Here is a 144,179-nt window from a genome sequence, read left to right as displayed (position 1 = left end):
TCCCTTGGCACTCTGAATTTGTAATTTCTCGTGTAACAGGATGTTACATTTGACTTTTGGTGTTTTGGCAAAGTACCCAAGGTTGAGACCATCTGTGTAGTACATGCTAAGAGATTGTGAAATCAGTTCTTGTTTAAAAAAATTCTTAGCTCATCACCCACATGACTTAAGACACATGGAAGACAAACAATGGGGTGGGAGTGGGGATCAAGGAAGAGAGACTGGAGAGTGAGCAGTCAGAGTGGGGAGAGGAAGGGAAATGCTTCTCTCTCCTTCCTTGGAACCAGATGTGGAGGACTTCCGAGAATCACTTGGAAAAGTCCCTGGCATTGAAGGGACTTAGTGACTGGTGCACAACTACGCCTGGAGTGTCTAAAGAGAGAGTCAGACTGGAATTGCCTTGATGAGAAAGAGAAAGAAAGGGACTTCCCTGGTGGCTCAGTGGTTAGGGATCTGCCTGCCAATGCAGGGGACACAGGTTCAAGCTCTGGTCCGGGAAGGTCCCACATGCCGCGGAGCAGCTAAGCCTGTGCGCCACAATTACTGAGCCTGCGCTCTAGAGCCCGTGAGCCACAACTACTGAGCCCGCGAGCCACAACTACTGAAGCCCACGTGCCTGGAGCCTGTGCTCCGCAACAAGAGAAGCCACTGCAATGAGAAGCCCATGCACCGCAACGAAGAGTAGCCCCCGCTCGCCGCAACTAGAGAAAGCCTGCGTACAGCAACGAAGACCCAATGCAGCCAAAAACAAACAAACAAACAAATAAATAAAAAAGAAAGAGGAAGAAGGGCCACGTTGGTACGAACAGTCCTCCCAATGGCAATGGGAGCCTGAGTATTGTCCCAAGAAGGAGGAGCCAAACTTGAGTTATCTTGAGAGGGGTCTCCATCCAAGAGATCCCTTGTGAGGCACAAGGTGACTCCAATAGAGTGTCTGAATAGGACAGATGGCTGGAAGTGAGGGGTTGAGAGGTCAGCTGGGGAAGGCATGGCCCATATCAGGGAATTACAGGCGACCAATTCCATCAATGGCAGAAGGGAGTGGAGAGGGAGTCCCTGTGGGAGAAAGAACCAGTGTTTGCTCATCTGCAGTAATGAGAACATTCGACCAGTACAGATGACCCTGGCTCCATACGACCATCTCACCTTCTTTACCTCTCTCACCTCTCCTTCCTGCCAGCGAAACAGTGGGTGGGGAAGAAGGGCAAGGGTCAGCAAAGGAGCCCATACAATCCCTTTCCCTATTGCAGCTTCCCAGCCTGAGCCAGTACCAAGATGAGGCTGGGGGAGGACTTTTTAACTGGAGGAAAGATTGGAACTTTGCCATTAGACTAAGTGGAACTTTATAAATTACCCAGAACGTGAGATTATTCTTTAATATCTAAGAGTGGCCAGAATAAATATAGGATCCATTGAAGATACCTAAGATTTCCAAGGAATAGGAAGATAGAGCAGGTTTGAAGAGGCAGCGATGAGAAAATAAAGTTGCTTTCGACTGATTTCAGTTCATTCAGGAATCTGGTTACCTTTTAAAAGGTGGTTCTTTTCTGCTGCTCTTTAAGCTCTATGAGGGCAAGAGTGCATGTTAGTCTCCTTCACTGTGGGATTCCTAGCACCAAGGACAGTGTGTAGCTCACAGCAGGTGTTCAGCAAAATTTTGTTTCATTGCACTGAATTGAGTTGAACTCAGGGTGTGGGCAAGAGTTGGGTGAATGTGATGCCAAATCTAGTGATTCAGTGGGAGAGAAAGAAGCCACCTTTCCCCCATTTAGCATCCAGTGAGGAATGTATGATAGGATGGCAAGAGTGCCATATTGCAAGCCCTGGGTTCTAGGCCTGATTCTGCTGCCAGCAGGCTGATTACCTTGAGCATGTCACTAGAACTCTCTGGGCTTCAGTTTTCTGATCTGGAAAATGAAGAGGTCGGTTGGATTGGCAAGCAGATTCCAAACAAGGCTGTACATGAGAATCATTTGGGGTGCTCTGTAAACACAGATTCCTGGACCCTCTCCTATCCTTGTTCCAACTGAGGTTAGTGGTATCTAGAATAGGGTTCCAGATTCTGAAGGGTTTCCTGGATAATTCTGATATACCAGTCAGCTTTGGAACCACTGGGTAAGATGATTGCTAAGGTCTTTTCAGGCTTTAAACGGTCCAAATTGCTTACCTGAACTGAAAAATGGGAATATTCTCAGCATCTGCCCCAAGGTTGGTATGAGGTTTAGATGAAATAATACATGGAAAGAGTTGAGAGCAGCTTCTGGCACATGCTACCTACTTAGTAAATAATATCTCACGAACTATAAAAATAGAGGTTTGCCAGTAGAGTACAACTGTCAACTTTAAAATGGGTTTTAAGCCCACAAATATAATGCCAAATCTTTTCCTGTTTTCCTTTTATTTTCTTACACATTTCTAGCCTGGGCCATCCCCTTTCTCCCTCTCATGTGTTTGTAATTATTTTCTCTTTAAAATGTTTTCTTATCCCATCCAGCCACATCCCACGCTTGTAGTGTGTTTCGCCTTACACTGAAATTATGGACATTGCTCACTAATTTTCCAGTTCTCAGGGCAAACTCCCACCAGTACCTCCAATCCCAGTGTCCCTGAAATGCAATGTCTTAGAAAGTCCCTGGCACGCGAGGCAAGTTTTCTGTAAGTTGAACAAGAACCGAGGGCAGTGGGTAACTTTGCTTTCACGGTCCAGTCCTGATGGACGGAGGGGCTGCTGTTGTCCTGGTGAATGTTGACCTTGGTCATGCTCAGCTTCCCGGCTGGTTTTCATTGCATCCTGACTTGGCCCAAGCCAAACATTTTGTGCTGGGCCAGCAGTTGTGAAATCCACAGCAGATCCAGTGGTATTGTGTGTCTATTTTTAGACACTGTGTCCTCAGGGCCACAGAGAATGGGGGTTCTGTGGTATTTTGCTGTTTCTCCTGGGCCTTGCTGTCAGGGACCTGACCTCATTTTTCACTCACCATCAGTAATTGACTGCAGAACCACCTCTGGATTTCTCCAGAACCATCTCAGACTTACTCCCTGCACCCTCCCACGACTGGGCTGCAAGTACACTGCCTGACTTCTTGGACGGAAATTAATCCTGGCCTAAGGCACTGCTCCAATATGGTTTTCTATAGCTGAAGAGGATAGGCCAAAGGCCAGCATATCCTAAATCCCTTCAGGTCCCTTGCTTTTGATGAGCCGTTAAGGAAGAGGACGATTGGAATTGGAGAGAGTGGGGCTGGGTAGGCTTATTCCAAGATTTGTCAAACGCAGTACAATGCAGGTGGTGGAGAAGGTGGATCTCACTTACTCCCTCTGTTATCACCCCTTGACTTACCATCACTGTAGCACTTAGCCAATCGTACTGTTAGTTGCTTGGGAATTTGTCTGGATTTGCTAGTAGCTTATAAACCACTATGGTCCAGGCACTTGGTGGGAACTCAGGCAATATCTGTTGAGTGAATTTGGAATAAACTACATGAGGAGTGGGTCTCATCGACCATTTATTTCCATTTCACGCAGGATTTGGAGATGGTAGGGACTCTATCCTATCTTTGAATGAATGAATTTCAGCATCTATGGCTTTGGAGTCTGCCAGGTGTGGTTTCAAAGGCTGGTTCCACAGCTGTGTGGCCAAAATTGATCAGTTTCCTTTCTGAGCCTCACTTCATTATCTGCATAATGGAGCTAACAGTATCCATCACACAGAGCTTATCTTGAGGGTTGGATGAGCTAATGTACCAGTTGATGAAAAAATTCGGTAGAGAGAGACCCTTAGAACTGATGGTGATTCTGGGAGAAATTAAAATAGAGACAACAGAGCTGGAGGGGAGACGGTAGGAAGAGAGGCAAAGATACAGTGAGGGCCAGTGAAGGGTATAGAATGTATCCATTTCCCTCAGCTGGTAACCATTACTGGTTGCATGGTCTACCCTCTCTTTCTGGATCAGAGACTTAGAGGTCCAGCTAGGGAGACTGGAGAAGGTTCCTGCCTGACTCCACTGAGGGAGTCCCTGCTGGAAGTGATTCTGGGACAGGATGCAGGTCACTGGGTCCAGTGGAATCCCAGGACACTGGGAAGCTGAGCACAAACCCGAATGCCCTGCCCAGATCTGGAAGATCAGTGCTGGTGGCACCAAGGTAAACGAGTTTTTCAGACTGTGACTTCTCCAAAATTCTTAATGTCTGTGGTTAGTGTTTGAAATATGTTATATGGAGTATTTGGCTGTTCAGAAGTCTAAGATAGTAGTACCATGCGATGATAGGGCTTCTCTTATATTTTGTGTAACCTCAGAGGTTCTACAAAAAGGAATTAGGGAGGGGAGAGAAGCATGTCACTTCAGAAATATTTTTAAAATTCCTAATTACCCAGGAAAGCTAATACAATAAAGTTAACACATATATCAAATCTATCAGTGTCTAACACCTTCTAGATATTCAAGAACTATTACTTTTTCTTCTCCTCTGTGGCATTAAAAGGTGGTAAAAAAAAAATCAAGTCACAATAAAAGGAGGGAGCCCCAAACCCCCAATTCCAAATCTAAATCCATTTTTTTTAAATGTTGCAGAATTATAACTGAGGAACAGTTCCTATTAGTCTCATGGCAGAAAGTAACAGAGCAGTAACTAAACTACACGATGACTCTAAAAGCTTCTGCTCAATGGTGGCTCTGTCACATCTGCCCAAGCCCAACATCAATGCAAGCACCAAAAGCTGTGTGGCAACGGGCAGGGATGTTTAATCCGCTTACGAGAAAGGCAGCGACTGATTGGAACAGTAACAGGATCCACTGTCAAGTCTTTGGAGGTGGGACTTCCCTGGCGGTCTAGTGATTAAGACTTCGCCTTCCAATGCAAGGGGTGCGGGTTTGATCCCTGGTCAGGGAGCTAAGATCCCACATGCCTTGCAGCCGAAAAACCAAACCGTAAAACAGAAGCAATATTGTAACAAATTCAGTAAAGACTTTAAAAATGGTCCACATTAAAAACCAAACCAAACCAAACCAAAAAAACGTAGCACTTCTCTGGTGGTGCAGTGGTTAAGAATCCGCCTGCCAATGCAGGGGACACAGGTTCAATCCCTGGCCCGGGAAGATCCCACATGCTGCAGAGCAACTAAGCCCATGCGCCACAACTACTGAGCCTGTGCTCTAGAGCCCATGAGCCACAACTACTGAAGCCTGAGTGCCTAGAGCCCGTGCTCCGAAACAAGAGAAGCCACCGCAATGAGAAGCCCGTGCACCACAACGAAGAGTAGCCCCCACTCGCCACAACTAGAGAAAGCCTGCGTGCAGCAAAGAAGACCCAACGCAGCCAAAAAATTAATAAATTAAAAAAAAAACTTAAAAAAAAAAGACTTTGGAGGTGATTTGATTCAAGCACTTCACTTGACACATAGAGAAACTGAGTCCCGGATTAAAGTAACTTGCTCGCAGTCACGTGGGTCACCAGTGGCAGAGTGAGGGCAAGGACCCAGGTCTCTTGTGTCCCAGTCTAGAGCTCTTCTCTGCACCCCAGCTGCTTCCTTGAAGTTCCACTTTGGCGAGTGAGGTGAGATGTTCACAGTCCTCTGCTCCCTTCCGCTCACTCGCACAGTGTTTCCCTGCACTGATTGCTGGATGATGGTCAGGGCAAAAGAGAACATTCTCCAGAATCATTATCTGAGCTGGTTTCTCCCAGGCATTTAGTGAGAACAGAGAGCAGGTTAGGGGTGATCAAACAAAACCTAAGAAATTATAATTCTGGGGATCCTGGAATGGGGAAGACATCTGGAGTGGAACCACAGGGCCACAGTCCACCCGCAGCCAACAAGCAACATGAATGAGAAATGAATTTTGGTTGCTGTAGACCATCGGAAGCTTGCAGCTGTCTGTTATGCAAGCCTTTCTTAGAGAAAGTGGGTTAGTACAGTCTCTAGCTTTGAAGTTCCGGGTCTTCCTGCCTCCAGGGCCTCTTGGTCGTTCCCCTCCGAACAGATGGCATGCCCATTCTAAAACTAGATCTGATTGTATCCATTAGGGCTCTTTTGGCTGCAAGTTCAAGAAAACCCAACTCAACAGGCAAAAGACCAAAAAAAAAAAGAGAAAGGAGTTTAAAGTTTATTTAACTAAGAAGTCCAGGATAAATTTGGCCCTGCTTTACCCAGAGGTGCAATATTATCATCGGGACTCCATGTCTCTCTATCTCTTGACTCTGCTTTCCTGCTTTCTCATTTTTTGCATTAGTTTCAGGCTTTCTATGGTAGCAAGAAAGCTATTTTAACCACCTTCTCTAGGTTTAAACCCTTCTAGGTCCAATCTAGCCTAAAAAAGGCACTCTTTTACCAATAGTGCTTGCACGAATCCCAAGAATCACTTTGAGTGGAACAACTTGGGTGAATATTCCTGAAACAATCCCTGTGAAGTCAGGAGGACAGAATTATTGGGATAACTTACCTCTAAATCAATCACTGTGGCTTGGGGAATTCTGTGCTCTGACTGGCTGGGTTTGGGTCACATGCCCTCCCTCTACCTCTAAGAGTTGTAGAGATGTGGTTCTCCTAAAGAAATCTGAGCTACTACTGCCGGGAGAAAGGGGATGTCTGTCGGGAGGGAAATCAGCAAGTGACCATTATACTCACTATGTCACTTGTACGACAGTTAAAAAAAAAATTACCCCCCCCACCCCCTATAATTTTCAGGACCAAATCCCAACTCTTTGATCTGGTCCTCATTCACTTTGCTGACCTCATCTTCCTCCCCATCTTCAGTAAGTCCTTCCCTCTTGGCCAGGTTCACTTCCTCAGAAGTCAAGAGAGGTGACTTGAAGCCAAATGAAGACATGTCAAAGTAAGGTTAGGAATACCGGGTTTTTTTTTTTAAATAAAAACGTTTTGGGGCTTCCCTGGTGGCGCAGTGGTTGAGAGTCTGCCTGCCGATGCGGGGGACACGGGTTTGAGCCCTGGTCTGGGAGGATCCCACATGCCACGGAGCAACTAGGCCCGTGAGCCACAGCTACTGAGCCTGCGCGTCTGGAGCCTGTGCTCCGCAACAAGAGAGGCCGCGATAGTGAGAGGCCTGCGCAGCGCGATGAAGAGTGGCCCTGCTTGCCACAACTAGAGAAAGCCCTCTCACAGAAACGAAGCCCCAACACAGCAAAAATAAATATAAAATAAATAAATTTATTAAAAAAAAAAACGTTTTGGTTAATGAACACTTTCAACACATGCGTGAGAAGTTCAATGGGGATATAATCTCATTAGAGGATTTAGGATCAGAGGCCTGAAGCTGGGGCCCTCTGTGATGGTGACGCCAAGGTGAATAGGCTTCCAACGACACTCTCAGCCTCTGAATTGCCTCCCTCAGCTCTCCACAGCTTAAGAGGTCCTCAGCAGCCTCACCAAACAGCTATTGTACCTGAAAAGCATGTGATTTTCCAAATGCTGTTTCCTAGGCCGAAATGCCTTTCCCCTGCCCCTTTCTTTTGTCTGTTAATTCATGCCCTTTAAATTTCAGCAACTGATCCTTTAAAAGACCACACCTGCATCCCATAGTCAAAGGGCCCTTAATCTTTTAATGCCTTGGACCCCACTGAAAAAGAAGAGTTAGTGATATAGTGATCTATATGCTTCCTATTAATGTATTAGATAACGAGATCCAGCAGCAAGTCTAATAACTACCATTGTTTTGATGTCGTGATGCAAATAAGTGTTATTTCAAAGTTTCTGCCACAAATGAAATATGATATGAGAATATTTGGGATTATAATTCATTGTAAAGTCACAGGTACCACTCATGCCACTGTGCTGCCTACATTCCTAATAGAAGGGCCTTCTTCATTTCAGTTAGAGGTTGGTGAAAATTAAGATAAAAATTTTTTCTTGTCCAAGTTCAGGGAGCCCCTAAGTTCAGTCTACAGACTGCAAGTTAATAACTCTGCCCTAGTCTGATTTAGATGGCCCTGACCTAAGATCTGGAAGCATTTTGTCTATGTCTCTGTATCATGTATCTTGTCTCTATATCTTCTGCTCTCAAAGCTGGACCAGGACATACAGGCAACTTCAAGCAGCCCATAACCTGCCCTCCCAACATCTACTTATAGAAGGGGTGGGGGTGATGGGGGAAGATGGAAACGAGGTTGGACCTCTGCGGGCAGCCCTCAGCCTCATCTCCTGGTGCCAGCCCAAACTGGCATACTTCACCCAATAAAATCCATGCCCTTCTTAGAGAGCAAATCTAGTGCTTCTAAATTGCTGTTTGCTGAGCTTGACCCTTGGAGGTCTAGTACTGGAAGAAGCGCCAGAGGCCTCTTTCTAAAGAGACAGTTTCTACACTTTCCTGGTATATTCATAAAATCTTCCCTAAGGAGCCCAATGCCCACCTTTCCTCCCTGATTAGGGGTGTGGATGGGGAAGGGGGGCGGTTAATAAGATGCTCAAGCCAGTCAGATTTTTCTTTATTTTCTTTGTTACAAATGTTTTACCACCTAGAGCAAGTGTTTAGCTGGGTCTCTCTCTTAATGTGGAGGAACGGTAATCACCAACTAGTTGACTGTAAGTTACCTGAGGACGGGACCCAGGGCTCTGTGTCCCAGTTTCTAGTATACATTAGACATTCAATATTTTGGGAAGAAAAACTTCTATAAAAAAAAGCAATGGTTAATAAAGTTTAAGATGTCAAGAATGAGAACCTAAAATACCTGATCCTTGCTCAGTCCTCAGGCTTTCCTTCAAACATTTTTATTCATGAAACCAGTCTTTCTCCTTTATTGGACTTTCTTGCTCTCCCACCCTATACCATGTCCTAATTAAGCGGTTTTGCTTTATAACCTGGCACCAGGAAATGACATGAACCACAGACCTCCCAAATGAACCCCTGCTCCCTATACTTTTTGGGTGAAAGGACAACAGACTCTATGGAGAGGCAGAGAATACATTCATTTAACAATTGAAGAGAGAAGAGAATACAGGTTTTCATATATTTTCTTTCTTACCACCAAAAGGTTAAAAAATAAAAATAAAAGGGCTGTGAAGCTTGTTCACGTTCTAATCACTGGGCCCTTTTGCTCAGACCCTGAGGGCCTCCAGCCCAGTTCTATAACCATTTGGATCAGATTTAATTTGGTGACTCTTTCGATGTGCCACTTGTGTTCTAGGCAATCTATTGGTTTCTTCCTGGAGCCACCTGGCTCACCAGGTGACGTAGCTTTAGTTATAGACTTTGGTTTATGGAGGTTTTGGGAGTCACAGATAGACCAGACTAGCAGGTAGACCAGAAGTCCTAGCAGGTGGTTGGTTTGTTCCTCAAGATATTAAAAAATTTGGGAATAAGAGGCCTATTTTTAAAAGACAGGATATTTTACATTAAAAAGTCTGAATTTCCTGCTTCTTTTGGAAAATTGGAAGGTCTGGCAATACTGGCTTCACTGTCTCACGTTCCAATACCTGGCTGGTGTTGAGTAGTAGCTGCTGCCACCACTGCCCACGGTAACCCTCTGCCTTCTATGTTTAAAACCCTTCAGGCTTCCCAGTGCTTTCAGGTTACAGACCAACAGTCTTTCCAGGGCCCAAAAGGCCTGAATAGCCTGACTCTTGTCTACCTGCCTGTCCTCATCTTGTGCCAGGAATAATAACAGGACACATACATATAGGGCTAAACGTATGCCAGGCTCTGACTATCCTCAAGACAGCCCTGGGAGGGAGGTACTTTTACTGTCCTCACGTTACAGGTGAGGAAAGTGAGGCACAGAGAAGTCAAGTAACTTGTCAATAACACACAGCTAAGACGAATCAGAGCTGGGATTCAAGCCAGCCAGCCAGCCCCTTGGAGTCTCCACTCCTAAGCACTCCAGTCCCTCTCTCTGCATTCCAGTCACATAGCTCCCTCCCATCACAGACTTGTCCCATGGGTGTTGTTACCCTGCCTACCATGCTTTCCTGCCCTTCCCCAGCTCTCTGGAGTTTTCCTCATCCTTCAGTCTCAACTCAAACGCCACTTCTAGGTGTCTGAACCCCCAGAACTCATAGTTTTGGTTCCTTTCCTCTTGAGTAGTGCTCTCCGATAGAAGCTTCTATCATGATGGAAATGCTCTTGATTTGTGATGAGCCGTAAGGCAGCCACTAGCCCCATGGGCTGGTGTGACTGAAGAACCGAATTATTCATGTTGTTTACTTTTAATTAATTCGAAGTTGAATCAAAATAGTCACTGGTGGCAAGTGGCTACCATCTTGGATGGCACAGCTCTGGATTGTTCACCTCATGCAGGAATTACACTCTCTCACCCCTGCTGGTTTGATCTGCGAGTCTCGGTCCCAGACCATAAGCTCCATGAGGGTAGGCATGACTTCCTTTGCTTCCCACTGTATCCCTGACCCTATAGTCAGTGCCTGGCCCATCCCAGATAATGCCTGAATGGACAAACTTTACAGTTCTCTTCTTTCCACCAGAGAAGAATGTGCTAAAGAAGGGCAGTCTGAAACCCCCAGGCAGAGGGTGACTTTGCAACAGTGTGGACGCTGGGGGCAAAGCTGCATTTGAACCCAGCCTCCAAATATAAGCTCTGTGAAAATGGGAATTTTCCATTAGGAAAATGGAGATGGTAATAATTGCTATCTCCGAGGACTGTGAGGCATGCTTGAATAACTGCTGATGATAATAGGTAAGATTTCTTGGGAGTTTATTGCCATGCCTTCTAAGAGTTTTCTACGTATCATTTCACTTGGTCCTTTCAGTGAGCTGAGGCACGGAGGGGCCAGGTGACATGGGGACGGGGGCGGGGGGGGATGGCACGGTGGTGCAGCCTTGTTTGAGCTCACCTGTTCCCCTCCCCAGCACGCCCTCTTAATCATCAGGTAAAAAGCCCCAGCTCTTGGTGAAAATCCTAGTGTTTACCCGTTGTCCACCTCCCCACCCCCATCCTCGTGCCCTCCTCCCCTCCCCCACCCCCACCAACTTCTCCCTGGTCCAGCTGCAGCAGTGCAGCCCCCCTGGTGGTGTGAGCCCCTTCTGGGGGCAGCTCTGGGGTCCAGGTGGCTGAGCCCAGCAGAGCAGGAGGGCTCCTCCCTCACAATGGCCCCAGAGGCCCTGGGGCTGGGGACAGGCAGGGTGCCAGCTGTTAGTGAATGGACTGGCGCCCCGGCCAATCTCTCTGCTGCCCCTGCTGCTGCCCCCGACCTTGCGTGGCTCTACTGGCCGCTGTGAGCCTTGTCCAGCTGTGAGAGGTCAGCCCCTCTATCCTCGAGCAGGGTGGTTTCCATTTAGGCTTGTTGGAGACTCCTTTCTGAGGGATTCAGACTGGGAGGCTGAGAAGGGGGTGGGAGATGGAGTTGGAGGGAGTGGGGAGGAGGCAGGAGAGAAGGGGAGGAGGGAATGAGCTTCGTGGGTGAGAGGTCAGCTCTGTCCAGAAACCAGGGCATTTTGGGATTTGTAACCTCTTGGGCAGCACTTTGCAACAAGGCTAGTGGTGATAGTAATGAAACTAACACTTATCAAGCACTTGAAACCCTTCAAAACAGTTGTTCTCTGATTTAATCTCATTTGACAGATGAGAGAACTGAGGAACAGAGAGGTTAAGTAACTTGCTCAAGGTCACACAGTAGGTGATAGACCCAGGATTCCAACCCAAGTAATTGGACTTCAGAACCTAAGTCTTTATGAAATAATAAACCCAGATTACCTCATGTGCATGTTGGGAGACCCAAAGATTAGCTATCACGTATACCCTGTTCATTGCATAGCTGGAACCTCAGAAATCTAGAGAGGTGGAGTCTTGAGGATTGCCTCAAGGTCATACATGTGACTGGAGATGGAGCTGTGTAAGAAGTAGTCCTTAACTTCTACTTCAGTCACATGTTAAAAAAAGATCAGGACTCGGGGGCTTCCCTGGTGGCGCAGTGGTTGGGAGTCCGCCTGCCGATGCAGGGGACACAGGTTCGTGCCCCAGTCCGGGAAGATCCCACAGGCTGTGGAACGGCTATGCCCGTGAGCCATGGCTGCTGAGCCTGCGCGTCCGGAGCCTGTGCTCTGCAACGGGAGAGGCCACAACAGTGAGAGGCCCGCGTAACGCAAAAAAAAAAAAAAAAAAAAAAAAAGAAGTATTACTTGACAAAAGTTTCTGTGGCCAAATAAGTTAGAAAACTCAAGGGATGCAGACATCTTTCTACAGAACTTCTCAATGCCTTTAGTTGAGTTCTTCTTCAACTCCATCTCTAGTCCTATTTCTTAGGATTCCCAATTCTGATTTTTTAAAAAGGAACATGACTTTCCTATTTATTTTTTGATAACTACTTACCCTTTGGGTCCTCTAAGTCTCAAAGTGCCTGGAATCTTTTGTGGTACTCTGAACGTTAACGAGTAAGGTATCCTGAGCTAAAGGGATGATTACATGTGTGTCACGCCAGGTGTCATGGGGGACAAAACCAGCATTTACGGAGTGAGGGCTTACTATGTGCTGGTTAATTTACACACATAATCTTATTTATTTCTCACAAAAGTCATGTGCCATTTTAGTAACCCCATTTTATAGACTGGGAAACTGAGACTCAGAAGGCTCAAATATTCAAGGCAACCTGTATAGTTTATGGCTCTGCTGGGCTTAAAATCTAACTTCAGGCTGACTCCAGAGTCCGCATGCCTGGAGAGGTGGTATGAGCGCAGACTTTAGGGACGTCAGAAAATGAAAAGTAATGAAATAGAGAAATGAGAAGCTTCTTGGGCAATGAAGTGTAAATAGAGGAGCCCTAGGGGGAAAAGTGAGTTAGCTGGGCCACATGCTTTTCTCTGGCTAAGTGCTGGGGCTGGGGAGATAATTGAATAAATAAAGAGCTGGGTCAAGTTTCCTAAAGGTTGACAAGCCAATAAAATGACAGTCTTCATCCAGTTTAAGGGATGGAAAATGGGGCGTAATTGAAAGAAATTGGCTATTTCTGCCTCCTTTGGCTAAGTGCAGGACCTTACATGTGTTCAGTTTGGATCGATTGTGATTTTCCTGCCCTGTTCTAGTCTTTTTTTCTTTTTTCTCTTTAATTTCTGAAAAATGATCTTGCAGCCAGTTTCTGAGAGATGACGTTTTCATTTTACATGGGGTTGCTTTAATAACTTAATATTACTTATTGTTATTTGCAATAATCCCTTGAATATTGGAAATAAAATCTTTAGGGGACAAACTTGCCTTCTTTCTCTTTTGGGACTAATAATTGTTCTTAGAAGAATGAAATGGAGCTCGGGAGAATGAAGCCTAGAGAGGAAAAATGGAAAGTGAGCTAGAAGCCAAAGAATTTGGGGTCCAGTTCTAGCAGAGATAAGTCAGAGTTAGGACTAGAGGCACCACATAGATGTGTGCCCCTAAGAAAGTCCTTTCACTTCTCTGGGTGTCCATTTCCTCATTTGTCAAAGAGAGGGTTGAGGGGGGCTTCCCTGGTGGCGCAGTGGTTGAGAGTCCGCCTGCCGATGCAGGGGACACGGGTTCGTGCCCCGGTCCGGGAAGATCCCACGTGCCGCGGAGCGGCTGGACCTGTGAGCCATGGCCGCTGAGCCTGTGCGTCCGGAGCCTGTGCTCTGCAACGGGAGAGGCCACAACAGTGAGAGGCCCGTGCACCACCACAGAAAAAAAAAAAAAAAAGAGAGAGAGGGTTGAACCAGGTCATTTCTTGGATGCCTTCCAACTCTAATATTCCATAACTACGAACTTATTGTATATGCATGGGATAAATAAATACATGGTACAAACTCAGGACTGCTGGTGGGATCAGTCTTGGGGTGCTGGGTCTGGGGGGCGTATTGGGAGTGGCGGTCTGTGGGAAGACAAGGTCTCCTTCATGATATCAACCTCAGAGCATTAGAGGTGCTCCCCCAACTCTGGATGCTATGCCATACCTTGCAAAGACCAGGTGGCATAGTGGTTACAAGGTGTGAATCTCAGCCTGGCCATTTTGCTAGCTGGGTGACTTGGCCCAATGACGTCACCATACTTTGAAAGAGTATCCCAGCCTTTGTGATATACAGATCAGCCTGGAAATCACTGGTGCCACTCAACTCTTTAGTGTTTTTCACCTCTAAAATGGTTTCCAGTCAGTTATTTTCTAAACCTGTGAAACTGAAATAATAAAACTTATAGACCATAGACTCGTAGTGAGGGTTAAGTGAGATCATGTGACTAGTGCCCTGCACACAGTAAATGCTTAATAAGATAGCAATAGCTCAAGGTAGGTGCCCAATTAAGGCCTGTCTACTTACTGTGTGTGTATTAGTGCAGCTGCCTGCTCCGGTTTAACCCCAGGCCCTTTCTGTACCACGCCCTCCCCCCCAAATACCCTTCTCCCTCGATGCTGTCCCTGTTGTCCACTCTACTTTCTCCTTTGAGCCTTTATTCCAGAGCAGCTGCCTCTTCCTGGGCACCTGCCTGTTGGCCTGGCCGTTTGGCAGGGCCAGTTTTCCCCGCATGCTCTGGTTCTAGGTCCTCATTGTCTGAGACTAGAATTCTGAAAGTCAGGTTTTCTTTTAAATAAAACAAAGTGTTTCCTCTTTATTATGAGATCAATTAAGCTTTTAACTGATCATCTGGAAAATGGGAGAAGAAGAAAAACTTAAATCTTCATCAGTCTAAAACTGACAGCCAAATGTAGTGACTGTAATATATTTTCTCACATTCTTTTTGTCTACATGAAATGTGTTTGAACATATTTGGGACATAACATAATTGAACATAATATAGTATATACAATTGTGTGCCCTTATTTTTCCTATAACATTATAATAAGCATTTAAGCTACTATCACAAACTCTTCTTAAGTGCACTTAGTAAAGGGCATCTAATACTCCATCAAGAGTGGTGGCCATCGTTTCTTTAACTATTTCCTTTTTGTTCATTTAGGAGATGTTTGTTGAGGGCTTACTCTGGGTCAGGCACTTTGTGAACAATTAGACATTTAGGTTGTGTTCATTTTTCTAGTAGTGTACATAGTCCTGGGATGAACAATGTTCTACATAATAAATTCTTTTTCAAGTTTGAGATGATCTTCTTAGGCTAGGTTTCTAGAAGTTGGGGGCAGTTGGCTGTAGTTAGTGGAAAAAATCATAGGTCTCTGAGTCAGACAACTGGAGCAGTATCCCAGCTCCATCTTTCAGTAGCTGGATGACTCTGGACAAGTACATTCCCACTCAGAGCTTTGGTTTCTCGTCCCTACAATATGGGTTAGAACGCATAACCTATCCTTATTGTAAGGATTCAGAGGTAAGTGCTGAAATAACGCCTGGTATGTAGGTAGTATTGAATGACAGTCACCACGACAAAATATATCGTGTTATTGAGTTTGAGGGTGTGAACATTTGGGACATTCTATAGGCTTTATAGGTCAAGGCATCTCTTATTTACTCTTCCCGGCTGTCATCTCATTTCAGCTAACTCTGGGCCTGGGAAGATCTTAACTAGGCCCCTCTCTCTCTTCGTGTACCTAGGAACACCTCTCTGTGAGCCCATAGGGAAGGAAGTGGGCTTTGAGATCTAACCTACACAGAACCAAATTCTCTGCCCCCCAACCTGTCTCCCCAGCTGGCCTCCCTTGGTGCCAATATCTTCACCATGACAGGGACTTCTCTGGCCCAGAGGCAAGAGCTCTGGCCTTACCACAAGAGGGTGCAGTCTGCAATCTGTCTCTGCCCTGGAAGGTCCCAGGAAGGAGCCTCTCTGAATCCAGCCTCCTCTAGCCTGCAGGAGCCAATGCTCCCTTCCTTCCCCCCAAAGTTGAGAGAGACCAAAGGGGTGTGCGTAGCCCCCACTGGCCCGTATCCTGTCAGTTGAGTCTGACGAGGTTTGGCTGCAGAATCCCTTCACCTGCTCAGGCACCCAGCCTTCCACTCAGGTCCAGCTGACTTTCACTCTGTAGAACTCTTCCCCAGCATTGCCAGATCTTCTGATTTTTAAAATATAAGCTCAAACATCTGGATTTAAAAACACAAAATAATCTTCCAAGTTCGAAATGTTAGTAAACCCTTATTTTTCCTTCAAGACCCTTTCCAGCTCTCACCTCTTCTGGGAGTCGTCCCTTGTCCTCCAGTCTCCTCTGCGCCACCTACGCCCTCTGCTTCTCTCCACTATCCTCATATCTCATCACCTTGTGTAACCTCTCATGGGATGCTTCCCCGTCCATCTCTCACATTTGACCCTGAGTTATTGAGGGTGACCACCTGGTCTGACTCATTCACTTTCCCTGGGCCCAGCACAGGGCCACTTACAGAGTGATACTAAATAGACTTCTAGAATGAATCGATGAGTCGGCGACTGATGAAGAGCTGAAGCAAGCAGGTGTTATCTTATGATGCAGAACTTGCAAACCCAAGGACCAGAAACAGCAACAAAAATCCTTGAAGCTGGCTGCACTTAAGACGACAGGCACCTGGCTGTTTGTAATGCGAACCATCTGCCTTCTGCCCTGTTACGTGGGTTAAGCACACTGCCCCACGAAACACACCAGGGGCCGCTATTCTGCTATCCTGGCACATCCCTATGCGGCGATGGATTATACATTATGCTCTGTAAACCAGGTGCAAAGCTGAGAAAAAGAAACAGGATACAAACGACATAGGTTGCTAGAGTAGCCAGGATACTGGTGAAGTTCTTGCCATTAAAAATGTATTGTGGGGACTTCCCTCGTGGTGCAGTGGTTAAGAATCCACCTGCCAATGCAGGGGACATGGGGTCGATCCCTGGTCCGGGAGGATCCCACATGCCGTGGAACAACTAAGCCCGTGCACCACAACTACTGAGCCTGTGCTCTAGAACCTGTGAGCCACAACTACTGAGCCCACGCACTACAACTACTGAAGCCCGCGTGCCTAGAGCCCGTGCTCTGCAACAAGAGAAGCCACTGCAATGAGAAGCCCGTGCACCGCAACAGAGAGTAGACCCTGCTCGCTGCAACTAGAGGAAGCCCGTGCACAGCAACGAAGACACAACACAGCCAAAAATAAATAAATAAATAAATTTAAAAAATCAATTATGGTTATAATGAAAAGTTTGTTTAGTTGGAAAGAATTTTGGTAGTGAAACATGCAGAAAGGCACAAAGAATATTACAACAAACATTCATGTAGCTGCTACTTTGAACTGCTGTTGACATTTTTTTTCCCTCAAATCTTTTTATATGAATGAAATTTTAAAATTACAGATACAGTGAAAATTCTCTTCTGACTTCTTTCTCGGTCTACCTCCTCTACCTCTTTCTTCTCCCCTCCTTACCCTCCTCACACACCACAGGCACCAATATCCCTCGTTTGGTGGGTCTCCTTTCCACCTTTGTTACATTTGGCAATGTAGTTTAGAATAATAAATAAAAATGAGAGAACAAAATTTTTTTTTTTTTTTTTTTTTTTTTTTTTGCGGTACGCGGGCCTCTGACGCGCAGGCTCAGCGGCCATGGCTCACGGGCCCAGCCGCCCCGCGGCATGTGGGATCTTCCCGGACCGGGGCACAAACCCGCGTCCCCTGCATCGGCAGGCGGACTCTCAACCACTGCGCCACCAGGGAAGCCTGAGAACAAAATCCTTTTGCCATTCTCTATCCAATCCCTATTCTTTTAGATACCAGGATGAGAGGCTTAAAACTCTCAGTTTTGGGGACTAGAATATTCTAGTAGACATCACTAGGAAGAGCGTGGTTCTTAGACCTAAGAGATGCTGTATAGGCAGTGTGGTATGTTCAATGGGATTAAATGTGTCCAGTGCAACTAGAGAAATGACGATATATTCAAAGTTTACAACATGGTGGGTACTTTATTATTATTATTATTTTTTGTCTGCACCATGCAGCATGCAGGATCTTAGTTCCCCGACCAGGAATCGAACCCGTGTCCCTGCAGTGGAAGTGCGGAGTCCTAACCACAAAACCCCAGGTAAGTCCCTGGTGGGTACTTTAAATATGTAATCTTATTCAATCTTTCCAGAAAACTGTGAGGAAAGTATTTCATCCTCATTTTACAGAGGAAGCCAAGGCTTAAGGATGTGACGAGATAGCCCAGGCAACTCCACTAACAATCGTAGCTGGATTGGAACCCAGGTCTGTCTGACTTTAATGCTCCTGTAGATGACAGCTGAGTGACACAGGCTGCGCAAGGATTCAGGCCTACAGGCCAAGGTTTTTGTTCTCGTTAAATAGAACTTCCACTTGGTTCTCTGTTTTCTTTCACTCACTCAGAATTTTTCTGAAAATTTCTCTCCTTAGGGCAACATTTTCCATCACAGAAGGTGATTTGTTTTGGAAATATTTGAGTAAAAACAGCTCTGTATTTCTTGCTTTCCAGAGAATGGAAAAACACATGCTATTCAGTTGTGTTTTTAATAGCTACTTCGAGAAACAACACGCAGACATTCACATAAATTACTTCTTCTTTGTTAATCACCCCAAATGCCATCCACAATGTTTCCAATGAACAGCTGGGAATGTGAGTTAAGAAATTGAGTGATTTCTTAACATATTTACTTTCCTTATGAAATCTGTATCCTTTGCCTTAGAAAGATAAATGTGTTTGAGATTTCTCAACTTGGAGTTATTTAACATTTTCCAAGGACCAGCAGACTTCCAGGTGATTTTGAGGGGCATTCAAGTAGACATGGGATCTTCAACTTACAAATCTCATAAGACAGGCAGAGATATAGAAAAATATACGAACGAATGAATGGCTAGTACTTTGCAGTTAAAAAAGCGTTCACATACAGTATTTCATCCATAATCCTGGAGGGTAGGGGAGCAGACTGTTATTCCCATTTTACAGAAGAGGCAGGTGGGATGCTCAGAGGTTGAGTAGCTGGATTAGGTAACGTGACTGGGGAGGGGCAGAATTACCCCTTCACCCAAGGTCTCCTGAGTCCTGGAGCCATGCTCATTCCCCAGGGAGACAGAGTGATGCGGTTGGAGTCTTGACTCTATGCTTACCAGACAATGTGCTCCAAACTTCACGTCTTCAACGGTAGAAGGAAGAACTAGGATGCCTATAACCAGAGGGATGGGAGAAGAGTCAGTGAGCTAAGGAGAGACTTGAAAGAAGATGTCTTAGATCAGGCTCACCAAGTAGTCTAAGCAAAAGGGGGGTCAGTAGGAGCATCCTGGGGTGTCTCATGAAAACCAAGTATGAGCTCTCTTTCTTTTTCTCTCCTCCTTTGTTGCTTTTCTTCAATCCCCAACCCCTCCCACTCCAATGGCTTCTCATCTCTGCTTTTCACTCTGCCAGTCTCTTTTCTTCTTCCTTTCCTCCCTTAGGCTTTCTTGGTTTCTCTGGACACGGGACATGCAGAAGCTACCTCAGCTCTTACCTGTCCTCTCTGTTCAAACACCAACAGAGAAGAACCAGAATTTCTGAGTGTCACAAATTTTAAACAGACAAAATCTAATTGGCTTAGCTGAGGTCAGGGTTCCTGGAGAGGAGCCCTGGGGCCCTGGGGCCATGGGTCAAGTGGTCAACAAGCATTTAATAATCCCTTAAGTACAGGCAGTGTGCTTACTGCCATGACCCGATCAGATTTTTAAAACCATTGTTAATCGAGTGTTTCTGGAAGTCAGGGATTGTGCCTTGCACCAATTTCATTTCATCGTCGCAGCAACCCTTTGAGGGAGACATTATTACCCCCATTTTTTTTAACATATGAGGAAATTGAGGCTCAGAGAGATGGAACCATTTTCCTAAGACACATAGGTAATAAGAGCCAGAGGTAAGATTAGAACTCAGGTCTATCTGACTCCAGGTAGGCAAGTGTAACCACCAGGAAGTATTGCATGTAAGATATTTATTTCTTCTCTGAATGTAAGGAATGACTGAAGGAATGAGTGGCTCAATCACCATTATTTGAAAGATGTACTAGAACAGGGGAAGGTCATGTTTCCTTCCCAATCTTTTGTGGAGGCTCGTATGCTCTGATTCACACAGGGTCATTCTTAGGTCCCAGTTTAAAGTATTTTTTGAGCCTGTCATGGTACTTCATCTGCTGGCTCTCCAACCTTCTCCTCCTTCAATCCCATCCCCAACTCATGTTACAACCAGACCCCCGGAGGCACCCTGCCCTCCATCCTGCACTAAAGTTCCAACTTGCATCTTTTGCTCCTCAATACAAAATAATTGACAATATAGGACTTACTAAACAGAACTAAGCCTTTCTCAGACCCTTGTATGATGGGAAGTCTTGGAGGTTTCTGTGAGACGTCTGTTTCATGACCACAGGGCAATCTAAATAGGCCTGGATGTTCATGGTTTCAGCTGCTGAACCATCCCCAGACCCCTTTATGGAACTTTGCTTGGGGCAGTAGAGGCAACCTGGTTTAAGCGGTAATAAAACCCTGGAGAAAACTCTTGTCTTAGTAGCTGATCAGAGAAGAATTCCTTTTGGGGAAAGGACCTATATATTTGTGAAAACTGGTGAAACTACTTGGTGTGAGACCCCTTGAAGTTCATACCAAGAGTATTAGGAACTCACCAAATTCAAGGGTGGCTCTCTTTTCCAGGCTGTGCCCAACATTTTGATCTTTTAAAATAAGTAACAAAGAAGAAGCTTCTGGACACTGGAAGATGTGACAACCACTCAAAGACTGTTCTCCTGTCCGTCAGTATCAACTTGACCAACATTTGGCTATTACCATGCCACTTCAGTCTTCAGCTTGGGACGCATGTTCCTTTGTGACCTGTCTGAAGAGATGTCCCAGTCTGGGTAGCGGCATATCCAGAGTTTTTTCCACAGTGGATAGATATCTGCTTCAAAGGGGGAGATGATATTTTTATAAAGTCTCCTGGGGAAAATACTATTGGAGGGATGATATCAGATAATAACTCCCAAACCTCAATTGAGGTAGCATTAATGGTTCCCTCTTAGCTTTTTTTTTTTTTTTTTTTTTATGGTACGCGGGCTTCTCACTGCTGTGGCCTCTCCCGTTGCGGAGCACAGGCTCCAGACGTGCAGGTCCAGCAGCCATGGCTCACGGGCCCAGCCACTCCACGGCATGTGGGATCTTCCTGGACCGGGGCACGAACCTGTGTCCCCTGCATCAGCAGGCGGCCTCTCAACCACTGTGCCACCAGGGAAGCCCCCTCTTAGCTTTTTAAATTGAACATTAAACAAAAAGAATGGCCCAATGATTGAATGACTATTACTTGTAGGTGTGTTCCAAGTACTATATTTGGAAATATAGTAAATATATATATTTACTATATATATTTTTCTGAGAAACATGCACACAGATCTTAGTGTGACTCACTGGAAGCAAAGGGAGCTAGTTAAATAAATTTTCATTCCCCCCACCCAAAAAAAATTGAAGGGAAAAAAATCTTAAAATGTATGTTGAGTTTGAAGAGGTTCAGTCAGGAAATTAAAAAAACATGCTGGGTATTTCTAATACAGGGAATTTAATACAGGGTATTGTTATAAAGATCTTGAAAGGGCTAGAAAAACAGAAATGAGAAGGAGATGGGAGGGAGAACAAAACGGAAGACACCTGGGCACCCAGAGTTGCTGGTGTCTTTGGCAGGAAGCACTGCCTCCCTGGGGAGCTTGTTGCAGTGAGATCTAAGTCAGTTAAAGTGGTATCTCCTTGGCCCGGGCTGGGACTGCTGAAAAAGAGCTGCTTCTGCCAGAGTGGTTGGAGTCCAGACTTACCTAACTGCTGCAGCAGTTCTACCTGTCAGGGTGCCAGAGCAGGAGGCTTCTCGCCAGTGCAATACCTGTCTCTTGGCAAGGTGCTCTAAGTGAAGTGTTGGTTTTTATGTCTGGCTCCCCTAAGCTCACTTGAGCTCCTTGAAGGGATTGACTGCACTTTATTTGTGGTCTCATTCTTTTTAGTAATTGAGTTTTTACCTGGGCACATGGCTGCCCAGAATAAAGACTTCATTTCCCAGCATTCCTTGCAGCAAATATGGCCATGTGATCAAGTTATGACCAATGGGCTATGACTGGAAGTGAGGGAGGAGGTCTGCCTGCCTTCCCCTCCCTCTTTCTCCTTTCCACTGGCCAGAATGCGGATATGGTGGTAAACCATTTTGGACCATGTAGATGAAGGCAACATCTCTGTATTAGTTTTCTGGAGCTGCTGTAACAAAGTACCCCAAAACTTAGTGGCTTAAGAAACAGAAATGTATTGTCTTGCCTTTCTGGAGGCTAGAAATCCAAAATCAAGGTGTCAGCAGAGTTAGTTTCTCCTGAGGGGTGTGAGAGAGGCTCTGTTTCATGTCTCTAGACTGGCTTCTGTTGGTTTGCTGGCAATCTTTGGCATTCCTTGTCTTGGAGAAGCGTCACCCCAATCTTTGCCTTTGTGGCTGTCTCCCTCTGTGCATTTCTCTGTCCAAATTTCCCCTTTTTATAAGGACACCAGTCGTATTGGATTAGGGGCCCACCCTACTCTGGGATAAGCTCATCTAAACTTAACAAATTACATCTGCGATGACCCTATTTTTCCAAATAAAGTCACATTCTGAGGTGACTGGGGGTGAGGACTTCCATGTATAAATTTTGGAGGGGAGGCAATTCAGCCCATAACCACCTCACAGTGGATGCTGTGCTGTGATTACCTTTTAGGACCGAAGGATTTATACCCACAGCTGCCAGCCCCCACCCCCCGCCGCCGCTTTCAGCCCTTGCTGAGACATGCCCTCAGCTGAAGAGAGTCTTTCTGCTCCAAGGTCACATACCTTCCCTGGGGGAAGACAGTAACCAATGACCAGTCTCTGTGTGTATGTATAAAGGCCCAGCCCCATTACCTCAACTTGGACAACCCTGAAAAGCCATTGCAGCTACAGGGCACCCCAAAGGGGTGGCTGAGGCCTTGGTCGTGACTGTTTCACAGCCCCACTCCTCCCTCTGCTCAATCCAGCCCGTACCCTTTTCCACAGGTGTTCATCCTGCAGGTTAACTTCCATTTCTGAGTCTGTTTCCTGAGGAGTTCAAAGGGCAACACACCCTAAAGAACCCAAAGCAGAGAAGAATCCTGTGTCCCTGGCCCCAGGGGGCAGCCCTATCGACCTCTACTGTTTACTGCGATATGAGAAAGAAAGAGACTCTGCTCCTCCATTTAATCCTGAGCTATCTGCAGCCTCTCTCACTGCGGCAGAACGTATGTCCCAAGAACTTGTTGAGGTGCAGGGGGTGGTACGCACTGAGCAGGTGATTGTGCTTAGTGAGCTCTGATGATCTCTCCAGCCTGGAATTTCCAGGATCCCCAGATTCTGTGAACACTGCGGAGCGGGCAGTGGTCCACGAATCGGTGCATCGCACGGGAAATTAAAAAATGCTTGTTTTGGAGGTTGCATCCAAGACCTCTAGCGTCTTTGCGGTGGGGCTCAGATGGTTGTGATGCTGCCAGCTGGGCAGCCATCAGAAGATGACATTTGGGGTGCACTGGTGTGGGGAAACTCATTGAGTTTTGCTTAGGGGACTTCTTCCAGCTCTGAGTGTCTCTCTTCCCAGCTCTGTTATTTTGTCGGGCTTCAATTTCTCCGTCTCTAGCACAGGACTGAGTTATTTGCAAGTCTCTTGCTCTGCCTGCTTCAGAAAGTTGCATGAGGCCAAATTGAGCCCAGATGAAGGGCTTTGAAAGGTCAGTAGTGCTGTCCAAATACACAAGGTGAGATGATCATGATTGGTATTGACATTAAAAGGCTGTTTTTTGTCACAGGTTGTGCAAACCAATGCTTGACAGATGGTGTTCCGCTAATGCTCCCAGGAGCCTTGTTACTGGGGGATTTTCCACTGAATGCAGTTTTCTTTCAAAAGTTTTGTTTTGAAACCAGAGAGCCAGTGAGGAGCGTTGGTTAATCCTGGATGTGGGCTGAGCAACTCAAGCTGAGCATGGGGCAGGCCCTTTAGCTAGGCCTGGACCTTTGCGTGACCTGGGAAGAGAAGCTCTTTCAGTCCCTAGGACAGCTGGCTGCAGTTGACCCAATGTGAGCTGCAGGCTTATTGCAGTTTCCAGAAGTCTCTGGGCTGAGGTGAGCCAAACTCTCTGCCTTTGTCTTTTTTTTTTTAATTGAAGTCTAGTTGATTTACAATATCGTGTTAGTTTCAGGTGTACAGTGCAGTGATTCAGTTATATATATATTCTTTTTTTCAGATTCTTTTCCCTTATAGGTTATTAAAAAATATCGAGTATAGTTCCCTGTGCTATACAGTAGGTCCTTGTTGGTTATCTATTTTATATATAGTAGTGTGTATATGTTAATCCCAATCTCCTGTTTTATCCCTCCCCCCAACCCCCTCTCTGCCTTCGTCTTTTTTTTTTAATTATTTTTATTTATTTGTTTTTGGCTGCATTGGGAAGTTGTGTGGGGGCTTTCTCTAGTTGCGGCGAGTGGGGGCTACTCTTCATTGCGGTGCGCGGGCTTCTCATTGCGGTGGCTTCTCTTGTTGTGGAGCATGGGCTCTAGGTGCACAGGCTTCAGTAGTTGCAGCCCGTGGGCTCAGTAGTTGCGGCTTGTGGGCCCTAGAGCGCAGGCTCAGTAGTTGTGGTGCATGTGGGATCTTCCCGGACCAAGGCTTGAACCCATGTCCCCTGCATTGGCAGGCAGATTCTTAACCACTGCGCCACCAGGGAAGTCCCTCTGCTCTCATTTTGATATGCATTCTTTTGGGCAGGGGTATGTGAGGGACAGGGGGACTGGGAGGGGGAGGGAGGGAAAGGAGAGGGAGATCATAGCACACTGGAGCTGGAGGAGACCTTAGAGCCATCTAATCCACTCTCTTCCTATTGCCCGTCATGACACAAGGCTCAGAGAGGTTTATCTTGCCTAATAACATCACACAGCAAATTAGGAGACAGCTGGGTGCAGAACACAGGATTTTAAACTTCTAGGCCTGGGGCTGTTTGCCACCCACAGAAACTGTTGACTGCAGCTTCCTGGAAGGTTCTGCAGAGCTGGGGAGTTGGGTGGAGTGCAGACTCATTTGCTTGGACGCAATTTCCCATCTCAATAGCTGGTTCCTACCTCTGGTGTTGCTAGATCCTTGTTAGATTAGCCTCTCAGAAGCAGCCATGGGCAGTGACCTGGCCGGCCCTGGTTGACCCTACTTTGAAATGCAGTAGAAAGTTGATTATGGTCTGGTGCAAGGGCACTGTGACACCTTCTGCTTCTCAACAGACTGCCCCAACCACTGCCAGGAAGTGCTCCATTGAAAGGCCCTCTTTGGAGCTGCCTTTCTAAGATTCCTCTATTTAAAATGTAAATACCCCTGGGAGGCAACACTTTTCCATCTGACCTGCTATTGTTGTCAGGGAGTGTCTCTGATCTCAGAGCTGGTTCCCAGAGAGAATTGAACTGGGTGCAGTGAGGGGGATGGTAGGGTGACAGGGAGAATATGGAAGTGAGGACTGAGGCGTGGGAAACTCCTTTTTCTCGCTGCACAACTCTGGTGAGGGCTGGTGGGCTTTTGGGCCCAGTCCCTGCCTGGGTGAGGGCCATTTGCCCTTCTTGCCCAGTGACCTTGACCTGACTCCCCAGTTCTGAGGACTGCCTGGGAAGCCCGGGCTATCCTCAGAATTGGGCCCACCTTTGACTCCTCTCACAGGTGGGGAGCAGGGGATTTCAGGGTGGGCTCCACAGCTGAGCACAGGGGCTACAGGGGTACAAGGGCCCAGGAAGAGGGCTAGCAGACACTTCTGGCCACTTTGGGGGGCAAGGAAGGGCTCATAATGACCTTTCCTCTGCTCAAGGCCTCAAGGTACCCTTGGTGGGGAAGCAGGGGTGGGCTCAGATCTCCGTCATGGCCATGGGAAGTCTTGAGGAGGGGTCTTTGCAAAGGCAGGGGAGGTCCCTCTCTTCCTAGTGTTATTTCAGGGGAAACCAGAAGAAACCCTGACCCCTAAATATATCCACACCCCGCCCCCCACACCATTGGCTCTGCCTTCTCACCAATGGATCAGCATTTCTTTGAAAAAAGAAAGAACATTAAAAAAAAATTGTCATGAATATCATAGAAAATCTAGAAATGCATAAAGAAAAAACAAAAACAATCATCTATAATCCTATTGCCCATAGACAAGCACCGTGAACATTTTGGCTTGTGTCCTCCCAGTATTTGGGCTGTGTGTGTGTGTGTGTGTGTGTGTGTGTGTGTGTGTGCATCTGTAAATATATGTGTATGCATGGGTGTATATGTATACATGCGTGTGCGTGTATTCAAACGTGTGTGTACATATGTATCTATGTGTGTATGCATATACATGTGGTTGTGTGCATGTGTATATATGTGTATGTGTGCGTGTGTGTGTAGGGTCCACCAAAAATAGCCCTCTTCCCCATCTGATGTCTGAACTCCTTGGGAGAGTCTGAAGAGCTGGGACGGAAAGTCTATGAAGAGAAGAGAAGGGAGAATTACAGAGGTGCGGGCAGAGTTAAGGAACAGATACTCAGTGGTGTGGCGCTCTAAGGCTAGCAATAGCTGGAAGGACTTACCTCCCCTATGGATGCCAGGAAGGCAGAGGGATTCCATTTAGAGGAGCTGTAGCCACGGAGGGGGTTATAGGACAGGATCCCTGACCACAGAAGGATGCAGAAGGTGCTAGCAGTAGGGCACTTGTCATCCTCCGACCCTTGCTGGTGCCTCCAATGGCTTCACCCAACTGAAAGCCAGAACTCAAGGGGAGTCAGCCTCCCTGGGTCAGAGAAAGAACAGAATGGATAGGGGTTGAGTGGGCGGTGCAAACAATAGGTAAAAGAAACTTCCTCCCCTGTGGAGGAGTGAATGAGGAGCTGGCGAGAGGATGACTTTGATGGTCGATCTACTTCACAGCTAAGTAAAAGTCAGGAATGGGGGAAAAAGTCCTTCTTCCTCCCCTTCCCCTCCCCCACCTGTCTGTCTGTCTATCTCTCTCTCTCTGTTTACCTATCTAACTATCATGTCTATCTGTCTCTAAATTCTTCTAGGAGAAAATTGTAGGTGGTATGACGTAGCAGCTAAGTTCAGGCTCTGAAACCAGACCACTTGGGTTGGAGTGCTGGCTGGACCACTTGAGAGCAGTGGGGGAAAAGAAAGCAGCGGGAGTTTGAGCTGCTTATCTCACTGCTCTGAGGCTCACTTTCTGCGTCTCTCAATGGGACCAGTGGGAGGATGAGATGAGTGAATACATGTAAAATGTTTAGAACAGTGCCTGGAATATAGTAGGTGTCAGTTAGTTTGTAGCTATGCCAACAGCCCATTGTATTAAGTTGTATTAAGACCTAGTGAATAGTTGGGTAACGCTTCCTCATGCAAAGAAAGAAAAGAGCCAGTCACCAGGTCATGGGAATGGGGGCGGGGCTGGGGTTGGCTTGCCCTGTCTCCAGTGTCTCACCCCACGTTAGATTCAGATTTCCCAGTCAGGGCCTCTAGAGGGTCTTTCTGGGCATTTCTATTCTAGTTCAAGCCTTTGAAAATGAAAATCCTCTGGGGGTAGGAGCTATTCTCACCGAGGTGCTAAGAGTTTCTCTGCAAAAGGCAGGAAGGAGCACGTGAGGCGCCAAGACCAGCTCTTCTGGACCAGGGTGCACTGAGTCCCTGTCCCCTGACCCCACCTGGCTGCCTTCCCACGGGGCTCCCCTGCCTGACATGAAGTGAGGCTCAGTGGTCTCAGCCAGGCCTGCCTCAAGGCCCTCTCTGCCCTTCTTAGGTAGCAAGTCATGAAAGGAGCCTCAGTTTCCTCACCTGTAAAATGGGAACAATAACCCTTCATTTGCTTGTAGTGAGGTTAAATGCAATACAATAATGCATCTGTGGAGCTTGCTTGAGTGCCTGGCACAAAACACAAAGGCAGCATATGGTCATGTAAAAGAAAACCAAAGGACCTGAATAGACATCTCTCCAAAGAAGACATACGGATGAGCAATCAGCACATGAGAAGATGCTCAGCATCATTATCATTAGGAGAATGCAAATTAAAACCACAATGAGAAATCATCTCACACCCATTAGGGTGGCTATTATTATTATTATCACTATATTTTTTGTGTGTGGCCGCACCGCGTTTCTTGCAGGATCCTAGTTCCCCGACCAGGGATGGAACCCGTGCCCCCTGGAGTGGAAGCGTAGAGTCCTAACCACTGGACTGCCAGGGAATTCCCTAGGATGGCTATTCTTTTAAAAAATGATAACTGTTGATGAGGATGTGGGGAAAATAGAGACTTGTGCCCTGAGAGTAGGAATGTGAAATGGTGCAGCCACTGTGGAAAACAACATGGTGGTCCCTCAAAAAATTAAATGTAGAATTACCGTTTGATCCAGGAATTCCATTTCTTTTTTTTTTTTTTTTTTAATTTATTTTTGGCTGCATTGGGTCTTCGTTGCTGTGCGCGGGCTTTCTCTAGTTGCGGTGAGCGGGGGCTAGAGCGGAGGCTACTCTTCGTTGCACTGCGCGGGCTTCTCATTGCGGTGCCTTCTCTTGTTGTGGAGCATGGGCTTTAGGTGCACAGGCTTCAGTCGTTGTGGCTCGCGGGCTCAGTACTTGTGGCACGTGGGCTCAGTAGTTGTGGCTCGTGGGCTCTAGAGCGCAGGCTCAGTAATTGTGGCGCACAGGCTTAGTTGCTCTGCAGCATGTGGGATCTTCCCGGACCAGGGCTCAAACTCGTGTCCCCTGTATTGGCAAGTGGATTCTTAACCACTGCACCACCAGGGAAGCCCAGCAATTCCATTTCTGGGTACACGCCCAAAAGAAATGAAAGCAGGATCACGAAGAAGTATTTGTACACTCATGCTCATAGTAACATTATTCAAAGTAGCCAAAACGTGGAAGCAACAAAGTGTCCATTGATGAATGAAGGGATAAACAAAATGTGGTATAGACATAAGATGGAACATTGTTCAGCCTCAAAAAGAGAATGAAATTCTGACAAAAGCTATAATACAGGTGAACCTTGAAGACATTATGCTAAGTGAAACGAGCCAGTCACAAAAGGACAAATATTGTTTGATTCCACTTTTACCAGAAGCCTAGAGTAGTCGAAATCACAAACAAAATGTCGAATGGGGGGAGGGTGGAAGGGGAGTTAGTGTTTCATGGGTACAGAGTTTCAGTTTGGGAAGATGAAAAAATTCTGGAGATGGATGGCGGAATGATGGTTGCACAACAGTGTGAATGTACTTAATGCCGCTGAACTGTACACTTAGAAATGATTAAAATGGTAAATGTCAGGCTATGCATATTTTGCCACAAAAAAGTAAGCAAACCAAACCAAACCAAGGAAGTTACAATAACAACGTTATTGTTAACAACAATTACTGTTATCTTTCTGAAAGTGGATCTTGTTTCTTAACACTCTTGTCTTTCCCAGCCCAGGGCAGTTCCAGGCTCTAATGAAAAAAACCATTGGTAGTTGTAAGATCATCTCCTCCGCTTGGTCTTCCTTCTCCATTTCCTTCTTCTTCTGGAGGACAGGTCCTGGGTCTTTTCCCCATTTATTTCCAGAGCCTAGCACATTGCCTGCTTACTAGAATTTTTTTTTTCAATGAAAAAATGACAAAGCCTATTCCTAGGAAAAGATTTGTCTCTGTTCTCTCACTTATACTCCTAGAAATGCATCTTGAGGCTACTGATGTGGGTTATACAAAGGCAGCAGAGCAATGAAGAAGCTAATAAAAAAGACAGCTCCTCTCTTCCAAAGGGATCAGAGCTATCTCAGTTTATTGAGATAGAACCTGATAGGTGAAAATTGAAAGCTTTGAGGCAGAAGAGCCAAGACTTGGTGAGAGAACAGCAAGGTTTCATCCCTTTATAGAAATGCTGAGTCCTTAATCACTAACCAGAAAAACAGGCAAGTGTCCTCTCCAAGATTCGAGTCACTTCCAAAGAGACCGGCTTCATTCCCTCAGGAATAAGAGGCTTTCCCAGCACTTTGTTTTATTCGTTGAACATTCCTTTGAAATGTTCTAATTTTGAGGTACACAATAGTCATTTCTTGGTAGAGCAAAATTTATCTCAGGGTTTGAGAGCTAGTAGGTTAAAACCCTTGGAGACTGGAATGAAAGTCCTGTTTGCCTGTCTGGCTTATTTCCACAGAGCCTTTGGAACCGGTCCTTTCTCATCTTGTAGACCATGTGACTCATCTTTGGAGTGAGAGGAAAAAAGGAAGAGGCAGAACTGGGGGTCTTTGACCTAACTGACAAGGGCAGCAGATGGGCTGTTTATTGCCTCACTTTGTCCTTAAGAGGGTCTGTGTGTGGTTACTGCAAATTTCACTACTCTTTTGTGCACACCACGGTTGCCAATTGTATTAGTTAGCTTTTGCTGTGTGACAAATGACTCTAAAACTTAGTGGTTTAAAACAATAGCCATTTATTCAGCTCATGAGACTGGGTGTGACTGGCTGTTTCTCTTATCTGGGCCAGGTATGACTTACAGCTGTTGGGTTCATGCATCTGTGGTCAGCTGTGAGATGACTTGGGGGCTGGCTGGCCTAGGGTGGCCACAGCTGGGCTGGCTCATCTCTGCTCCATGTGGCCTCCCATCCTCCAACAGACTGGCCCCGTCCAGGCTTGCTCCTGTGGCAATTGTCCAAGGCCGAGAGAGAGATAATAGAAATGGACAAGGTCCCTTGAGGTCCAGGCTTGGAATTGGCTGGACGTTACTTCCACTGCATTTTATTGGTCAGAGTGAATAATAAAGCCAGCCCAGATCCACGGAGTAGGGAAATTGATTCAAGGAGGGGAATGATAGCAGGCCGTTTTTTGTAAACAATCTATCATTCTAACTTTACAAGTCTGCTATCATCTGGGACACCAGGTGGATGGGAGAAATAATGAAATAGCAGAGTGCTTGCCATTAGTCATGCTCAGGAAATACTGAATAAATAAATAAAAACATTTTGGGCTTCCCTGGTAGTGCAGTGGTTGAGAGTCCACCTGCCGATGCAGGGGACACAGGTTTGTGCCCCAGTCCGGGAAGATCCCACATGCCGCGGAGTGGCTGGGCCCGTGAACCATGGCTGCTGAGCCTGCGCGTCTGGAGCCTGTGCTCCGCAGCGGGAGAGGCCACAACAGTGAGAGGCCCGTGTACCACACACACACACACACAAAAATCTTATTAGGCAGAGAAGATAAAAGTAAGAATAAGATGCAGTCCTTGCCCTCAAGCATCTCAGAGCCAAGAGGGAAGACAGATGCATAAACAGATGATTCTGATACAGCGTGGTCAATGTGGCCTTAGCAGTTTGGATGGGGTATTGCAGACACCGATAAGACACAGGTCCCCCTCACCCAGCCTGGGAGCGGGGTGTGGGGAAGCCAGAGGCAGTGAAATAGAGTGGTTAAGAGTATAGTTTCCAGCCATCTTGCCCAAGTTGAAATCCAGTTCTGATGCTGGATGTGACCTTGGGCAAGTCCCTTGACCTCTCTATACCTCAGTTTCCTCATCTTTAACATGCAGATGTTAAAAGCAGTGCTTACTTCATGGTGTTTGCATGAGTTTTAAATGAACTAATATTTGAAAAGCACTTATAACAGTGACTAGCCTATAGTAAGCATTGTGTGTTAGCTATTATTATTATCAATTATTTTTAATAATTAGTAGGTGTTAGCCAGATGGGGGCTTGCGAGAGGTCAGAGCATTCTAGATGTTGGGGGTTTGGTGAGACCCTACTGCACTCTCCTCCCTTTTAGTTGTGAACCGACTGAGAAATGAACACAGGAATCAGGTGGAGGTGAGAGGATCAGTGTTGTAACCGCTAAAGGTGGACTAGAGATCTCAGCTTGGCTTTGAGGATGACGTGGATTTCCTGCTCCTTCCTATAAAGCTGGCATATATTTAGGGTTCAACAGGTTATTATTTATGATTCCACCTTGATGTTAACTACTGGATTTCTTGGGCTATAACTGAATTTTAAATCTACTGGAAATAAAAATTCTGAGAACCTTTCTTGCTTGCCCCCCTACCCCCCTTTTGTCTTTCCCTGCCTCCCTCCATGGAACCTGAATATGCCTGGTGTTTGCTTTCCCAGCCTGCTTTGCAGCTAAATGTAACTATATGACAAAGTTCTGGTGGAGGGGGTGGGCTGGGAAGTATTTGCATCTCTCATAAAAGGAGAGACAGACATATGAAGGGGCTCACACCACCCCAACGCTTCTTACTTTGAAAGCCATAGTATGAGAATGTGATGTCTGGAACTATGGCAGCCATCTGTGACCATGAGGTAATAACCCAAGGAAGTTAAAAAAAAAACAACAACCAATAAACTAAGAATGGAAGAGAAGAAGAATTGAAAGAGCCTGTGTCCTTGATGTCTTTGTTGAACTGCTGAGCCAGCTCTGGAACAATGTACCTCCAGTCTTCTTGTCATGCAAGATAATAACATGTCTTCATTGTTTGTCACTTTTACTTCATTGTTTTGTTCCTTGTTGTTAAAAGCATTCTTATATAAATCCTCTCATTACAGGAGGAAGGTGCAACTAACAGCCAACTAAGGCTGTTCAAAACAATGTGCCACATTCTAAAAGGTTCTTCCCAAAAAAGGTCCAGCAAGTGTACTCCCCCTTTATGGTGACTGCTCTGAAATGGACACCATTCATTTTGGATTTATGTGTTTTAATGAATTAAAAAAAAATCAGTCTCATTTCTTTATAGTTACACACTTGGGCTTTAGCTCAGCTTATTTCAATATTTACTTAGCACCAATTGTTTCAAACATAGTAATAGCACTAGTGACACACAGTGAAAAAGAGACCCAGACCCTGCCCAGTCCAGGGGGGGGAGGATAAACAGATAAACAGATAGTTTCAAAAAATGGACATTTCAATGATGATATGGAAGTACAAAGGAGGGGAAACAGCCACATGGTTGGGGGAGATGATGGGGGTAGCAAATCAAACCAGGAAAGAGAATATTTATTGAACACCTACTATGGGGTGTACAGAGTATATGAATGCGTGGCTTTTATCTTGAAGTCCTGGTTCTGGAATCCAGATCAGCTCATGAGAACTGCCTTCCTGCCTCATCTTTTCAACATCAGCAGATTAAGGGAGATTAATTTATACCTCCATAAATGACAGAGAGATGGGTGGGGGAAGCACAGCCAGCATGGACACTAATCAACATACCTAGGATCAACATATGAGGGTTTGCTTATTTGCATAGAGCCAATCAGAGCAAAAGTGTGAGCAGCAGCACTCCAGTGAAACCAATCACAGAAAAGGAGCCCGGGAACCATGAGCTTGCAAAGCTGGACGGCATTTGTTGACACGATGGGGGCTGTGTGGTGCCCCTCTGCATGCCCCTTCCCCACTGCCCTAAGGAACCATTGGGAGACTTTCGTCAGAGGCTCTGAATCATGCTCTCATGAGAACTCTTGTACTGGATCCAACCCACACTGATGGCTGAGACAATTGCTGAGGTGAGAGGGAGAACGTCCATTCTTACAGGTGACTGATTCCTACAGGTACCTTACTGGACATTAAGGCACCAATAAGGCCTTTTATCCCAAAGGAATACATGTGTTTGCATTAAGGTGAAGGTTTAGTCTAGACAGTTTAGATAATTTTATATTGCAAGATCTTTCAATGTTAAGTAATCTTGTGTGTGTGTGTGTGGGTGTAATCTGAAAGGCGTCCTCTGATGGGTTTCTACTTATAGAGCCAGTGCAATGAACAAAGCCCAGCTCACTGTAGCCTTAAACCCCTGTAGCTCTGACCAGGTGCTTGTAAACAGGGACTATGCCAGATACTTCTAAAATAATGAGGATGGAGCTTGTGGGGTCCACTGTCTCTGCAACTCTGTTGTTTATAGGTTTCACTCAAGAGGCCAGAGCCATAATCAAGGTTGGACTTTACAAATCCAGGAAAACATCCTTAGAGGACAAGATCACCCCTGGCCAACATTGCCATATGGGACTTGTTTGCAAAAGGGAAGTTCTCCTTCACCTGCACTGACACTTCTTGAGCTCATCTGGCTATGCTTGAAATTCTGTAATTAGAGTTTCATCCCTTTGGCTAAAGTCAACCAGGCAATCTGTGCCTTGTTAAGTACATTGCTTGGAGAGTGAACCATTACATTTACTAGTCACAAAAGTGATGTTCTCATATTCCTTCCTCTCACTGGATGCCCTGAGCAGCCCAGTAAGATAAGTTTGATGATTATACCTGTTTAATTGATGAGGAAACAGAAGCTCAAGCAGAAGCCAAAATCTAAACCCTTGCCTTGAATTCCACATTTCTATGGATGACGTGGGCTCTCGGGTCTCACATTGCTCACGTAAAACTTGGACACGATAATGCAATAACACAACTCTCCTGGACGTCATCAGGAGGACCAAATGAAGCGTGCTGCTCTTTCGCTTGTTAGTTCCTTCATTCCCATTTAGCAGGTGGGTCTTCATAGTTCTGATCTGAGGGGCAGAGGGCTACCAACATGCATGAGGAGAAATTGCTGTCCCAACAGTAAAAAGTAACAATATCTCCCTTTAATTGAGCCCTTATTATGTGCCAGATGCAAGGCATACTTCAATATAATCCTCCCCAAAGTATTTGTTAGGTATTGTTCCCATTTTGTAGATGCAGAAACTGAGGCCCAGAGAAATCAAGCAATTTGCCCAAGGTCACACAGCTAGCAATGGAGGGAGCTGGGTTTTGACTCAGATCCAGAACTTTCATTCTCCATGTACATGGCCTCTCCTACGTTGGACTTCCTCTGCTCTCTATTCCCTTCGACATTGGCTGCGCTTGTTTTAGGTAGATGCAGCTGGCTGCTGTGGCGCCACACAGTCAAATGGAGCTCTGACCAGCAGGTAGACCCAGGACCCAAGCAATTTGGTGAGAGCAGGGGGATTCTTAACCACTGAGCTACCAGGGAAGTCCGGAGGTGGCTGTTCTTTTTGAAAGAGCAGGAAGCCAAGCTGAAGCCAGGGAGGGGTTCTTTGTCCTGCCCTTTTTTTCTGGCTCGCTGTATTCTAATCTGGAGGCTGAAAGCTCCGTGCATTCCATTTCCTTATAAAAAGGACATCGAAACCCTGCAACGGACTATGTAGAAAGTATTTCACAAGTGACTTTCACAAACATGCCCCCCACGTTTATTTTTCATTTTGTCAATGTCCCTACGATGGAGTATTGCTGTCTCCCATTTTACAGGTCACACAGTTAGTGGCAGACCTGGTCCTTTGACTCCATCTTCTATTCTCTTTCCATCACATCACTTCTCCCTGAGTTCTTCAAGTTCTTTGAGTCTGTCCTAGGAGCTGGTCAATTTTTCTGCCTGGTAGTATATATTTTAGGCTTTGATGATCATATGGCCTCTGTTGAAACTACTCAATTCCACTCTTATAGCTCAAAAGCAGCCATAGACATACATAAATAAATGGGCATGGCTGTGTTCCAAGAAATCTTTATTTATGGCATTGAAATCTGAATTTCATATAATTTGCAGATATCATAAAGCACTGTTCTTATTTTATTTTTCCAACGACTTAATAATGTGAAAATCAGCCTTAGGTTGTGCAAGACACAAAACAGGTGGCGCAGGTCCCTGCTGTATATTTATTCATAAAACTGGGGAGCACACATGCCTCTCTCTTAGGCTTGTATGGATTAAATGAGATCGTACAGGGGATGCGCTTTGCACAGGGGACATCATCGCTCTTATAACCCACCTGTAAGAGCATGAACTTCCCTGGGCTTCCATTTCCCCATCTATAAAGAGGGAAGGGTTGGCCACTTGCTGCCCTAGTAGTCTGTGAATTTCTGCCAAATTGCTTCTTAATTTTTAAAAAATTTTTGGCCGCACTGCACAGCATATGGGATCTTAGTTCCCCCACCGGGGATCGAACCTGCTTCCTCTGCAGTGGAAGCGCTGAGTCCTAACCGTTGGACCACAAGGGAAGTCCCTGAAATTGCTTCTTGATAAAGAGCTTTGACTGCCTGCCTTCTCCTGTTCCTGAGGACATCCATGCCTCCTGGATCGCCCCTGAATTTCTCCACTCCACTTCCATTTTTGCCAAGGTTTTTTTTTTTTTTTTTTCCTCTGTCCTGGTCATTAGGTATTTTGTGTCTTGGCTTGCCCTGAAGTGAACTAGAGTGCTTCTGCCTGTTTCATAGAGATTTTCGTGGGCAGAGGCTCAGCCACTTGGTGGTGCTGTGGGAAAATGTTTCTTCTCATAAAGCCACCTGGAATTTCTCCCAGAGAACTTCAGGTTTCAAGGGAGGAACACAAGAAATGGTACTTCTGCGGAAAAAAGAGTGTGGTTCACACCTGGGCATGAGTTTTCTGCCTTGGTCCACATCCTGTTAATTTGGGCAGTCAGGGCTCTGAGTTCTGAGGTTTCAGGAATCCCTAGTGGGGTGCTTGCATTGGAGGGGCTATGGGAAGACAGATCTGGGGAGACTCCCAATTCATCCGAATTCCTGGCTGTTTCCCAGATGTCCCCTCTTCTGTCTTGTTGGGGGAGGGAGTCAGTCTCTCTCCTCTCCAAACAAAACATGCAGTTCTCTTTGGAGCCACTCAAATGGCCTTTATCTTTCAGTGAGCTGACTTTTTGTGGTTTTTATAGAACTGCTGTTTGCGAGATGTGATGTTGCTTGGATACTAGCTGTGGTGGAGCCAAAATACCTGAGTTTGAGTCCTGGCTCCCCATTTGTGAGCTGCCAGAGCTTAGATAGGCACTCAATCTCTTAGCACATCAAGTGTATGTGGGGAAAGTAAAAATCTCTAATCCCAAGTAAAATATCATTATGAGAATGAAAAGAAGCCAGTTGTGTGAAGGCATTTTGTAAACTGTCAAGCAAGATACTGATGGGAGGTCTTAGAAACTTCCCGAGAGCAGAGGACTCCATTGATTACTCTTGATCCCCAGTCCTGGCACAAGGAGTGCACCTTACAGATGCTCAAGGAACATTTGCTGCATGAATAAATGAAACCGGTGGATGCAGAGAGCATGAAGGGAAGTGGAGACTGGAAATGTGCCTGTTCAATTAAGGGTTTCAAAGGATGAGGCTGCAGAAGGAGCTGGAACAGCAGACCCTTGAGAGGAATTTGGGGCACCTGCCTCATCTGCTGGGAAGGCAGCTAACGCATCCCTCACCAGCTGGCTGCCTGAGCAGCCTGGCTCCGGTTGGACCCAGCTGTCAGGCCCCGGGCTGTCTAAGGCCTGGGGAACCGCTCTAGAGCAGGTGGACCAAAGAACTTCTGCCATCACAGGCAGACCGGTGACATGCCTGGAATGCCCTCCCTATCGAGCCTGCTTTTAGAGCTTAAGTCCCTGGTGACAGTAAACATAATGGACGTAGGGCCTGACACTGAGCTGCCCTGGGTCTTGGCTGAAGGACCCATATCCCAGGACTAGAAATACAAACAAAAACAGGACAGGTAAATATAGGCAATTATGTAGGGTATCTAGAGCCCAGGCCTATTTTTCCCTGACCTAACTTTTTTTGTTTGTTTGTTTGGGACAGAATTACTTGGGAAACTGTAATTGCTTTACATGGTTGTTATAGCTGATAGAATAAATTTAATAATATTATTAATTAAACCGTAAGATAGCAGCTCCCAGTTTGTCAGTGCTTACCGCATGCCTATGTAGGTATTATACTTAAACACTTCATAGGCAGCATCTTATTTAGTCATATAAGGTAAGCATGAACCCCGCAGGATCACATCGCACAACTCTAAAAGGTAAGTATTACTATAATACCCATTTTACAGACGAGGGAACTGAGGTTTAATTACTTACCGGGGTCATGGAGCTAGCAGATGAAAGAGCTGGAACTCAAATTATTCATCCATCCATTCATTCATTCCACAAATAATTATTGAGCACCTATTATATACTAGGTACTGGGGATTCATGAGCAAGTAATATAGATAAAAATCTCTGCTTTGTCCAGACAGACACAACAAATAAGTAGATTGTGTAATATTATACACTGGTCAATGCAATGGTGAAGAATAAAGGGGGTAAGTAGCACCAGTGGTGGGGTGAGGGAGAAGAGGGTGGGCTGCGATTTTAAACAGGATGATCAGGAAAGACCCCACTGGCAAGGTTACATCTGAGCAACAGTAGAAGGTGCTGCTGGGTTGCTGAGTTGTGTGGAAGTGAGTCAGAGAGCATAACTTTAATGCCTTTGAACTTTGCCCAATGGGGCAAATTGAAAAATTGGAGTCCAAGGAAGACTTCTATGGATTTACCTTTCTCTTAAATTCATTCTTTCTTTCTGGGGGTATGCCTTTCCAGAGTAAGAAATAAGCAGGTAAACTAGGGAGGAAGTAAAGGAAGTCAAATTCATCCATCCATCCATCCATCCATCCATCCATCCGATGTTTATATGGTACACGTTATCAGGCAGATCTATACGTCTATTAGAACGAAGAATAAGATCGAGCTCTGTACCGCTGGATACAATGGCTATTAGCCACATGTGGCTATTGAGTGCTTGAAATACGGCTGTGTGACTGGGGAACTAAAATTTTAATTTCATGCAATTAACTAAAATTCAAATTATAAAACCTTGGGGTAGTGGAAAATATTTTTCTGTTAAATACAACTTTATTTTTTTGCTAGGGTTACATTTCAGTTTAACCATTGCAAACTTAGCTCTGAATTAAGATTTACTGTAGGTGTAAATTATGCAAAAGAAGAATGTAAAATATCACATCAATAAGTTTTTATATTGAATACATGTTGATTGCATATTGAAATAATATTTTGAACATACTAGGTTAAATAAAATATATGATTAAAATTAATTTCTCGTTTTTCTTTTTAACTCATTTTTGATGTGGCTGCTAGAAAAGTTTAAATGCTATACATGGCTCACATTATATTTCTGTTGGACGGTGCTGTTCTAGACCTGACTACCCTGGAGCTCTCAGGCAACTGGGCAGAGCTGGGCACATAATCGAATAACTGTACTACCATGAGGCAAGCGCTGTAATAGGCTCAGGAACTGAGTGTTCTGGAGCGAGAGCCTTCAGTTCTGATTAGCACAGGATCGGAGGCAGAGTGATATCTTAAGCTAGGTGTCCGAGGTGAGTAGGAGTTTGTCATCTGGAGGACAGGAAGGGGGGTGTCCCAGGCATCGGGTGCAGCACGTATAAAGGTGGAGAGAAGTACCCCAGAGACGATGGGCGCTTGGTGGAAGGAGGTGGTGTGGATCTGAATCAGGAGAGGGTCGTTACGGTCAGACCTTGCAGGGAAAGAGAAGCCGGCATTGCTCAGGAAGAGAAAGACACATGGCTGGTCCCCCGCGTGGCAGCCACTATGCCAGATGCTTTCTCCTGTATTAGCCTATATTAGCTCATTCGTTGACTCCACACAAACTTGTTGAGTACCTACTATGTGCTAGTCATTGTTCTAGATGCTGAATATACAGAGGGAACAAGACAAAGTCTCTGCTTTCAGAGACATGAAGGTCATAATATACAGGACAAGGAGGAAGGAGAAGAAAGCAAGGTCAGAGAGGTCGAGTGCCTTGGGCAAAGTCACACAGCTGGTGATAGGTAGGACCACGGTTCTGATCTGGGTCTTTCTGATGCTAATGCTGATGCTCTCATTACCCTGTCAAGCTGCCCTGTATGTTAGGCCAAGGAATTTGGACTTTGCCCTGAAGGCCATAGGAGATCAGTAGAAGAGGTAGATACAGGGTCAGATAGATGTTTGTTTTAGGAACGTCGTATGGTGACCAGGTGGGGGAAGGATGGCAGAAAGGAGACTGCCTAAAGAGCTATAGTCCTTGCTTTGTAGTTCTTGTGGGTGCCTCTCCTTAGCCCCTGTCAGAGTCACCTCCCCTGTGCCTCTCCAAATCACTTCCCTCCCTCCTCAAGCCTATTTTCAGTACAGTGGTTGCAGGGAGACTTTTCAAACCCAAATCTGATTATGTCACTGCTCTCATCAGATTGGTCAATGGCTTCCTGCCTGAATAAAATAAAAGAATAAAAGATTAAAAGCCAAAGTCCTCCCACCACTCCACAAAGCCCTAGAGGATTGGGTCCTCTGTTAACTCTCGGGACTCAACTCCTATTCCACTCTACTCGCAGTGACCGCTGCACTGTCCCATCAACAGGCCAAGGATATTCCTGCCTCAAGGCACTTACTAGACCCTATGGCTGGGAGGGTCTTCCCCCTGATATGCATATCGTTCCCCAGAGACCTAGATGGTATATTCTCTCTCTTCCTTGAGCCTCTGCTCAAATGTCCCCTTATCAGAAAGCCTTTTCCTTACTGCCCTCATCATTCTCTACCTCCTTACCTTGCTTTATTCTTCTTGCTAGCCCTTACCGTTACCGGACACGTGATACATTTATTCGTCTATCTATAAACCAAACGAAGGCAGGGGCTTCGTTTTTGTTCACTTCTGTATCCCGAGTACCTAGAATCACGGTGAGCCCATGGTAAGCACTTAGCTCACGTGACTGAGTGCACTGGCCCATGCAGGGAGCAAAACATAGAGAATTCTTTGTATCTCCCCAACCTGCCCCGAACGCCCCATGTAACCTCAAGGAAACCCAAAGGCTTTTCCACTGCAGCCAGTTAGAGTTCTTCCCACATGACCCCAGTGCATCCCTGCATGTGACACGTGTACTCTCTTGACTTTCTGGCAGCCACTCTTTCCAGGGTGGTATGGTATTGTTTGCTCCTGCTGGAGTCCTGCCAGCGTTTTCCCTGTTGATGGGGAATTTATCACATTTCAGTTTCTTTTCTCGATAACAGAACCTTCCAACGAATCCCCGCTGTTGTATTCCCACAGGAAGCCGGTATCTTATTTTTCAGTATAAAGTTTAGGACAGAGAAAACAAAGCAAATGGAGCTGCTGCCAATCGTCCACTTGCCCCATTCTCTTCACACGTGCATGAAGAAGGGAGGAAAAGAAGGAATGTGCCGGGAATGTAGAACTGAAATCTCCAAAAGGGATCGCAAATTGTCAGCCCCGAGGGGCATCTCGCCTGATGACAGGATTCCACAGAGAGGCGAAGGTACCCGCCCAAAGTACCACCTCTGGGTACAGTAGGGGCCAGGAGCGCTGTCACTTGTCCCGTTGGTTGTCCCCATACTCCGGTGGATACCCAAAGTGATGCTTTTCCCAACAGGACCCTTTTGTCCCCTCAGTCACCAAAGAGAAGAGGAGAATGGAAAGTAGGATCTCAGTCTGGGTTATTTCAGTTGAATCCTCGTAATATCAATGGATTTTACTGAAAATTCTGTTTCCTGGTGTCATCTGTCAGCCCCCCTGAAAAGGTCCTCCCTTGTATCCTTTTATACACATAATGTAATACCAGTGGGAGAATGGCAAAAAATAATAACAGCCAACATTTATTGGACGCTATCTCGTGTCATCTTGTGTTGTTCTTAGTGCCTTTTTTTTTTTGCATTAACTCAATCAATCCTCAACAGAAACCCTTTCAGCTAGGTATTATTAGTGTCCCATTTTAAAGATGGGGAAACTGAGAAACAAAGAAGTTGCCCAAGATCACACAGTTTGAAAGTGGTAGAGCCAGGATTTGAACTCAGCTGGTTCTGATTCTGGAGCCTACGCTCTTAACCACCGTTTTTACTGTTTCTCTAGCCACTTAGCTTAGAGAGAAACACAGCTTCTGTTTCGATTTTTGAGGAAATTTTAGTTTTTATTTTAAGTATATATTCCACATTCAAATAGCCTGGGCTCTCCCAAGAAGTTTGGTGGCTGGAGGTCAGTTGAATGTTGTAAATTGTGTTTATTACCCACAGACTAGAAACGTCAGGAAGATGAGACTAGGCCTGTCTCGTTACAGTGCATTCTCAGCCCCAGATGCCTGGTATGTAGTGAGAAAAAAAGAAATATTGTTGAATGACTAAATTTGTTTCTTACTAGTTTTATGACTATTGAATACTACTCTTGTTTGATCACAGATACTTGTAACCTGGGAAAAATGAAAGGAAAAACTCCTGCTCCAAATAATAAGCTTTCTTCTTAAATAAGCAAGTGGACAGAGAACATAAAAGTGGCATTTTGGGTTCCAGCTATTCAGAGGGTTGTTATAATCTCCCATTTTGCTTTTTATATGTAAATACAGACAGTATAAGCTCTATGTATTAGTTAGGGTAGTACTAGCTGCTGTAACAAAGAAACCCTCTAATTTCAGGGGCTTAACACAATAGAAGTTTACTTCTCACTCATGCACCAGTCTAATATCCTGGTCAGAGAGTGACTTTATTTTTCAAGGTGATGCAGGGACACAGGCTTCTTTTATTTGCTGACTGCATCATCTTCTGGGGCCTTGGAGTCCTCTGCTTCCAGCTAGGCAAAGTGGGGAAGGTATACCCATTTTTCAACACCCTGGTCTAGAAGTAATGCATATCACTTTTGCTTACATCTCACTAGAGATAACCAGTCATATGGCCACAGTGGGATGCAAAGGAGGCTGGGAAATATATCCCCAGTGGAGCAGCTGTGGAAGAAGCATGAATATTTGGCAGGCATCTAGAAATCCGCCACTGTGAAGAATAAGCGTCTGCCTGGGTTGCTTTTTATTGTAGGTCGTCTACCAGACAACACAAGTTAGAAATGTCACAACCTTAGGTAACATTCCAAAACCTCATCTAGAAAAATGGAAGACTCGTGTCAACCAAAGCATATGCATTCATTGATATGAGCTGGGATGTCAGGCAGCTTGGAACAGGGGTCAGAGCAAAGCCCGATCACAGGTAACTTAACCTCTTTGAGACTCAGTGTTAACAGCCAAATGGGGGATCATAACAGCCAGGTGGGGATCATAATACCCATCTTGCGGTTTTATGATGATTAGAGGTAATACATATAAAGGTCGTGGCAGACAGTAGATAAACCGTAACTGGTATTACTATGTTTTCTGAACAAAGATTTCTCAAGAGAGCAAACACTCTTTCTTTTAAATTGCTTTGAAAATAGAAAGTGTAGTAAAGAATCAAGTAGGGAGCCTTATGTAAATATACGTTGTAGGACAGTGTGGATGTCATGCTTCCAACTGCTGATGTGACAACATTTGTCCCATATCCAGAATGAAGCCAGAAATCAGAGGCTAATCAGGCAGTATGATCAACCTGCCTGTAACTGCATGAATTCTAGTAGGAGCCCTAAGAAGACGAAAAATAAGTATAATATTAATAGCCACGACTTATTGAGTGTATACATTATGTCTCTTAATCCTCACACCAACCCCCTGGGACATACTGTTACCCCTGCCAATACCCCCTATGTTATTACCATTGACATTTTGCAGATGAGAGAACCGAGGGGCAGAGGAGGAAAAGAATTGTCCAAGATGCTCAGTTATGCGTGGTGGGACAGGGATTTGAACCCAGGCAGTCTGACTCCAGAACTCAAGTTCTTAACCAAGGAGCCTGGGATCTTGTTGGAGGAAATGCTTTATCTATGTGAAAACACTTGAGCACAATGCATGAGAACATTGTGCTGAAGTGTGGTTCAAATTATAAATGCTATAGGAATTCAGTCTGGAGAGGAACTCTCTGTGCTTGGGCATGACTGTGTGCCAGGCATTGTACTGTTTCCATCCTTCCCATTTAAGGAGAGGTAGCACAGCATATGTGGAAGAACAACATACACTTTGGAACTGGACAGGTAGTGTTTAAATCCCGGCACTGCTATTTACAGCCTGTGTAATCCCAGGCAAATTACTTAACCTTTCTGATATGGTTTCCTCAACCAAACACAGGGTTTCCTGTCATAAAACAGGTTCCGTACATGGTAGGTGTTATTCATGCAACAAATACTGATTAAGTCCCAGGCACTTGGGAGCATCTCTATCAGCCAGAATAAGCAACGTTACGCTGCTATAATAAATAACCCCTATATCTCCCTGGTTTAACATGTGTTTAATATTTGCTCACACTACTTTTCCAACGCAGGTTAACTGGGACAGCTCTGCCATCTTTACAGAGGCCCAGGCTGGATGACGGAGGCTCTCTGTACTTCATGGTTGTCACGATAAGATTGCCAAGACTGAACTTGCAGGATTGTCCAGACATGGGCATTTGCCCATTGATCCTTAAAAGCTTCGCACATCACTGCTCTCATTCCATTGGCCCATGCAAGTCATACGGCCAAATCTAATTTCAAGAGGATGGGGTAGTAGATTCTTACCATGTCCCTGGGAAGGGAAAGACCCAGAAAATATTTGGTTAACCGTTTTAATTACCGCTACAGACACGATCTGTTTATCTGTAAAACAGACCCACTAATCTATACTTTAAGAAGAAGAAACTGAAGCTCTGAGAGGTTGAGTCATTTGACCAAGGTCACACAGCCTATCCACTGGGAAGCCAGGCTCAACCTGCATGTTACTCACTCTGACTTTTTAATCTACAGACTTTGTATAAAAGCAGAATAGTTGCAGGATGGGGGCAGAGAGGCCCTGCAAGCGTGGAGGACAGAATAGGAATTGAATAAACATGGCCTTTGTGTTTGTATTAAGCGATAACCAGTGTGCTCCTGGGGAAGGCAAGAAGGGACAGCGGGGTTTATGTCAAGCATCAGTAGAAGAGAAGTTTGGACAGAGAAGAATACCAAGCACAGGAGTGTGGCACAGAGAGGATATGATGACTGCAGTGTTATAGGCCATGACTCTGGCAGCAGGGAGGGGGTTTGCGGGGAGGACATGCTGTTGCTGGAGTCCTCGGTAAGGTGATAAGGGACAGACAGGAGTGAAGACAGCAGGAATGCAGAAGGGATGAACCTGAGAGCTGCAGAGGAAGGGCGAGCCCAGCTCACTGGTGAAAAAGTAAGAACCACCAAGCCATCTGCAGAACGCACCAGACATCCTTCATACCTCACTCTTCCCATCCTAGTCTGGTATACTGAACAATTTATAAAAAAAATTCCTAAGGCTTCTTTTCCCTTTGCCTTCTTTATTTTTCCTCGCTCCTTCTTAGAAGAACGGGGCAGCCTGGCTGCAGACGTAGGTCCTTCCTGCCTGACCCTCGCTTGGGGGGGGCGGGTAGAGTGCCTGGTACCATGTCCAGGATCTGGCCATTTCAGTTAAAGGAAAACTCTAACGGCCCAAGGGGCCGAGAGGCCTGCAAGTCACCTCTGGCTTCAGCAGGCCCCAACCCTGCTCCATTCGAGGCCCCTGGTTTGCCCACCTCCAAAGGCAGCCTTGGAGGGCAGGGTGGGCACCCAGCTCTCCTCCTCTGTCAGCCGTCGCCCTGCCGGAGGTCGGCAGTGCGGCGGCGGGCCCCAGATTCAGCCTCCTAGCCTCCCTCCCTCCCCGACTCCGCCTTGCTTCGGGGAGGGCGCGGCGCCGGGCTCAGCGCGCCCCTCTTGGGGTTTTCGGGGTCGCGCAGCTGCCCGGGGCGAGCAGCCCTTCCGCTGCCGCGGCGGGGGTCTGCGAGGCGGGGGTGCCAGCCCCGGTGGGGCGGAGGGGGTGCGCACCGCGGCTGGGCCGGGGTGGCCGTGACTCACCGCCTGTAACCCAACACCCGCGCTGCTCCCCTCCCCCAGCCTCTCCCCAGTCTCCGGCCTGGCGGCCGCGGCGACACCCAAAAGAAAATGAAGGGGCGCCCGAGCCCGCGGCGCCCCCGGCCGGATCGCGAGAGGGTCCCGGCGGCCCTCGGCTCCGAGCGCTCTCGCCTGCCCGGCCCCGGGGCTCGGCGAGCCGCCGCCGCAGCCGCCGCCAGGTCGCGGGCAGGAAGGGAGGCCGAGCGGCCGGAGCAGGAGTCGGAGGAGGCTGTAGCGGTGGCGGCGGCGGCGGCGGCGGCGGCGGCGGCGGAGGGCCCGCGGTAGTTGCGGCGGGCGCGCCCGGGGAGGGGTCGCCCGGGCTGGGAATCCCCCGTCTCCGTCCCGGCCGAGCGAGGACAAAGCCCGCCGGCCGCCGCCGCCGCGGCCTAGGCGGCGCAGCACAAAGGGCGAGTCGCGACACGCACCCGTCCCCCTCCCAGCTCGGGGTGGCCCCGGGTCCCGGGAGGTGGGGGAAGCCCCGGCCGCCCCGCCCCTCGCCCCTCGCCCCCTCCCCCGGGGCCGGCCCGCGCTCGCCGCCTCCGCCCCCGCCCCGTCTGCGCGTCCTCCCGGGGAGGGGTCCGGGGGCGCGGCGCCCCACATAACACTCCCCCTCCTGCGCTCGGAGCCACCCCTCTCCCCTCCCTCCTGCGAACACCACCGCCTCCCCCCGCCACCGCCGCCACCTCGCCCGACGCGCCGCAGCTCGCCGCGGCTGGTGGGCGGTGCGCGGATCGTGCGCGCCGGGGGCGCCAGATGTGCGGTCCCCGCCGCCGCCAGTGACCCAGCCGCAGCCCGGGCGGGAGCCGGCCGCCTACCCAATGCTGCGGGGGCGACCTTGAGCGCGCCCAGGTTTCCCTCGGCGGGGACCCAGACACCGCGAGCGCCGTGCCCTGTCCTGCCCTCTCCGGCCCGGCTCGCCCCGCGTTCGGACATGGAGGGGGCCGCTGCGCCCGCGGCCGGGGACTGCCCGGACTTGGGGCCGGGGGCTCCGGGCTCTCCCCCGGAGGCGGGGGCGGGGGCGACAGCAGCCCCCGCGGCGGCGGCCCCGGAGCCCAGGAAGCCGCACGGGGTGAAGCGGCATCACCACAAGCACAACTTGAAACACCGCTACGAGCTGCAGGAGACTCTGGGCAAAGGCACCTACGGCAAAGTCAAGAGGGCCACCGAGAGGTTTTCGGGCCGAGTGGTGAGTTGGGGGGAAACCCGGGGGGCTCGGGCTAGACGCGGCTGGGGACCCAGCGCGCGCGCGGCGGGGTCTGGGGCGCAGAGGAGGGTCTCTTGTCCGAGAGGGGGCTTCCCGGGAACCCCCAGACAGATTCCTCGCTCTCCCCCCAGCTCCCCGTGGCTCAGGCGTGTCTTTCTCCCGAAACACTTGTTACATCCTGTCTGCGCATATTTTGGGGGTTTTGATCCCATCAGCAAAGTAGTGTTTATGATTTGCAAACACTTTGCAACGTCGGGACCGTTGGGGTCTCCCTCGCGGGCACGCATTCATTCCCTGGAATGCCTTATTGCTTTAACTCCAGACAGAACCACAAACTCAGCTCGGAGCTGGTCTCCCAAGCCCCATGTCCTGTAGATGAATGAGACCCCCCTCCCCTGCATCCTCCCACTCCCCGTTACCGCGATGCTGCTGTCACTGCAAGGGAGGACGCACTCCTGCCTGTTTTTAAGAGAGAAGGTTAGGGGACAAAAGTAAAGGCTGCTGCATGCCTGAGGGTTGTGACAGTTTGTTGCTGGCTTCTGGGAGGACTGAAATGCCTAGGGCATGGACAGCCACACGGACGTTGAGTTGCAGACTCAATTGCATTTCAGGCCCTGGCTGCAGGGCTACTACATTGCTTAAGGGGTCTGCCCCAGCCACCCCCACTCTTTGTGACAGCTGAAACCCTGCCAGGGTACCAAGACCATTTACACAGCCCCAAGTAGCGCCTCGAGTGCCTTGGGGTCTCTGCATTGTCCCAACCTCGGTGTGTTGTCATTTTCCTTTCTGCAGAACGGGCCCTTGAAATCCACACTGCTTGTGGCTGGAGGTTTGGGTTCAAAGTGACTGACTGTTGCAGAAAGATTTTGTGTGGTGTGTGGCAGGAAATTAACATGGTTCTTTGATTTGCAGCATATCAGATGGATTTTAATCGATTTGGGGCCAAAGTCAGGAACTAATTATGGCACTCCTTGTGTACACTTTTGGGGGCTGTTTCACGTCCCAGGTTGATTATAAACTTAACAAATGACCATAGGGAAAAAGCAAAATGGACTGTTGGATGAAGTGGTAGGTTCATGTCAGTATTTTTCTTTTGCATCTTTGCAGGGACAGTTCTGTGGACAAAATGGGGCATCAGGCAGAAAGTTCAGCCCCCCAATTCTCAAATATTTGGTTACCTGGGTAACTCCCTCATTCTAGGCTTCACTCTTTGGGTTGATACGGCTTTATCCTATAGCCTAAAAAAAGTCTGTTATAGGTTAATTGGAAATTTGAGAGATTGTACCTTGTATTTTTAAGCTGTCGCCTATCAACAAATTCCATAGCAAGCAAGTCATTGAGAGGGCAGGTGCCATTTTTGTAGGTTGAAAAATTTCAAGAGGAGATGGTTGTAAAGATGACCTTTGAGGAGCACACTTGCAGGTCTGTGGAAGAGGAGGCTGAGAAACGTGCACTTCATTCATGCTTTTCGTCTGAGGTGATATTCCCCAGGCTGGATGTTGAATAAGCAAAAACTAAGCCTAGCTCCTTGCTCATGTTGTCTTAATAGCTGTTGAAGAATCGCGCTGGGAAGTTGGAAAGCGGAGTAATGAAAACCAGACGCAGTTGGAGCTGCAGGTTGAGGATGTGAGCTTGTGAGGGGTTGAGTGGTAAGGGTGTGTCTGGGATTTGTGAGGGGACACAGATACCAGAAGCCTGGGGAGCTGCCACTAACTGCAAGAGTGAAAGCTTGTCTTATGGCAGACATCTTTCCGAGCTTCACTGGGGCCTCAGGTATTTGTCTTGCTGTCTGATCCACGGACTAGGGTAGAGTGAAAGGGATTGCATCAGTAGACGGGAGCCTGCCTTTCTCTTTTGGTGGGTGTCTTTCCCTTTATTTGCAGAAACTCTGAGCATTCCGTCGGGATTTAGCCGAGTGGCCACTAGGGGGCGCCCTGAGAACGGAAGAGGCTCATTTCACAGCCGCAAGATTTGAGTCCTGCTCTGGTATTGTCCAGTCCTAGTTCAGTTTCCCATTGTGCTATTCATTTCAGCTCCATCTCATGTTTTACTCAAAAATTATGCAAAGATTTTGAATCTGGTAGCATATCCACATCCAGAAACTGGCAATCCCCAGACTGCTTTCTACTTGATAGATAAACTTAGGATGTTAGCAAAATCATCTGGTGAAAACCCTGCATTAAGCAGATGGGAAAACCGAGGTTGGATGAAGGGAAGCCTTCCTTGGCCTCAAGTCCTTCCCCTGCTGAGCACACTGCTCACAGATGGTGTCAGAACTTAAGTGAGAAACAAGAATTGTCAGGTGGAAAATTCCCTGTGCCTGACTGGACAGAAAATAAAACAAACATCAAAAAAATTGGTCAGCAAGTTGTTCTTGCCTGTACAGTGCTTGGTGACTCAGAAGCTGTCAAGAGCAGCAAGGAATTTTCATCTGAAGTGTGAACTTGGAGTTTTCTTCTGGTTCTGAGGATGCACTAAACATCCGCAATTCGCTTTTGGGGTGCAGTTTAGGAGAATTCAGAGCACGCTGTCTCAATTCTACCTTTTAGGTCTTTGGGTAGAATTGTGAAGTGATGTTTTATTTTCGTTTGTCCCCACGCCCTTCAGAGCACTTCCCGAGAGGAGCTGTGACTGTCAGCTCCTTTGCCAATGCGAGTGGCGGAAATCGGGTGCTGGGTGTCAGGCTCCATTAGATGCTGTGAAATCAGCCCCCCGAGACAGAGAAGTGTTTAAGAATAAGAATTGCACGTCTGCAAGGGCCTTCTGAATCAAGCAAAATACCATGCAGCATCAGCGCTCCGTGAAAGGCAGTTCCGTAGAGAGTTGCAGAGTCTGGAACTTGGAGTTGGCTAGTCCAGCCCTCTGCGTGGTCCAGGCATCTTCCCCTCTTCATCCCAAATGTAGTCTTGCTGCTGCTGCCTGAGCATGTCCACGAGAAAGGACTCAAAGTGGCTTCTTCCAGAGATTAACAAGCCCCACAAAGGAGGCACTCTTGCAGAAGGGCTAAGAGTCCTGGCTTACGTTCAAGTCCTGACTGATCCCTGACTAGCCTTGTGACTTTGGGCAAGCTGTGTAACTTTCAGAAACCTCCACTTCCTCATCTGTGAAATGGGCTAATATAGTACCAACTTCATGGACTAGTTGTGAGAATTGAATAAAATAACCTATAGAAAACCTCAAAAAGGGAAATTAGCAAATTTACTTTCCTCTTTTAAAAGATGTTTTTTCTCATATCGCTTGGACTTTCATTTAGATTTTAAGACCATCAGAGAGGCATGATGCATTGGACAGTTAACTCACTCAGAGAGAGGAAGGAGAAATCATCAACTTTTCAGGTTAATTAGGGAAGTGCACCCGTAGGAAGCCACGACAGTCAGCCAGATTCTGGTAGGATCTGAACACATTTCTAAGGCCTTGAATTTGGGCTTTGTTTATTGCACAACTTTTGTTTTGATACAGTTTCAGGCAGGGCTGTGTAGTGAGCCCCAATGTTATAACATGGCATTTTCTTTGAGCCAAACTCCCTGGACCCTCAGGCTGCACAGAGCACTGCCAAAAAATTCAAGGGCAAAAACAAACAACGTTTTGGGGAGAGGTGTTATGCGATCACCTCACCGTCAAGGGCTAAGTTCAACTCTCCCTCTGCACCAGGTTAGCTCCTGTGAGCAGTACGTGACGTGGTGTGAGCAGGAAGCAGGTCTACGGGAGGGGTCTGGCATGGGAGTGGCAGGGCTGGCGGGCAAATCGTGCCCCCAGTTTGCCATGGTGCGTGGGTGATGGGGCATCCTTGCCCAGCAAAGGGATGATTTGACTAAAAACGGGTGTTTTAAGCACTGGCCCAAAGTTATTGATAGCCTGGTCCTGGAAAATTGCAGATCGGGGTTGCAAATTAGTAAGCTGGCCTGCGCGTGGCTGTCATACGCATGGTGGCTGAGGTGCCCTGTCGCAGCTAAGGCCCAAACCCAGTTTCAGGGGGGAAGGGACTTCGGCAGACACGTGGTCCAAACTTCTCATCCTTGAGGCGGGAAAAATAAGGTACAGAATTGTTAAGTGACTTTTCTGAGGTTGCACAGCTGGTGAGTGACTGGGCTGGGTCTAAGAAACCTGATTCTTAGTTTGGTATTTTTCCATCACTCATTTAATAAATCTTTACTGGAGCAAGACACGAGCCTCACTCTTAAAGAGCTTATAATCTAGTAGCAAAGATGAAATGTACTTACAACTATTGAGCTAATTCTGCTTAGTTCAACAAAGATTTATTACCATCTGCCGTATGCTTCTCACCATGTTAAATTCTGGGACATACACATGGATAAGACCCGAGGAACTTACAGTCTGGTGGAAGAGACAGAGTGAGCAGTTGCTAGGCCATGGGTACCTCTTCTATACAGGAATTGATTACTTCTGGAGATGTTCAAGTGGGAATGTAGCTCATCGAAGATCAGTTCATTAAATTGAGTTCCGTGCTAGACAGGAACACCCCCTCCTGTATTGCTGCTGCTGCCGCTGTTATTACAACCAGCGGATACTTTTGAGAGTTTGTGGTGTGTCACGCTGTGCTAAGTGCTTTACGGACATTTTCTGATCGTCACCACGATCCTAAGAGGTGCGCACTCTTGTTAGACCCATTTAACCAGTGGGGAAAACAGTGCTTGGGGAGGTTAAGTAACTTGCCCAGGATCAAATAGCTAGGCAGTGTCAGACAGGTTTATCTATGTTGAGACCCATTGCTGCTGTTGAAGTGGAAAACCTTCTTTTTGATGCACAGCAGGTGACCTCTGGATTTGGGTGCGGTGTTTCACTCATGTGCCGGAAGATTAGCCATGGGGAGGTTCTTCTCCTGGGGGGTTTTCTTGTTGTTCAGGAAGGGTATAGAGAGAGGGCGTACTGTAGGATTAAGGAGGGCAGGGGCTGTTGAAGATGACCCTTGATTTGGGTTTCCGAAGACTGAAATATGGAAGCTTTCGGGCAGAGGGCAGATTCCAGGGTGAGCAGGCCAGATCTCTTGGAATGCAGGGTGTATGCTGGGACATAGTGGGAGGCAAGGTTGGTGATATGGGATGGGGGGAATAATAATACCGTTTAATAATAATAATGATAATAATAGCGGCTAATTCTTCTTGAGTGCTTCTAATGTGCCAGGTCCATTTAACTAATTTAATTCTCGTGACAATCCTGCAATCGTTTCATTTCCCAGATGAAGAGACGGAGGGGTTCGCTAATTGCCAGGGTCACACGCAGCAGCAGAGCTAGGGTGTGGACCCGGGCAGCGTGAATGCAGAGACCTTGGCCAGCTCCCTTCCTCTAGGTGGGCTGAGCTGGGCGCTGATCGCAGCGGGGGCTCCGAGCCCATGGGTCTGGTGTGCCGGCTTGGAGCAGGGAGCCAGCCTGGAGGTTTTCACAGGAGTTGAGCTGTGAGAAGATAAGGCTCAGCTCGGTGCTGGGGGAGAGAGACCTCTGCTTGTTGGGCCACGGGTCTGTTTTGATGAAGCAGGTCAGAGAGCTCTCCTCCTGGGCACACACTTTGTTCTCTATGCCTTCAGCAGCCTCAGGTTCTGGAATCCCTAGGGGGCCTCGGGCGGTCAGCTGGTTCACTTCCCGGCCTGCAGACAGAAATGCACCCACCCAACTCCAGGACGTCTGATCTCACTTCCTCCTGGGAAGCCGCAGGAGATAAGGATTGAGTTGAGGTGTCTTGGCTGCTGGGAAGCCCCTTCTAACCGTCTTGGACCTACTGTCTGTGCCTAGCAGTGTGCCAGGCACATAGTAGGTCCCGCGCAAAGGCTTGTAGGATGGCACAGAAGGGAATACAGTGAGTACAGTGAGCGAGGGACTGTTTTAGGAGGTGTGGAGGCTGGAGGTCACCACCCCCGACCTCAAGGAGCTTTCCGATTTGTGGGCAAGGAAAGACAATGGCTGGAAATGAATGGCGGGTTACGTAGCATAGTCTGCAAAGCCAGGCAGACCCTTCCCTGCACGAATTCTCTTTCTGTTACATTTGCTCATGAGCTTGTTAGGGGGGAGAGAGCCTTCCTGGCTGTGGCTTCCTGTCCTCAGTGGCTCTGGAGTCAGACAGCCTAAGTCTCATTTGTCTTTCCCACATGAAAGTCCTGGAGCATCTGTAAGTTATGATTTGTGAAGTATCTGCTTTAAAGCAGAATGCATTTATCATTCCGCTGGCCCGGACGCCACTGTACAGCGCAGGAATGAGAAGATCCCAGGCCCCGGCACAGGAGGGGCTGGGCCAGATGACCCACCGTGAGTGGAGTCTGGCTGTATTGATAAAATTCTCTGGAAGTGGTCCAGAAGCAGCCAGATGTTGACTTCACGGCGAGGCTCTCCGGTAAGCTGTTAACTGCATGTTAACCCGGGGCTGGGCTGAAGATTCCCCGTGATGAACACACATCCTCCGCTGGGGGTGGTACCCCTCTTCCTTTCAATCTGGCAGTAAACCGGGTGTATTTCACGAGGGCTTCCTAAAGTGCCCAGGACAGTGGGAAGTTTCAGAGCAGAATATGACCTGCCATTGAGGTCCCGAGAATTTAGTTGGGGCGTGTCATGAGCGCATCTGGAAGAGTCTGAGAATGAGGCAAGGGAGTATATAAATGAGGAGAAAGAAATCATGGCTGTACAATCAGGCAGACTTGGGTTCCTTTGCCTCCCTGTGGCTCGGCGGCTGGAGGATCCTGGGCAAGCCGCACGTGTCCTCTGAGCTTTTGTTTTCTCATCTTGAAAATGCGGCGACCGATATCCGACCAAGTGCGAGTGCCATGAGAAGTAGGATTTGGAAGCTTGCAACGCAGATCCTGTGCATAGTATCTTGAAAACCAGAGCTGGTATTACTACTTTGTTGAGAAGTACTAGCGTCGAGCACCTGGTGGCCTTCTTATACCAGGTCGTGGCTGTCCCTGCTTTAAACCCTCCCATGGGTTGCTGAGGACTTAAACTCTGAATCTGCCACATCCTTCAGGTCCTGACTGGCTGTCCAAACTCTCACTCCCTTGTCCTCCTGTCTTGGCCCTGTGTCGGTTTCCTTCAGAGCCTGTGGGTTTGATGCTTTGTCTGTATACAGCTTCCCCTTCCTCCCCCATTAGAAGGGAAGCAGGGTCACTGTCTGACGACCACGGCATCCTGGCCTGTAGCCGGGTGCCAGGCATATAGTAGGTGTTCAGTAAGAATGAATGAATGGATGAATGAATGCACGAATGAACAGCGTATCGAGAGTGCACCAGCAGTCCTGAGAAGGTGGGGAAGGGCCCTTGGGTGACCCTGCCCTGGGTCACCCCTCTCCTTACCACCAGGTGGACCGCGGTGGAGGGCCCACGCGGCCAGGTGCGTCTCCATTGCAGCTCTGAACGGCTGGAGGGAGGAGGAGGGAAGCCGGTTCCCACCCCTGGCGGCTGCTCCCCGTGGTTCTCTGGAGCTCTGTGGCCTCCTTGGGTCACTCCCACACTTCCGGGAGTCGCCGGCCCCCCATCTGAGAATCCCTGGTGATCAGCTCTGCAGAGCAGGCAAGCTGGAGACACGAAATGCATTTGCAAGATTTTCAAAACATTTTCTCCCTGGGCTGTAAATCAAGTACTTAAGGAATTGTAAACCGGCTGGAGTGCGGAGTTTAATGTATGTCTGGAAAAAACACCAGCGTGATTCGCCTTTTAAACTCGAGAAAAGAATGCCACTTTGCTTACTTTCATTAGAGGTATTGAGAGGCAGCTGGATATTTCCAGTGGGAGGGTGCTAAGAGGCTGCTGTGGTAGGTTCCCTCCTTCCCTGGAAGGGGAGGGGAAGGGCGGTGTCCAGATGGCTCAGGGCGCAACTTGCAACTCTGCGGCCAAAGGGAGTTTAAAAAAAGGGAGCTGCTGCGTTGTCAGTGTTTCCTTAAGTCCCCAATTCCCTCTCGCTGGTGTCATGCTCCTTGTAGCTCACGTGGCTCGAAAGCCACACAAGCAGCTGATGGGTGCAGATTGGAAGGAATCCTTGCTGGCTGTTGTCATTTCATTGTGAGTTGGGCTCAGCTCACGTATGATTCACCCCAGCTGCCAATGACACTCACAGGAAGGTGGAAGGGAAGTGGACGATCCAATCCAGGAATCCAAAGGGAGTGTGGGCTGGTTCTGAGCGCCTGGGTTTGAGACCCTGCTCCAACCTCCTGTGTAAATTTGAGATGGTCAGCTTGACTCGGTTTCTTCATCTGTGACATGGGAGTGGTTGTGAGGATAAATGAGTTGTACGTCAAGTTCTTAGAAAAGTGTGTGGCCCACAGAGAATGTTATCCTTGGAAGGAGCCCTCTTGGGAAAGGCAGGATGGGGTCTCAGCTGTCTTTGTACCTTGGGCAGCCTGGACACAGGGCATCACAGAGTAGGTGCCCAGGTGTTGAAGCCCCTTTCTTCACCTGTAAATCTAGGGGCCAAGACAAAATGCTCTCCAAGGTCCCTGCCAGCGCATAGGAAGAGAATCCTGGGATTCGCTGAATGCAACTGGTGAAACGTAGACTTCATTTCCTACTGCCTGGTTTTTGGCAGGAGGTCTTGCTGCGGGAAGGGGAAGTATCTTCAGCTCCCAAAACCTTTTTCAGATTGTTAGGTGCAGGCTTTGTCAAGTGTAAGGAGAGTCTGCATTCCCATTCAGCTCAAGGCAGACATTGCTTTTTAAGCATGTCTGTGAAGTGAGTTCTGGCCTAGGCTCTATGTGAGTTAGACTGTTCTCATTTTCAAAGAACCTCATCAGTTTTCTCATCTATGAAGTGGGATGATAATAGAACCTGCCTCCTGGGTTGTCAGGGACAGTGCCGAGAACTGTGCCTGACATGTAGCCAGTTCTCGATAAAAATTAGCCGTTATCATTTGGGATGCAGAGGAAGGCAAACTCATATCCTGCTGGGCTGCTCGGAGGGATCTTCACTCATTCCTTAGCGACTTCGCGTTTAGGGGACTTTGCTTTTGGTCCCAGTGAGGCTGGAGGCCTGTGGCTGCCTCTGCTCTCCATTGTGCATTTGGGTCTCCCAGTGCTTTTAGCATCGACGGGGTGTGTGTGGGGGGGCGTTCAGCATCCAGGGAGCTCCTTCTACCTGGGGACAGGCGGGTGGAGGCAAGACTCCAGGCAGGAGGAGAAGACTAAGGAGGGGCCCTCTCCCCAGTGGAAGGCATGTTTTTGGCATCCTCACTTAAAAGGAAGAATTGACCGGTATGTTTACTAGTCTTTCATCCTTAAAGATGAAATCAGTCCATCAGGCTCACCTCTGTGGAGCGCTTTATATTCACCAGGCCTTGGGGTGAGTGTGTTGCCTGCCTCGTCTCACTGAATTCCCGGTCGTTCTTAGACACCCCCCGTCCCAGTGAGAGAGATGCTCTCACAACCCCCATTTTACTGCAGAGGGAACTGAGGCCCAGGGACACACTATTTGTGACCGGGGGATGATGGCAGGAATGAAATTCACATCTGTCTGAGCTCTCGGCGATGACCCTAGACGGCTTCCAAGGAGGAGTAGAAATAGCTGTCATTTTTCCTTCTGCCTCTCCCAGGTTGCACGTTTAAACACATTTATTCAAATATTTGCTGAGCTCCACCGCTGTGCCAGGCCCTGTGTGGGCACCAGGGAGGTGGTGGGGTGGGGCTGGGCAATGGCAACAGGGAACAGCCTCTGCCCCAAAGGAGCTCAACCACCTCTTGGTTCTAGAACGTGCAGCTGCCCCTTGTCATTTCTAGATCCCCAGCCTTTGTGGTCAACGCTTACCCCTCCTTGCTGGTCCATTTAAGGACACTGATTCCCTATTGTATTTCTTTTGTGTGTGCTTTGGTCTCTTAGAATTTCATCCCTTTACATCAAGTACATTCATTATGCAACCATGATTTTCTCAGTATCAGAAGAGAAGACAGCAAACTTTGAGAAGCTCTCAGTGGTCCTTGATGTAATGCTACTACCTTGTCTAGCTCTTGGTAGATTAGAAAGTGAATTATTTCTCCAACTAGCAGAAGCCGTGGGAGGGAAGAGGCTGATACTCGGGTTGGTCTGGTGAGCTCAGAGCCCAGCACGTGAATGTATTTGGGTGGAAAGGCAGGGCAGTGATGCACCTGCTCCAGGGAGAACCCCGCTTTGCATCTTCCTTGTGGTTAATTGATATCTGTTTCCCAGGCAGAATCAAATGGAATGCTCGGGGAAGGAACCAGTGTGTGAGTGGGTGTGCAGGCAGCTCGTGGCAGAAATCCTGGAGAGGGGAGGAATGAAGTGGAAATCTCCACTGAGTCGTATCCACCTTCTTGAATGTGTAGGAAGGTCCAGAGCGGAAGGAGGATCCTTTCCCTAACGGTTGTAATAGCAGGAAACATTTATTGAGTGGCGCGTGTGAGCCAGGCACCGTTCTAACTACTTTACATGCTACCTCTCCTTTGAGCCTGTATTATTAGTACATTCATTTTGCAGACCAGGAAGGAGAGGCTTAGAGAGGTCACAAGCCTTGCCCAAAGTCACAGAGCTGGGACCTAGGGCTGGGCTGTCTGACTTCAGGGTCAAGGTTGTAATCGTTGGGCTCCATGGCCTCTCATGGGCGCGGATCCTTGGAGGTTTCTGCAGCTTCCTGCTTTGGTCCTTCACCCACACGCTGTGGGGTGGACTCCCACTGAACCCAGACTTACTGCTCAGAGAAGCTGTGTCCAGGCTTGTGAAAATAGCAGCTGGAGGACCTTGGTTCTATGAAGCCAGTTATTCCGTGTCTTACTCAGTTATGTCCTCCCTGTGCCTGGTTCTGTGCCTGGTGCACAGGAAGAAGGCACCTCATGTTTGTGGAATGGCTGTGGAGTGTTAGGAGTCTGGGGATGTTGTCAGGAGGCTTGGGGGCCAGTCCCACCATTGCCACAACTTGAGCTGTGTGACCTGGGGCGAATTACGCCTCTTCTACGGCTTCAGCTAATTTCTCTGTGAGATGAGAGTTCTGGGACTGATTTGGAGCTTACTTTCCAGCCCCATCCAGTTTCTGCATTTGGTGAGTCTTCAGGTCTTGTCTCCAAATTGCAAGTGGCAGTCACCAACTCCTCCCTTGTTTGTCCTCCTTCCCTGGAAGGCAGGCTCTTCCAGGGCAGGGATTTTCACCAGTTTTGTTTACTGGTGTTATCTCAAGTGCCTAGCATGGTGCCTGGCAAATCAGTATTGGTGACGTGCCTGCACGCATGCCTGAATGAATGATGGCCGTCTCTCTCTTGCTGATGAAATCTCAGCATAGGAAAGATTCTGGGGCTAAAGCCTAAGAAGAAAATTAAGGAGCAGATGTACCATTTTCCAAGAAAAACACCATCTTTATAAAGGCAAGGTGCAGCCGAGATGGGGAAAGTTTATTATCTCTGCTGGCCGAGGGATTAGGGAGTCAGCAGGATTCCTCGATTTTTCATCATCTGGTGATACTTTTTGCAAACCACAGAGAAAACAAAACAAAAACAAAAACTCTCCCATTCCTTCCCCCCACCGCCCCAGCGCCTCCTTTAACTTCAAGCTGAAAAAGCACTTGCTGCTTGAAACAGCTCACAAAGGAAAAAATTATAACAAATATTTTGCATTTCTCTGGTGGCGGCACAGTCTGAATTCCTTTCAGCCCCACAATGAGTTCTAATTTTATGAAATGTTTGGATTAGCCACCAATTTTCCGGTGGAATTTAGGAGGCTTGTATCCGTACTTATGCTTGAAGCGAATAAATCTCGTAAAATCCATGCAGGGCCCAGTGGGACGTTGTAGCCAAGGACAAAATGACCATCAGCGGAATGATGGGGAAGAGAGAGATCTCTCTGGCAGCTGTGGGCAGGCTTTGTGGATGGTGGTGTGTTCTTGAACCACAGTCTCTGGGGCTTGGCCGGGCTGCATACCACTTCCAACTGATCATGGCCTATAAAAATTCCAGCCCAAGTACAATGCCTTGTACCTCACCTTGTTCTTTCAATTCTGAGAGCCAGAGAACGTTAGGTCATCTGGTAATTGGGTGAGAGGCATTTGATAACACATGGTGCTTCTGCCCGCCTCCCTCACCCTCATAGCACTGAGTGCTTTGTGTTATAATTTCCAGTCTACTAATCTCTTTCCGCCCCTAGACCTGTGCTGTCTCATGTGGACACACGTGCCTATTAAAGTTAACATTAATTACAGTGAAATAAAATTAAAAACTTAAGCTCCTTGGGCATACTAGCCACATGTTAAGTGCTGGATAACCCTATGGGGCTGGTGGCAACCATCCGACAATGCAGGAAAGATCATTTCCATTATCATAGAAAGTTCTAAAGGGTGGCGCTGTTCTAGAGGCCGAGTTTAATGACAGAGAGACATGCTCCACCCGTTTCCTTGCTTTATTAGCTCCATTCACAGCACTTGTCACCATTTTAATTATCTCTAAACAACCTCATTCATCATCTTCTCTGCATCTCCATTGTCTAGAACAGTGCCTGGTATATAGTAAGCACGGTGAAGATTTTTAGAATAAATGAATGAAGTTGTCTGTCTGGTTTAGCATTGCTTTGCATGTGCCTGCCACCTTCAAAACAACTGACTGACTACTTATTGAGTTGTAACTCTTGAATGGATTCATCTGATATTTGTTGAGCACGTACTATGTGCAAGCCTCTCAGGCTATGATGGTGGGCAAACGGACATGACCCTCTAGTTGATGAGCTTAGCCAGTCTAAGGGCTCTTAGATTTGTGGGGACATGGGAATCTCCTGGGTGTGCCAGTTAAAATGCACCATCTTTGGCACCCACCCCAGAGAGCCTGGTCCAGCAGGGCTGGGGTGCGACTTAGGGAGACCTGGGAATCTTCAGCATTTTAACCAGATAACACAAGGGAAGGTGATGGGGTTGGTCCGTGGTCTGTCCTTGGGAAACACAGTAATGGAAAGCTCGTTGTATTCGTCTGAGGATATACCCCCCACTTTCTTCAGTCCTCACCTTCTTTTGTGATAACTGGAGGGCCCTAAGACCCCACGCCTTTATATTGGAACCGTAGTTTGAGGTCTCTTTGCCTGTTATTTTCCCATGGAGTAATAATAATAGCAAACAATTACATAGCAGGAATTGTGCCAGGCGGTAGTCTAAGCACGTTGAATCTCTGACCTAATTCATCCTCATGGTAACCCTGAGAGATGCACAGCATTATCATCCCCTTTTTACAGCGGATAAACTGAGGCACAGAAAATTAAGTCACTGGCCCACGTCTGCACTACTTGAAGGGGAATGCCAGCGTGGAAGTGCTGCGGGGCTGCTGCTCTGTCACTAGACCTTGAGCTGCTGCCCCCCAAATGCCGAATGTGCCTTTATATCCTTTTCTGCCAGTTGCTCAGAATCAGAGTCAGGTATATTTAGGAAATGCCTTTTGAGGGGATTAACACGTGTGGGCCTTAGGAGCTCTGTTGATCTGCAAATGCCCATCCCTGGCCTCAAAGAGCATAATTAATTCAGACATTCCCTTGGGCCTACTATACCTCACCCCTGTGCTGCCAGGTGTAAGAGGCTCGCAGCTAACAGGAGAGACAGAGGCAGAGGCAGGGACTTCCCGAGGAAGTGTCACACCCAGGTTAGGTCTTCCTCTCGCCAGGAAAAGCAAAGCAAATCTTACAAGCTAGGTGTTCCCTCATTTTGCTTCTTGTGACTCTCCATTCTTTGCATAGTTTTGCTGTAGAATAATATGGCTACTTCACCAGTAGGGGTTCTGAGTGCGTGTATTTTGTATGTGTGATGGGGGACAGCCAACATAAGGAAAGATGTGCCTCGCTCCCGTCCTTTTTTTTCCCACCTAGCAAGGCAGGAAGCCCCTTAGAGTTGGGAGATGCCCAGAACTCCTGACCCACTTGGGAGAACCTTGAAAGAAGGGGAGCGAAGGGAGAGGAGAGAACATTTGTAGAATAATCACCCTCCATGAGGCCGTTGACGTGCAGCATCTTATTTCACAGCAGCTCTGTCATGAAGGGACCGTTATTCCCACTTTGCAGTTAAAAAAGTTGATGCTCAGGAAGGGTAACTGATTTGCTCAAGTAAGCAAGGTAGCGCCAGAGTTAAAAACTCAGGTCTGTCTGACCCCTCTGTGGGCTCTTCCAGCTACACCGCTTGTTCTCAGTCCCGGCGGAGCATTAGAATCACCTATAGGGACCTTTTAGCAGCTCTCTGTGGGTGGGGCCCGGGCATCACCATCTTTAAATAGACGCCTAGGTGCACGGCTGGAGCTGAGACCATGGTGGAGCATGGTGATGACGGAGGCCCAAGGGTCTGCGCTCCTGAAGGTGTCCCATCCATGCCTGGTCCACCTGGGACCTTGCCCACAGCAAGGTGAGGCCCCTCCCCTATGTGGCTCCCAGTGTGCTTCCGCCACGGAGGGCTGGTGTGTCCAGAGCCATCCCGCTGGACCTGAGCCGCGGACCTTTTGCTCTGTTGCATCAGACGCTGCTTGTAAATCAGCAGCTGGCTTGTTTTCTTGTTAGGCTCCAGTTGTGGCGACTTTTGTGTGTCTATTTATTTCAGGGAAATAATTCCGTCCTGCAAAATCGATTCCCTGGGGGTTACAGAAGTACATTTGGAAGGACTTCTTTTACTGGGGTGACCCGAAATGTCCTCTTTCAAAAGAGGCTACAGCTGTTCCTCTTCTCCCAAGCCCTGTCTCACTTTGCCCTCTGACACCATCCTCTCAACCTCGTATTTTGAAGGTCTCACTGCAGGGTTCTTACACACATTTCTGCGTGTGGCCTATTTGTTAATAATAATAATTTTAAAAGGGGCTTTGCAGTACGTACTGTATGTTGGACAGTATTGGGCATTTTTTGTATGTTGTCTCATTGCATTTTGCCTTTTCTTGGCAGTGATGAATCTGGGGATCTTTATCCTCAAATGGAGGAAGTTACAATTACACCATGATTTGCTGGCGTTTTGGGAGGATGAGGTGCTCCATGGACTATAGAAGCTGCCATATTGGGGCAGTTGGCTTGGCTGGGATGGTGGTGGGGAGTTGGCTAGTAAAACAGAAGAGGGTGGAAGAAGCAGAGAGCAGCCCAGCGGCCCCTAGGGTTCAACGTGACATGAGCCCAGTCAAGAAAGTGGAGAATTCTTGTTAATCTGATGCATTGGTTAAGTGGAAATACTGAAAGGTTATAATAGAGAGCTCTAAATATAGTTTTCCAGGTAATTGAAGCTCGCTTATATACAAGCCAATCTTTTAAAAAATTGTAGCCATTTCTTATGGAAATCTTTCTCAGTTGGATGCACACTTTCTTGCTTTCTTAAAACGAAGTACCTTGAAGGTAGTTAAACCTTTTCTCGAAGTCTTTTGGGGAACTTCTAAATGGTTCTCAGTACTGTATTTTGGAGTTCTCATGTCTGCTATTTATAGTTTGTCTATCTGCTCCTTCATCAGCTTCCATGCCTTTTTGTGACCCTTTTTTAAATGATAACATTTTTCTTTTCCCTCTAGCAAAAATAATGCATGCTCAATACTGAAAACTCACAAGACACAGAAAAGTTAAAGATGAAAGGTAAAAGCCAGTCGTCCTGTCTTGATTCCACCAGGGAGGCTGTCTCTAGTGGCTTTCTAGTTCCATATTTCCACTTCTCTACAGCTTTGCCATGACAAGCTTGTTAGAATTGTGTCAGCAGGAAAACATTGGGTGACCATCTTCAGGGGCTCAGTGGATGGAGTCTATGCCATTTCTTGGGGTGGCTTTTCTAAGAGTTCGTTTCCTTTCTCATACAGTCTTCAGAGCTGAATGGGCCCTGACAATGAACCTGATGAGATTCTGTTTTCTCTTGTAAAAGAATGAGCCATTCTGGGGAGAGTTGACCCGGCCAGGCTCACTCAGTTAGTATGTGGCTGAGATGAGTCTCTTGATTCAAGGTCCAGTACATTTCTCATTTCGCCACATCTTACCTGTGTTCCGGAGAGACAAGTGACTTTGGAATAAAGGAGCTATTGCTATATTTGGAAAACTAAAACCAAGAGAAAACCTACCTTCACCTCAATCATCTAGGTTGCTCAAGTGACAGATTTTTTTAACTTCTTTTCTGAGGGAGTAAGAAACAGAATGTGGCCTCCTCCTTAGCATGCCAGCCAGACCCACTGCCCTTTTGAACATCAGTCTTAGATTAGTACCGAGATGGACTCAGAAACACACTTGAAAGCAACTTGCATTATTATCCGTACATAGCTTACATTTTATGACCTGCTTAAAGATGCAGGGAGCATAAATCTTGGGGAGGACCGTCTTATTTACTTGTTCTTCTTTTCTGCAGATGGGATGCTTGCATCAGAGCCTGGCTGGCTTCAGATGTCTGCTCCAGGATATTTTAGCTGAACTGTATGAGTCCATTAAACAAATGTAAGAGTTTTTGGGAAAGGAGGGCTGTGTCTCAAACCAAATGTTTTACATGGAGAACATCTGGGGAATATTGGTATTTGTGTGTACAGTACATCAGAAAGCAGCTTGGCGGGGTTCAGCTGGGATGTTTCTGGCCTGCGGTTGCTGGATTTGACAGTTGTATTGTAAGGGAATGGTTCTTATGAAGTGTTGCCATAAAGGCAGGGCTTGGTCCAGGAAGGGGTGTCCTCGTTTAGCCGTGCACTCAAATTGCTCTGATTAGCTCCCCAGCCAGATCGCCCACGACATTTGAACAGTCTGATATCTGAGCTCGTTTAAACAATGGAGAAAAGAAGCATCACAGTGCCAGGTGTTTAAACAATGGAGAAAAGAAGCATCACAGTGCCAGGACTTGGGGTGTTTCTCCTTCACCCCGTGGTTGCATGGATTTCACGACACTTGGAAACAGGTGTGGCCCAGTGGAGGTAGTATTGGCCACAGAATCCAAGTACCTGGGTTGGAACTTGGGGTGTTGCCTTTATGACCTGTGGGGACTCAGAGAGTTCCTTTCTGCAGGATCAGTTTCTTTCTCCTGCAAAATAAGTAATTTGTCTCATGGGTGGTAGGGAGAGTAAAATAAAGCGAGATGGTACTGTGTACATGGTGGGGGGGCCATTTACACACCTTGGTATTGCATACACGGGTTTGCGGTCTCACCCGCAAGTATAGAATCAACGTGGACCAGAGTGGAATTGGGAATCTGACATCAGCAACTTGTAGATTTTGGCCCAGGTTGGTGGTAGTGGGTGGATGAGTGAACATTCTTTTGTTTTTTTTTTTTTTTTTTTTGTGGTACGTGGGCCTCTCACTGTTGTGGCCTCTCCCGCTGCGGAGCACAGGCTCCGGACGCGCAGGCTCAGCGGCCATGGCTCACGGGCCCAGCCGCTCTGCGGCATGTGGGATCTTCCCAGACAGGGGCACGAACCCACGTCCCCTGCATCGGCAGGCGGACTCTCAACCACTGCGCCACCAGGGAAGCCCTGGGTGAACATTCTTATAAAAATTATGACTGATGGGATTCAGCATGTTTAATTCAGTTCAACTCAACACGTGTTTATTGAATGTCTGTTATGGGACCGGACTCTTCCCTAGTTGCTGGGGACGCAGGGGTGAATGAGGGTTCCTATCCTGCCGTCTCTGCTTCTTATTCCTGGTATTGACCGTGAATGACTCTCCCTCTTGTTATATTATGTGTTGACTGTGATTTAGGTAGTACAGACAACGACTGGCATATTAGTCTGCTTGGGCTGCTGTAACAATACCATGGCCTACGTGGCTTAAATGACAGAAATTAATTTTCTTACAGTTCTGGAGGCTGGAAGTCAAAGATCAAGGTGCCGGCAGGGTTGGTTTCTGGTGAGACCTCTCTTCCTGGCTTGCAAATGGCTGCCTTCTCCCTGTGGCCTCACATGGCTTTTCCTCAGTGAGCACGTGCTCCTGGGGTCTCTTCCTCTCCCTCCAAGGACTTCAGTCTTGTTAGATCAGGACCCCACCCTTATGACCTCATTCAACCTTAGTCACCTCCTTAAAGGCCCTGCCTCCAAATAGTCACATTGGGGGTTAGGGCTTCAACATTTGAATTTGCTGGGGGGAGGGGAAGACAATTCAGTTTATAACAACTGGTAATATTTTATAGGGTAGAATATTATCTGGCAGGGAATATCGTTGGACTTTCTGCACCTTTCCTGCAAGATTGGTCAAAACAACCTGACTGAACCCCCAGTCAGCCAGAAAAAAAGGCCAAATTCCACAGTAATTTACTATGTCTTTATTGGGGTGAGAGAGGAAATTATTGTAAGAATTAATCTGGATGGGTCCTGAAGACGGTATTTCAACTAGTACCAGTCAAGTGAAGTAGTCAGAGGCCCATCTTATGGAGGGGATGATGGAGTGTAAGGCACATGACATGAGTGAGCAAAGAGGACAGGGGAGATTCTCTCCTGGCTCTTGTCAGGGATGGGAAAATTCATACTCTGGGCAAAGTGAGACTCAATTCTCCTCTTAGGAGCATGAGGGAGACTTGGGGGTGGAAATGGGAGAATGAGGCCTGGAAGGACTTCTACATCAGTTTCTGCCTGTGATCTCACAAAAGAACACTTTGCTGGGAAGGGTCTCAGAGTCCTAGGAAGAGCATCTCCTTGGCCAAACTGTAGGTCATGTGTCTCCCCATTGGCATGGGGAGGGTGCAGTATCTTGACTGTCAGTCCCTTTAGCAGTGGGATAGGGGTGGGCCCCAGTGCAATGTCAGGGTGCTCCTACTAGTAGAAGGATGAATGGGTGCAGGGCAGGGAGAGCCTGTCCATTGCCCTCTCCATGGGATTGTAAGCAACTTGAGGGGTCGGTCCATGATCTGCAGGACCTTGATCGGTACCTTATCTAGAGCAGATTTCCCAGGATTGCTTGCTGGAGAATTGACTCACTGTTGCATTTTAGGGATGTGCTTCCCGGACCCTCTGGTCTGATTCTGCCTTTTGTTCAGCTGTGTTGCCTGGCCCTGCAGAGAGCAGCAAGAAACACCAGTGGATGTGCTTTTGAAGATGGGACTGATTTGAATAAGAAAAGACTTGGGGTGGGGACAAGGCGGTGCGGTGTGGCTTGGGTGGCGCCTGCATCTCCGGAGACTCCGATTCAGCCTTCTTTACAGACACCCGCTAAACGCCAGGCGCTGTGCTACGTGCTTTGTCAGTGTTGCTACCGAGCTTCAGAGTGTGGTCTTTGGGTTTCCCGAGACCCAGCTCTCCTGTTCATTAGTTGTGTGCCCTAGGGCAAGTTACTTCACCTTCCTCAGACTCAGTTTAAATTCACTGAGAAAGCAGAAATACTCTTTTAGTAAGAATTTCATGAATGAGCTGTTGAGAGGATGTTGAGGATGGTGCCCAGTGCCTGGCACACAGTAAGGGCTTGATAACTGGGAATTAGCATGATTACCACTAGCTATTGTTGTGAATTCTCTCCCAGCCTTTCTGGAGTGGGCACTATTATTGCTCCATTTTAAAGATGAGCAAGTTGAGGCTCAATGATTTTGGGACAAGCAGGGATTCAGCACTTGAGAGTTTAGCCAGGTCAAAGAAGACTCAGTGGCAGGGGGCTGTGGGCTGCGTTGGGTGGAATCAGATGCCCTATTACTGTTGTATGGTTTCATAAAGGTCCTTCTTCATACTTGGGGACCATGTCAGCCACAGCTCTTTGGCGTATACAGAACACCAGTTACCTGCCAGGCAGTGGAGATGTTGCAATGAATAAAACAGAAACGGTCTCTGTGTGAATGAAGCCTGTAAGTAATGGTGAGCAAGGTTAGGAAAGGGGACCTATATGTGCGTTTCGGGGGCTTATTGCAGGGGTTGGGTGCGGAGGAGGGGGTCAGCTGGAGAAGTTAGTTGCAGACAGTAGGGTGTGGGGGGATCCGGGCAGAGGAAATGACAAGCATAAATGTCCAGGGGCATGGACACACCCAGGCTGCTCCTTAAGTCCCTGTAATGACCACAGACCCCTGCCCCAACCGCCCTGAGGGTAGGCACTGAGTGATGGGTGTGGGTGAGGCCCATGGAGGCAACCGGCCTGATGGGGTGGCAGGAAATTTCCACCTGGGACTGAGCATGCGCCTTGGGGGTTGGGCTGGCAGAGCTGGGTGGGGGCTGTGCCTTTGTAGCTGGAGGTGCTTCTGTGACAACATCCCTGGTAGCAGGTTGGCCGGGGCGGGGGGGGGGGGGGGGTAATTAGCGGGCTGACAAGCATCCAAATGGATTGTGCCGGGAGGGGGGGTGGGGGGTGGGGTGGGGAGAGGATGTTGGGGGGGAGTGGAGGGCGATGGGGGGGTCCAGCGGGGGGGGAAGCGGCTGTGGAGCAGGGATAATGGACACTGAGAGCTGAGAGCTTCTCCTGGAAGGAAAAGAAGCTGCTGCTTGTGAGGAGATGATGAATGAGGCCTCTGGGGGTGGGGGCGGGGACAGACTGCAGCCCGGGCTCTTATTCCTTCCCTGTCTGATCCGTCTTTTTTTTTTTTTTTAACATCTTTATTAGAGTATAATTGCTTTACAATGGTGTGTTAGTTTCTGCTTTATAACAAAGTGAATCAGTTATACATATACATATGTCCCCATATCTCTTCCCTCTCTGATCCGTCTTTGCGCTCTAATTGCTATATGCCTGTTTTTCGCCTAAGAGGGATTCTGTCAGTATAAAAATAACCTCTGAGGACTCTTCTCTTTCACTTATCTTTAAAATCACCCATGGTTAAAATATAAAATTTAAAGCCATGCCCTTTAATTTGTGTGTGTGTGTTACATGTATCCTACCATCTTAAGAAATTAAAAAACTTTCTTTTTTTCTTTGTTCTGCTTACCTGGATCAGCTAAACTCAGTTGGCTAATTTCCTTTCCCTTTGGAAAACTAATGTTTCTTTGGTCTTTTGTGTCCCTTTTTCATTGGTTCCCAAGGTCAGTGATTCAGTGGCCGCCTGAAGTTAATATTTAAAAGCAATGTTTTCAGTGAATTAAGAAATAATGGGAGAAGAACCGCCCAGGTATGCCTACTCACGTGTGATATCAAATCAAGCTTCAGATATTGGAACAAGGATCGGACTGAATTGGACTGAAAAGTGTCCCCAGCAGGTCTGTGTGAGGACAGCCCCCTGGCGTCAGATGGAAATGAAATCACGCATCGTGCTGTGAAACGGGTCCTAAATTGCCAACACGCTTAGGAGTGGCTGTCACCTCCGCCCCACGCCCCCACCTCAGTTTATTAATAATGCAGCAGTTCTGGGGACTTCACTGTGCTGGGGCCTGCCTCACATGTAAATGTGAATTTAAACCCTTTTTTTTGGGGTGGCAGTTTCAGTCCTGCTGCCAGCTGTGGTTTGGAATTTGGTTAGGAATCCCCACCCAGGGTATGATGTATCCAGGAGTGGAGTGGGAATCAGGACGCTTGTTGCCGTTCCAGTACTGCTGTTAGCTTCGTGAACTTGGGCCTGTACTTTAATCTCCCTGGGACTCGGTTTCCTCATCTGTAAAACGAGGGGGCTGGCATAGAACATTCTGGGGCCCTTGTAGCTCTAACATCTGCCAGTGATGATGTTGCTGGTTATGCCTTCTCGCCCTTCATCATATACACAATCTGATACGATCCCCACAGCAACCTCGTGGGGTCCGTGCTCTTGTCACCTTATTTGCAGATGAGGAAACTGAGGCTGTGACATGTTTGTCTGAGTACCTCCCTGTGCAGGGGGCACCTGGGCCAAGTCCCTGTGACTGATGCCAGGGCCAAGGGGCTGAGGCTGGCTTTCTTAGCAGTTCTGGCTGGGGCTCTGCTGGGCTTGGAGCTTGGTAAATCGAAGTTGCACAATCCTAAGCTTATTCAAGCTGCGGTATAAACAGTGTCAGAGTGATCAGATGCTACTACTTGAGGCTGTCCACCTTAGAAGTAACCTCAGCCCTCTGGTCTGGTCTGCCCTCCCCCTAGAGCTGTTGAAACCTGGAAGAAGAGTCGTTGAGCTTCAGATTTCTGAGTTGGTGCTGCGTTTGGCTTTCAGGAATGCGAGAGTCCAAAAATCACCCCCTGCTTGGCCACTCGAGTCCCAGCTGAACAAGCCTCGCGTTTTCAGTATTTTTGTGATGCTGGTGTTGCCTGTGGAGCATCTCTTGTGCTACTGGAGACCATTTCCTGCAGGGGGCCTTGGGATGGTTTCTTAAGAGATTTCCAGCGGATCCCCGTAAGAGGGGGCTTCTCACAGCCCCGGCTAGACCCTCTCTCACAGAGCAGGCAGGATGGGGGGCTCCGGAGCTCACCTCCTCTCTCATCCTCTGGACACATTCACTTTGACCAGGCGTGGGAGCTCCAGGTGGCCTGCAGAGCATGAAGTAACCCATGAGCAGCCAGCTTCCGTGGCCTCCGGGCATCCACAGGCCTGCCTCGGGCTAGGATGAGCCAGGTGTCCTCTGGGAACAAACCTTCCCTTTCCCAGGGGCAAATGAATACAGGTCACTGAGTCCCTTCAAGGAAGTAGCTTGTTTTAAATTCCCCTCTTTCTAGATGGGCAGTTCATGAATTTTCCTTAATCATCGAGCATTTAATATGACTGCATAGTATTTAAGTTACAGAAGGAGTGCCATCCCGGCCACATTGACTGTGGTTTAAGGTCAAACTAAAGAGTGCCGCAGAATCACCGGGGAAGCTTGTAAAAAGTGCCCGTCCCAGCTTGTCCTCATCCTCGAATTCAATAGGTCTGGGCTGGACCCTGGAATCTGCATTATGGCAGTCAGCATCCCCCTTTCCTCCCCAGACGGAGGATCTGACGCAGGTGGTACACCAGCCAGCCTTTGGCCAAGTGCTGTCTCCTGGAATCTAACTGCATGCTCGGGGTGGGCTTGTCGCTTGCTCTATCATTGCTGCTGGCACTAACTTTCCATCGGTGCCTGCCCGGTCAGCCCTGGCCACTGTCTCCTGTTTACAAACCTCAGCGCCATACAGGGAGTGTAAATCTGCCTGCAGTTTCTTAGTCATTAATTCCACTTCCCTTGTGGCATCGACACATGCAATAATGACATTCTTCGCTCAGCCCTTGAAGGGGGCAGGTCCAGAACAAGGGATGACTGTATCTGTAGATAGAAACATCCCAGGCCCTTCTGAGGACCTCCGAAGTGGGCCCTGGCCTGGTCAAATAAAAATCTGCTTTGCTGTTTCAATTCTGGAGATAGAACACATTTTTCATGGCAGGAGAAAAAAAAAAATCAGGGTCATCTGAGGAAACACCATCTCTTATGGGGAGTTTTGGGAAATCGAGGATTGAGAGCTGATTTACACAGGATTATATGTTCAGAACCTCTTAGAAGGTTAAAAGGCTGGTGGTGGCGAATGGTAGGATAATGTTCTTTGAAGAAAAAGGTCTTTCTTCTATATGCTGTGCTCCCTGGCGTCAGGACGCCTCTCCTCAGAGCCTGCTGATACAACTCTTGGCTTCCAACCTGCTTCTGTCTGAAGAAACATCCACACATTGACATGAATCAACAGGCCAGAGAGGAAGAGGCCCACGGTGGAGCTGCCTTGGGTTTCCATGGGGCTGAACGTTGCATCACGGCAACTTGCTAGAGTGTTGTCCTGAGTTGGCCAGACTCCTCACAAAGAGCTGGGGGGCATTTAATTAATCAGGGGCCTTGGCTGCAAGGTGGCCTCCTGGCTGGTGTCACCGTGGTGATGGCCGGGCACAGCCTTTCTAAGTGAAAGCCGTTTGGTGATCCTGGGGAGCTTTGGACCCGTGGGGCCCATGCGGAGCTGTGCCTTTGCCTTGAACTCGGACCATCAACCAGGCCAGAGCAGGAACGCCCTACGCTGGCCTCCAACTTGACTTGGCTAACCATTCATTCCCACTGCAGATGGCCTCTGGGCCTCTCGGTAAGAAAAGGTCCCCTGAGCTGCCTCTGACTCAGTGCCTTGCAGCTCCCGTGGAGCAGTGGAACGTGGCCGGGTGTGAGATCACACATGTGAATGGCAGGGAAGCTGCCAGCTCCTGTTGCCGGGATTAGAACTCAAACTTGTTCTCACTAAGTGATGCTAATGCCGTGTTTTATGGCCCTGTTTCTTCCCTGCTGCTCAGTCCCCGACTTCTGACCTCCCAGGACCTCACATGGGACCCTGTAAAAAACTTCATCTGCTTGGAGGGGGCCCATCACACTGGGTTTTGGGGATTGTTTGGGATCCTTTGAGAGATTCTGTCACCTGCCATGTTTGCTGTCCATCCCGACTTTATCCACAGCCTCAAGAATCAGCAGCCTCTGGGCTCAGCCTGCCTGGATTCAAGTCCTCGCTCCATCTCTTCCAGGCAGTGTGACTTTGGGCAATGTTTATCTCCTCGGTGCCTAGGTGCCCCTGTGCAATGGGGTCGTAGTTAGGACTAAATGAGATAAAGTCCACTGGCACATGGTTAACACATACTAGATATTAGTTACTGTTATTATTAAGAATATTGCCGTTGCTTTAAAAATGTTGATCTGTTAGGCCAAAGACAAAGCACTAAGATCTTGCTACTCCAAGTGTGGTCCCTGGGCTGACAGCACTGGTGCATCACCTGGGAGTTTGCTGGAACCCCAGAATCCCAGGCCCCACCTTAGACCTGTGGATTCAGAATCTTCATTTTGACCAGATGTCCGGGACCCCTTAGAGAGGCACTGTTCTGGAACAGCCTCTCTTTAGGCTGACAGATGTCAATCAGTGAGCACCATGGGAGGTGGCTGTGGAGGGAAGAGGGTAGTGATTCTTTTGGTTGGAGCCTCAAATACAATACACACAGTCTGCCCGGAATTTTCTCCACTCCCCAAAGCAGCCCAGGAAGATGGCTGGCTGCCCTGCTCTGTGTAGGCATGCAGGCTGGATATTAAATTTAACCTGTTCTTGCCTCAGTACAAATGTGGGGAAGGGGAGGATGTGTGTGGGAGGAATGGGGAGGGGAGAGGCCCATGTGATGATGTGCTGTGGGCTTGTCACCCCTTTAAATGTGGCCCAAGACCCTGTATCACCGTGTCGTTCTGACAGGCCTCGTTATAGTCACTGCCATTCAGTGAACACCTGAGGGCCAGGCACTGTCCTTACTTCTCCTCCTTACAACAGCCCCAAGAGTTAGGACTTGCTGACCCCATTTTACAGACGAGGAAACTGAGACCTGTTAGGTTCAGGTTTGCCTGAGGTCATCCAGCCAGCAAAAGCCTGAGCTTTCATCATACTGCTCTGCTCCCCGTAGCCCTGCCTAGATCCCCGAGCTCTTAACATTCACAATGGCCACTGTGGAAAAGGAAGCCCAGCAGGCTGCAGAGCAGGTAGTTCTGGGTGATTATTCAAAAAAGGAAAAACAACCACTGCAGAAGAGAAGGCTGTTATATTTAGCAAGGGATCAGCATTGGCCGGGCTTTTTGCCTCTTAAACAGTCAGGCACCGCAGGGCAGAATTTGCAGGTCCACAGCCATAAGGTTTAATCATTGAACGACAGGGTGGCCTCATTTATAAGGCACACGGGTGATGTCTAGACTTGGGAACACTTAGGAAAGGGGCTGGGCTGTGCGTTGGGCTTAAACACCTGAGTTCCCAGCTTCAATCATTGTGAAGGCAGAGTGAAATCTCTCCAGCGCCTGCAGGAACCAACTGGACTTTTTTTTGGAGGGTGTATGATTTCAGACATTTGGTAACCGCTTCCTGCTGGGCCCTCTCCTTACCTCTGTCTTTCTTTGTAGATGTGGGTGAGGATTGAGGAAAACTGGGGAGGAGGTTTGCTCCATAATATCGGGCATCTCTGTGTATCTCTTTGGTAGCCTTTGGCCACTATTGGAAGGAGAAAGGGGAAGTGGCCCTGAGGTTGCTTTTCGGGTTCCAGTTGTTCGTCCTCCTGTCTGGTCTCAGACTCAGGAGCCACGGATGCTCATGTGGGCTCAGCTGTTCTGAGCTTCCAGACATTTCTGATGAGGGTACAATTTAAAGACCCAGGAGAGAGATTCTCCTGCCCTTTTTGCACTTTGGGAACAAATGTGGTCTCCATTCCCTAGACCTTCACTTGCTGCCCCACGAGGAAGCCGGAGGAATTTATGGGGTATTGTCTCTGGGTTAAATGTGGCTGACATTTATTAAGCCCTTATCCTGGGCCAGGCATGTTCTAAGCCATTTAATCCTCATAGGGCCCTGTGAGGCAGGTCCTGTATTTTCCTGCTTGACAGATGAGGAAACTGGAGCACAGAGAGGTTTTGCAACCTGCTCAAGGTCACACAGCTGGTGAGTGGTTTTAGCCAGAACTCAAGGCCATGTCCTTAACCATCATGCTGCCTCACCGTGTGCTGGCTCAGTTTATCCTTCAACTTCACAAAGGAGGCACTGCATTACGTTACAGAAGCTGCATTTTTAGATCTCATTCTCCTTTTTAAACAACTCTTCAGAAATGTGACAACCGTTTTTAGCTATCTGGCTCCTATGGAAACATCCTGGGAGCTGGATTTGGCCTCAGGCTGAATATGCATCAAACAAAGGAGCAGGATAATTTCAGACGGTGTGGGAAAGGTGTAGGGAGAGTATAAGGCCAGGAGTGTCCTTATCAGGTAGAGGGGTCAGGGAAGGCCTCCCTAAGGGACCACGGAGCTGAAGCTTGAATGATAAGGATGTAAAGATCCGGCGGTGTGTAAAGCACTTATCACAGTGTCTGTACCATATATTAAGTGTGTCGTGAATGCCGCTATTATTTCTATCCTTATTGCTTTCGTGGTTGGCCATTCATTGGATCTATGACCTTGGGTGAGTCATCTCCCGCTCTTGGGAGTTGAACTGAATGTCTCCCCTCTGGCCTTGACAGTTCTCAGTGATTTCTAGCATTTGTCTCCCACCACGCCTTTGAAATAGGGGGCAGAATGAGCCCTCTTTTACACTTTCAATAGAAGATTCATTGTCGGAAGAGGGAAGCTTTTGTGGAGGGACAACCACCATGGCTATTAACATTTATGGAGCCCTTTTAGTTTCCTCAGTGCCGAGCGGGGTGTGATTAGAATGTGGGCACTTTCCTCTTCACACTGGGCTGGAAACATCCCTCTGGCAAAGACACCGTGGGACCGTTGGCCTCTCGCTCCATGGTTGGGGGGATTGACAAGTCCACTTATTTTCTCAACCCCTGGAATGTCACTACCCTCCCCTGACCTTGGATGGTGAAAGAATTTATTTCTATTGTCATTTGACAATAGGGCCTCCCCAAGGCCAAGTTCAGCCTGCTGTATAATCAAAGGGGTAGTTTCACCACTCGGCCCATCTTTAGTTCCTGGAGGAATGTAGGAGTTGGTCCAAGAGCCACCCACATCCTCCACGGCCTGAGTGCGTTCACTGTCGGCTTCCTCCAGCGCAAGCTCCCAGGATCGCAGGCCCTGCTCAGATAAATTAAAGCCTTCAAGTCATGTCTTTACATTTGACGTAAGCAAAGGCAGGCTTTTCTTGCTGCATCCTGAATGGGGCTGTCGTGAGGGCCTGGGGGAGCTGGGGGGCCCGGCACCCTGGTGAAAGGGGGCCTTGAAGCTGGAAGCTCATTCATCTCTGTGCAGCCTCCTTGTCTCCCCAGACGCGTGGTCCATCCACACTCTAGGGAGGGTGCTACCTGCCCCTGGGTTTACAGCAGGGCGTCCTGTGTTTCCTGTTTGCTTTCCCCATTCCTCAATTGCCCACGTTAAGTAGGACGCCAAAGAAATCCTAAGTCACCTTCTTGACGTGCCTGTCTTGGTGGTGCTGTTTGACTGGAGTGGTCCCTCCGTTTTTGCTCCAATTCTACTATCACTTCCCTGGTCTGGCCTCTCATCCACCTAATAACATCAACCCCTGCCCCCCTGCCCTTCTTCCCTCCTTCCCCCTTCCCTCTCTATGTACCTGCCTCCCTGCCCACACTCAGTGTTTTCTCAGGCCTGCCACGCGCCAGGCATGGTTTTAAGCGCTGGAGAGAAAGCAGTGAACAAGATCCCCACTAGTGTAGGGTCAGGTAATGAATGACACCAATACTGATTTAATGACAGCTGGGGAAAGGTCTGCAAAGGAGAAATCCGGGGACCTGCTGGTTGATTTAACAAGCAAAGAGCAAAATCAAGAATAATAAGAGCTTCCTAAGTCTTGTGGCGTCACAGATGGACCGGTTGTATTTTAGAGACATTTCCGTGTATAGCGCTGCACGGGGATCTGGTGCCCAGTCGGAAACTTCAGATGATCACAGGTGTGAGTGCATTCCTGCTGCAGCCGCCCATGCTTGACCCTGTGATAGGCGAGGTGTGGCCCTGGGCTGCTGCTAACAAGGACTTTTTCCTCCAGAGCCTTTGCAATCCGAGGGGTGGTTTTACTTCCTTTCATCCAGGAAAGGTTGCTAAGGTGAGGGTCGAGGTCACAAGAGGACCAGTTTGGAGGGAACTAAGCAGGCTTTCAGAGCTGGCAGCAAATCGATTGGCAGGTTTCCTTGTTACCCATGGCTAACCCCCTCCGCCAAAGTAGTTTTTGCCCCCCTTAGAGCCAAGGCGGATTAAATTACCAACCAACTTGTTTATGAGCAGAGATGAATTCATTGGCAAACATATTTCTTCCTTATTAGATTTCCATTGTCCTTTAATGTCTTTTTATTTATGTGTTTCTTTTGAGTAATTGCTCTGCGCCTTGGCCCTGGCAACTCTCTGCAGTTTGGATTTGCAGACAACATTGGCACAGAGCTTTTGGAATCAACTGGGGCTGGGCAGGGAGTCTAGCTTAGCTTCCTTGGTTTTACTCTGACTTTTCTCAAGCAGGGCCTTTTGGTCGAATCACTTGCTGTCAAAGGTGCCTTAGTGAGAGGAAGGATGTAGGAAGGATTTGGCTTCTGAGCAATTGCATCAGCATAGCATAAGCCGGAGTCTTAAAACCCAAGGTTTGAGCAGAACTGGCCTTGAGACAGGCCACGCAGTAAAGCCTTTTCTATCCATCACTGCGGCAGCTGCATGGTGGGGCTGAGTGATGCTAATTTCACCTCTCCATGATTAGTCATCGACACCCTGTAAACCAAGCTCTCCTTTTTTCTTTTTTCAAAGGATCAGGATTCCTAGAGTAAATGAATCTGGCCACGTGAAGCAGCCCTCTGCTTTGTGGAAAAAAAAAAAAAAAAAAAAAAAGCCACCATCCCAAACCCAGGCTGTTAAAACCTGATGTTTTCTGTTGTCTGGAGAAGGGTGTTTTTGCTATAAATGAAAGATGTGACGGGGGTATTTCGAAGCTTTGTTTTGGTTATTGTCGGTTCTGCCAACAAGTAACATCTGTATTTATTTTCCAAACTCTCCCAATGGCTGATTTGCATCTGTTTAGTTCTCTGAGTAACATTTCATTTCCTGACTTTATAGGTTGCTATAAAATCCATTCGTAAGGACAAAATTAAGGATGAACAAGACATGGTTCACATCAGACGAGAGATTGAGATCATGTCATCCCTCAACCATCCTCATATCATCAGTATTTATGAAGGTCAGTGATTTTTTTTTCACCCCCGTATCAGTTACCATTTCTCATACCATGGGGCCTGCCAAGATTTTTAGGTAATTGCCCTTCTGGGCAGGAGCCAAGTATTTTTTCCTCATGATGCAAAAATAGCTGGGTGTTATCTCTTATTTGGTTACCTTGAGTGCAACCAGACACATGTAGCACAGCGCACTTTGGTGATAAAGTAGCTGTGGCTGGTGCCTCCTTCTGTCTTCCCCGTTTCTTGGTGGTTGCTAAGCAACCCACCTTATTGAAAACCACTATGTGAGACAGCCGTGGTTTCTGGAAAATGGCAGTTTTCTGGGTGGCCAAGTAACGGTGGATCTATTGTAAATGTCATTCCCCAAAGCTGATGCTTCAGGGGTGGTGTCATGAGTTATTCAAAGTTAGCCTTTCTGAGTTAGGAATTAAATTCCAGCAGGTCCAAGAAATGCCAAGGAAGAAGAGGGATCTGTTGGTGTGACAGATACTTTGCAAATGCAGTTTGAGTTGTTGGTGTTTATAGAAGGACAGGGAGGGGAAGAGCTTATAAAAGTGCTCATGCTTCAACTCTTTAGTTCCTCATGGGAAGAAATGGAGAGTATAAACTTCCCAGTCTGTCATTTAAAAAAACTATCCTTTAAAAAATTACACAAGCAACATGTGTTTATGGCAGGAATGATTGAAATACAACTGTTAAAATTTTAAAAATAATTTCTGCTCTCTCATTTTGATGAATGGCTCTTTATACATATTTATATTTTTAGTCTACTTTTCTATATCTGTAATGTGGTTTTTATCCAGAGTTAGATCATACTGTTTATACTGGGTTTTAGCTTGATTTTTTTTCATTTTTTATATCATGCATCTCTTCCTGTATCAATAAATATTCCACTATAAGGACATTTTAAAAGGCTTTATAGTGTTCCATTTATGGACATACCATAATTTATTGGATCTATTTTCTTTTGTCAAATATATAAATTGTTTTAAATTTCTGGTTATTATAAACAGGGCTTTAAAGACTCTCCTTGTACATCATGTTTACATTCATTTCTGATTATTTTCTTATGAAAAATCCCTAGTCTTGGATTTACTGAGTCAAAACATTTCTGTAGAATATTTTTTAATATATGGTTGAGTCAGAAAAATAAACCTATTTTTAATTTCTGGTCTGTTCATCATAAGTTATACAGTAAGGGCTAAGAGGAAACCAGACGGTGACCCTAAAGTTTTTCTGATATTTCAGTTTTCCTTCTTCTGGTTCCCTGCTGGGTTTTGCTATGCTTTTTTCCCCCTGCTATTTCTATTTTTGCTCCTCATGTAGAAGTAAATGGTGGTAATATCTTTTATCTTGATTTTTCTAAAGCTCATTTTTGGGACCCTTGGAGATAGGATTTTTAAGGGGGAAATGTGCATTTATTCAGTCACTTATTCATTCCACAAACATCTCTTGCAGTGAGTCTCAAACTGCAGTCCCTGGACCAGAAGCATCAGCATAAATTGGGATTGTTAGAAATGCAGAGTCCCAGGCCCTGCCCAGGACCTGCCGTAGATATGTAAACAATATATTCTGGGACCAAGGAGGCCCAAGCTTAGACGTTTTCATGGAAATATATGGCATCCAAGCTGGGCCTTGAAGGAGTTTTTTGGAGGAAGAATTGACAAAAGTAGAATTCCAGGCTGCTAAAACAAATCTGAATATGCCTGGTAATTGGGGGGAATTTCCAGAAGTGAGAAGTGCGTTGAGATACAAAATGCAGGATGAGAGTGAATTTTATTAAATGTGGAGTGTTTTTGCTCTTTGTGTTGCCATGGAAACCTGAAGGCCATCATGCATCGTGTGGACCAGTGTGGGTCACGTGCTCTGTGTGCAGTTCTGTGAGATTTCTTAGCCTAGAGCTGGAGGCTTCTTTACCAGGAAGCAGAGTTTTAATCCAGCATGAAGTTTCCAGTTCTTTATTTGGGAGACGAGTCTGTGGTCACAGAAGTCTGGCATCAAGAAGCCTACTTCTTTACTCGCATCATGCCCTCCTTGACCTTGGGAATCCTTCAGGCTGAATGGGGAACAGGAGTCTGTCTCCCTTCCAAGGGAAGGCCAGAGATGAACCTCAATGGAAGAACATCCTATTATCAAGGTCAAGGCCTTAGTCCAGCCCCTGCTGGAGGCTTCAAGAAGAGAAGCCCTTGCTCGTAACTTTAAAGATGGGTATCAGCGTGAATTAAAGTTCTTTGGGTGACTAGAAAAAACTTTCACCAAGGCCTCAGGTGAGAGCTTGGGCTTCAATTCATAAAACCCTTAGAACTGGCTTTAGGGAGTCGGGGAAGAGCTTGAGTTCTCACACCAGACTTGAGACTTTGAGCAGGATGGTGGGCCTTTCAGTGCCTCAATGACTGCACCTATATTGGGATAACAATTCTACCCCCTCCTAGGGTTTGTCAGTAGGATTAAATGAGATGATACATATACTGGTAAGCTCAAAAAGGTCATTGTTATGAAGACCCCATAGTCATCCTAAGTAGTTCTTAATCTGGGGTCCATTGACAGGATATTTCATGAGTGAGCTACAGGGGGTCTGTAAATCCTCTGAAATTAAGTATGTAACTATGTTGTCTAAGCCACTGGCTACAGATGGATATTAAAATTAATTGAAATAAAAATTCAGCTCCTCAGACACTTTAGCCACATTTCAAGTAGCTCAACGGCCACATTTGGCTAGTGGCTGCCATATTGGACAGCATCGTAGTTGTGGAAACTGAGGCTCTGGAAGGTTCATGAGTCCCTGGGTGTGTTTGTTTGCTAGGGCTGCTACCACAGACTGGGTGGCTTAAACAATAGAAATTTATTTTTTCTTGGATTTGGAGGCTTGAAAGTCCAAGACTAAGGTGTCAGTAGAGTTGGTTTCTTCTAAGGCCTCTCTCCTTGGCTTGTAGACTGCCATTTTCTCCCTGCGTCTTCACATCTGTATGTGTCTGTGTCTAAATTTTTCCTTCTTAGAAGGACACTAATCATTCTGGCTTAGGGCCCACCCTAATGACCTCATTTTAACTTGATTACTTCTTTAAAGACTATCTCCAAATAGGATTGCATTCTGAGGAACTAGGTGTTAGGACTTCAACATAGGGTTTTTTGTTTGTTTGTTTTTTGTTTTGCAGTGGCGCTGGGAATATTCAGCTTATAATACTGGGTACGCTGGCTAGTTGGTGGCCCTGGCACACAGGTCTTCTTACCCCACTTGTTTTTTTCCCTCTGCCAGGCCTCAGCCCTGTATTTCTGACCTTGTGTCTTGTTTTGCTGGCTCTGCAGCCCACCACTGTGCCCCAGGCATCCCCCTCAGCCTGGCCTTTTCCCTCCTTTTCAACCCTGGGGTGTGGCAGGGGCAGTGCAAAGGTAGCAATGGTGGTGGGAACTGAGTCTGTGAGTTAATACCCTGGTCCCTCTGTAGCTCACAAAGTGAAACCTTCTCCCTGGAAGCTGATTGGTCGTTTGATGGGCCAGTCAGGAGCCTTAGCTGAGTTCAGACATGTGTTAATTTTCTGAGTGAAAAATCAGTGCCCAGGCATCTAATTGGCTGTTTGGACATTAGCTAAGTGAACTTTACAATTTCTTCTTCAACAAGGACCTTTGTGATTTAAAACAGACACACACACACACACACACACACACACACACACACACACACACACACACACACACATCCTAGCAAAAGCAGCAGTAGCAGTAACAATAATAGCAGCAACATGACAAAGCACTGATGCGCCTAACCCTGTACGTTTAGGACCTTTGGGGTTTCATGTGGGGAATGCACCATTTTGGACTGTACAATCAGGTGATATTGAAATAACTAGTTCCAGAGGAATAATTCATTCATTAAAAAAACTAAGTGCCTACTACGTGCCAGGCCCTGTTCTAGGTACTAGGAATGCAGAGGTGAACAAGGCAGGCTCTGGGCTGTGGAGCTGAAATTTAGTGAATAGACAGGCGAACAGATAAGTGACTTTTGAGCTGAGACCTGAATGGAATGAGGAGTGAGCCCTTTGAAGACCTGGGCATTCCAGCCAGAGGGAACAGTATGTGCAGATGCTCAGAGGAGGGAAGCAGCTTGTGTTGTGAGAAGTGACAGAGGGCCTCTGAGACTGAGGGACTGAATAGGGTGGCAGGAGAGAGGAAATTGGAGAGGGCCATATTTTGACCGCATTGGCTAAAGGAAAGAGTATGGATTTTTTACACCAGGAGTAGGGGGATGCCACTGGTTTTGAGGAAGGAAGTAACATTTTAAAATTAACACTTGAAAGTAATACTAATAATAGCTTGGAGTTATTGAGTGTTTACCCTGTGCTAGGATATGTGTATGTATGATCTCATTTAATCCTTATATCCATGAAAGATGAATTGTTAAGATCCCTATTTTATGGTAAGGAAAATTCAGCTTGTTGGCTAAGTGCATTTTCCAAGGTTATACCAACTACTAGTAACTGGTGGATCTGAGAGTTGAACTTAGCGACACTCCGAAGCTTGTGCTGCTGATACTAACCAGGTATTTGGTGGTCTGCAGCAACCCCTAATTGGGGGCAAGGCTTGTCCTAAACCCTGTGATACAGATAATTCCTGGCCTTCATAGAGGTTACTGTCTTAAATATGTGAGAGTATTAAATCCCAGCTTGGTGGGTATTTTAGAGAATATTTCTGCATACATGTTAGGAAGAAGCTTGGGTCCCCAGTCCAGTAAATTCATAGGTCAAGTGTTTCCTCAGCTGCAGTTCATGGAAATGTAAGTTATTTGTATATTATTCACAGTACCTGCAGGCTCATAAAACCTGCAGCTTCACTGAATCAGTGCTGCTGTTCACCAGATCTCAAAAATAATTCCTCTTAAATGTTTCTTTCCCAAACCAGATCCTGGGGTTACTCTCCTATTGACACGTAGGTGAAGGTGATCGACCTTCAAATTTGTCAACTCTGTGTAAACACACCAACCATAACTGGCTTCTAATGCTAAGTAAATAAAAGAGGATAGACATACCCCTTCTAGCCTGTGATGCTATAAGGGTAACCTAATCGAGAGAGAAAAGGAAGAAAGAAACCTCTGGCACTATCTTGGGATGGACCCCTGTTTTCAGTCAAAGGAATTCCATTCTCTCAGCAGGGAGGTAATTGACAATAAGGAAAGAACAGCTGAAAAGGAAGTGCCCCGGAGCTTTCAACTTGGTTTGCCTAGGATGGAAGAGAGAAAAACGGTTTTTGCCTGGGGTTCTGATTTCAGGACCCAAGTTCAAACATCAAAGGCACATTGTCTCACCCCCATTTCCCCTTTGGAAGCCCAGGAGACTCAGTCTGCAAAACCACGACCCAGCATCTTGCTGCCCAACACTTGGGGGAAACAGCACAGTCCAGCCTGTAAAAGCGAAAAGGTGGGGAGTGGGGAGATTGGACCGGTGCCTTCACTTTTATGCCCTTGTGTTTTTTTTGTTCCTGGAAATCTCTTTTCTTGGCCCTGCATCTTCTCTCTCGGCCCTTTTTTACATTGTGAGTTGCCAGACTGGCCAGCCTTTTCATCACATCCCCTGTCTTAGGTAAGGGTGAGCCTGGCTTTCTGGGACAAAGTAGGATGGCTATTTGGCATTTGTCAGCTGTGATCTCTTGCCTTTGGGAGAGTCTCTCAAACTTCAAAAACACAGTAGCAAGCAAATGTGTTTCTTTTAATAATCATGTGAGTTTCATGCCCTGGCTCCATGAGCCTTAAGCCTGCTGTCCATGAGAAGATGTAAAAGAGTCCATATTCTACTAAATTCTCCGAACTCCTACTGTGGAGACGTTTTGGATGAATTTACTATCAGTTAAAAGCTCCTCCCAGCTTCTTAGAAGTATACATTACAATATGCTTTTTTAAGCTACCTGTGCCTTATGAGATTCTGATAGATCTTTCTGGAAGGGGATCTAGTTCTTGTCTCTTGGTGAAAATCACTGCTTTAAAAATCCAGGCTCTGATGACGGGCATTCCTGCCTTCTCCTCCCTTGCAACTTGTGGCCAGAGGCAATGAGACCAGTGCAAGTTGTTTCCACAGAACTCAGCAGAGGTCCTGGAGTGAGAAACTTTTGCTGCCCCTGGAAGAGAACCCCTTGAGGATGGCAGGATCCCGATAAACTGCCGAATAATACACTTGAGCACGATTCTCAGAGGGTGACCCAGGGCCAGAAGCATCAGCATCTCCTGGGCCCCCATCCCAGACCCACTGAATCAGAAACCCTGCAAGTGGACCTGATGTTCTGTGTGATAACCAGCCCTCCAGGTGACTCTGATGCACTCAAGTTTGAGAAGCACCATATTAGAAAAACCCCTGCTCAGTAGGTTAGAAACTAAAGCAGGGCTTCATTGCGAGCGTCAGTGATTTGGAAATACCTACAATGGAAGCGGTTAACATTTTTCTTCTCTGGCTCAATCCAGAGGTTTCAGGCAGCAGGCAAATCCTGACTTAGGCTCTTTCGAAGCCAAGGGACAGCTGATTTGATCTAACAAGGTCTGTGGGTCACTAATACTACCCCGTGTTCTTATTCATTTGCTTACTTAATCATTCATTCATTCATTCATTCATTTTACAAAGATGTATTGAGCACCTATATGCCAGGTACTGGTCTAGCAGGGTGAATATGTAGGCATTGTCCAAATGGGCTTAGATTTGAATTAATCAGTTGCTTTGCCAATTGCTACTGTGTGACCTTGGGGTAGTGACTTACCCCCTCTGAGGCTTGGTTCCCTTAGCTGTAAAATGGGGTCAATAGCTAGCTACTTTATAGATAAGATTGTGAGGATTAAGATAATGAATAAAATGGCTAAGCTTGGTCCCAGATACACGCTCAATAAACCATACTGATCATTCTTGATGTGATGTGAGTTAGAGATCTGAGAGGTCCTTTCTGGCTGGAATAGAAACTTCTATTGGGAGGTGGTAGCAGAGAAGGTTGAGGCCAGATTGTCCATTTCAGTGATTCTGAACTCTGGATGCACATTAGAACCTCATGGGGCATTTGCAAGAAGAAATGCTGATGCCTGGGCCTCACCCCTAGGGATTTCAATTTAATTGGCCAGTCTGAGAAAGATGGGCTTGATCCTCCAACCAGGAGGAAGTGAGCCCTGCTCTAGAAACTTGTCTTGGTCTGATCATTTGTCATCAGTGGATTCCAGAGCAGAACATGTGTCTGGCAGCTGTCACCAGTGAGCCGTGGGCGATACCTTTGGGCTTGGGTTTCCTTCCTCAGCCATTTGGTTGCTGCCCTCATCAGGGACTCAGAGCCCCATGAAACAGTTTGTTGAACTTGGCAAAGTGGTGTATTATGCTTGTGTTTACTCTTCTGAACCCATGGAGAATTGCTGAGCATTTTAACACACTCCCTCTGCTGTGAGATTCACAAGTTCCACATGAAGTCTCTTCAGACTGCATCCAAATGAAGGACCCACCCGTTAATCACACAGCTCCAGAGAGTTTTCTTCACTTATAATCAGACAAACAAGCTCTTGGGCTGTGAATCTGTCCAGTCACGTTTCTAATGAGTTTCCTATGAAGTTAGCTATTTGACCTTCAAGTGTATTATTTTCATTGTTTTCATTTGATTACACCCAAGTCATTTTTCTAGAGGCTGGAGATTAGAAATAAAACAACCCAACACGAATGCTACTCCCTGGCTGTCCTGCCTCGCCCTCTTGGGTTTCCTGGAATTCAATATTTTCTAGTGCCTCAAATAACACCACTAGTACTTGAAGCTGATTTTTAAAGAAAAAAAAAAAAAAAGGAACTGTATTGCCATGTAACTTAGGGTCTTTTGGAATGAACTGGGATGGCTCTGTTAATTTGCCGAGCATGCAAATTAGGAAGGCTCATGGAGTGTAGAAGGGGGGGTCTCTACAGTGACCATACTCTACAGAGGAGATTTGGATATTGAAAGGGGGATTGGACTAGATGAACTATAACTTCTAACTTGCAGAGTTTGAGGGTTTTTTGATTTGGGAATTTGTGCTCCGCCCCCTCCAGTGACTTCTGACAGTGGGTTCATCTGGTAGGTACGGCTCCAAGATTGACATCTGCGCTTTGGAATACCACTGGGGACTGAAGAATGGACCGCAGTTTAGAGAACCAGGCTTGCGGAGTCCTTTGATGTCTTTGTGTTAGTTCACTCTTTCCTCTGTTCTCCTACCCCTCTCCCATCCCTCAAGGGCACAAATGCAATCGCAAGTGTGGATTCTGCCAATGCAGATCCATAATAATCCTGGATTTGAGCCAGGCATGTCTTTGTTTGTTCTTCTTTCTTAAACTAAGATTTGCTGCCTGATAATAACAGCTGACACTTACATGTCTGCTTACTGCTGCGTGCTGGGGTAATCCTCACAAGGAGGATAGAAGCTTCATTTTAACAGATGAAGAAACTGAGGCAACAGAAAGGTTAAGTAACTTGCCAGGGTCACTCAGATGGGTAAATGGCAGGACCTGGATTTGCACCCAGGTCGCCTGGCTTCGGGAGTCAAGCTCTTAAGCTCTGCACTCTGTTGCCCAACGAAGCAGACTAGAATTTAGGGTTGACAAGATGGTCCTGAGCCATACCTCAGGGTCAGGCAGTGGCTAGAGCCAGAGGTGTGATGCCCACAAGTTTGTCTTTTCCACCCTAAGTGATAAGGGTGGGGTGAAACCATATAACAGAGCCACCTGTGGGGATTCTCAGGAGAGGGAGACTAAGGCTGTTTTCACAGAGGGTGGGATTTCTGTCCCTTCACTGTGCAAATTGGGGGAGCATGCTTTTTTCCAGAAGTTCACTGTGGAGGAGGGTGGAGTCCAGTGGTTGGTCCTACATGGCGCCCTGATTCCTTCTCCCACACAGCCCCTCTATCCTGGTCATGTCCCCTGCCCTCCTAGGGTTTGCTATTGGTCTCCCCAGATAGCACTAATAAATGGTACTTGGCCAGCCTTTTTCATCTGCTCTTCCTCGGGCAGCTTATACACTTTCTTTCATTTCGTCTGCCTTCTGTGGAGTCCACTGCTGGCAATGGGTGGCCTTCTTGACTCTGGTTCTCCCGGGGCATGCCAACCGACATCCAGAAAGAGTTGTGGTTTAAGAAAAGACAATGCGTGAACTAAAGAGCCTTTCATTGTCCAAACCAGGAAGCACATTGGGTCAACTCTGACCAACTCACTGATGATGGGAGAGCTGCCAGTCTAGGTTAATTTTCTCACTCTCACTGCCCTGGGCTTTCAGACTTAAGGGATTAGAGGACCATTTTATGAAGGTCTAAGCCCATGAGGTGTCTGAAGTTTAGTTCTGGGGAGGGAACTCTTAAAGTATGAATCTTGTATTGACTAAATGACCCAACTAGGCTGCAGACAGTTCTTGCCAAGGAAAGATCACTCCATTTCTGAAATGAAAAAGAAAATGACTTTCTGGGAGGATCCTCCTGAACTTTAATAAGAGAGCACCCTGAGGAGTGGAATGGTGCTTCTATCTGAGGGCTTAGGAAAGGAATAAAAATGCTGCTAATGTGAGGAGGCCCTGCCATGGAGCGAATGGCCTTAGAAGTGATTTAGGAGATGGAGTCGATGGAAGGCAAAGGCATGAAGAGAATTCAGACTGGTCCATCGTAGGCTCTTGGCCTTTCACTTAAAACCAACAGACGAGTCTTCCTCTCTTGAGGTTGCATGTTAAGCAGAAAGAGAGCCTCCATTTTTCATAACCTGCTTCTCATGGAACGTCCTGTTGATTGATTCTCACCCTCTCCCTCCCCAAGCCCATTTTCTTCCTACATGGCCTCGTATTTGGCTCTAAATGACCAGTGGATGGTTGAAATTTCAAGATCTCCTCACTCATCGGCGTCTCTCCCAGGCCAGGCCACTGTTTTTATCGTATGCATTTTCTCAAGTTATACAAGTTGTGTTATTAACCCCAAGGGAGGGAATGGTTAGGAGTTGGGTAATTAGCGTGGTTGTGAAAGCCAGACAATCAGAAGGCAGAACTGGACTGTCAAACTGAACATCTGACGAAATTCAGAATTAATTGGGAGAAGTAGCTGTTACTATATAGCAGCCAATTCCCACTGTCCCTTGAAATGGAAAATAAACAGAAAACAAGAAGAATAATTCAAGTGGGTATCCGGGAAGAAGGCCCTTCTGCGGAACAGTAGAAGCAAAAGGAGAGTTCCACGCCTGTTTTCTCTAGGAATCTCCTCAGGCCCACTCAGGCTGCCTCACCCATCGTTCTCGCTGCTCATCTGGGGACTTAAAGTCTATATCCCACGGGTTAGCATTTGATTTATTTTATAAGTACTAGTTTTATACAACTAGATAGCAATCCTTGAGAACAAAGACCGTCTTATGCTACATTTGTATCTCCTTTAACACATAGCAAAATGTTTAGGTAAATGCTTCAGATAGGCTGATAAACAAGCATTGTCAGAAAAGGGAGTGATGTCGGTTCTCCTTAATGAAGGAGAATCTTTACTGAGTATTAGGCAAGGAGAGCAAACCTATGATGGAGGAAAGTGGTGGGGAGTCATGGCGAGAATATAAGCTTTCAAGTCAGCCACATTTGGGATCAGATCCTTACTGGTTATCTGCCCAACAGACATGCATACAGAGGAGCATCAAAAGACACACACAAGAATGTTCATAGCAGCATGATTCGTAATGACCCTCACCTGGAAACAACCCAAATGTCTCTCACCAGTAGAATGGATAAGTTAGCATGACACACAAATTGGAGTACTCTACAGCAACGAGGATGGACGATCTCTGACTACATGGAATGGCATGGATTATTCTTACAAATATAATATTGAATGAATGAAGCCAGACGCGAAAGCATATACTGTATGCTTCCATTTTTAGAAAACTCAAAGTCCAAAACGAATCTATGATACTGGCTTATATACATATCCTAGGGGCGATGGTTAGTGACCGAAGAGGACGTGCGGGGGGGCGCTGGCCACATTGTTTCTAGATCTGAGCGCTGGTCCTCTATTTAGGAAGTAGGGGTGATATTAATGTCTCATAGGATCGTTAGTATTGGATGTGACAATCCATGGCATGCAGTAGTTGCTCAGTAAGTGTTAACTACGGTGATTATGAATCAGCCTTCCAGGAGAGGAGAGATCACTGACTGGGGAGGCTCTTGGGGTGATGTGAGCCCTGCACTCTTTCATGGGTCCAGGATCCTGGCTGCCACCCTGTCCCTTGTTCCATATGTTTATTGTTCTTGGCGATGTTTGGTTGCGTGTCTGTCAAGCCCCTTGGGGGCCTTCAAGGCCTCTGTGTTTCATTCATAGTCTGTTGCTTCTTTCTCTTGTCTTAGTCCCTGGCACCTGTCCCCTCTGGGGTTCCCGCTTACGGCGCTCCTGTTCCCCCCTTCACTCATGTTGCTCCTTCTGCCGGGCTGACCTTTCCTCCGCTTCTCACCCTGGTAAAGATTTCTTCCAGTATCCCCAGCGCCATGCACGTCATGGGTGCTTTGTAAAGTTTTTGTGGCTCTTCTAGAAACCTGGGTCTGCACCACACGGACCTGGCCCCTGCGCTGCGGGCTGACTCAAGTTGAGCTCAGTTTCTATTCAGGGGTTTAATTTTCCTGGTAGGCTTGGCATGTCAAGGGCCATAGTTTTCCCTACCATCCTGGAGCCACCGGGCTTCTGGGTAGAACTGTCTGGCCAAGAGACACAGGCTTTCATTTTTCAGAAAGGAAACCCTTCCCAACTGGTGGAAAATAAGCTTTTGCTTAGTGACTAATAACAAAAACACAGACAAGATTTCTGGGCTTATAAATAACCAGTTGTAAAAGTACCCAAGGGAAGCAGCCCTTTTTGCCAGAAGAATGGCTGTGAGTGTTCCTGTCACCTGGCGGATAGGGACCTCACCGCGGGCAAGGAGTCGTGGGCCAGGGGTGCGGAAGCCGGTCATTCTTCAGGACGAATTCCCAAGGCCTTGCTGTTATACATTATAAATCCTGGGCTATTCTGGAAAAATAATAGCTGATCTCTAAGGTTCTTCCTGCTCGAAAATCCTGTGATTCTGCGGAGCCACAGCATGTTTTAAAGAGTGATGCCGGCCGGGAGAGGAAAGTCATAGGGTTTTGTTTGCCAGAGCTGCCTAAGAGGCAGATGAAGTAATTATGAGAATAGCTCCCATTGACTGAGCAGTGGCCAGGGCACCGTGCTCAGGGTGCTAGGCCCATGAGCTCACTGAATCCCCCATTACCGTGTGAGGAAGTTGTTAGCCTCATCTGACTGATGAAGAGACTGAGGTTCAGAGTGGTTGATGTATATGGATAGCAGTATAGGGGCTAAGAGGGTGGAGTGTGCCATCAGACCGTGGGCCCAGGCCTCGAGCTTGCTTTGTGGCCGTGGCAGTTATTAACCTTGCTGTACCCGGGCTTTCTCATCTGTAGAACAGAGATACTCATAGGACCGAAGCCATATGAAATAATGCGTGCAAAATGCCATGGGTACAGTGCCTGCACATAGTAGGCCTTCAGTAAATGCTGCTGTTATTAGGAAGGGCTCAGGGAGCTTCATGTATAATACCACATAGCCTCCTGGATGAATCACTGATGCCCCAAGTCTAGAAATGTAGGGCTGCAACCAGGGCCTTGACTCCAGCTGCTTCCTGCTGGAGGACTGAGGGGTGGGATCTCAGAGCCAGGCCTGGCCCCGTGGACAGTTCTCTCGCCCGGCTGCCCACCAGCCCTACCAGCAACAGTGAGGCTATCGCCTCGTTCATCCATTGTTTCCCAAACTGGCTCCCAGTTAGTTCAGTAGGAGTACTGCAGTGGCCAAATCGCCCTGCAAAACTCAGAGTTAAAGAAACTAGGTTCTCCAAGGGGTGAACAAGTATTAGCATTTTCCAAATATTTTACCTATGTTTTACCATGGAACCCTTCTTTTCCTCCAGAATGTCTTGTGGGACTAGTGTTCCATGAAACATGCATTGGGAACTGTTCCCCAGCACCCCCTCCAAATGCAGCCAGCAAAGAGGCAAGAGTGAACAGAGGGGAGAGCATTCAGAAGGGGGTGGCCGGGGACGTGAGACAGGTGGACAGGATCAGGCTCTATTTTAGAGGTAGGACCAGAAGGAGTTACTGATGGAGGCTGTTTAGTAAAACATTGGACATATTGAACTGTGTCGAACTGAATTGTGTTTATATCTCCTTGATACCAAGTTAGCCGGTTGGAAAGGGATACATCTGGTCACTGAAACAGTCCTTTGGTCTGCGTGCAGCCGGTGACCCACACCTTCTGAGGGTCACTGAAGGGGCCAGTGGCTTTGACCTCCTGCAAGGATGCATCAGACTCTTTGGGGGCGTGAGGCTCCGTGTTTATTTCCCTGTCGAAGTACTTTCCCTCTTCCTCCTCCGCCCTGACCCCACTGGTTTTTAAAATTAGAAAACCCACTGCCCTCTCCAGGACCTGTCACTCTTATCATTTTTAGAGGCTGAGCCATGCATCTTGAGGCAGCTTTTCCAGTTTCCAAAGTTTATTGTTAATGAAAAGCGCACAACAGGCTGAAATTCCTGGCAAGAGCCAAAGCTGCAGGGCACACCGAGGCCAGCAGATGCGGGAGCAGCCAATTTTGTTTTTGTTTTCTTTGCGGTACGCGGGCCTCTCACTGTCGTGGCCTCTCCCGTTGCGGAGCACAGGCTCCGGACGCGCAGGCTCAGTGGCCATGGCTCACGGGCCTTGCCACTCCGCGGCATGTGGGATCTTGCCGGACCAGGGCACGAACCCGTGTCCCCTGCATCGGCAGGCGGACTCTCAACCACTGCGCCACCAGGGAAGCCCCCGCTTCGTTTTATTAGAGAGGTTTGGCTTGACTTGAAGGAGCCAAAAAGGAACTGGAGGAGCCTGAGCTTCTAGCAGCCAGTGACAAGGTATGGGAGGACAGGGGACCCAGGCTGAGAGCACGTTCCAGTTCATCGAGTGTGTCTGGCTCAGTGCTAGGCCCTGGGGTCCCATAGTAGTGATACCAACAATAATAACTAACATTATTGAGTGTATGCCATAAGTACAAGCCCCGTTGTAAGCATTTCACATACCTGATATCAATAAACCCTCCCAACAATTCTAGGGAGTACTTACTGATATTATTCACATTTTACCATTGACTAAAGTGTGAGGCACAGAGAGGGTACGCGATTTCCCCAGAGTCACACAGCAAGTAAGAGGGAGGTCTAGGAATCTACTTAGGAGTGTCTGATTCCAAAACTACAGTTTTTACCTCTCCAAGTCCAGGCTCACAGTCCCGGCAGAGGAAATAAATATGTAAATCAGCAAATATATCCACACAGTTCGAAAGTGCTGTGTTGCAAGTATCCGTTATGAGAAGTAGAAGGGAGGCAACATGGGCATCAGATTTGAGCTCATCCTTGACTGATGAGTTGGAGTGTCCCTGGCAGGTAAGACAGGTGGGAGTAAAGGCAGAGGGCAGAGCATGGAGGTGGGAAACAGCAGTGTGTTTGTGTGTGATTGGGAGAAGCAGTGAACAGTCTGGCATCAGTGGGCATAGGGGGCCTGACAGGCAGTGGAAGAAGCCGACGAGATGGAGGGAGGTAGGCAGGGGTCCTTCAGGGAAGGAGGGTCTTGGGTACCCTACCAACGTTTTTATACCACATCCCTTGGAAGGATGGATTTCAACACAATTCTTATTTTGTCTTTGCTCAAAGGATGTCTTTTGGTAAAGCCCCAACTATAAAGCAGATAGCAGTGGAGTGGCTTCGGCTGGGGTGGAGCTGAGGACCTAGAGCCTGTCCTTCATGATCTCCCCTGACCTACCCCCAGGGGCATCTGCCTGGAACTCCTAGGACTCAGTCAAGCAGAGTTTGAGCATTACTGCTAGCGAATATCAGGTTGGGGGAGAGAGAAGCATTGAGTGCCATGTAGTTATTTAGTAGAATGGTCCAGAATGCATTTGTGAGGTTTTGAATTCCCTCATTGAATAAATATGAATTGAGCCCCTTTGCCAAAAGGCATTGAGTGCTGGGGGTACGTCAGTGAATGAAATAAACCAACCCTCATTTAGATGCTAGTGAGGCAGACAGAATAAATGCTAGTGAGGCAGACAGAATAAATGTAAGAGGGCTAAAAGGGGTCCAGGGCGTGTAGGACCTGGTGGCCACATTTGGAACTTCGGGTTTTATTTTGAGTGAAATGGAAAGTCTGGAAGGTTTTGAGCAAAGAGACGACAAGTTTCGCCACCCGTTTTGGGGTCTGGGTAGCTGGTCCCTATCAAATGGTTAATAAATGGTAGTCGTGTTTGTTGTTCCCCATCTACAGGGAGGCAGTTCTGGGGGGAGGCTCTTGTGGGAAATGAACCTGGTAAAGGGAGTAGTGGGGTCCTCAGAAGAGAGAGGCACATTCCCCGTGATATTACAGACGCAAGTCCAGTAACAGCAGCGATGGTGTCATTGCCCACCTGGCTGGGAAACTTGCCCATCTCCTCGTGACGCTGTGGACTGATTTGTTTGTCCAGCGACATCTCTGTTGTCCCCTCTCGCACGGTCTGTAGTTATTAGCGAGCTTGTCAGTTAAACAGGGTGTTTGTGTATCGCCGTTCCTCCCGCAGTGTTCGAGAACAAAGATAAGATTGTGATCATCATGGAGTACGCCAGCAAAGGGGAGCTGTATGACTACATCAGCGAGCGGCGGCGCCTTAGCGAGAGGGAGACCAGACACTTCTTCCGGCAGATCGTCTCCGCCGTGCACCATTGTCACAAGGTACGGCCGGCCCTACCACAGCTTTGCTCACAGACGGCTTTCATGGCATCACGTGATTCTGTTCATATTATGAAGGTGACATCTGTTCATAGTAGTATGTATGGAGAATTCATAAACCAGAAAGAAGAAAATCACCGTCACCCAGAATCCAGGGATAACCCACTATTGACATTTTTGTTTGTTGTTTTCCAATCTTATTCCCCCTGCTCCTCACATCTATTTTTCATTCAAAATTTTAATTTTGAATCATTTTAGATTTACAGCAGAGTTTCCGAGATAGTACAGAGAGTTCCCATGCACCTCTCAGTCAGTTTACCCTAATGCTAACATCTTACAGGATTGTAGGACACTTGCTAAAATGGAGACACCCACATTCATTTATTGCTATTAACAAAACTCCAGATTTTACTCGGATTTCGCCAGTTTTACACCAGTGACCTTTCTCCCTTCCAGGATGCAATCCATATGCAATCAATGTGGTACACACTGCATGTATTTTTACATTTCTGTCTTGCTTTTTCACTTAGGATTTTAATCTAAACATTTTCCTGTTACTGAAAAGTCTCTGGAATGATTGTGATTGTTGGACACTTAGGCTGGTTCTAATTTCTGGTTATTAGAAATAGCGATTGACGTCTTTATACATTAACCTTTTTCCTCTCATTTGAATAATTTACTTAAGAGAAATTCCAGAAGTGCAATTAGCGGGCCATAGGTTCCGAACCTTTCTATGCCCTGGTTTCTTTTCCTTGCGTAGGTTATATCCACAGAGGTTACATACACACATGTACAATTTTATTGCAACACAACTAATGGGATGTGCTCTTAATCCAGCCAGTTTAGCTACCCTTGGTCTCTGGAGAAGGGAATGAAGTACACAGATAGTTCCAAGCCATACTTCAACAAATTATTATTTATCATTTTAGTCCTGATTTCCATCCCATTCATACTTTGCACACCTGGAACAGTCCTTCACTTTGAGGACAGTAGTGACTTGAACCCAACATGCCATCCAAAATAGAGTCAGCTTCTTCATTTGAATGATTGTAGCACGGGGCCTTCTGGTTTGTTAAATACGCTGGTTAACTGAGAACAACTCTGGAATGATCATCTTCTAATTACTTACAATCTAAAACCCTTCACCCGTGTGGACATTATTTAACTTCTCTCTGTTGACTCAAAAGGCACTGATGATTCAGATCGCACAGTGTTTTGTATTTTATCATCAGGCGTCATCATAAAGCACCACAGATCCTGTTTTCACTATTTGAAGTGTGTGAAACTTGGCTTTTGTATGAATGGGGCTTTAGTATGCTCATTCCATCTTACGAAAACTGGGAATGCAACAGTGTAAACCAAACTACTCCCAATATTTAAAATTAAACAAAATCAGCTACCTTGCATTCCGTATCTTTCCTCCAGGAGCCCTGGTTTGTGCATTTCTGAATCCCTGAAGGTTTGGGTTAGAAAGAGTGGTAGAAATACATGTTTTCACCTCTCCAGTCTCAAGTGTCTTTAGAGATACTAGGAACTGTCAAATAGAAAGGAAAATAAGCAATAAAGTACTAGCTGTGAACATGCAGATTCTGAACTAAAGAAATCCTGAATGGAAGACAAAGAATTCCTAGCCAGTTGGTTTTCTTGAAAGGGCAGCTTCACTTGCCAAGGTCCTTTATGCTGAATGATGTTAAAAACGTCCTCCCAGCCCCAATAGCTGGTTCTTTCAGTTCCTCTTCCCCTGCTCGCCCATCCCCTTAAAAGATCACTGGGTTTTGAAAAGAATTGAGCAGGACAGTTGTTACTGCTGTATAGACCAACAGCCTGGTGGTTAAGGACTTCTTTTCACCATTCAGCTGGCTGTCTGCCTGCTTGTCACTGGGCTCCTCTGCCAACTTTGCCAGCATTTGCTTGCATGGAAAGGTCCCACCGTATGGCGGCAGCTTGCTTTGGTCTCAGTGGCCTCTCCCACCTTCACCGTTCACTCCACACTGAGTCTTGCCCAGCAGAGAGGAACCTTGCCTCCAGCTGCTTAGGAAATAACCCTTGGGAATGCTTCTGTTATCCTCAGGACAGATCTGCATGGTTTCCTGGGTCAGAACAGATTGAGCCAGGCACTGGGGAGACAGGTAGACAGACAAGACAAGCAAGGTCTGTGAGCCCCACATTCTGAGTCCCCAGCAGAGAAATCTGCTGCTTCCCTGGGAATCGCATCACAGACAGACAATGTTTGCCACTGCCTGGGACTATACGGCTTTCACACAGTGGAATTACATTCCGACAAAGAATCCCCCCCGCTGTTTTACAGGCTCTGGGGGAGAATGGATTCCTGTCATTTTTCCCTTAACCACACAGCAAGTGACTAATGCTCTCCTGTCGCTGGTGCTGTGCTGGTCGCTGGCAGGGAGCTTCATGACAGTGAGAGAGGCCCTGAAGGATGGGGGTGAAGACCACCGGCGCTGACGCATTTCTTTAATCTGTCAAAGATTTCCCTTTGCTCACTCTCCTTCTTCCTCCCCCTCTCCCACTTTCTCTCTCATCCCAACTGCTCCCATTCAATTCCCTGCCTGTCTTCTCATTTCAGAATGGTGTGGTCCACCGGGACTTGAAGCTGGAAAATATACTGCTCGATGACAACTGTAATATTAAGGTAAAGCTCTTGCCTCATTGATTGATATGCCAGACCTGGGGATTACAGCTGGTTGAAGGCTTACACTCTGCTCCAAGCTGCAGCCTACGAATAAGGCGGCCACTTCCTTCCCGGCAGGCGGGTGGGGAGAATCACTGTGTTTGAGCCCTCAGTTCAGTTCCAGTGGTTGAATTCACTCAACAAGCATTTATCGATCTCCAACTACATGCCAGACATTGTCCTAAAATTTGACTAGAATACAGTCCCTGTCCTCGGGAAGCTCATAGTCTGTAATTAGCACCATCAAAATACTTAACAACAATAACCTAGTGCGTTTGTGTTTCATAGCATCTTTGCCCGATATCACTTAAATTCAATCTTCACAGCAATCACGAGATAGATACTGTTATTTACATCATTTCACAGATAGGGAAACTGAGGCACAGAGACGTTAAGTAACTTTCCTGAGATAACACAGTGGTAGGTAGTGGAGTTGGGGTTTGAGCCCCTGTCTCTCTGACCCACTGAGCCCAAGTTTGAACCATTCTGCTGGAATTTGCCCGCAGGCCCGCAATTTATTATCTGTCCCTGCCACTTCTCTGTCACTTCCACCCCCTGTCTCCTCACCCGCCCCCCGCCAGCTGTGGAACTGGGAAGCCGACTGAAATGGTGGCGGTGGTGGCTTTTGGGAAAGAACATGCCAGCAAGTGATGGGGTTGACTCTCACGGGGAGTATTAATGCGGGCTGCTGACGGAGCTAGAGAAAGCTCTCCTGGCCGACAGGGTTCAAGTGCCCCCTGCAGAGCACTCCGAATGGCCTTTTGATCATGGCTGCAAAGTAAGCAAATACGGTTTCAAAATAAACTGGAGCTTGCCGCATGGGTTTCATTATGAAATGGCCTTAGTACTCCCAGCACCAGGGGTCCCTCTCATTGGCCGCCGGTGACGTTAGTGCCTCATCCCTGGTCCCTGGACCAAGCATGGGAGTGACCTTGCATCATCCCCTTTTTTTGTTGTTGTTGCTTTCCGTTGAGGGAGTGCATCACAGGGAGGCTGTTTCCTTGCTGGGACGGTTGGAGTTGCTTTGGTGTTTGCATTCTCGTTGCAGATCACGGTGGCAACCATTAGTCACCATCGTCCTTTGAGAGGCCCCTGGAAGCCACATCCGGGTGACCTCTTGTTTTTTTGTGAGAGGTTGACCGTGATCACATATTTCTCCGTAGCCCACAGAATAAGGAGGAAACAGTCGGTCAAATTAGTCTTTCTAGGAACAGGAAGTGAAATCTCAGGGTCTCTCTGTTTCTGGCAAAGTGGTTGGATTATTCCAGAAGGAGCAGTGGCTGCAGAGTTAGAAAATTCCGTCCTGTGTGGTTTACTAGCTGTTTGACATCGCGAGAGCCACTTAAAACCCTGTTTCCTCAGCCATAAAATGGGGAGAGGGTAATGCCCACGGGCTTGTTTTGAGGACTGAACAAGATGCTCTGCCTCTGGCTTTGTCTAAGCACAGTGCAGTGAGTCAAGGTTAAGAGCGGTGGCTTTGGAGTTGCGTGGCCTGGGTTTGCAGTGCAACCCTGCCCCTTACTAACGGCAGTGTTTTAGATTAATTATTCACATATCTAAGCCTCAGTTTCCACATCTGTCTAGTAAGGATGCCAGCCCTGGACAGTCAGTGACAAACGTGAGGATTTTAGACAATATGTGGCCAAAGCACTTAGCACTCACCTATTAATATCCAAGGCCCCAGCTGACAAGGCTGGCCATTTGCGGAGGGCACTGAACAGGAAGTGAGCTCTCTGAAGGTGCTGGGGCGCGGTGGTCAGGCCACGGCTAGAGAATTGGGTTCTGGTCTGAGGGGCACATTCTAAGGGTTTGTGTCATCCACCCTGGTAACTTTCTCTGCAGAGTCTTCCTGCCACCTGCCCCTGAGCTCTCAAGACGAAATGTGGTCTTTACAAGGCCTGGAATGTGAGCCTGTCACTTGGGGATCGGGTTCTGTGGTACAGCTTGACCTCATGGTCCCATGATGTAGTCCCAGAAGTGATAAGGCACATAGCTTCCTACGGAGTCATAGAATTCCCCGATGGAAGAGAAGAATGGTCACCATTCTGAAAGCAATTGTGCGGGGAACAATGGGCAGGAGCCTGGGAGAACGGCTCATTTGCATAAAGCACAAGAGCAATGATGGGGGCCTCCCAGCTCCCAGGACCAAGTCCTTCATCCTGGGGTCCCTAACCATTAGGTAGGGAAATAACAGATACATAGAACATTATAAAAAGTAAGGTTGGGTCCTTTTTCCTTAGGATTCTGAATCCTTAAGAATGTCTACTCCTGGCGTTTACCAAGGTAAAACACACACACACACACACACGCGCGCGCAAAAACCTCCCCTTTCTCTGACGCTGTTCCTTCCTTCTGCTTGTTCAAGGAATCCTACGAGGATCTGAGAATCCTAGAGCTTGAAAGAACCTTGAGGGTCATTTTCCAACCCCTTGTTTTCATGATTATGGCCCAGAAAGTCTAAGTGATGTGCCTGCGCAAGGTCGCACACAATGAATCAGTATGTCATTGTGTCTTCGTTTCCTTGGAATGCGGCGCAATGCTTGTCACACGCCGCCGTAAGTCGGTACTCTAAGCTATTCGATTCTGGAGTGAAGGGGTGACAGCCAGGGTTAGAACTCACATGTTTGACTTCCAGGCAGATTCTCTTTATATCGTCTTACACCCACTTCCAAGGTTTTTGAAAATGTGTTTCAGCTGCTGTTGATCTGTCTTCCGGCTGCATATGCTCAACTCTTCCTGACTCAGCATTTTGCTGGAAACATATTTAGAAAGGGCACTCGTAGCAAAGGCAGGCAGACACATGGCCACAAGCTGGCCTCCATGCTCAAGAGAGTCCATGTCATCAGTGTCTGCACCGGGGGACCACTGACCCTGAAGGCCTGTTACCAACCAGCAGAGTATGAGCAGTGAGGTGCTTCTCAAAATGTGGGTCCATGTTGCGTATCTCGAGGGTGGAGGGCTTTTGCCCAGAAGACCTATAAAAATGCTACTGGTTGAAACTTGTCGCTGCAGTTTTGGTGTGAGCCATGGCTCTTGTTCCTCTCCCCTTCCCTGCCTGATGTTGATTTGCAAAGAGCGCATCTGGCACTGGGAATTATTTTTCTGGCCACTGCGCGAGGGTGTGGCTTCTAAAAATATTCACACAGTCGGTCGGCAGAAAGAATGAGAGCAATGTGCTTCTTTGGGTTGCATTTCGTACTTTGCGGAGAAGCATGTCTACTAAAATAGACACCCAGCACAGCATTAATTTGCAATTAATAAAAATGGGCCAGATTCACATCCCACTCTCTGGGAGAATGGAATGCTGACAATTCCCATAGACAGCTCCTGTAGAAGTGCCTGACAATGAGAAGAGGGCCAGGCACCAGGGTCAGCAGACCTCCACAAAGAGGGCTGGGAATTTGGTGAGCTCCCAGGGCTCAGAGTAGAGGGACATAGGGGAAATGGCCCGTTGCCCCTGATGACAATGGAAATGCCTGCTGCTGTGGATAAGAAGAGCAGCTTTGAATGGCCAGGGCTAAGTCAAGATGGAAACCCCGAGGCTTAACAAGGCCAAGAAGGGCAGCTCAGGGTACAGGCCTCTGGGCTTTGACTATATGAATGTGAGGATGCTGCAGTCATGCATTAATGAATCCATTCATCTGTTTGTTCATTTGTCCACTTATGTGTATGTGCGTGTATACATACATATCCATGAATGCCTGCATTCACTCTTCCATTCCTGCACTTATCCATTCAGCAAATTGAATACCTCCCGTGAGCACTATTTATTTGACCACAAATATTTACTGAGTTCCTACGGTGTACCTGGCATGGTGCTGGATGCTGGGAATTTAATAGTGAACCAGATGGCCAGGTACTTGTCTTCTTGGAGCTCAGAATCTAGCTGTTGTTAAACCAGCAGTAATAATGAGCCGTGAGAAGGATACAGAGGTGAATGAGGAGGGTAAGGTACCTGTCCTAATGGACTTAGAATTCCAGTTGGGGACACAAGCAATAAACAAATACGTAGTGTAATTCTCTGGAGGTGATGAAAATCCATGCGGGATGAGTATGGGGAATGACAGGTGTTATTTGAGCTATAGGGGGTGGGGGGTGGGGGGCAGTCAGAGAAGCTCCCTTGCCTAGGACACAACTCCTCAAATCCACTAGACTTTTTGGCCTTTGCACACACAGTTGCCTCTGCCTGAAATGCTCTTCCTACTGCTCTTTTCCTACCCCTCCTTAGAGTTTCAGCTTGAAGTCCTCTTCTTCCAGGAAGCCTTCCCTGATCCTCATCTCTTAGGCCCAGGTGACTCTGCTGTGTGCCTCATAGTCCCTTTGTAATCTGTCGTGGAAGTGCTGAGGAGGAAGTGGTGGGTCTGAACTATGGGCAGATCAGAAAGCTTTTGCCGAGGCAGTGGCGATTGAACTGGGTTTTGAAGGATGGCTAGGAGTTTGATAGAAAGGGATGTGATGATGGGCTTCCAAGGGGAAGGAGCAGCAAGCACAGGAGCAGGGCAGGGCATGGAGGCTAGACAAGGAAAGTAACCTTTTTGGAGCCCCTGCTAGAAGCCAGAACCCTGTGGCAGACCTTCCACACGCCTTATTTCATTTGGTTCTCAGAATATCTCCACTGGGGTGGGTCTGATTACCCCCATTTTACAGATGAGGAAGCTCCTGCAGCTAATAAGCAATGGGGTTGCCTTACAAACCTAAGGTTATTTGACTTCAAAGACCGGGCACCTGATAAATTCTCTACTACACCCACCCAGATTTGCCCTAAATCCAACAGAGCATCCTCACACTCACAAGGGGAGGCCACTTTTTTCATCCTTGCTTCAGCTGGCCTTACCTTGTATATAGGCAGCCTGCAGACAGCTGTCCCTGGGGGAGACTCTCCAAGTGCTGATGGTGGCCATGGCCAGGTTGCCTGAGTCACTGTGGCCAGAGTAGCCATGCGGGGCTGCCAGGGTCGAATGAGCTGGGTGATTGTGTGTTCGCGTCCCCTGAGAGGCTGCTTCTTGGAGGTACCTCAGTGAAGAGTTTCCCCAGATGGCTTGGGATCCGTTATTTCCCATCTCTCTCGAGAGGAGGTGTAACCTTAGATCTGACGATACAAGCTGACCCCACTCACTTTTGCTCACCATTTCACTCCGTACCTTCACTTCCTGACGACCTGAGCGAGGCTGTCACGGGAAAGCCACAGCAATGAACTCCAGGGCCCGACAGAGCTATGGAGTGTGTCTTTCTGGAGAGTGACACAGAAAGCCCGTCTCCTCCTCAGCCACCCGAGAACACTAAATCCCCTTAATGTGGAGCTTTACAGCCAGTGCAGCTCTTCACCCACACCTCAGGCCAGCCGCTTTCCTGCCCTGGGCCTCAGCTTCCTCATCTGCAAAATGGAGATAACAGCGGAACCCTGCTCATTGGGTTGTTAGGTTTTAATATACGTAGTGCTCACAGAACAATGACTGGCATGTAGCAATGCTGCTGTTATTATTATTATCTCATTTAATCTGATTTTGCTTTTCACAACACCGTGTGGTCGAGGCTATTGCAATTCCCTTTTCCAACAAAGGAAACTGAGACTCAGGTGAAAGTAGTGATCGCTTAACATTGACCGAAGGCCCACCATGTGTAAGGCGTGGGTTAAGGCACGTTCCATCTATCAATTCATTTGATTTCGTATCTGCCCTGTGAGGTAGGTTACATTATAATCATCACCCCCGCCCCCATTTTACAGTTGAAGGAACACAGGTTCAGAGTGACTGACGTGCAGCGAATCCCCTGGGGACCGTGTGACAATGCAGATGCTGACTCAGTAGGTCTGGGGTGGGGCTCCCAGCTGGTGCTGATGTTGCTGGTCCAGCCGGTAGAAGGCGAGGCCAGGATCTGAACTCACACCCAGCATCCCTTACTTCTCCTGTCGTGCGGTACAGCCTTTCATGCTGGACGTGCTTATTTCGGAAATGAATGATAGTCATTTCTCTTTTGTCTTCGGTGGGCATTGGCTCTGCGCAAACAATTGTTAACTAGACCAACCACTATCGTTATCCTAACGGCTGTAGTTCATAGAGTCAGCCAGTACCAGGGCTCTTCCAGGGGCTTTACGTGCGTGTCTTCAATCCTCAGAACAGCTTTAGAGGTGGCTTCTATTATTATTCCCATTTTGCCGACGAGGAAATTGGTGGCAGTTCCCACCCATGATCTAGCAGTGCCAAGTCCAGGGTTAGCCCCAGGTGCTTCTGGCTCCACAACCTCTGATCTGTGCAGTGCACTTCCTGTCAGACACTGCAAATGACTGTCAGACCGTTGCTTTTATTATCATCCACATCAGCATCCTTTCCCAGTGGTTAGTCATCAGCAAGCTGGGTGAGCTCACAGGGATTATTCACAGTGATCCGAGGTTAACCCCCTTTTAAAAAAATGGTGGTAAAATATATGTAACGTAAAGCTTACCATTTTTAGGTTTTCGGTCCAGTGGCATTAAGTACGTTCACATGTTGTGCAACCATCACCACCATGAATCTGCAGAACTTTTGCATCTTCCCAACCAGACACTCTGTGCCCATTCACCACTAACTCCCCATTCCCCCCTCCCCCAGCCCCTGGCAACCGCCCTTCTACCTTCTGTCTTGATGAACTTGACTCCACTAAGTACCTCACATAAATGGAATTCTGTAATATTTATCGGTTTGTGTCTGGTTTGTTTCACTTAGCATAATGTCTTCAAAGTTCATCCATGTTGTAGTGAGGTTAATTCTTTTGAAATGTGAGTAATCACTTCCCACTTTGTATAACTCTGATTTTCATCCAGCAGGGCACACCTGTAGAAAGGTTTGAAAACAACAAAAACTCTAGAAATTAAGGACATGAGTGTTGATATCCTTTTCAGAGTCCAGGCTGAACTGAATAGCCCAGTGTGAGGACAGAGGGTGGTTCTGAACGGGGCAGGGCAACAGCCCATCACCAGCAAAGTGGTTACCTTTCTCCAAAGGTTACCAGCGTGTCGGCAAAATACAACTTTGAAAGCAAAGCTGGATGCCTCGTTGGTGGAGTCACCCTCGATACACAACTGATGTTCTGTTACAGAGAATCGTACAGAACCCAATGTTCACGTAGCTGTTCTGTCTGTGACCTTCAGCAACCTTCAGTTGCTTCACTTACAGAGCGAGGGGCAGGATTAGTTCACCGCTTACGACTCTTCCAGGTTGGAACCATTTCTGGGATTCCTTTTTGTTTTATTATGTTTAAAATCATTATTTCCCAAATTTCCCAAATGTCTTTTCTTTTGTTCTCTTCATGGATTTTGCCTTTTCCTAGTATCTTCTGTGCTATTTCACTTTAATACTTTTATTTAGTGCAATTCACTTAAGAAATCATGTGTATTTGAAAAAGAAACCTTACATAATTACCTCCAATGGAAAACCAGTATTGTTTTGAGTATCGTGAAGCTAATAAAGCTATCCAGTTGGATTTAAAGGTGGGACATGTATTTGAGCTCCAACTTTGTAAAATGCTTAAAATAGTAATTGGCACATACTTTACATCATTTAATTTTCACTATGACACCGTGGGGCTGGATACTATTCCTACCTCCATTTTACAGATGGGAAATTGAGGCTTTGAGAAGTTTTATACAGTGGCCATTTCCCGTCTTATAGTTGATAAAAGCTCCATACGGCGTGGAATCTTAGAGCTGCAGCCCAAGTTTAAGTGGCTCAAGGATGGAGAACTGTGTGTGTGTGTGTGTGTGTGTGTGTGTGTGTGTGTGTTAATATTTCTTTTCCACTGAAGTGCCAAGAACAGGGACTAATCTAGATTTCTATTAATCTTATGTCAGCAACAATGACAGTTTAACTGGGAGAGGCTGATAAACATTAGTCTGTGAGGATGGGAGTGGGCCGTAACATAAACACACTTCTCAGAAGGGCTACAAAGAAAGCAGGGATGCCCAGACTCGAGCGCTCCTGGTGTGTATGTGGGGTTTTGCACGTGGTGGTGGCGGGTGCCTCTCACGTGTGTGTGCGTGTGCGCCTGTGTTTGGAAGCTCATGCAGTGCCCCAGATGCCGCCGACGTTCACAGTGCTGTGTCCTGCCTTAGCCGACTTCTCGGGATGTTCCAGGGCTGCAGCTGGTCCCTTCCTGTCCTGATTGACAGGGCACACTTCATAAAGCTTGCAACCAACTTCCTGCAAGCCAGTCAGGGTCCTTGATAAGAAAGTGGAATTCAGGGCAATTAAGTGCAAGCTGAGCCCCGAGACTGCGTTTTCTGAGGGCGGTTGTGCGCCAGCTGCTTTCAGTGCCATTCCGTTCATTCAGGGGTGACTTTTACAAAGTAGCCTTCTTCTGGGCGCTGCCTTCAAAACAGAGCCTCAGCTGGGCTGTGTGTGAATCACTCATCCAATTTATAAGCTTCAAGTGGAAATCAGTTTGGGGAAGGGCAGAAGTCCGCAGAGGCTCAGCGTGGACGGCTGGCTTAGACTGGGTGAGATTTGCAGATTACCCAGGGGCAGCGCTGGGCAGTGGTTTGAACCTTTAGAGACACTCGGTTTACATTGTTGCTTGCTAGGTAGCTCTCCTGAGACGAATAACCTAATTTTCCTAAACCTCAGTTTTCTCATCTGTTAAGTGGGTCTTTAAAAAATTATGATAGAATATCCATAACATAAAATTTACCATTTTAACCACTTTTAAATGTACCATGTCAGTGGCATGAAATACATTCACATGGTTGTGTGAATGGGATTTTAGATAGGATTAGAGAGTGTAAGGTGCTTAGAACCATGCCTGATAATTGGAGGTTGTTCTGTAAGTGGTAACTAAGTTTACTATTATTATTTTGTATTATCTACTAATTGTCTTGTGCTTTTCAAAATATAATGCCTATTCTGGTGACAGGTGTTTCTTGGGTGAGGGCAGGTGCTAAGCAGTGGATGTTACAGAGATGAGGGGCAGATGTGGAACCTGCCACCTGCCTCGGGGGACTCAGCCTAGTAGGCAAGGTGAATTTATATACATATAATATATATATTTGTATATACATATGTACATACATATGTAAGTACATATGTAATATATATTATATGAATGTATGTGATATATGTGATGATATGTACATGTATAATATATACATTATACATATATGATAATACATATATGCATGTAACATATATACATTATATGTATATATGAAGAGGTGCACACACACACAGAAGAGCGCTGCCATAAAGGTTAGTAAAACACTTCAAGAAGCCAAAGGAGAAGAGAGTGATTCCAAGGGGTGTGCGATACAAGAGAAGCAAGGTTAGGGAAAACATTTGCCTGGAACTTGTAGACAAAGTTTCAAGGCACTTTTTCGTTCACCTTGATTAATTCTTTTTTTTTTTTTTAATCATTCTCACAATAATCCTGTGATCCAGAAGAGGATAGGGATCATGGGTTTCCATTTTCTGGTGGTAAACAGAGGCTCAGAGTAGCTAAGGGACCTGCTCCATGTCACACAGATGGCTAGTGGCAGAGTTTGGGCTGCAATGTGATGACTCAGAACCCGGTGCTGTGGGTCCATTTCATCTAGGGTCCCAAGGTGGGCAGAATACAGTTCTGATTGGTGCATAGGTCTATAAAAGGTGGTGATGTCCAGTGCACAGGTAGGTACGTACACCACTGTGGAGGAAGGCAGTGAGACTTTAGGTAGGCCACAGACGGACGGATCTCAGATTAATAGTTACACACTGTAGTATTCATCAGAAACATCGAGCATGTGATTCTGTGGGTATTTCTCAGGACAAGTCTACACTGACGTGAAAATAGAGTCCTTGCAAGGAGTGATTTTAAGTAACAGAGCATGCAGTGGGTGCCAGGGACTGCAGTCGGGAATCACTGGCCCAGTTATGCCAACTGATCCTTTCATGAAAGCTCAGGGCTGCAGAGAAAAGGGTGACCCAGCTGCTTGTAAATTTTGGAAATTAATCCTTTGTCAGTTGCTTCATTTGCAAATATTTTTTCCCATTCTGAGGGTTGTCTTTTGGTCTTGTTTATGGTTTCCTTTGCTGTGCAAAAGCTATGGAGAACAGTATGGAGGTTCCTTAAAAAAACTACAAATAGAACTACCATATGACCCAGCAATCCCACTACTGGGCATATACCCAGAGAAAACCATAATTCAAAAAGAGTCATGTACCAAAATGTTCATTGCAGCTCTATTTACAATAGCCCGGAGATGGAAACAACCTAAGTGCCCATCATCGGATGAATGGATAAAGAAGATGTGGCACATATATACAATGGAATATTACTCAGCCATAAAAAGAAACTAAATTGAGCTATTTGTAATGAGGTGGATAGACCTAGAGTCTGTCATACGGAGTGAAGTAAGTCAGAAAGAGAAAGACAAATACCGTATGCTAACACATATATATGGAATTTAAGAAAAAAAAAATGTCATGAAGAACCTACGGGTAAGACAGGAATAAAGACACAGACCTACTAGAGAACGGACTTGAGGATATGGGGAGGGGGAAGGGTGAGCTGTGACAAAGCGAGAGAGAGACATGGACATATATACGCTACCAAACGTAAGGTAGATAGCTAGTGGGAAGCAGCCGCATAGCACAGGGAGATCAGCTTGGTGCTTTGTGACCGCCTGGAGGGGTGGGATAGGGAGGGTGGGAGGGAGGGAGACGCAAGAGGGAGGAGATATGGGAACATATGTATGTGATTCACTTTGTTATAAAGCAGAAACTAACACACCATTGTAAAGCAATTATACCCCAATAAAGATGTTTAAAAAAAATAAAAAATAATAAAGTAAAAAAAAAAAGAAAAAAGAAAAGGGTGACCCAGCTGGCAGAGCCACGCAGGGGCGCCTCAGCTGCTTTGGTCCGTGTGGTGTGAGCTGAGCCGATGCAGACGCTGACTGTAACGCTAACAGGCTCCCTGGGTCTTGCTCCTCTTTGTAGATTGCCGACTTTGGGCTTTCCAACCTGTACCAGAAGGACAAGTTCTTGCAAACGTTCTGTGGGAGCCCACTCTATGCCTCTCCCGAAATTGTCAACGGGAGGCCTTACCGAGGGCCAGAGGTGAGCAGCTTGCCTGGTGTGTACGGTGGGGGGCTGGAGAGGAGAAAAGAACTGAACCTAGGAATACTTAAAAAAACCAAACAAACATAAAAGCAAGCAAACAAAAAACCGTTTCCTTATATGATTATAAAAGCCATAATATACACACCTGGGAGAAAAATCCTGAACAGCCTAAAAGAGAAAATAAAGTTGCCTGCGATCTCCCCACAAGAGATAACCACGTAATATTTATGTGACTTCTTCTTAGGCTTTTTTTTCCAGTGTAGATCTTGTATTTCAAACAATTGAGGTCACTATTATAGGTGTACATCTCTCCTTTTATTACTAACTTAATTGTGACTTTTCTGAATTTGTTATTACTGAAAACATGGTTTTTAACGATGACATGATGTTTTATTGTATGAATATACTGTAATTTATTTAATCACTTCCCTAGTGTTAGACAGATTGTTTTCAGTTGTTCCCTATTGTAATAAGACAAGCAGAACAGAAAGCAAACAGCCTCACTCTGCAGCGAACCTTTTTGCGTGTATCTTTGACAGCATGTATTTCTGATCAAGGAAATACATTTTAATTGCATCTTCTGATTCATGAGAAATACATTTTCTCTGTGTGCCTAAAGCTTTCAGGGCCACTGTAAGACACAGGTATGTGAAAATATCGTTTTGAAAATGGGTGAGTTGTGACTGATTATTCATTTTTAAAGAGATAGTTCTATTTATAGAGAGATTCATCCACTCAGGATACCTTAAGTAGCAGCCATTCAGTGGGTTGAAATGTTTCCTTCCAAGTATTTATCTGTTTGAGAGTGTTTGGGGCAGGGCTAGAGGGTAAAGAGACGGATGCCAAGAGCCTCCATCACTTGCAGTAAGGAGAAAGTCTTTCCAAAACAAGAATGTAAGGGAGGAGCCTAAGGTCCAATTTACAACATTGCAGAAACCTGACACTGTAAATTTATCACAGATAATGAATGCTGCTTTGATCCTCGATGATCCGTTTCTGAGGTTACAAGCTGGCAGCCTGTAATCTGGCCAGCAAGAGTGCTTTATTTGGCCATCTTTCTAAAAAAAAATTGAACATTTAATAAATGGGAGATTTCACATAAAAGTCCGTTTTCTGACTTCTCTTGAAAAAACAAAGGATCTAGCAGTGCTGGGCCTATATTACTATGTGACAGCAACTAGCCAGAGGAGGCTGCCTATGTAAGATGGGTGAATGCCCTCTACAGTTTGTCTTCAAACCAACACTCCACGTGGTACCCCACCGTCTCTCTTTCTTTGTTCACGTTTGTTGTCTGCCTGGCTCTTGTAAGCATTTGAGTTTGCAACCCCTGATCCCTTTGAAGAAGGTGCAGGATTCCTGGGTTAGGAGTCAAGAACCCCACGTTCCAGTCTTACCTCCATCACTGGGATGGGGAGGGGCCTCTGGAGAAACCATTTAACTTCCTTGGGCCTCAGTATTCTCATCTGCCAAATAGGGCTGAAAATAATCCGGGGCCCCTACCTGTTTCACAAAATTAGAGTGAGGATCAAAGAATATCGTCTGTTCAAGAAAGTTCTCCTATGGGTTGGAACCGTTGGTCTCAGTTTGCAACGAAAAAGTCAGGCTCTGAAACAGGCCCCAGGTGCACTGCATATCAGGTGTCAGGCTGTGGTGGGAACCTGTCTGCCAGGTGCTAAATTCCATTCCTGGGGTCATTGAGGGTGGCTGCTCGTGGTCTGTGATGCTAATGGTTTGGAAGGGAATCTGCTTCCCAGCTCCTATATGTCTGTCTCTCTGCTCCAGGTGGACAGCTGGGCCCTGGGCGTGTTGCTTTACACTCTCGTGTATGGAACGATGCCCTTCGATGGTTTCGATCACAAAAACCTCATTCGGCAGATCAGCAGCGGAGAGTACCGGGAGCCCACGCAGCCCTCAGGTGTGTGCCCACGGAGGGTCGGCGGCTAAGCCGGGCGAGGCCAGCTCACGCTTTCTGCTTTTGTGTCCATGTCTGTAAGAAGACTCCTGCTTTTCCTCTTTCTTCCCCCCAGATCTTTGCCTTCCGGCAGAGCTGGCTTATTAGGCCGCTTTCCCCAAACCTTCCCACTGTGATATTTCCAGAACAGTTGTTCTACTCTGCTGGCTAGGAGTCCTGTTTGCTTGCTGTGTGAACTTGGGCAAGGCCCTTACCCTGTTTAGATTCTGTTTCTCCACTGTAAATTCACATTTTGGAAAAGGTATTACGTGAAGTCCCTTCCAGTCCACGTAGACATGAGACCCCCTCAGTAGACTCTAAGGGTGGCAGCTGCTCTTCTGCACACCTTGCCCTGGCCGGGGGGTGTGGTGCATGGGTGCTGTTTCATGACCTGTTACCACAGAGCAAGTCTATCCCATCCCGCTCCCACACCCAAACAAACTCAGCAGTTTAACCAACATCTATTAGCCGTTATCTCTTGATTCCCTGGATTGGTTAGAGCTTTTCTGGCCTGCCTTGGGTTTCTCCTACAGTTGCAATCAGATGGTAGCTGGAGTTGGGGCCGATTGTGGGGACACCTCGGGGCCCCTCTGTGTGGGCTCTCTCCCCATGAGCTGCCTCCCCAGGCCTCTCTCTCTAGGAAGGAGCGTGGACTTCTTACATAGCAGCTCAGGGCTCGAAGATGGAGGAAGAAGCAGCTGCCAGGCCTTCTTAACGTCTGCTTGGAAGCCAGATGATGTCACTTCTGCCACGTTCTATTGGTCAAAGCGACCAAGGCCATAAGCTCCATCTCTTGATGGGAGAGCATTGTTTGAGTGCAGAAGGGGTGTGTACAGGTGGCCATATTTGGAATGTGGTTAACAGACACATCGTATATTGCAGTCCGCGCATCCCACATGTGTATACACACACACACACACGGTTGATTCTCATTATTTGCCGCAGTTGTGTCCTATAACATTGCTATGAACGCTGAGTTTGTGAATACTGAAGCACTGCTCATAGGGAAATACAGGGCTCGACTCCTGGGAGCCTCTGGTCACAACGTTTTTGTCAACTGATCAATCCATATCCTTGTTTTATGTATATTTCTGTTTAAAGACGCCTCATTTAAAATATATTGTTGATTTATGAACATCGAACTTACGGCCAACAGCACTTTAACTCGTGCCTGAATGAGGCTTATCTGGCTCATATGTTTTCTCCGTAAGGTACATCACTGCCTTCTTGGCCTTAGAATCCCCAGATAGCACTTCAGCACCACGCTTGGGGGCCATTTTAAACAGTGAAATCACCAATAAAAAGTGCAAATATGTGAAAAGCATGAACTAAACGGACTGTGAAAAGGACACTTGCTTACGGCATGAGAGCAGAAACAAGAAGGCAGTGCCTTGTCACCTGGTTCTGCTTCAGCTGGGAACACACATGCGCATTGTGTGTGGGGGGGTAATTCACATTTTTGGCCAGTTCGTGGAAAGCACCTTGAGTATTGATTTGGGGGTTCCAAATACATTTTAATGAGTAGGCGCATTTACAAATACAGAATCTGTGAATAATGAGCACTGAGTATTTCATATGTAGAAACAGGTATAGATATGCAGATTTTTTCAATAAGCTAACCCGAGTATTTTTGTTTGTTTGTTTGTTTTTAGAAAATTCAGGGTGAAATCTATGGCAGGCTTTTTGCCTGACCAGCTAACTTGTGTCAACACAGTTTCTGGTACACTACAGGGGTTCAGAAAATATTTATTGACTGAATGAATGAACATCCTGTTACTTTTCAGGGCTGCAGCTCACCCCTGGCTCCATTGCCAGGTCCCGGCCAGCTACTCATTAGCTACATAAGTAGCTGAGGGGAGGTGGCGCCTTCCCAGGATATAATTCAACCCCCATTTGGGGAGCACGGTTTGATCTTAAAAGGCGATTTATAAGCTGTGAGAGTCTGTTGGTTCCTGTGGCCTCCTCAACATCCCTTTGGGGCTTTCCCCTAATTCTTTGGCAGCAGAAATTGACAAATGGAGTTTTTCAGACAGGCCGTAAACGGATAGCAGATAGAGATCAGCTCCCTGATCTGACAGCTTGGTAGGCTATGGCTTATGTCAGAGAGGGACAGGAGGTGAGCACTTGGGTGTGGGATTCAGAGCCCGGCCAAGGCCCGGCCAGCCTTGGGGATGGCCCCCTCTCAAGGCCCAGGCGTGCCAGGTGTGAACACCTCTCCATCCTTCTCTGTCTCTCCCTCTCTGATGAGAAGCCTTTTCCTTGCCGTCTCAGCCCTAAATTTCCTTTTTGTGCTGACACATTTTCCTGGTGACCTGAGCGCTGTGTGTTTATATAAACCTAACTTTGGAGAACTAAAAGCCATGGTAATCTATACCTGTTTTCCCATTTAGTAAAATGATATCCGCCAAAGGAATGGTGGGGCCCTGCTTGGGGTCAGGTCTGGATTCTTTCCTGGTTACCTGGCCTTCCCCATTTTATACAGATCTGAGTTGATGGAAAGGCAGCAGTTTGACATTCCGTCAGTAGCATGGAGAAACATGCCGGGCTCTGATAGCCCACTGGCCTGTGGCTCTGAGTCCTGATGACGCTTCCTGATGGACAGTCTGGAAGGCTACGGCTTCCTGCTCCATGGCGTGGCTGCACCAGGGCTCCATTTGGCCTTTTCCTCAAATGAGTGTGTCTCCTTTGCGCCCCCGGAGCGTCCGCTTTGGAAAGCCCAAAACTCCCGTAAAATGTACCGTTCCTTCTGCTTCTTGTCCCACAGATGCCCGAGGCCTCATTCGGTGGATGTTGATGGTGAACCCCGACCGCCGGGCCACCATCGAGGACATTGCCAACCACTGGTGGGTGAACTGGGGCTACAAGAGCAGCGTCTGCGACTGCGATGCCCTTCACAGCGCCGAGTCCCCACTCTTGGCCCGCATTATCGACTGGCACCACCGTTCCACAGGGCTACAGGCTGAGGCCGAAGCCAAAATTAAGGGCTTGGCCAAACCCGGGGCCCCCGAGGTCATGCTGGAGCGGCAGCGGTCGTTGAAGAAGTCCAAGAAGGAGAGCGACTTTGCTCAGTCCGGCCAGGACTCGGTGCCTGAGAGCCCATCCAAGGTGAGCTCCAAGCGGCCCAAAGGGATCCTGAAGAAGCGGAGCAACAGCGAGCATCGCTCTCACAGCACCGGCTTCATCGAAGGCGTCGTCAGCCCTGCCTTACCCCCCGCTTTCAAGCTGGAGCAGGACTTGTGCCGGACTGCCGTGCCCCTGCCAAGCGCCCCCGAGGCGGAGGTGCCCGCTAAACTCAGCCCCAAACAGTCGGCCACGATGCCCAAGAAAGGCATCTTGAAAAAGACCCAGCAGAGAGAATCGGGTTACTACTCGTCCCCGGAACGCAGCGAGTCTTCGGAGCTGCTGGACAGTAACGATGGGCTGGGTGGCGGCATCCCCTCCCCGAGCCCCCCGGATCCGGCCAGGGTGACGTCCCACAGCCTCTCCTGCCACAGGAAGGGCATCTTGAAACACAGCAGCAAGTACTCAGAGGGCACCATGGACCCGGCCCTGGCCAGCCCCGAAATGCCCACACTGGAATCCTTGCTGGAGCCCGGCATCCCTGCCGAGGGCCTCTCCCGGAGCTACAGCCGGCCTTCCAGCGTCATCAGCGACGACAGCGTCCTGTCCAGCGACTCCTTCGACTTGCTCGACTTGCAGGAGAATCGCCCTGCCCGCCAGCGCATCCGCAGCTGCGTCTCTGCCGAAAACTTCCTCCAGATCCAGGACTTTGAGGGGCTCCAGAACCGGCCCCGGCCCCAGTACCTGAAGCGGTACCGGAACCGGCTGGGAGACAGCAGCTTCTCCCTCCTCACGGACATGGACGATGTGACTCAGGTCTACAAGAAAGCGCTGGAGATCTGTAACAAACTGAACTAGCTCCCCAGGGTGCAGGGGTGGGTCGGGGTGGGTACAAGGGAGGAGTGGGAGTGGTGACTGGGCTATGGACAGAGCTGGTTACCTCTTTGCTGGCCATGACAACAGACTGAAAAAGGATCGGTGCTGTCTTGCTTTGGCCAAATTTGCAGCCTTGAGCCAGTGCGTATGAGGGAGAAGTGGGCTCTTGGCCAGTCCTGCCAACTGCCAGTCAGAAGTGGGATCCTCATTGGCATTTGCTTTACGGCACCTCCTAGAGTCCAGGGGAGGTGGTGTTGGCCAGCACTTAGGGGGTGGGGAGGGAGCATATGGGAGAGGAAACGTTTCCCTAGAAGTCGTCCACGTGCTTCTGGAGGAGGGCAAGACAGACTGGGGCCATCTGCTCTGAGTGAACTCAGAGCTCGCTCCTTCTCTCCTCGCGCGTTAGCAGGCTTGGTCTGCCTGCAGGGGGTGGGCACGTAGATTTCATCTGAGCTTGAATCGGTAATCGATGGATAGGGGCTGCTGGGTGTGCTGGTTTGAGTAGCCCAGACAGTGGGAAGGAGTGCTGTGATTGAATAGTAATGGCTGCCATGGAGATGGGAAGGGGTGCAGTAGCACTCTTGCCGTGTAGTTGCCATCCTTGACCTGGCTAAGGCCTGGGAGTGCTAGTGTAGATCCCATGGGATCTATGTTATCTCTTTCATGCCACTGGTGTGGCATTTGTTAATTTGCTACTCTGCCTTGAATGGAAGACAGGGCCTTGGTCAGAGAGAGAGTGCTCTGAACACTGCTAAGGACTTAGAGCCAGCCCATGGTGATTTTTTGGCTTTCTGTTGTCTGCCTCTTCTTTCCTGGTGTCTTCCTGGCTCTTCAGCACAACCTCCAAGGGTAGACAGGGAAAAAGAGGTGGTGTCAGAGGTCAAAACTATGGTGTATAACAGAGCTTGGAACCCTCTGTGATCTTTTGCAGATGAGTGGAAGTTGATCCACACCAGCAAGGGGACAACTTGTCCATTTCTTTAACATCTCAATATTAACTGGAATGCTGCCTTGTGGGTTCTGACCTGTGTGAATGTTTTGAACTGGATGTGATATCGTCCATAGTCCCCAAAGGAGTAACTCGCTCAACCATTAACCTTGTTTACTCGTAGCAAACGGTTTCCCCATCCACTAAGGGTAGAATCCTCAGAGGTAGGCGAGTTTCCTTCTAGGGAGTTAGTGTGTAGGTGGGGTATTTGGATGAGGAAAGGTAAGTCAGGCGGAAGGTGTTTCCCCGTACGAATCTAGGTATTCTGTGTCCTACCTGCCTAGAACTCCTAGGCTTTAGGGGGAGCGTTCCAGCCACTCAGATGAATAAGGTGCTTCAAGAGCAGAGTGGGTTGGGAGGAAGCAGAGCGGAGAGGGAACACTTCCCTGGAAGTCCTCCAGATGGTTCTGGAGGAGGCAGAAAAGAGGTGTGACAGGACTCTTAGCTTGAAAAGTAACATAGCTAACATAGTGTAACTTCTAGACACCCGGATTACAGGTGATCAGATGTCACGCCCACAGTGGGGCATCTTCAGATACCGAGTTTGGAATTAATGGTCTTATTTGGGAGTTTGGGACAACTTCAGGTTCTACTGGCCCCAGCTAATTGAAACTTTTGTTTCAGGATGGCTGACTTCTGAAAGCCAGCTAGACATTTAAGGAGAACTAGTCTTGGGGGTATTTTGGGGAAAACCAACAGATCATAGTTCATGGGGAGAAGAGAAGGCATTCACCTTCAGGTACTAAGAACATTGATTAGAATGAAACTGCCCTTTTCCCTAAGGAGATGGCTCCATTTCTCCCCTTGTCACCAGCTCTGGGGCTTTGGCTTGTGCGTCCCTTCGGGTTGAGCTGAGTAGTGTAATATGGGAAGCTTTCCGGTTTCCCTTCATTCAATTCCACCTCCTTCCTGAACTCCAAGATAGGTTCAAAGGGAAAAAAATTCCGTAGCTAGCAAACTGTGTATGCGGCGTGTGGGTGCACGGAGGGCATTCTGCAATCTCTAAAGCTCCCTCCTTGTCTCATTTTACGCAACCTCTTCTGGACAGCCTGCACTGCCACACTGCTGGTCCCTCACGCATGGCAGCCAGCCTGGCTGGTAGCTGTCAGTATGACTTAGGTATAACACCTACCTACTGGTTGGTGTATTTTCCTCTTGCCCAAGTGATTGTGTCTGTTTGGTATTTTCCATCCTTACAATCTTCAAGTACAAATGACACTATTAAGGAACGTCATTCTACCCCCGCCCCCAAAACACATGTATGTTCTCTTTTGTCAGTAGAACCAGACAGTGGATTGTGGTAAAGACAGTCCTCCACTCAGAGGAAGAGACCCTGAGTTTAATCCTGGTGTGCTGGTGGCCTTAGGCACCTGCAGTATCTCCGGGGCTGAGTTTTCCCTTCAGTGAGGGCTGGAGGGGTAGATTAGCTGGTCTCTCAGGCCTTGCCTAGTTCTGACATTCTGCTAACATCCTCTGATTCTGGACGTGATGCTGACTCTGTCCTTTTAAGGAAAAACTTGGAATAGAGGGACAGGCCCTCAAAGCAGCTCCCTTGCTTCCTGATTAAGTCCTATCATCCCTTCCAGCCAATCCCAGCCAAGGAAATTATGCTTGATTCATTTCCATGGAATTACAAGTGAGAGACACTTTGATGACCTGGTGGACCAAGCAGGAGATTCAAGGTCAGCTCTCCTGGTCCTTTCCTTGCCTCTGTGGGCCTTTCAGTGTCTTAGTTTACACATCTGCCAAAGGAGTAGACTTATACTTCTTGTTACAGGTAAATTTCAAGGCATGATCAGTTTTCAGGAAGTGCTTCAAGACCCCAGGCAAAATGAAAATGCCAAGTACTCTCTGAATTTCCATCCCTGTTACAAGGTGCTGCTTCTGCAGATGGCAAGGTGCATCTTTCAGGGTGAGACTCTGGTGAGTGTTGGCCACGCCTGCGGTCTTGAGTACAAATGTGAATGACTGACTGACTGCTTATTGCCAAACTGGAAATGTTCTGTAGGGATTTACTGGCATGGTATCATTCCTAGAAGAAAAAAAAAAAAGAGAGAAACTTGACTGCACATTTTTTTTAATCCGTGTTGTGACTTTTATTTAATTTCTATTTTTTTTTGGTAATAAAAAGTTGACTTTTTTATTTGAATTTGTCTTTTTTTATTTATTGGTCTGAAAGGCATTTCAAAGGTATTATAATAATATATTGGTGTAATTTAAACGGTGCAACATGCTTTATGTCTCCAGTCAAAATTGGTTTTCATTCATTTGATTGGTTTGAGCCCAGGACAGCCTACAGGGGGAAAAAAAAGCTGGATAACCACCCAAAGTGTTTGTATTTTCATTGGAAACTGATTTGTTTTTTGTTTTTGTTTCTGTTTTTATTTTTAAATTAAATAAATTGCCATGAACTGAACTGAACTGGGACGTTGCTTCTTTATTTGGTTGTTTTTCTCTTAGTTAAGAGAATGACAGAATGGGTATAAGTAACAGAAACCCACCTGTTAGCTTAAGCATAAAGGGGGAATTTCTTCGAAGTTCCCAGAAGAGGAAATGTAGCTGGCCGTGCAGTTGCAACCAGAAACTGGAAAAGTAGGACCCAGTCCCTCTTTTCTGCTCCTCCTTGCATGCCGGTTTCATTCTTCTCCTTCTGTAGCCTCACTTTCTCCTCCCTGGTTTTATGACCCACCTTGGCTTACCCCATAGCTTCCAAATTTACATGTTCTCAGTTCTGGTTTCCAAAAAGTTGACCCTTTTCCCACAGTCTGGACTAGAGATGGCATCAAAGGTTAACGCTTAGCCATACTTGCTCCCCACATGTCAGTTTCCTCTGCCTGCCCCCTGCCTCGGCCTCCCTCTATCCCAAGGGCAGACAAAGCGATCATATGGTTGCTCTGAGTCCAAATCATTGGGCCATATTTCCTAATGGGGAAGGCCACTGCTCTGCCTATAATAAAATGCCGTCCTTAGTCCCATTTGCCATTGTTTTTTGTGCTAACAGACCCTCAGGAAGCTCTTGGAAAGAGGGATGAATAACAGGGTAAGATTGAGGAGTTCCTGGATCCCAGTCATGATATCAAATGACATCCAATCCTACCCCTAGTCTCTAATATTAGAGAGTCATGCTGTGCACTGAATATCAGTGCTAGGGATCCAAGCAAGAGAAGTCTGACTTTCCAACGAAAGTGCAACTTTCCAGTTTGGACATGATGTTGGCTACTGAGTCAAATTTCTTCACCTCTTTGGGCCTCAGTTTTCTCATCTGACTCGTGGGTATATTAATTGCTACCTTTGCCAAACTCTAACAGGGCTTTGAAGAAGGAAGGAGAGAATTTCTGTGAAGTTAGCCTGAGAGTAAAACTCATTATGAACGGGAAACTGTAGTCCTTTCTTTACAGGGCAGTATTCACTGACTTTTAAAATAGGACGTTTGAGACAATCTGCCTGGTCTGGAGACTCTTAATTCTTGCTTTGGTCTCTACTGCTATTAGCACATGGGCCTGTCAGTCGTGCAGGATAAGAGACTAAGGGGAAGTTCACCTATAAGTGAACCTCTTTGGCTAAATGCTGGAGAGGGTGTGGAGAAAAGGGAACCCTAGTACACTGTTGGTGGGAATGTAAATTGGTACAGCCACTATGGAGAACAGTATGGAGGTTCCTTAAAAAATTAAAAATAGAGATACCATATGATCTAGCAATCTCACTTCTGGGCATATATCTGGAAAAGGTGAAAACTCTAATTTGAAAAGATACATGCACCCCAATGTTCATAGCAACACTATTTACAATAGCCAAGACATGGAAGCAACCTAAGTGTCCATCAACAGATGAATGGATAAAGAAGATGTGACATATGTGTGTGTGTGTATATATACACACACACACACACATAATGGAATACTACTCAGCCATAAAAAGAATGAAATATTGCCATTTACAGCAACATGGATGGACCTAGGGATGATCATATTGAATGAAGTAACTCAGAGAAATATTACATGATATCACTTTATGTGGAATCTAAAAAAATAATACAAACAGAAACAGACTCACAGACATAGAAAACAGACTTATGGCTCCCAGAGGGGAAAAGAGAGGGAGGGAGGGATAAATTAGGAGTATGGGATTAATAATACAAACTACTATACATAAAGTACATAAACAAAGGATTTACTGTATAGCACAGGGAACTATGTTCAATATCTTATAATAACCTAGAATGGAAAAGAATCTGGAAAAATAAACTGAATCACTTTGCTGTATATCTGACACACAATATTGTTAATCAACTATACGTCAACAAAAAAGTAAATAAATAAAAAAATAAAAGTGAACCCCTTTAGAAAGGCATAATTTGGCAGTCAGATAGGAGGAATAGCATATGCCTGTTCTAGAGGCTGGACCAAATGTGACATGTAAGGGGTAGAGAGGAAATAGGGGTGGCTGGATTGGCACAGCTGACATGTTGTCAACTGATAGGTCAGTGAGGTTAATGGGAAGTGGCCACTTTGAGGAAAATCAAGAGAATTAATATTTATTGAGCTTCTACATGGTGCTCACTTCATCCTGTTCAGTGGCAAGTGGTATAAACCCAACTTAGTCCATGTTAAGTAATAAGACGAATTTACTGCTTCTTGCAACTGAGAAGTCCAAGATGCATGTCTCAGGCACAGCTGGATCCAGGGGTTCAAGTGATGCCCTTGGCCTCTTTTTTGCTCACTGTCGCTGGATGTGGGCTTCATTCTTAGGCAGGCTCTCTCTGCATGGCAGCAAGAGATCTCCCGGTAGTAACAGGGTTATGAGGTCTTCTTACTGTGTGATCCTAGAGTCAGAGAGAGATTCTTACTATCCTAGCATTTATGTGCCAAGAAAGGACTGTGATTGGCTTTTTTTGGGTCATTTGTCTCCCTCTGGCCCAGTCACAGAGTCCAGGTGGAGAGATGCTCCAATTGGCTAGCCTCGATCCTGTGCCTACCCTTGTGGTACACTTGAATGACAACTCCCTCAGAATCACAGAGTTGGGGAGGGCACCTGTCCCAAAAGAAGGGATGCAAGCTTGACAAAAAGTAACCCATGTTAGTTACAACTTTTGGACATTAATTTCCTCACCTATAAAGTAGCATTAAATGATTCCTAACTTTCAGAGTTATTGTGAAGATTAAGTAAATCACTTAATACAGGACTTGACACATACAAGATTTTTAATTTATATACAAAAGATCAGGAAAGATACTATAGAAAGGAGAGAGATTTGTTAGGAAGATTTTTAGCTGTAAAAATCGGGTGTAACGTCAGCAAATTCAGCTGAAACTGGTTTAAACACTACAGGGGCTTTATTAGCTCATATATTTGGAATTCTAGAGATAATGGTGGATTTCATGGTTACGTAGGTCTAGGGGGAGAAATGGATAATAAACAAGTAAACAAAATCCCTGAAAATTACAGATTGTGTAAGTGCTATAAAGGAAATGGATAGCGTGCAGAGTCAAGAATTAAGGGAGGGGATACCTCTTGTATAAAGTGTAGTCAGGGAAGGCAAACCTGAAGAGGGACCCTTGGGGAGAGGTCTGAAGATGAAGAATTAGCTATATGAAGAGTGAGCGTTCCAGGCAGAGGGAACAGTACATGCAAAGGCCTTGATGTCTTCAAAACAGAGCTTTACAGGGTTAATATCTGGTCCATCTGTATATGACAACCATGGTCCAGGAAGTCTGGTGTTTTGCTAAACATCTGTGGCCACATTCTAACATGAACTGGCTGTGATCATTTATGATTTTGTGTATCCTTAATTACAAGTGGCTGCTTCCTTTGACAGGTGGTCCCCAGATGAGACACATGCAATTTTAAAAGGAGGATATGTTTTCACTGCAGAAATTCACTGCTAATTTACTGAAATTTATGGAGAGGATGTTTTTAATCCACAGAATCCTGTGAAGTTTGGGGTATGGAAATGGAGCAGCAGTGATGCTCTGTAAAGACCAGAAAGTGGGGTCTAAGGTTTTCACGTCATAAAACCTGCCCCATGCTATTACAACTTTCTGGTTCCAGTAGGGAATTGTATAGAAAATTAGCAATCAATTTTGTTTGAAAATTATGACAATTATTTTCTTATTGATGAAAATTTACACTGCCCATCTCTACCTGACTGGGAATATCCACTGTATCTTCACCAGTAGTTTCCTCCATCCACTCCCTGAGCTAGTTTTCATTTCTGAATTAGTCTGGATGGGCTATGTTATGTGAAAGTAACAAACCCTGAAATGTCAGGGGCACAATATGGTGAACGACTATTTCTTACTCTCACCCAGTGCAGTACAGCTTGGGCAGCTCTTCCTGTCATGCTGTCTCCATGCAGGCACTTTCATCCTGCGGTTCTTTCATCCTGTGGCCCTGCCTTCTTGAGGTCCTTCATTTCCAGCTGTGCCAATGGGGGTGAGAGAAAGCACAAGTCAGGGCCTTTTAAGGAGCAGGGCTGTACGTGGCATCCATCATTTATGCTCAAATCCCACTGGCCAGAACTCAGTCACCTGACCCCAACCTAACTTCCTGCATAGTCTTCAAGTCTATAGTACTTAGAAAGTGAGAAGTAAAATGGAATCAGATGGGCACATAACAATGCCTGTCACAGCTTCTGTCAGTTCACCGTGGGTTGGCGGGTGGTGGTCCCAGCATAAACAGAAAGCATTATTGTTAATAGTTACCAAGTGCTGACTGAGCTGCAGGCGGTGTGCCTACCCTTTAATACATCGCCTCTTTTAATGTTCCTCGTGTTCCCTTACCTCCAAGATGGGGAAACAGTGTTGGAAACATGCAGTAACTTGCCCAGGTCATCCAACGGTTAAATGTGGAGCTGGATTCAAATACAGGGTGGGCTGACCGGATTCTGAGCCCAGGATTTTAATTGCTCTGTTGTGCGCCCGAGATGATCCTTCTTCAAGTCAGGCTCCTTGATCATATGCCCCATCCTGTCACCATCCCTGTTCATGGAAGTGGCATTTTCCTGCAGGAGCTAAGCAGATAGCATGAGGAATGAAGACACTGGCCCAAGTCTGTGCATTCTCCAAACAAACATGGACAGGAGAGCAACCGTCCCCCCGCACCCCATTGGTATCAGCTTCTAGAAGACCTAATCTCAGCAGATGGAGTTAACAGAGTTGATTCAGATTTCTGAATTACTCTAGAGTGAAATGGGTTGGAAGAGTGAGTCTTTCCCCATCCTGAGAACCTGCTGTGTCTTAGAACTCAGTAGATGGGACAGTAGGTCTTCAGTGGCTGGGTCCCTTCTGTCCAAAACTGTGTATTCACATGTACCCCCCAAGAGAGCTCTACAATTCTTTCCTGTGCTGGTGTGCCTCAGGGGACCCTGCTTCTAGAGAGCTGAGAGCACAAAGCAACTTCTTGGAGCTACATGAAAACACAGGATGTCAGGCTTGGCTGCATGGACCTGGCTGGGGTCAGGCACTGCAACAGCAACTTTTATCACACTAAACACAGAGCATCACCATGTCTTCAAGGCCTAGAGCAGGGCCATTATACAGGCATGGCCCCAGATTGGGCTTCCAGAGGAACACCTTGCTGTTAGGTGAAACTGAGTGTGGGGAACAGTTCATTTCAGAGGTAGCTGGAGAAAAAGAGCTCCCCAAAATAGCTATCTTGAGAAAGTTCTGCAAATTGGAACTTGTGAATCACTGAAGCTGAAGAACATCTGATTCAGCAGTGCCTAGGGTCTTGCAGAAGCTTCAGCCATCAGACTTTGGAGTCTACACAAAGGGATGTGTGCAAAGCAGAAAGCCCGATACAGACCTCTGAACCAGACCTGCTGGTTAGCTCCAAAGAGGACGTGGTTGTGGGTTTAACCCCTGTGAAGTACAGATGGTCCGTGGTAGTGGGTGCTGCCTAGGCTGACTTCTCATAAACACCATTTTGGGCATAATGATGATGAACTAAGAGGCATGGAAAAATGCCTCCCCTTTGAGAGAAAGAACTCATAATCACATGGTAAGGTCTTTCGGGGATCCAGAATAGTGGTGGGTGGGAGGAGGCAGGCAATTAACATTCAAATAAATAATATGACAGATGATGATAAGTCAATGGAAGAAATAAAGCAGGACAAGGAAATGGGGGTGGGATGAGGGGCAGTAGTTTTGGTAGAGTGGTCAACAGGGAAAACTTTATTGACTAGGTGACACTTACGCAGTAAGCCCTACAGCTCCGTACTGAAAAAGTCTTCAGCCAGAGGAAAGCAGCAAGTGCAAAGGCCTCGGGTAAGGAGTACACTTGAGGGGCTCAAGAAACAACAAAGGCCCGGGTGTCTAGAGCAGAGGAAGCAGTAGGAAGAATGGCTAGAGATGATGTAAAGAGGTAGCTGGGGCATCTTAAGCCACAGAACCCCACTATGGAACATATGGAGAGATTTTTTTTCTTGCAGTTTGCAAGGTATGGTCTGAGGACTGCTAGAAATCCCCCAGACCTTCTGCAACTACATAGCTGCGTGAAGACAGATTTTCTTCTTATTTTTGTAAATTGATGGCTCTAGGGTTTACTGCATCCATCTTTAATCACAGTCTACCTTCCAATATTATGCCACTTGATATGTAACATTAAAACTTTCATTTCCCCCATTGTTCTTTATGCTACTGTTTTCACATGTTTTACTTTTACATGTTTTAAACCCCACAATACATTATTACTGTTTTTGTTTTTAATTATCTTAAAAATTAAAAATCAGGCCATATCTTTTATGTTTACCATAATTTCATGTTTGCTGTGTTTTCACTCCTCTGTGTTCCAAGTTTCTCTCTGTTATCATTTTCCTTCTTTATGAAAAACTTTCATTAACATTTCTTCTAGTGATGATTAGCTGGTGACAACTTCTCTCAGCTTTTGTTTGTCTGAAAAAAAATCTTTCTTTCAACTTCAGTTTGGAAAGATATTCTCTGGTTATAACATTTTAGGTGACAGTTTTTATCTTTTGTTCTTTAATCATTCCACTGTCTTCTGGTTTTCATAGTTTCTGATGAGAAGTCTGTGAAAATTTTCCTCTTTGTTCTCCATGTATGGTATGTCTTTTTTTCTGTGCAACATTTCATATTTTCTAGTTATCACTTTGTATTTAGTGATTTGATTGTGATTTCTCTTCGTACGGTTTTCTTTGTGTTTATCCTTCTTTGGGTTCATTGACTTACTTACATCTATACGTTCATTGTTTCTGTCAAATTTTGGATTTTAAAATTGCCATTATGTATTCAAATACTCTTCGTATTTATTCTTCTCTTTCTGGAACTCTAGTTACATAGGTTATGCTGCTTGATATTGTTCACATTTTCTTTTTTTTGACAATGAGGCTCTGTTGGCATTTTTTCTAGTCTTTTTTTCTTTCTCTGCTTTGTTTTGGATTTGTTTGGAGGGGGTATGTCTTCAAGTTCACTGATGTTTTCTTTAGTAGCATTTAATCTGCTTTTAATTCCATCCAGTGAAATTTTCATCTCTAAAGGTTCTCTTGGGTACATATATGAATTCAGCAATATCTCTGTATCCTGGCTGGTGGGAGTTTGAATATTTCCAGCCCTGGGTGATCTCAGAAGTCCTTTGGCCTGCTGCTCCTCGGCAAGTTCTTTATTATGTTATTTTTCTTTGCTCAGCCTCATAGACTTTCTCCCTACACATTAGCAGATTAGTATTTAAAAACTCAAGGTATCCCTCTGCAGATTTCTGGAGCTCTTTCTTTGCATAGAGCCCTCCTCTCCAGTACTCTGTGCCCCAAATCTAGCTGACTTGGTCTCCCTGATAGCTGTCACTTTCTCTGTTTGGGTTCCCCCTCCTTGTGATTCTCACCAGAAACTGCCTCCAGGTTAAATTGTTACCTCATTTTTTCCTTTCCTTTGGAGATCATAGTCCTATGTTGCTTGTTGTCTAATGTCTGAAAACAACTGTTTAATATTTTTGTTCTGTCTTGCAGGGTTTTTTTTTTAAAAACAGTGGGGCAAAGGAGTATCCCACAGGAGTTTCTCCTTCATGGATAGAAGCAAAAGTTGAAGTTTAGTCATTTGCCCAATCACAGAAATAATTCATGGCTGAACTGGGTCTTAGCCTCAGATATGACAGACTTCAAAGCCTGTGCCATTCACTGTTATGAAAATCGTGTTCTTCCTCACCACCCCCATCCTCTTTTTAAAAACACATTCCAGAAAGAAGGCAGGTAAAAATCCAATCAGTGAAAGGCAAGTCAGTTATTCTGCTTACTAGTAATTCCCCTAAAAAGGATTAGTCAGGGCGTTTGCCATTGTAGTTGGCTACTGTTCAGAAGTGCCCTGCCAAAGTGAGCTTGCACTGATGTTTTCCTTGTGAGTGAAGAATCTATTGGGGCAGCTCTTCACTTATCTGTTCATTCGTTCATTCATTCTATCATTTATTCATCCAGTCAAGATTATGGAACAGCTATCACGTTCCAGGCACTAGGCTCTTCTTCACGTTGGGGAGCAAGAAGTCACTCCCAACGGGTTCTCTTTTGCTTTCGTCTTCCTCTCCTTGTTCACTCTCCCAAACCTTTAACATGATCATGTGGGAAAGGCCCAGATGGTGACATTTTCAGGATGTCTCCCAGGACCCTGGTGAAGCTTCTAGGGGTTAGGAGAGAAGTTAGGGTCTCCTTCCCTATTAAACGTCAATACCCCTGGGAGGAATCACACATCAAGCCGCTAAGCCTGAGCCAGCCATGAATGTTTTAGGAGAAACGTATTAAGTGCTGAGAATAAGAATGAAGAACAACATAGGCCTCTTGGGAAACGGGACAGGATGAGAAAGCAAGGGAATTCTCACAGGAAACGTGGCAAGGAAATGTTACCTTAAGCAGAGCCACTGAAGTATGTGTCTCCTGCCTTCCTTGGTCATAATAATAACAAAGTGAGTAATGTTTTGTAGGTTATAGTTTCCCCCTATACACAGGTTTTCCTTGAGGCTGCCTCTCAATAGTCCCTGGAGGTAAACATTAATACTGCTGAGGAAATGGAAGCTAGGGAAGGGCAGTCACGGGCTCAAAAGTCATCCAGCTGGTAAGTGCATGGCCTGAATCTGAGCTCAGGCCATCTAACTCCAGGGCCTCTGATCCTAAAATCTGCTCTGTCATCTAAGCATGCAAAGTTGCTTGCTATGACCGAATGATCTGTCTTCGTTACTCGTGCGATCAGTTGAACATTTTGTCTGTGCAACCCCTCCACGGAGCACCAAGTTCTGTGCCGAAGGTCATCTGGGCGCTTGCATGCCATCCAGATGTTTGTTGCCAATCTTGGGAATAATTTCTTCCCCTTTGTGACTGGTTGATTGGAATGGAAGTGAGAAGCAAGTCTGGCCAACGACTGCCCGGGAGACCAAGAAATGACAAACAAAACCATACAAAGATGTTCTCATCTTAAAGCTCTGCACTCCATTTGGGCAACTATATTGGAAAGAGAGGACTTTTGAGGAAAGGCAGGAATTAAAGGATAGTCTATCACCAGGTTTGCTGCTGCTGGAAAACAAAATGCAATGTATTGGGTTGGCCAAAAAGTCCGTTTGGGTTTTTCTGTAACATCTTACAGAAAAACCCAAACGGACTTTTTGGCCAACCCAATATTTGCAGGGTGAGATTGCAGAGCTGTTTCTAAGAGAGGCTTAAGCAGGCCTTAAATGAAGGCCTAGATGGGTTAATGAAATAAACGTATTTCCTGCTTCTCCATGATTTATATTTCTAAGGCTGCACCACACAGTAATTCAATGAGGCTGAAATGGCAAGAATGTCTGGCAGATATTTTGGGAATATGATACTTGGCTCATTGCAGTGGTTCAATTTCAGTATCTGGATATGAGTGAGATACAAAGGGACATCAGAAACAAGGATTTTTTCTTTTCTCTTTCAGCCTCTACTGCCTCAAACATAGCCCACGCCTTCTCAACTTTATTCCTGTCAATATAATAGGATATTTACTGAAGGCTTCCTGAAGCTTACGGTCTATTTGAGAATGATGAGGTATTCACTGCCTGCCAGACGTGGTCCTGACAGTTAGGAAGTTTATGCTTCAGTTCGTGGTTTTTCCTTTCCCTCCTGGTGTAACAAGAGACGTTAGCTTTGTCCCCTAAGTAATACTGGGATTGCTCCTCTGCCGTTTTCCAGGTCCCCCAGAACTGTTTGAATCCTCTTCCTTCTGTGTGTGTATGTGGGCCAGTGAGGCAGGAGAGATAGCGAACTGTATTAATCTTAGGAGAAGATGTTTCCTTTCCATTCTAGTAGCTTTTTTTGACTACAAACTCTGTGCTACTTATGGTTCCAGGTGGAAATCTGCCCTTTTTGTCACTTCTGCCTCACTCTGGGGAACAGTCCCGCCCAAAGCAACGCGACTCCAGTGGGGTCACCCAGCTGTCATTGCCTTCTACACTGCAAGGGTAAGCTCCTTACCCATTCTATCTGGTTGGAATTCCTGTTCTCCTGAGCCCAGTGAGTGGTCCTGGATTTACTCCAAAACACAAACAAGACCAATCAGTGCCATTTGGGTGATCAGGTGTGAATGTTGGGAGAGAGAGGTTTGTGTTCTTTTTCTTTTCTTTCTGGACTTATCATGAGAATGATGTAAACCTAGAGGTACTAATGGTGGCAGTTTTATAACCAAGTGATAAGAAAGATGGCCTGAGAATGAAGCCAAGTGAGAAAAAAGAAAAAGAACTAAGAAAGTACATGAAATATGCACTGTAGCATCGTTTGCGCTGCTGGGTTCAGCTGTTCCTAGAGCAAACGCTAACCCAAGACTACAGTTATGGGAGTCAGTCCCTTTCTAGGGGGTTCTTAGTTAGTTTGCTTTGGATTGCTGTCACTTGCAACCAAAGAATTCTTGACTGATAGAGTCTCTGAGCATAACCTGGGAGATAAAGCCAAAGGGAACTCTTAGTGGTACAATGGTGATCAAGGCAAACTTGGCCTCTGCCCTCATGTTGTTCACGGTCCAAGGGGCTGTCATTTCAATGGCTCTATCAGTCAGAGTTCTTAGCTTCAAACATTAGAAACAAGTTCTGGTTCTTTTATGAAGAAATGGAAATTATTAAAGACTATTTAGTAAACACAGAACCTTCAAGAGGCTCAGACATTGAGACTGCAAGTGCAGAAACGGTTCTGTTGTAGACTTCGTTAGGTGGAGACACCCCCGCCAGCCCCAGTGGTCACAGACATTGTCCCTTGCCCTGCCAGCGTCTGACAGGGTGATGCTGGGGGCAGGCCATTAATGATACAATATTTGTCACAGATGCCACTGAAAATTGGAGGTACATGCCACTGCCCTTCCTAGAATAGACTACACGTGGGGCCTGCCCGTGGGTCAAAGCTGGGCATGGGTTTGTCTAATTGGTGGGGATTGGGTCACATGCTTGTACCCTAGGGGCAAGGGAAGTGACTATCTGGTTTCTACAGTAACCTCTACCTTGCACTAAACCTCATAAGATGGGGACTTCTTTGGACAAAGGATGAGCGTTCAGAGATGTTCGGCAGCCAGGATAACAAATATCCACAGTGTTGACCATATTAAGGAAGGTTAAGTGTGAACACACAGCATCTTCAGCCCCAACTACAAGAACTGTGGTGTATGCTGTATGGGAAGACCCGGGTCGGACAGACTTTGCAAAACAGGCTCACATGGCATATTTCCTCAAAAAGCCAAGCAATGAATGCTGCTTCTCTTTTGTTTGCAAGTTATCTTTTGGGAGAATAATAATAATAATAATGGTGATGATGATGATGATACCAAATCAACTTCTAGTGTAGGATAGGATAACAATTTTCACTTTTTCTGCGCCAGGTTCTAACTCCATTGAGAAACCAACCCAGGTGTTAGCTTTATTGATGATCAGGCAAAATTAGCGACTACAGCTTGGCCCTTCGGCCATAGGCGGCTTTTTTTTGTTCCTAACCTTCAGGTGAACCTGTCTAGCTGTCAGAGGCAGAGAAGCTTCCTCCACGTAGGGTACCTCACCTGGGACCAAGGGAAGAAGCTGGGACTCCTGTGGATGGGTGTTGAGCAAGAGAGTGACCCCAAAAGGCCTTGGGTGACCTTGCCCTGTGCCCCTTTTCTGGTCTCACCAGCTAGACAATCGATCACTCTGTGCTGCAGGAGAGAGTGGGAAGAGAAGGATGAGATGTGTCCCTCTTTCTAACATTCCCTCTGTTAAGTAGAAAAGGAGTTCCTCTCCCTTTGTCAACACGAAAGGAATAAACACTCTCCTAGTACTGCCATTAATTGGGGTCTTCCTCTGTGTCAGACACGCTACCGAGCAGTTTACAAAAATTATCTCATTCAATTTTCATGAGAACCCTATGAAATAACGTAAGAGCTACCATTTAGTGTTTATGCAGAAAATTTTCTAAGCACTTGGCATCTATCAATTCATTCCTCATCAGCTTTAGGCAGGGTCCTGGTATGAAACAGGACACCTGGAGATTTTAATAAAAGGACAGTTTCCGAAGTAGCGAGCGATAGTGAGGATGATGTGAGGAAGGGGGCAGGTCCTTGTCTCTGGAAGGATAGGAGCTGTCATCGAGGGAAGCAGCAGCCTGAGGGGACTGTTGGGAAAGTTAGTCTCTGGCCGGCAGTCTTTCAGCCTCCGCTCAGCTGCCTAAGGACCGCTTCCTTACAGAGAGAGAAAGGGCCCACCCCACCTTACAGAGAGAGAAAGGGCCCACCCCACCTGCGCTGGGCCTACCACTTTGGGTGGGATTAGCGTTCCCTGCTTCAGGCACAATGAGTGTTCTTTTGTCTAACAGCATGTGTGTCACATGGCACCCAGCCAGCCCCACTATTGTAGCTGTCCTTCCTTCCACGGTGGCACAGAGGAGTGCACGTAGGCCAACTGCCCTGCATCAGCCACTGGGAGAGACCTGCCAGCCAGGAGAGACCCACACCCACTGTTGGAAGCTGATCTTGTCCTGTCTCTTTTCTGTGTCAGTAAAGCTTTGCTCCAACCAGTACTTGACTGCGTCGTGTTCTTCTTGGTGACTCTGGCACCAAGATGCAGTGGGCAGAAGTGTTTAGAACCCTTCCCTGGGACTGGCAACCTCGGCACCATACTCTGCTCCACACTGATCCTGCAGGGAGGAAACTTGGAAATGGCCACGTCACTCTTCTCCCTTCCTCTCATCTGCCAGCTCGCCCCCTCAGCTGAGCTTCAACCGGAGCCAGCGGGCAGGGATATCTGCTGATGTAATTGTCACCTTCCAAGGGCTCAGAGCAGATGGCAAAAGGTGGAGAGTACATCTGGACGGGCTCAGGGCAGATCCTCAGCAGAGGCACATGCTACTACTGCCTCCATTTCCTAGACCAGGAAACCAAAGCTCAGAGAGGTCAGATAATGAGTCTAAGGTTATATTAGTAAGAAGTGGCAAAGACAGGTGGCAATTCAGTCCCTCTCACCATAAAGCTTGTGCTCACCGCTGTCATTCTGGCGCTGGGGCCTTTGGCTGTACCTTAACTGCCTCTGAAAAGAGATCCACAGGCGTGTGTGCTAGGCTGGAGGACAGGGATTGACATCGATTGGATTTCTACTCTGCACTGTAATAGGCAATTTACTTGCAACAGGCCTATTGAGACAGGTATTACTGATTTCATTCTATGTGTGAAGAATCTGAGCCCTAGAGAGGTTAAGTAACTTGCTTGAGCCCACACAGCTGGTTAAGGTACTAACCTAAGTCTGTTGGATTCCTGAGCCCATGATCTTTCCACTGTTTCATGGGGCAGGAAGACAACGTGCATGATTCCGCAGCAGATGGAGACTTAAAAATCACAGGTCGGACTGGGCACAGCCAGCAGGTTCTGACTCCTTAGCAGCGCTGTCAGTATGTTTGAGACTCTTCTTATCCTCCCTCCCGTGACTGCACTTTCCACTCCCTCTGAGTTCCTCCGCCTTCCCTTGTCTTTGTGTTCACTGCTTTTGGCTTTAACTTTTGTTTTCTCAAGGTCCCCCTGCTTCCTCCTGGGACCTGGGGATGCATGTTCACTGTGATATTCTTTTTTTTTTTGCGGTACACGGGCCTCTCACTGTTGTGGCCTCTCCCGTTGCGGAGCACAGGCTCCGGACGCGCAGGCTCAGCAGCCATGGCGCACGGGCCCAGCCGCTCCGCGGCATGTGGGATCTTCCCGGACCGGGGCACGAACCCGCGTCCCCTGCATCGGCAGGCGGACTCTCAACCACTGCGCCACCAGGGAAGCCCCACTGTGATATTCTTTAGGCCTTTCCAATGCAATGCGTTCAAATTAAAACCATTTTTTCCCACCCATCAAACCCGCTTTTCTTCCTCCCTGGTTTCCCATTTTGCTTAATGGCACCAGATAAGAAGGATGGAAACTGGGAAGAACCAGCCTTCTTTCGGCCTGGCTTCTCCTCCCCACCCGCCTCCCGACCTCCGTTTACCAGATGGTTTCTCCATCACTCTCCATGCCGTCTGCTTCCACTGCCAGGCCCCCGGTTTTCACCCTCATTCTCTCCCACACCAGTTGATTTCCCCGACTGCTTTCTTCCTTCCCCACTCCCTCGTACACACTGCCACCGAGTCGTCTTTCTAAAATGCAGATCAGACCTTGCTTGAAAACATTTTCTAGGAGAGATCAACAGTCTTAGTGTTACTGAGGAGGGGCTCGCTGCCTGATGCGCAAAGAAGCCAATATCATGGCGCTGGCTTTTGAGAAAAGAAAGAGCTGTATTGCAAGGTCCACTGGTAAGGAGACAGAAGGCGAAGCTCGCAAACCTATCTCCCCGATCCAGCGTCCAGGGCGAAATTTAAACGGTCAGGGGAATTTCAAACTTGGAGGCTGATTGGCTAGTCTCCAAACTCGGAGGCTGATTGGCTAGTCTCCAATCCGTCCGTATTAGCTATTCGGGCTGCTGGAGGCCAGAATTTCCTTATTGAAGCACTTCTCGCTTAGTGAAGGGCTCTGGTGGCAGCATTTCTATTCTTTGAGCTCTGTGGACTGAAGATTCCCGGGTCATCCTGGAGACCCGGCCTCCCGTCTTGTACATGTGCAGTGCTGTCTCTGTAGAATAACTCGAGGTTTGACTAATCAATCAACCCATTTAAGGATGCAAACCCCGTTTAACCTGGTCAATGTTTTACTGCTGTTTCATTAGCAAGGGGAGAAATTTGAGGCATGGCAGAGTGGGTTGGGGGGCGAGGGGGTGATGGGCAGAATTACAGCCCCCGTAAGATTCCAGCCCTAATGGCAGAGGGACTTCATAGATGTGATTTTGGTTAGAATCGGTTGACATTAAGGTAGGAAGATGGGCCCAGGTGGGCCCAAAATAGTCACACGAACCCTTCACAGCAGGAGAAAGCAGAAGGGAAAGTCAAAGAGATCGGGAGTACGAAAAGAATTCAATACCCGTTGCTGGCTTGTAGATAGAGGAGACCACAGGTCAGGGAAACCCGTACCTCAGTCCTACGGAAGCAAGGAATTGAACTGTCAACCTCTCAATGAGCTTGCAAGTGGGTTCTTCCCCAGAGCTTCCAGAAAGGAATGCAGCTCCGTCAACACCTTGATTGCAGTCTCCTGAGCCCCTGAGGGAACAACTGGGTGTTGCTTTAAGCTCCTAAATTTGGTGTCCTTTGTTCTGGCAGCCCTGGCAAACTAACAGGACCAGAAGACTAATCCCGAGGGAGAGGCGCATGTGCTGAACGCCTGCTGCCGACCAGGCACTGTGGCAAGTCCTTCCCACTGCTGTGCCGGGGACAGGGCTCTGAGTTGCAAGCAACGGAAAGAAACTCCAGCTGATCTGAGCAGAAAAGGAATTTATGAAAGAATATGGGGCAGCTCCCAGAATCACCAGGAAGTCTGGGAAACAAGTCTTGGAAAACGGAAAGCTTGGGGATATAAAGGAAGCAAGGTGGCCAGAATTCAGCCAAAATTGGGCCACAGAGCCTGTTTGCTGAGAAGACTGTAGCGGCCATGGCTGGACACTGCCCTCATACTGGCTTTGCCACCACAGCCAGGTCTGACCTCCGGCCACTGGGCACTGCTGCCCTAGAAAAGGCAATGGCCCTGGTCAGAGCTGCTAAAATGAATTCTCCCCCTTCCCTGCTTCCGAGGATCCTTATTTTGAGTTTTGAGATCCTGGGCAGGTGTGTCTGATTGTTCTGGCCTGGGTCATAGGTCTAGAAGTTTCCGATGCTGGGAAGCCAGAAAATGACTCACAATTAGTGACAAATTATCCTACATCGACTCATTTCATCCACATGACAACCCAGCAGGGGGTTACTATGATCCCTATTTAATAGGTGAGGGAACTGAGGCCCTGGGGAGGTGAACCTGCTTTCTTGAGTCCTGAGCTTGCACTGGGCAGAGCTAAAACTTGAAGCCAGGCCACCAAAGTCTTGAGCCCATCACTTGGGTTCTCCCTGTTGTGACTTCAGCTGGGTTAAAGTCAAGGTTCTGATCCCTTCCGAGGAAAGATGAGGCAGGTACGTACCATTTGGTCCTTGGTCCGGAGGACTCTGGGTAGATAGATTGAATGTGGGCAGAACTGTATCTGGCCAGATACAGTTCTGACCCATTGGCTTGTGAGGCCTGGGTGTGGCAGAACTTTATTTTCCCTATTTGGTGCAGTATGCGTTCTAACATCTGTTCTGAGTCAGTCCTCTTTGGTTGTTGTTGATTGTGTGACACGGCCTGCCCTCTCTCAACCTCAAATATAGACAAGGGATGTCTGAGGCCCTTCTGGTGAGAACTCCATGGGGAAGCCTCAGACTTCTGTCTGTCTTGCCCACCCACACCAGATACCAGCTCTCCCGTCCCCTTCGTTGTCTTTCTCCACCTGGCATCGCCAGGAAATGGGACGGAGTCCTGAGAATCCCACTCACCCAGGAAGAGCCAGCAGTCACAGCATTCCGTGGGTCACGGGCCCCACCTGGTGTGCTCAGCACCCCAGGCACCACCTAGCATCCTCACCATATCCTCTCTTCTCCTGCCCCACATTCTCTTAGCTCTGAGCCAGGCCAACACCAGAAAGAACAGCAACAAAAACCTCCTCTCATTTGGAGCCTATTTTCTGACTCGGGGTTTTGGGAGCACGACCAGGCGCAGGACAGTGATTAAAAAAAGGTCTGAGTTACTGTACTGGCGTGAGGGCCAGGCTAAATGGAAACAGCTAAGCTCAGACCCCCGAGAGAGGGAACCCCAATTCAAAGGTGCCTCAGATGATTCCCCCTGTAAAAGTTATCTTCGAGGATGACTAGTGGCACTGACAAGGATTGGTTCATTTAGACATTTATTTATGATAAATTTTCAATATAATATATTAATATATTTATTTCAAATAAAATAAATATTCAATATAAACCTATATATTCAATATATATTCAGATATTAATATGCATTCAATATCCAAATATATATGAAATAAAGATTCAATATATAAACACGATAGTTGGTGCACACCTAGGGCTACGCAGTAGGGCACGGTAATAAAGCACAAGGACTGTTGAATACCTACCATGTGCCAAGCACTCAACACACGTGATCTCAGTTTCTAGTTACATCAGCTGCTAGTTTACAGATGAGAAAATGGAGGCTGAGCGCACGAGCTAATATGAGGGAGATTGTTTTCCTACCTTGTAAAGCACAGCGGGTGCATGATTAAAATTACTGCTGTTACGATTAATCATTATAATTCGCAATAGTAATGACTGTGAAATATAGAGGGTCAATGGTAACAGAGGCTCTCTGGACCATAGCCTGTTGGGGTGACAGCCAGGAGGGACAAGATAATGGACCGGGTTCTTTATCCAAAACCCGCTTCCCATATCTATTTAGACACACCCTGTCCCAGGTACCTTGTTCACATAGCTCATCCAATCCTAACAACTATACCCTAAGAGAGCCTATGATTATCCTCATTTTACAATCAAAGAAACCGAAGCATAAGAAGAGACTAGAAACACTAAGAAATTATTCAAGGTCCCATCACCTGTGGGGATTGAACCCTCGTACTCAGACACCGGAGTCGGCTTGCTTTGCTGCTAAACCATATAGTCTCCCAGCTAATTGCTAGCCTTTACCACCTGAGGGGGTAGGATTCCCAGATTTCACTAACAAAAATATAGCATGCACAATTAAATTTGAATTTCAGATACACCAGAAATAAATGTTTAATATGAGCATATCTCATGCACTATGGCCATGTAATACACATGCAAAGTCTGTTAAAATACCTGGCAGGTAGTTTGTGCTCAAAAACCCTATTTTCCTTCTCCTATGGCAGACACTGCTAGCTGCCTAGCCAAGCTCCTGTTAACTTTCTCTCCTCAGTAACAAACAGTAATTTCCAGCTGGGCACACCATCTAGAATAAAAGATGACGTTTCCTGGCTTCCCCTACTGAGCCCTTATATCTAGGTGTGACCAAGTGACTAAGTTATATCAAATGAAATGTAATCACAAGTGTTGTTTGGTGCTTCTGGAAAGTTTCCTTAAAAGGGAGGGGACGAGCTGTTTTTCCTTCCCTTTGATCTTTCACATTTCCCCCTTCATTTGGCCTGTCATGCAGATGAAATGACAGGCACTGTGGCATTCATATTGGACCATGATGTGACCTTGAGGCCTAAGCCATAGAGTGAGGTCAGTGGAGCAGAAAGACAGATGCCCGTGTACCCAGTGACTATGGGTTCACCATATTTGCCCTCGACTCTTTACCTCGAGACAACTTTTAGGTATGAGGGAAGTAAACTTCTTTCTTATGAAGTTCCATCTGTGTTAGTAACAGTCAAATGCAATTCATAACTGATATGCATCTATTCAGTAAATATTTAATGAGCATCTATTACAAGCTAGACATTGTTCTGGCTTCTGGAAATAAAAGGATGGCAACATGTAGCTCATGGTCTTGTCAATTTCTCTTTGTTTGAAATTTAGATCAGAGCTAGGAGAAACCTCAGCAACTACTAAAGTCAACCCATTCGCTTTATTTAGGTAGTATCTGTACTACATTTCCCTCGTGGTCTGAGAATTTTGGAAGTCACACCTCTCAGCTCATAGCACATTATCATAATTAGTCCCGGCAAAACCTCTCTTTTGTTTTATTTTTTCCTTCCTTTGTCCTAAGACCCATGTCCATTCTCTCTCCCTTCAATAGGTACTCATTCTAATGTGATATATTCTTACCTATGGGTGTGTCCTTGAGAGATACTGCTGGTGTATGTGTTTTTAATTTTCACAAATAGTATTATGCTATAAATCTTATTCTTTCCTTATTTTCTCACACAATACATGTTTTTTTTTTAAAAAACCACACAAATATTGTTATTAATAATAAAGCTGCTGAGTGAAGTTTAAGATTTCTCTGCAAAATTTTTTTATTGTGTTGGTTCTTAGAATAGATCCCAATAAGGATGAATAGTTAGGATATTGTGCTCAAAAGTTTGTTTTCAATTTTGGAGTATGTCTTTTTTCCCCCTCTTTTCGGTTCAGTTTATTTTTTGAATATGTAAGACACATAGTTCAAAAGATAAAACCAAATTATAAGTTGAACTCAGAGATGTCTCCTTTCCATCTGTACCCTTCCATCCTATTTCTGGTCCTCATACTCGTAAGAGTAACTATTATTACTGGTTTCTGGTTTATGTTTCTGGCAAATTTTTTTTTTTTTTGGCAAAAGCAAACACATATACATGTACACGTATATATATTCTTATTTCTCTTTCTCATTTCGTGAAATATAGTACATGTATAAACATGTTCTATACAAGGTGTTCTATACCTTGTTTTTTTCACTTAATAATATACCCTGGAGTTACTCCAAATCAGTATATAGAGCTCTTCTTTTTTTTTGGCTGCATCTCACGACCCACCCCCCGCCCGCCACCCCCCCCCCCCACCGCCCCGCCACCTCCCCTGGCAGTGGAAGCACAGAGTCTTAACCACTGGACAGCCAGGGAAGTCTCAATTCTTTGTTCTTTTTCGAGTTGCATAGAAACCCATTGTGACCATGTACAATAGTTCTTCAACCAGTTTTCTATTGTTGGAAATTTAGGTTGCTTCCATTTTTTATTGTTACAGACAATGCCACAATGAATAACCCTGGGTATATATTGTATTTAGGGAGGTGCGTTTCCAGTGTAGATTCTTAGCAATGGACTTATTTGTCAAAGGACAAATGCTCTATCCCTTTATGAGATATTTTCAAATCCCCTCCATAGCGATTGCATCCTTTACATGATGAAATGCATGGGATGCCAGTTAATCCACAGTACTGCCAATAGAGTGAAATCATACCTGTATGTTTGTAGCAATCTAATAGGTGAGAAATGGTATCTTACTATAGATTTAATTGGCTTTTTTTTTTTCTTGTTATGAGTGAGGGTGTAGGTGTTTTCTGTGTTTCTGGCTGCTTGCTTATTTTTCATGTTAATACTGCCCCTCTGAAGTCTATCCACGCTGCTCTAGGGATGTATACTTTGTCGATTCTCTTTGTAGCATTGTGTTCCATAGACCACATTCATTATGTTTAACTTGTAATTTCCCCTGGCGCCAACCATTACCATAAAGCATTACTGTGAACCAGAATTTCTCTGGGATGTACATACCCAGGAGGACTTGGACACATTTAATTTCACTCAGGGCTGACAGATTGCTTTTGGAAATGTTTCTGAAATGTTTACCTTTCCACCAACATGGCATAGAGTTTTTACTTTTTTAATTTACTCATTTTACAGATAAGGCAATGAGACCTAGATCAGGGATGGGAGGGTCACAAAGTTTGCCAGTAAGAGCCAGGATTTGAGACCTGGTCTTTTAAGTCCATATTAATCATTGTTTGCTAATGCCTTATTCTATAAAAAAAATGAATTAATTCAACAAACATTTTTGGAGTGCTTACTACATGCAAGAAGGATGATGGGCACTAGAGGTACAAAGAGGAGGTTATAGTCTTGGGAGGGGAGATCAGTAAATAAGCAAATGGCCACAGTCAGGATTTCTGTTTCCATCTGCAAATGAGCACATGTCACATGGATGATCTGTGTGAACTGGCCAAGCCAGCCTTTCTTCCTACTCTTGCCCAAGTCAGAGCAGGATGAAGGAGGCTGGTGGTTTTGTTCTTTTGTCTTCTCTAGATTCCCCTGCTGGTCACATGAACATTTAATGAGGTTCTCTGGGAATGTTTCCATATCTAGAAATGTTGGCCAACTCACCGGCCATAGTAAGAAGCTCTTTGGAAAGTTCAATCCGCTTATAGTTAGAAAAAAGAAATACATTTGTACCGGCACATCTTCCTCTGGCAATGTCCTCAGGACTGTGAATTTAGAAAAATTGAGTTTTTCTTTGACAGTTTTGTCCAACTTGGCTCCCATAATTTCCCACCTTCATTAGAAGCAACAAGATGGGCTGGAGTAGGGTCTCACACTTGTCAATGCCTGGGGACTTTTTTCCAATTCCTTTTCTCTCTGTGTTTTAAAAGATATTGTCTTCTGAACAGACTGTTTGTTAAATAATAACCAATTTTCTTTTTCTGCTATTTATGATTCAGATGTATAAATATTTCTAACTATAATATAATAAAATCACATTTTAGGAATTCTTATGATAGCCCTGATAGTCAATCAGGGCTTCTAATCGGTATCTAGTAAGTAGTGCTGATATACTTTGTCTCCAGGACGGGACTGACAGACCTCAATAATATCTAAGAACTTTTCTGGTTCCATATTTCTGCTTTTATCTTTCTGTCATCTATCATCTATCCATCTATCTATCTATCTATCTATCTATCTATCTATCTATCTATCTATCTCTATCTATCATCTATCTATCTATCTATCATCTATCTATCTATCTACCTATCTATCTTTCTATTTATCTATCTATCTAGGCTTACATCTCAGGAATTCCTTTGATGCACCTAGGATTATTATTAGATAAATTCAGCAGATTCAGTTGACAGGATCTCAGACAAAATCCAAGTATAGTATCTTGGTTAAAACTTCACTCTGTGAAGTCAGACTCTCTGTGTTTGAATCCCAGACCTGCCATTTGCTCCTTGATGGCTGTATGACCTTGACTATACAAGGTCATATGTATCTCTAAACCTCTGTTTACTCATCTGTGATTCACCTCTAATAGTCATTCCTCTTATGAATATGATGGGGCTATTATGTGGATTTAAAGAGATAAGAAGTGAAAGGTGCCTGGTAGCACATGATACATGCCAGCTTGTTATGATGGTGATGAAGGAGATGATGGTGATGATGGCGATGAAGAAGAAGATGATGCCTTTAGAAGCTTTGTTTTAATTTTTACCTATGTTGCTGCCCTCACCACTATCATGTAAGTTGCATTTCCAAGCTGCCTATTAAATTCTCCAAACCTCACACTGCTGTGCCCTTGAAAATATTGGGGTCTCTGGGCTGTACATTTCACCACCAAGTTTACTTGATGGATTTAACATTCGTGGCTTTGGTCTAGATCAGTGATTTTCAACTGGGATGACTGTTTTTCTCCTCCAGGGGATATTTGTCAATGTCTGGAGACATTTTTGGTTGTCACAGTGGAGGCCAGGGATGTTGTTGCATATCGACAATGCACAGAAATGCCTCTACCATAAAGAATCATCTGGTCTTCTGCCCATTTTTGGATTGGGTTGTTTGTTTATTTGTTATTGAGCTGCATTGGATGAATGGATAAAGAAGACGTGGCACATATACACAATGGAATATTACTCAGCCATAAAAAGAAACGAAATTGAGCTATTTGTAATGAGGTGGATAGACCTAGAGTCTGTCATACAGAGTGAAGTAAGTCAGAAAGAGAAAGACAAATACCGTATGCTAACACATATATATGGAATTTAAGAAAAAAAATGTCATGAAGAACCTAAGGGTAAGACAGGAATAAAGACACAGACCTACTAGAGAACGGACTTGAGGATATGGGGAGGGGGAAGGGTGAGCTGTGACAAAGCGAGAGAGAGGCATGGACATATATACACTACCAAACGTAAGGTAGATAGCTAGTGGGAAGCAGCCGCGTAGCACAGGGAGATCAGCTCGGTGCTTTGTGACTGCCTGGAGGGGTGGGATAGGGAGGGTGGGAGGGAGGGAGACGCAAGAGGGAAGAGATATGGGAACATATGTATATGTATAACTGATTCACTTTGTAATAAAGCAGAAACTAACACACCATTGTAAAGCAATTATACTCCAATAAAGATGTAAAAACAAAAAAAAAAGAATCATCTGGTCCAAAATGTCACTTGTGCCAAGGTTAAGAAACCCTGGCTTAGATATAATGGGGGAGGCAGTCACTGCATCTGTTTTGTGGCAGGACAAGGGGTGAGACTTTTCCTTCAGTGTCCTGGGGATGATGTGAACTTTAGTGTGGCAGACAGGCAGGCAGCCAGAGGCTCCTATCAGAGATACTTCACAGGCTCCTGGAGGGAGGCAGGGAGCCAGAGGAGGCTAGTGTCTCCTTTGCTTCCCAAAACACAGGCCTCCCTAAGACCTTCAGTTCAGACCTCATCACCAAGGTGGAGTCATGTAAGCTTGAGAATAACGGTCTTCAGATATTGAGTAGCTACTGTGTGCCAGGCATGGCTTTAAGCCCTTGGAATATATGTATTATTCAATTAAATGCTCTATTAGTTGGGACTTTTGGCAACAGGTGACATCTTAAACTGGTTTCATCAAAATAAAGATAATTTATTTATTGGCATTGGAAAAGTCTTGGCTTCTTGCATGGCTAGATCCAGGGATTCAGAAAATATCATCGAGTCCTGCTCTTATTTTCTGCATCTCTTGGATCTGCTTCTCAACCAGGCCGCCTACTGTGACAACACGTCTTCTAGAAGTTCCAGTTTTATTATAATCTACCCACTTCACAATCTGAAGAGATTCTCTCTTCCTGATAAAGTTCTCAGAATGAGAATAGGTTCACATGTTCACATGTTGGTTTCTGAACAACTCGCTGTGGCTATGGGAATTTCATGCTCAAATCATTCAGGTCTCTGTCAGATGCCAAACTTGGACCTGAGGGTGAGGTCAGCTTCACAACATGGGCTGAGACTGGAGGCAGGTGGTCTTGCAATGAAACTCAGGAGCCTATATCCAGAAGGGACCATGGATGCTGAGCCTGCAGAAGAAGAGATGATGCATCCATTTCACAGATGAGGAAACTGAGGCTAACTTAGACCAAGAGGTTAAGTCCCTTGCCCAAGTCACAGCCAGTAAATAGAGCCACCGAGCTTCTTACTCAGGTCCCCCTAACTCCAAAGCCCCCGCCCTGCCTGCTGCTTACTTCTGAAGACGTGCTGCACCGCATGCTTCTTGCCCTCTCCAGCTACTCCTGGTTCTGAGATCCTACTTTTACTCTCAGGAGGTCTGTACATATGTATTAATCATGCTCTCCTCCCTCCACCCTTATTAATAGGGCTTTGTGGTTTTAGGGACCACCTTGCCTTCACTATCTTGTTTCAGCTTGTCCTCACAATAATGCAGGGAGGTAAGCAGAGCTCAGATTATTTTTGTTTGTTTGTTTGTTTGTTTTTGGCGGTACGCGGGCCTCTCACTGTTGTGGCCTCTCCCGTTGCGGAGCACAGGCTCCGGACGTGCGCAGGCTCAGCGGCCATGGCCCACGGGCCCAGCTGCCCCGCGGCATGTGGGATCTTCCCGGACCGGGGCACGAACCCGGGTCCCCTGCATCAGCAGGCGGACTCTCAACCACTGTGCCACCAGGGAAGCCCAGAGCTCAGATTATTAACTCAACTGTTACTGATGTGACAACCACAGCCCAGGGGACCTGAGCAGAGAGGCCCATTGATGATGGTGGTGTGCAGTGAGTGCCTAATAATGGCATCACAACCTTGAGCATTAATGGTCCCCCTACAAAGTGTTCCCCCCCTTTGTCCCTCAAAAAGCAGCAGGAGATGAGTTAGCTCTGGATCAGATGGCAGACTCATGGGCGTCCTAATACTAACCCTGGAAGAGACAGATTTCCACCAGATTACCCAGTGAGATCAGAGCTGCTGGGAGGTGGGAGAGCAGAATGAATGCTCCAAGTGGGCAACACGGTCCTGAGAAGAAGGGAAGAGAAAGGAGAAGTGAGAGGAGGGGAGGGGAGGGGAAAGGGCTTCCTTTCAACCTCACCTATCAGGTTAAGTGCCCCCTTCTTCCCTGGGGAGAGGTGGGAGAGGGGCTGGAGAAGCTGAGAGTGTTACTCCAGGGGAGGGAGAGGAAGTTTCCCCTTCAAGGGTCAGAATTGCTTGCTGATGCAGAGTCCTGGGCTCTGAGATTCATGGAAGGTTCTAGGGAAGCTGCCTTGCCCCAGCCCTCAAATTGTTCACATACCACAGATGTTTGAGGGAAAGAGTTGGTGGGGGGATTGAGGAGGGAGGAGAGGGGAAAACACAGAGGCACTGTAACCACTAAAATCCTATCCTTCTACCCAGCGTGGTGCAGTGGTTAGCTGCACGGGCTTTGCAGTCCGACAAATGTGGATTTAAATCCCAGCTCTGCCCTTTACTGTGGGATATAGAACACATCCTGTAACCTCTCTGCATTGTATCATCTTCATCTATAACATGGCGGTCATGACACGGACCTTGTGTGGTTACCCTGAGATTTAAAGAGAGAGTGTCTGTACAATGCCTGGAACATAATAGGTGTTCAGTAAAACTATGAACAAAATCCAATCTCCTCGACATGGTCTGCAGGCCCCACGTGCTCTGGCCCCTCAGATCTCTCCCATCCCATCTCCTCTCCCCTCCCTGTGGTTTAGTACACAGTGTGCAAACACCAGTCTTTCTCTGGCTCCTCCAACATGCCAAGCAAGTTCCAAGCCTTTTCATGTGCTGTTCCCTCTGCATGGAGAATTGTCCGCATGAATTTTCAGCCTTATGGCTCCTTCTTATCTCTAGGCTCTCACCTCCAAGGATGCTTCCTCTCATCTTCTTATCTAAGCTTTCTCCCCCTTGAGGACCCAAGCTTCTCTCTACCACATGACCCTGTCTTATCTCTTTCATAACATTTATCATTATCTGACATTCTCTGGAATTGTTTTATTGTCGTTCTTCCATGAGGATGGAAACTCCATGAGGGCAGAAACCTCCTCTGTGTTGCTCATGCTGTAGCCTCACTCATGTTGGGCACGTAGTTGGTGCTCAGTAAAATCTCCTGGAGACGAGAATGATGATGGTCATGCTGGCAGTGACATTGGAGGTGATGAGGACTTGTTCATCTCCTCCTTCCCAGGCTTCAGAAATTTTTTTCTTTTCTGAACTTCCTCAGCTGCAGAGCCTCTCCCTGTGTCTTGCAGGCATCTTGAGGATAACAGGCAGTGCAGGTCAAAAAGAAAGCAACCCACGGGAAGAGCTTTCAGAAGGAGGCAGCTCGGCTTTTGGGAAACAATGACGTGAAGCAGCAGGTTTTTCTTGGCTTGAGGCCTGAGAGTCTAGAGAGAGTTTATAGAAAGCTATCCCATTATTACCGCTTGTTATTGATCATCTATGTACCTCTCCACATTGGCCAGGCTCTTTTACAATGCCTTTTATCAAATTTGCAAAGAGCTTTATACATGTGTTTTATTAGCTATTATTAACCTGGCAGGGGTGTACCTGTGTCAGACGGAATGCTTGCATTTTGTGGGACTGGAATGTTTTCTGTTTTCGGATGTCTGATTTCGTCTCCTCAGCTGGTTGTGTAACTATCAAAGAACAAAATGTCAAGAGCAACATGAGCTTTCTGAAGGCAGGGACTACATCTGAATCATCGTTTTATCGTCAACACAAGACCTGGTGTGTAGTAGGTACTTAGTAAATGTTTCTTGAATTCATAAATATAATGAACATAAGTTAGTAAGTAATTGAGACATCCCTAGTGTAGACACACATCATATATGGAGGGAGCAATCATCAAAAGTCAGATCACCATCTGCAAGGGTTAGCTTTCCCCTCTGTTCCTGGGCTGTGGTCTATGGACGCTTCTTTTTTCCCTACACCTCTCCTCCCCATGCTAACCAGTCCAAGAACAGGAAGAAGTGTTCAACCCTGCCAACAGCAAACTTGCAGGTCTCTCTCTCCCTGAAACCAACAATCCAAGCCCGGGTGGCAGAGATGAAAATGTTCTTTTGTTCACTGGCTGGTGATCAACTTGTATATATCACTGTGTTGCAATATAATTTTTGGAGTCTCAAAAGACATTTCTAGAATAATAAAAAAATCCCTAAAAATATGTTATGTAAGTAACACATGCCTCGTGTAGAATAGTTAATAAATACAAAGAAAAAAAGGGAAAATAGAAATCACCTGTAATCCTACCATCCAGACCTAATCACTGCTATTTATCAAAAATTTAAAAATATTTATAGATAAATGAATAAATAAATACCTATACATATATATACACCTGTAAGTTTTACCTATACATATTACATATATATACGTAAGTGATTTTTACAAACAAGAAATCAAATTGCACTACTAATTGTAATAGCTAATATTTATAGAGGACCTCCTATGGGCAGGTTTTATTTTAATGTCTTTGTATGTTCTAGCTTACTTAATCCTCATAGTAACACCATGAGGTAGGTATTAATATGATCATCCTCGACTTAGAGATGAGGAAACTGAGTCATAGAGAGGTTAAATAAGGTGGCACAGCAGCAAGTGATGGAGCCAGTATTTAAACCTTGGCAATTTGACTCCAAACTTCATTTGGCAATAGATGGGAATATCTTGCTTTATTAATCATTTTTCTATAGCTATGGCTGTGAAGTTTTTATTGTACTACCCGAGATGGTAGACAGATTTCAAATCATGTGCCAAACTTAAAAAAATAAAGAAAAACTCATGATTAGTTTCAGTCCAAAATTTGAAAATGAACTAAGATATTCCCATAATAGCTTGCTAGGGCTGCCATAACAAGATACTATGGAGGCCATAATTTCAAAATCAAGGTGTCAGCAGGGTTGTTTCCTTCTGACAGCTGTTGGGGAAGGCTCTGTCCCAGGCCTCTCTCCTTGGCTTGTAGATGGCCAACATTTCCCTGTGTCTCTTCACGTCATCTTCCCTCTTATGGATCTGTCTTTTGTGTCCAAATTTCCCCCTTCTTTAAGAATACCAGTCATATTGGATTAGGGTCCACCCTAATGGCCTCCTTTTAACTTGCTTACCTCTGTAAAGACTCTGTCTCCAAATAACATCACCTTCTGAGGTCCTGGGAGTTAGACCTTTGACATAAGTTTTTGGGGAAGACACAATTCAATCCATACCATTTCCCAATCACCACCATAAGGACATTTGTCCATATAATTTCTTTTTATTTGTCTTGTTGGAAGTACTGATGTTTTGCAATTATAGCTTGCTGTGCAAAAAAGTTATGAAATATATTAAGGACTTAGGAAATTGGCTAATATATCAGAAAGTCGTATGCCATGGAATTTCTAGGGCAAAAGTGTCCTTTAAATAAAGATGAAACTGACGAGAAGAATTCAGCCAGTGAGAGATCAGGAGAAGATGAACGGCTTCTAGGCAGATGAACAACTTGTACAAAGGTTCCATAGCAAGAAAAACTTGGGAGATTTGGGTGTTGGTATTCAAGAAACAGAAAGGGGGCTGAGGCATATTGGGTGAGGGGATAATCTTGGCAGATAAGGTTGGAGACGTAGAAGGGCCAGATTGTGAGGGACATTGTAAGCATGGAGGGCAGGTCCATTAGATGTCCTCCTCACCCTCCTGGACACACAGCTAGACTACATTTCCCAGCTTTCCTTGCAGTTAGGTGTGGTCACGTGACTGAGTTCTAGCCAATGGCACCTCCATTTCCCCAGTGCTTGATGCTCTTTCTTCAACCACAATGTGGTTTAGTAACCACATGTTTAAGATGGTGGAATCATAAGATGGAAGGAGCCCGAATCCTGAATCATTACTTGGATGTCAGCTGCCCATTGACCAGGAACACCTGTTTGGCCTTTAGACATTGTCTTAGCCTGGGCTGCCATAACAGATTGGCACACACTGGGTGGCTTTAACAACAGGCATTTATGTCTCACAGTTCAGCAGGCTGAGAAGTCCAAGATCGGGTGCCAGCTCTCTTGCAGATGGCTGCCTTCTTGCTGTATCCACTAATGGCTGAGAAAGAGAGGGAGAGAGAGAAAGCTCTAGTCTCTTCCTCTTCTTAGCAGGACACTAAGTCCATCATGGGGGCTGTACCCTCATTATCTCACCTAAAACTAATTACTCCCCAAAGGCCCCAGCTCCAAATACCATCACACTGATGATTAGGGCTTCAACATATGAATTTGGGTGGGTCTGGGGTAGGTGGGACACAAGCATTCAGTCCATAGCACAAGTGTAAGAATTAAACTTCTGTTGGGTTTTGTCACTGAGGTGCTTGATACAGCTGCTAGAGCTGCCTTAACATCTGGATAAGTAGCATGAATTTTTTTTCTTGAGTGCATGGGAGACCATTAGAAGATTTTTAGCGGAAGCATAAGACCATACCACTTAAGTTGTGGCTGCTTTAAGATTTTGGATGTAGTTAGCTGACTGAGTGAGGGGCTAGTGCTAAAGAAGTGAGTGAACCTTTCAGTTATCCATGCATCTGTGGGTTTCATTCTATTTTTGCAGCCAGAATGCTATCTGACCACTTCTAGAGGGACATCACGGCAGAGAGTGGGCGACCTTGCTCAAACCACCTTTCTTGCTGGGCGAATGATCCCAAGTGTCCAGTGTTCTGACGGTCAGTCCCTGCTGTCTCCATTGGACAGAACTTTTTTTGTTTGTTTGTTTTGCGGTACGCGGGCCTTTCACTGTTGTGGCCTCTCCCATTGCAGAGCACAGGCTCCGGACGCGCAGGCTCAGCGGCCATGGCTCACGGGCCCAGCCGCTCCGCGGCATGTGGGATCCTCCCGGGCCGCGGCACGAACCCGTGTCCCCTGCATCG

General features: G+C 46.6%; 1 protein-coding gene across 1 annotated transcript; it reads left to right on the top strand.

Moving 5' to 3' along the window:
• Positions 1–46,054: 46,054 nt before the first annotated feature.
• Positions 46,055–114,672, top strand: NUAK1 (NUAK family kinase 1). The gene is made up of 7 exons (XM_067697825.1): positions 46,055–46,538; positions 75,778–75,898; positions 91,478–91,629; positions 94,211–94,276; positions 105,259–105,378; positions 107,164–107,296; positions 110,097–114,672. Exons 1-7 carry the CDS (start codon positions 46,284–46,286, stop codon positions 111,248–111,250), a joined length of 2,001 nt encoding a protein of 666 aa, XP_067553926.1. The 5' UTR covers positions 46,055–46,283; the 3' UTR covers positions 111,251–114,672.
• Positions 114,673–144,179: the final 29,507 nt, after the last annotated feature.

Source organism: Pseudorca crassidens, chromosome 11, assembly GCF_039906515.1.
Source record: "Pseudorca crassidens isolate mPseCra1 chromosome 11, mPseCra1.hap1, whole genome shotgun sequence".
In the NCBI taxonomy this organism is placed as follows: domain Eukaryota; kingdom Metazoa; phylum Chordata; class Mammalia; order Artiodactyla; family Delphinidae; genus Pseudorca; species Pseudorca crassidens.
The sequence above is the reverse complement of the archived record's forward strand: the minus strand, read 5'-3'. Positions and strand labels throughout refer to the sequence as shown.

What these genes read in the sequence shown, in the direction of transcription:
- NUAK1 (XM_067697825.1), top strand. Translation starts at nt 46,284, where the DNA reads ATGGAGGGGGCCGCTGCGCCCGCGGCCGGGGACTGCCCGGACTTGGGG. An exon ending in TATCATCAGTATTTATGAAG is followed by an intron (nt 75,899 to 91,477) that starts GTCAGTGATTTT and finishes TTCCTCCCGCAG; the next exon opens with TGTTCGAGAACAAAGATAAG. An exon ending in GGCCTTACCGAGGGCCAGAG is followed by an intron (nt 105,379 to 107,163) that starts GTGAGCAGCTTG and finishes TCTCTGCTCCAG; the next exon opens with GTGGACAGCTGGGCCCTGGG.